This window comes from Galleria mellonella, unplaced genomic scaffold (genome assembly GCF_026898425.1).
Source record: "Galleria mellonella isolate WM207_F2 unplaced genomic scaffold, CSIRO_AGI_GalMel_v1 utg28, whole genome shotgun sequence".
Lineage (NCBI taxonomy): Eukaryota > Metazoa > Arthropoda > Insecta > Lepidoptera > Pyralidae > Galleria > Galleria mellonella.
In genome coordinates, this window is record NW_026442064.1 from 2,736,064 (window position 1) to 2,863,474 (window position 127,411).

A 127,411-nucleotide genomic window follows, 5' to 3' on the forward strand; every position below is an offset into this window, starting at 1 on the left:
TTTTTTTTTACTTTGTACTTCATTAATTTTTTTTTTTAATTCCTGTTTATGTTGTTTCGTGTGCTTTCTTTAATCTTGTTACTATTTGTGACAATCTACTAGTGTAGTGGCTTAATTTGTAATCCTAAACTATATCTATTTACTAGTAATTATTTATATATATACGTACTAAAATTACATATATAAACGAATAAATATATATAAATAACAAATATATTTATACATATATAAAATATATTATATTATACATGATAATGAGAATAATATAAGTATAGTAATTTAATAACAATTTTGTTCGTCTATCCCTGCAGTGAGCTACCTTGGAACCCCAACCGTCTAAAATTTTTTTTTTTTAAATGGATGATAATGGAATGGTAACCCCACCCACGCTATCGGTATACACCGGCGGGGCACCCGTGAAGAATGATAGGTGAGAATGAAGTAGGTCAGTTAGCCCGTCGTGACAAATTCAACAGGAATTGTTCATGATGGTTTCTAGGGGGAACCATGTGGAGGTCGACCTAATAAGGTATATTGCTAGCAATGGGGCTGTCAAACTCCAGTCGTCTCTCGTCTGAGATATTGTTCTAGACTGTTTGGAATAATACCGTTCACTGACAAAATGAATGGGATGATTTTGGTGGACGCCACCTCCCACATTTTGGTCACCTTGTGAGCCAAGACCAGATATTTTCTCTTTTTCTCGGTTTCGACTTTCATGAGGTTCTTATCATGCGATAAGATGACACCTGCCAAAAACATCCTCGAGAGTGCCCGATCCATCATCATGATATCTTAGTAGAAGATAATGGAATGATAACCCCGTCTGTACTAACGGTATACGCTGGCGGGGCACCAGTGAGGCATGATAGGTGAATTTTTTTAATGGGTGATAATGGAATGGTAATCCCGCCTGCGCTATCGGTATACACCGGTGGGGCACCAGTGAGCGATGATAGGTGAGGATGAAGCAGGTCAGTTAGCCCATCGTGACGAATCTAACAATAAATCAATCACAATGGTTTCCAGGGGGAACCACGAGGAGGTCGACCTAACAATCCCTTCTCCCCCCTAATAGGTAAGATGAAAAGACAGATCAGTCAGCCCATCGTGATGAATACACTTGGAATTCAGCACGATGGTTTCCAAGGAGGACCACGTGGAGGTCGACCTGACAGGGTACATTGCTAATAATAGGACCATTAGTCCACATTACTAACAATTCCCCCCCCCCCCCCACTCCTATTAATCACATTCTGGTCATCAATCATCATTTCAAAATGTGATCATTATTATTATATAAATATATGTTGATGAAATCTTCAATTTAATATATCACTAACAATTGTTTACTATAATAAAAAGCTTATCGTATTTTTGCGCTCCCAAGAGAAACCTGAACCGCTGAGTTCATCTCTAGCTTCGTTTATTAATCAAAATGGTACATTAAGAGATTACACAACATAACTATTAACTTGTTTCCTAAATTAAAATCTATTCAACTAGGTAAATATGTATTTAGTTTAATCCTAAACATATTCGAATAAGAATCAATCAGTATCAATCATCAATCAAATCACAAATCAAATGGGGGGTAAAGAGGTTTCTTCAGGGTCGGCAACGCGCGCGTAATACCTCTGGTATTGCAGGCGTTCATAGGCTACGGTAACCGCTTACCATCAGGTGGGCCGTATGCATGTTTGCCACCTCAGTGGTATAAAAAAAATCAATACATGTGATAAAATCCTATACATATATATATATATATATATATATATATATATATATATATATATATATATATATATAAAATATATATATTTTATATATATATATAAAAATATACACTTCCACATATTAAAATTCTAAAATACCCAGATCGGAGCCAATTCAGAAAAGTTCTTTTTCTAAATTGGCTCCACGAGTAATCGAACCCGAGACCTCATTTACCTGAAGCGATATGCTTACCACAGCGCCACGAAGGTTGTCAATAATTTTTTTTTAATATAAAGTACATTGGTAAAAAAAAAAAATAAGTACGTAATTACGTGTAATCACAAAAGGTGTTTTTGATGTAACTGTTTCATTGTGTTGTGTTTCATGTAACATTTCAACTTCTGATGATCACGGGTTCAGTTCCAGCACTTTCTAGACATTTTTTATGCTACTTAGACTTTTATGACGTAAACAAGTTGAAGACCCACCTGATCAAAAGTGGTAACTGTCGCCTATAGACATGAGGAGTACAATGGACATAACAGAGTATACTGTTTCGCCCATGATACCCCCATGCGTAGCCATTCCTGAGGACTCCGGTGTTATTCTTCTGTATCCTGTACATTCATTGCCATATTCCACCTTTCAAACCAAAATACAGCCATGCAAACATAACTGTTTCACGGTAGAAACACAAATGGGACAAAGGTGCCCAAGTTGTTTACTTTGTACAAAGTCTTTCTCTGGTAAAATTTTGAATATGTCCAAGAGAATATTTACCAATTTTATTTATTTTTATTTCATAAACTATCGACTTCCATGAGATCGAGTTGTTTTTTTTAAATGGGTGAAGACGAAATGGTAACCCCACCTGCGCTGTCGGTATACACGGGCGGGACACCAGTGAGGGATGATTGGTGAGGATGAAGCAAGTCAGTTAGCCTATCGTGACGAATTATTACAAAATCAACCACGATGTTTTCCAGATAGAACTGTGTGAAGGTCGACCTGTTAGGGTAGATTTTTTTATGAGTGAAGACGACTTAGCTGACCTCGTCTGCGCTAACGGTGGCTGGGCACCAGTGAGAGATGATATGCGAGAAAGAAAGCAGCTCCATTGGCCCATCGTGACAAATTCATCAATAATTAACCACAATGGTTTCCAAAGGGAACCGCGTGGAAGTCGACCAATAGTAATCGCTTGCTGCCTTTCAAATGTGTTACAACATGCTACTATTCCCCGAATACGACTCCGAGGAGAAACTTCTATAAGTTGTAACCCATTCCGTTTCGATCCCATTTAAATAAGGTGTAGAATCATACACGTAACACCCAAATTGTAATATGTTTTTTTTTTATACAACTTATAATGGTAAACAAGCTGACGGCCCACCTGATGGAAAGTGGTAACTGTCGCCTATAGACACGAGCAGTACCATGGACATAACAGAGTATACTGTTTCACCCATGATACCAGCCATGCGTTGCCGTTCCTGAGGACTCAGGTGTTGTTCCTCTGTGCCCAGTAAATTCACACCATATCCCACCCTTCAAGCTGAAACAGAGCCATGCAAACACAACTGATTCACGGTTGAAACACGAATGGGACAGAGGTACAAAAACAAACGACTTTTGAACAAACTCTCCCTGTTGATAAATATCTGCTAAAAGTTGCTCTGAAGATTTTATAGGCGTTCTATATTATTTTAGTTCTATCTAACCATTTTTATCTAGGAGGAAAGGGATTGTTAGTAATGGAGACTGAGAATTCCATTGCTAGCAATATACCCAACCAGGTCGACCCCCTCGCGGTGCTCCCTGGAAACTATCATGGTTAATTCCTGATGAATTCATCATGATGGACTAACTGGCCTTTTTTCATTCTCATCGATCACCCTTCACTGGTGCTCCGCCAGCGTATCCTGTTAGCACAGGCGGGATTACCATACTATTTTCACTCAACAAAAAGAACCATTTTTATCTCTTCATAAGTTCAGAGGAAAATTTGTAAGTATCATAATAAAAAAAAAAAAAAAAAACAAGTACTTGAGTGTTTTCAAGTTTAATTTTAAACTTCTATATGGCGACGAAGGCATACGCAATTCTACAATTGTTTAAATAACTTGACATTCGATAGGTATACAGTAAGAACTTTTTTCTGCAAAAACAATCATTAATCCCAAATATATAATATTATATATTTATATAATATTATATATAAATATATAGTATAAATATACAGTATAAATTCTACTCCGAAACCTTCGAAAAATAAATTTAATTATAAGCAGCAAATGTCGACATTTTATTTAAGTATTTATTTATTTATTACATCCACTGGGTGAGCCTTATAGTCAAGCATGAGTACAATAACATATTATATAAAAAAAAAAAGGAATATAACACATAAATAACAAGAATAATATAAAAAATGTCTGAACACAAATACTCTGTGGTCACTCGACTAAACTCCAGCAATTTGGAGGCAAATACATCCAAGTGCGGATATTGGCTCAAAATATCATTGAGTAGTTTCAATGCAAGAGATAGGGGAGCTTGCTTAGGCAACTCATGTCATTATGTTCTAATAGGGCCTCAGATATTATACTTAAACGTATAAAGGATCACAAACTATTATTGATATAACCATAATAAGAGTACCTGACTGTTGTTTATGTCGAAAGAAATCATTCTCTCCCAGTCAACCATAGGGAAGTGTCAGAATACTCGAATGCGGTACTACTAATTATTGATATACATACATACTAAAATTACATATATAAACGAATAAATATATAAGAATAATAAACATACTTACACATATATGATATATACTATATTATACACGAATTTGGGAATTATAATATAAAGCACTTACTGCTCGGATAAAGATAAAAAGTGAGCGTGAACGCTTTTTTTGAAAGACGGTTTAGTCGGTAGTCTCTTAATGGCATCTGGAAGCGCGTTCCAGAGTCGTGATGAATGTAGGAGAAAAGAGTTTGAAGCGTAACCAGTACGGTGGAAGGGGAAAGATAATTGGAGAATATTATTGGAACGAAGGTTACGTTCGTGAGTTTCAAAAAGATAATGGAATTTACTCCTTAAGTTGTAGTTCCGAACCGATACGACAACATAACCTTCAAGAAAAGAATATATTCCTTTTTAAAAGGCCGGCAGCACACCTGCAATGCCGCTGGTGTTGTGGGTGATCATGGGCGGCGGTAGTCATTTACCATCAGGTGAGCCGCATGCTCGTTTGCCCCCTGTGTTGTAAAAAAAAAAAACTAATATTATAAATGTGCAAGTTTCTTTTATTTGTTTGTTTATGCCTTTATAACTTGAGCAATTGCTATGAAATAGGGTATACGTATAATATACGGAATGGAGAAGAATATAAGCTACTTTTCAGCCAGTAAACATATCCCGGTCATGCAGACGAAGTCGCGGGTAAATGTTAATATACTATATTACAAACCTAATTGTCTATTGAGTAATAATAATTAACTAAAGAAATATTCCATACTATAAATTTGTTATTATTATTATCACTCGTATACATAAAAACATTTTATAATAAAACAAACTTCCCACAGTCAGTTAGTGAACACATCTGGTCACGTGGACGAAGTCACGTGTAAAAGCTAGTGTTTAATATTATTTTCTTGCCGTCGCGTCTGTATCGTTTCGATAGATCTGAGGGCGTACCATGTTTTTCTGAAATTTCGAAACCAAGCGAAACACAAATTTTATGTTAAAACTACATAACACATGCCGTTTGGAAATATTAAAAATGTTAAAATATTGTTTCTTTGGACTTTTATGATAGGATGTATGACGAACGAAATGTTAAACACCATTTATTGGTCCGATTTTGGTATAAACAAAAACACGAAATTGAGTCCGAAATTTCGGAATATCATTTCATTTCATTTCCCGCTGATCCCTTTGCAAGCTAAACAGCCGAGGCCCAATTTTAATAAAAAATAATAATAAGGATTACTGTTCCATCAGGATGTGGTGATGGTAGATTTTCTCCTGGTGTAAATGCCCCTAACAAGAAGATTTTTTCAATTTTCAGGTGGTGCTAGAGAAGAATGGAGAAAATTAGATGGAGAGATCGAATTAGTAATGAGGAGGCCCTGCTTAGGGTTAAGGAAAAGAGATAAATTATAAGAACTATTGAGGTCGAAAGGGAAAAAATGTTAGGACACTTGATACGGCACGACGAGTTAATAAACATTATAATAGAAGGTAAGATAGAAGGAAGAAGGGGAAGAGGGAGACCGAGACATAGTAACACCAGGCAGGTCAAAGAAAAAGTTGGTGTCTTGTCGTATCAAGAGGTGAAGAGACTCGCAGAAAATCGTAGTAAGTAGCAAGAGCTCCACCGACAAGAGCGCAGCTCTTAAATAGGATAGATAGATAAAATCTGCGAGACGCAGTTTAGAGCATTTCAACATGAATTCCGTGCTGTGATACAGAGGTGTTCAATCTGGTCGGTATTCAGGTCGAAGGAACTAAAAATGCTGCTTTGCGGCAGAGAGGTTAGTTGGATATATTAAGTTTATAACATTTTTTTGTACAACTTAGAATGGCAAACAATAAAAGAGAACACAATGATGACTTCTAATCATTTTTTATATTTAAATATGTTTTTAAAAGACAAATATTCTTATGATACTCTGAGAGAAAGTGGGTTGTATTCGTACATGATTGTAGACTATTATATATTATATATAGAAATACAAAGAATCAATTTGTCAATTACGTAGTTTTCCATGATACTAATCATCACGTTATGGGGTGTAAAGTAAATCCGGTCGTTCAAAATCAATCATTGAAATCAACTCTGAATAGGCAAAATTTTATCGAATTTTTACCAGAGGGAGACTTTGTACAAAAGTCATTTGCTTGGGTACCTCTGTCCCATTCGTGTTTCAATCGTGAAGCAGTTGTGTTTACATGGCTCTGTTTTAGTTTGAAGGGTGGGGTATAGCGTGAATTTACTGGGTACAGAGGAATAACACCTGAGTCCTCAGGAATGGCAACGCATGAGGGGTATCACGGGCGATACAGTATACTTTGTTATGTCCATGGCACTGTTCATGTCTATGGACGACAGTTATTACTTTCCATCGGGTGGGTCGTCAGCTTATTTGTCATTCTATTGTAAGTTGCATAAAAAATATTTAAAAAAAAAACAAAAATTTAAATATATCTATCAGTTGTCTAGTACCCAAAATATAAGCTTAAGAGCTTAACCTAAGTTTTGGGATTAGATGGCGATTACTGTCTAATACCTCTAAAAGAGTATGTATCTATTTTATTTATTTTTATTTCATAAACTATCAACTTCGGTGAGATCGAGTTATTAGCGGAATACCACGACGGCCGGTAACTGAGTCGCAGGTGGTCGAATATTCCTGGAAAGTCGCGATCACACCACGATCGACGATCACAAGCGAAGACTCCTTTAATTTACAACCGAACAAAACCGTATCTCGGACAGCAACTTCACAAATATGAAATTCATTATGACGCGCTAAGGGGTCAATAGTGATCACCTGGAGGAAAGGGATTGTTAGTAATGAAGTCTAACTGACCCATTGCCAGCAATGCACCCAATCAGGTCGACCTTCACGCGGTTACTCCTGGAAATCATCGTGGTTAACTCCTGTGGCATTCGTCACGATGGGCTAACTGACCTGCTTTCATCGTCACCTATCTTCCATCACTGGTACCCCGCCAGCGGATACCGTTAACGCAGGCGGGGTTACCATTCCATTTTCACCTATGTTATAAAAAAAAACACTATGAATATAACAATTAATTAAAATAACAATAAAATTATTGAATTAGCTAAATAACAATATTAGTATAAATAATTATTCTCATGGGACCACCGATACTTTCTTTATCTCTATAATAGCTGTTGCCCGCGACTTTGTCCGCGTGGTATTTGTCATTCCTGTTTCTTATGTATTGATGTATGTATAAATAGGTTATTTATTATGTTTTGGAATACTGGACCAAAATTAACAACTAACGTGTCGTTCTCAATCTTTGGTTTAGGTCAAAATGACTTTACTTAAGTAGGTTGTGTACTAAGCTGCGAAAATTATTATAGTTTTTTTAACTATGCCACGGGAACTCTAATCTAATCTCATTTTCACTGATTAAATATATATAAAATGTCGAACGGGGATGTAAGGTATCATCATGCGAAATTCCATTTAAATCGGCCCAACAATTTCGGGATAAGCCCGTACAAACAGACAAGGAAACAAAAAAATTGAAAAAAAATCTAGATTTCACTTCTAACATTCCCGTGACGTTTTTAACATGTTTTCTATGTACAGACATTCGACCCTACAGTTTTATTATATGAATAGACTAGCCGTTACCCGCGACGTTGCCTGCTTCTAACTATGTAGTTCCCGTATATCATTCCCATTGGAACTTTTCATGAATCCGGTCTTATATTGTATTATATACTTAAATGATAATTACATATTTAATACCTGTATAATGTTTCAGCCGATTCAACAGAACGATTATAACATTTTATATGTAATTATTTACATTTATATAACTTTTTTATTTATAAACCGATTGAAATAAAACAAACGCTAAATGTTATTTAGAGCAAACTGCAACGCATTAAAGAGAAACGCATTCAAATTGGTTAAGCTGTTACTGAGATAAGCGTATACAAACGTACAGACAAATATAAACAAAAAAAATAAAGATCATTGTTTCATGTGCAAAATCTTTCATGTGCAAACAGCGACCAGTTATTATTTTATTATATTATATATATAGCTTGATATAGGCATAGATGATATAGAGAAATAACCTCAAATATATTGTTGGAATTCAAAATGTTACTTTATGTCGTAATGGGAGAGGTCTTTGCTCAGACATGTGTAATGGATGTGTTGTAAAAAAGATAATAAAAAAAATCATATCTTTTATTGCAAACGATTTTATTTCTTGCGTTTGTGTTCTGTGATTGCGAAATCATAGTAAACGATATTTTTTTTTATACAACTTAGAATGGCAAACAAGTGGATAGCCCACCTGATGGAAAGTGGTAACCGTCGCCTATAGACATGAGTAGTAACATGAACATAACAGAGTATACTGTTGCCATTCCTGAGGACTCAGGTGTTATTTTTCTGTACCGTATAAATTCACGCCATATCCCACCCTTCAAACCGAAACACAGCCATGCAAACACAACTGCTTTACGGTTAAAACATGAATGGGACAGAGCTGCCCAAGCAAACGACTTTTGTACAAAGTCTCCCTCTGGTATATTTTTAGTAGTATTATTTTACCCGATAAACATTTACTTCTTTAATATAGTAAAATTATTTTCGAGACGCTTGGTGTTGTGATGTTAATAAAAAGTTATGGTATACTATGTCGACTACGATATCCTACATGCGTTGCCATTCCTGAACATTATTATATACCTCTGTACCCAGTAAATTCACGCCATATTCCACCCTTACAAACCGAAACACAGCTATGCAAACACAACTGCTACCAACAAATGGGTCAGAGATTTCCAATTATACGACTCTTGTATATCTTTTTTTTTTATACAACTTAGAATGGCAAACAAGCTGACGGCCCTCCTGATTGAAAGTGGTAACCGTCGCTCTATAGACATGAGCAGTACCGTGGACATAATACTATACTGTTTCGCCCATGATACCCCCCATGCGTTGCCTGCCATTCCTGAGGACTCAGATGTTATTCCTCTGTACCCAGTAAATTCCCGCCATATCCCACCCTTCAAACTGAAACACAGCCATGCAAACACAGCTGCTTCACGGTTGAAACACGAATGGGACAGAGGTACCCAAGCAAGCGACTTTTGAACAAAGTCTCCCTCTGGTTTATTATCTTCGTTCGGTAAAAAAAAACAAAATATGGACGCATAACATCTTAGTATTTATTAATAGTGATGTATTCATACATTTGTCGTAGTAAAACTAGTTATTTTAATATCAGAACCAAAACTAAAAGTTAATATTATATTAATAAAATTTCCATGGAACTATCCTTCAATTATTAAATTAAATATAATGAAACATGGCGCAAAATTTCGAGCGGTTAAATTGTATAATAAATTACCCGCTGCATTAAAAACTATTAGGTAAAAATTGGAGAATTTTGAAAATAAAACTTTATACTCTTTTTTTGGAAAGGTGCATCTACTCAATTGATGAATTTTAAAATACTCTTTTAATATTTCATGCCTTACTAATGACATTTGTAAATTGATTGTAATGTTATTTTTGACAATTATTATTGGTTATTTTGTTGCTTCATATTTTTTTATTTGTTTTGTTATATTTTATGACATCTTCTTGTCACTTGTAAAAATGTTCAACACAATGCAGTATTGTAATGAATAAAAATAAATTGAATTGAAAAATTAAAAAAAAAAAATTTCGAAATTAGTTTATAAATAACGAAGTTCTGAGGTAACAAAAATAAAAAATACAATTGAACTATGAGCTTCTTCTTTTTGAAGTCGGTTAAAACGTAATATTATATATGCGATATCGTACATTGTATAAAGTTTATAAATATATTTCGTTTCTAAAAATGTAATTATTTTACAACTTGATTATTACATGTGTACATGTTATGTACAATTTATTACATGTACACTGAATTGCTAATCAATACATATAATAAAATCCTAACCGGTCGCTGTCTGTACATGGAAGATATATAAGAAGCTTCATAAACGCAATAGAACCCAATGCAACGATTTTTAGAAATTTTGTCTGTCTGTACATTTGTGCACGCTAGTCTCAGAAACGGCTTAATCGATTCAAATGGGATTTTCACTAATGTGTTTCAGTTTGCTCCACTTAACATTTAGTGTTTGTTTTATTTCAATCGCTCCATAAATAAAAAAGTTATATCAAGCTAAAGAATCACATATAAAATGCTACAAAATAACCGATCAGTTGAATTGGCTGAAACTTTATTAAAGTATTAGAAATGTAATTGTATCATTGAACTATATAATACAATATAAGACCGGATTCATGAACAGTTCCAATTGGAAGGCTATACGGGAACTACATAGCTAGAAGCGGGTAACGCCGCTGCAAACGGCTAGTTATTGAATAAAATTGTTCGTAAGGTTTGAGATTGAATTTATTTATCAATATTGGTAAATTATTTAACGATAGAATGTGCATGGTGCAGCACTGTTCCACGCTCACACTTCTATTTCACGCACACAAGTGCAGTCATTTTTTTAATACACTGTTGGGACTTAATTCGTTGAAAAAATTTTTGCTTAGTAAATAGTATCTATATATCTGGTTTTTTATTACCGACGTTTAGAATTAACAAGTGTTATCACTTTTTTCTCACGTTTTTCGAGATTGCATTTCCAGTCTGTTAGTACGTAAGTAAGTTATACTAAGTTTATGATAGAAATAAATTACCAGAGGGAGACTTTGTACAAAAGTCGTTTGCTTGGGCTCCTCAGTCCCATTCGTGTTTCAACCGTAAAGCAGTTGTGTTTTCATGGCTGTGTTTCGGTTTGAAGGGTGGGATATGACAGTGAATTTATAAAGTACAGAGGAATAACACCTGAGTCCTCAGGAATGGCAACGCATGCGGGGTATTATGGGCGAAACAGTATACTCTGTTATGTCCATGGTACTGCTCATGTTTATAGGCGACGGTTACCACTTTCCATCAGGTAGGCCGCCAGCTTGTTTGGCATTCTAAATTGTACAAAAAAAGAAAAGAAATACTCTTTAAATTAAATTAATAGCAAACCGTCAATCATCAATTGATGTGTCATAATTTGGTCAACGCATTTCCATAGCTATTCAGCGTGGAAATGCAGCAAGTCTCCTACGTACCCTACCAGTTGGCGGTGATCTCAAACAAATTTTTTATCTTTAAGTAATTTTTAAGGACTTGTTTTTGATATTTATAGCACAATGGTCTCAATAATCGCGTACAACGCGGTTTTAGAGATATTTCCTCCCACGAACACTCAGGTTATGGAATGAGCTCCCTGCCGAGGTTTTCCCAAGAGACTACAGCATGAGGTTCTTCAAAATGGAGGTAAAGAGGTTTCTTCAGGGTCGGCAATGCGCGCGTAATATCTCTGGTATTGCGGGTGTTCATAGGCTACGGTAACCACTTACCATCAGGTGGGCCGTATGCTTGTTTGCCACCTCAGTGGTATAAAAAAAGATTACATTTTTTACATATTTATATATAATATAATCTATTTATATATATATATATATATATATATATATATATATATATATATATATAAAATTTTGTGTATATAATTATTATATATCAATAATTAATTAATTATCACTTAGTGAAATGGTAAACAAGCAAACTCTTTTGCTTGTTTACCATTGCATACCATTTCCTTTCACTGCTCTGCTTCTTTTGATCGTAGCGCGATTAAAAGTATAATTTAACCTACCCAGGAGTATGAAGAATCATTGTACCAAGTTTCGTTAAAATCCGTCATCAGTATCGATCACTAATCACCCGCTGATAGTTATTTTGGAAATATATTTCATGTACAAAATTGACCTCTCTACAGATTTGTTATAAGTATTTGGAAATATATTTCATGTACAGAATTGACCTCTCTACAGATTTATTATAAGTATAGATAGATAGATAGATTATTTTAAATATTGTCTTATGATCAATTCAATTATTGATTTAACTGCATTTTTTTATTACGTTTTTTATTGAAATTATTCATGGAAGAGCTTTAATAGTTAGATAGACGAGTGAAGATTCATTATCATCCTCATATCAGCCTTTAACTGTCCACTGCTGAACATAAGCCTCCCCCTAAAGGAGTTTGCCAGTAGTTGCCACGCTTAGCAGGCGGATTGGCAACCGCTGATAAGTTTTTTAGATGTTTTAAGCTAAAATTCAAAATTCAAAAATCATTTATTCATGTAGGACATTTTAGCCGCTTATGAACGTCAAATTTTTACATTATAATTTTGTTTTTTTCCCTACCGTCCAGTTCACTACTTCTGCATGTCGTTCGTGTGTTAAGATTAATTTACCAAATTTTAGAAGAATACTTTAGTAATATATTTAAAAATGTATACAATGGCAATTGAATGTTTCACTTGAATTATTCAATTGCCATTGTATATTGTAATGTTTCTGGTACAATAAAGAGTTAAACAAATAAATTAATTAATTAATTTAGACCTTTTATTTTAAATTATGTCTGATTCCTCTAAATAAAAGTGACTGCAGCAGTTTAAAATAGGCTTTATACAGCATACATTGTACATTAAGAAACGTAACAACGGTGGGTTGTGTAGGGAGTTTTCTTTTTTTATAACACTGAAGTGGCAAATAAGCATACGGTCCGCCTGATGGTAAGCAGTTACCGTAGCCTATGAGCTCTTGCAATACCAGGAGTATTACGCGCGCATTGCCTACACTGGGAAACAATTACTGCAACGTACGCATTTTTTTCTTATTCGATTTTAATAAATTGTTTTTTTTTTCATTCTACCCGATTCAGTTAAGTCACTTAACGCAACGTAAACGTAATTTTCATATAATTTCTAAATTTAATTTTATATAATTTTAAAATTAAATAAAATTTTATAATAAAAAAAAAACAAATTAAAATATCTGTTGACTACAGCGATTCACACATAAACTTTCGTATGCATGAAAGTAATAAATACTCGGGTTAATTAATTGTAAATACCAAGATCATATTATGAAGTGCAGCGGTCATCTGAGACGTGTTAAATGTATTTCAAATGTAAAGTAATATGACACGGTTAATATTATTCTTTGTACGTGTTGTTAAGATAACTAATCGTCATTAAATTTTATTCAATTCCGTGCAGTGCTTTAAGCGAGTGGCAAACAATCATTTTATAAAAATTCCCATTTATAATATTTATATAGGATAGGAGGAATATATTACTCTGTACCTACAAACTTTTTATTAAATTCTATTTAATCGTAGTGTGATATTAAAACTGAAGAGGGTTGTTGGTTTTTTTTTATCTAAATAATTAGCGTAGAAAAAGTAAGATTTCGATTATACAGTACCAAGTGGGTAGTTTTGTTACAGTTTGACGTAGCGATTTGTGGCTTCGCGTTTTGCTCGCCATTGACAGCCAAGTGTTTCAATATACAACAGGTCTGGTACGTATTGTTTTATCTTTTTATAAAAAATTTTATAAATAGTTTTTCTTTTTTTATGCAACTTAGAATAAGCAAACAAACAGGGCGACCAGCTTGAACCTAATGGAAAGCGGTAACCGTAGCCTATAGATATGAAGCGTACCACGGATGTAAGCGTGCTGCCCATGACGCCACCCATGCGGCGCCATTCCTAAGGAGCAAGGTGCCTCTGTACCCTGTAAATTCACTGCCACTTTTCTTTTAAGCAATATAAATTTCAAAAGACCTAGATTAAACTTATGTAATAGATAACGTTTGTACCAATTGTAATAAATTTGCAATTTACAATTGCAATATATAAAAAGCTGATTAGGGATGATGTGAAGGATTCAATGTGATAGTGTTTGCATCTTAGTGGGTATTTTTTTTTTCTTTTTGTATTCATCGATTTATTTCGAACCTCGTTTGCTCTGTATGTAATAATAAATAGTGGACACTTTATTTATTAATAATATCTTAGTACGTAATATTTTATCTGTGAAATGTACTAGGTACCTGTTTTTTTTCCCAAATAGGTAAAAAAAAATATCCCACCCTCCAAATTTATATCAGTGAAATTATATTAATTCAATGTAAAAGTTTACTTATATCGTGTCACCCGAGCTATTTAATGAAGTAGATAAGCAAAATCATCAATATTTTAGTGGTAGTTTAATCTTGTAAGTATTTTTGAGATGGAAGCGTACCGCTATTAAAAGTAAAATTACCAGCACATTGCTATATTTTAAATGAGCAACGTAGCAGCTACTTCTAGGCTCTTTTCATCCTATTGAATTGTTTTTTTTTTACCAAATTTAAATTTAGAATTTTGAATGTGATTGACCTCAATCACATGTAAAATTTTAAACATAGAATCAAATAATATTTCATTCTTTTTCGTTTTATACTTAGGTTAGCATTACTAGGTACCTACCACTATATTTTCCCTACAAATAGGTTATGTAGAACCATACCTAAAGTAAAGTAAAACTCATAAAGTGCTATAAGGTAACAAAAAACAAACTTACATTCTCATTTCCAATATTAATAAGGTTGTACTTACAGAGGTACATGTTTTTGTATTGTTTGCTTATAGTGAAAGGTGAAAATTAGTTCGACTTTTAGTAATTTGGTACTATCAAGCAAAATGGAGCAGGAGAACGAACAGAGTTTCATCGAGAAATACATGAACCAGCTACGTATCGGTTGTGGACGGGTGAAGTGCAACAACCGCTACTGCGCCTCCAGTAGTTCTTTCTATAAGGTAACATACACTTTTTACCTAGGTGTTTCATGTGGTTTTCCGAGCTTCAGTGTATACACACACACACACACACATACACACACATATATATATATATATATATATATATATATATATAATACTCAATAATATCTCTCTATACATACCTATATAAAAATTTCATTTATAAATAGTAAGAAAATAGCATATATATACAAATTATAATAAAAAATAACTCATTTTATAATTAAACTTTGTGAAATGAGGTGAATTTCCAAAATAAATTTAATTTTTTTTAATTATAATTTGTATATATGGTATTTTCCTACTATTTATAAATATAATATTTATATAGGTATGTATATTATTGAGTATTATGCAGATTATTTAATGTTATTCATATTAAATTAAATTACATTTGTTATGATACAATTACTTAAATTATTAATAAAACAGCCACCATTATCACATGATTTAAAAAAAAAAAGAGATTTTAATTAAACTATACAGAGTAGAAAGGACAGGTTGGTCGAAATCAAAACAGCTAACTATATTGCTGCTTTTGGCATTTCAAAGTATTTCACTAAAAATATAAATATTCCTTTATATTATCATATAATATTTTAGACAGAGAAAAATTTTAAATTTCCAAGCAAAAGATTCCATTGGTCTGAATTCACTGTTTTTGGTTTAGCTAACCTCTCCCTTATAACCTGTATATATTTTATCAAAAGGATCTTTGACCGATTGCTCTCAAAATCAATATCTGAGGATTCCTATACACTTCAAATATATATTCGGTGTCAGATTTAACAAAATGGTCGCCATTTTTATTTTCTTTATTATTTTGTTGATAGCTTTCAAAATCTACATCTAAGGATCTATCTATATTTGAAAGTATACCTTTCAAATATAGATAGAAGTAATAAAAATGACTACCGCTACTAATAAATTGAGTAGATGCACCTTTCCAACAAAAGGGTACAAAGTTATATTTTCAATCTTCAATAGTTTTTAATGCGCTGGGTAATTTATTATATAATTTAACTGCTTAAAATTGTGCGCTATATTTTACTATATTTAGTTTTAGTTGTATATCTATACTAGTCTTAATAAAGAAATATTTACAGGCTAATAAAAATCTTGATGATGCGGCATCCGAGGCCAATTTGCTGTTCTCCCTAGGGGCGACGCTGTGTGACTCAAGCCCGATCGAAGAAGTCGTAGCTGGGCCTTCTGGTCTTAGTACCAGGTAAGTCTACGATAATAATAATAACAACAAATACTGCACAAACACATATATCGCCTGTTCTCAAGCTAGGGTACAGGTGTTGTTTTTTTTAATAAATGATATTAGAATGGTAGAATGGCCTGCGCTAACGGTATACGCTGGCGAAGCACTAATGAATAATAATAATAATAAATTTATTTTCATTAAATAGGGTAGGTATCGGTGGTCTTATATTACATAAAGTTTCGTGCCTATTTAGCCATTACAGAATAGCATGCAAATGTCACATTTTGATAGGAACTGATTAATTTAATTTATGCATCGACAACTATTAGATATTTATCTATACTTTCTTGAAAAATTCTTCAACATAGTAAAAGCTTTTGCTAAGTAACCATTTCCGTAACACAATTTTAAATTTATTTAATGGAAGTTCCTTTAGGATGATAGGTGGGAATGAAAAGGCAGGTCAGTTAGTCCATCGTGATGAATACACATGGAATGGCTTTCAGTGGGGATCACAAGAACAGTTGTAGTGAATTGAAGGTGCAGTGAAATGTTGTAAAATGATAGAACATGTATGTTAAACAATGACAGCAAATCGTGAAGGAAAAATAGTGAAATGTTGTTTTTTTTTCTTGTTGTTTTGTGCGTTACTGTGTGGGTCGCATGCTTGTTCGATTAAATTATTTCTTTCTTTCTTCTTCATTAAATGATAGTGTGAAGTGATCGTGATGCAACGGTGCGCTAATCTTGCCTAGTAGGCAATATGAAAAATTTGTATGGTGTATTTTTTTTTTTGTGAATACAGTGTTGGAATGATTCTGAAAAGATCGTTTTATGTTATAGCAACTTGAATTATATAGAATCATAGCAAAGAAATTTATATATCATAAATATAAGTTTGAAAAATAAAGACTTTTGCATCTTTATTTAATACCCTATAACCCATAGAATATATATATATATAGTTCTACATTCACCTCCACTACAAGTGACGATGCAACTAGCGAGAACGGAAATGTATTAAAATAGGGATAAAATACAAATTGCTTTTTTCTTTTTTGTTTTTATAATTTTGGCAAAGGACTATTGTTGTCCATTATGCATTATTATTATGTAGTCTATTTATTTTTATTATTTATTTAAAATGAATAACTAATAAATGTTATTTATACAAAAATAAATCTTATAAAGCTGTCATTGAAAATTTGGATTTGAAAGGCAAAAAAAACGTGATTGAAGTCTTTCGAAGCAAATTATGAAGAAAGTATAAAACTTACAGTGATAGGTTTCTGTGCAACTTATTTTAGGGTTAACGTTTTAGTTTGCTGTGAGAGAGCTTTTAAATATTCAATCAGAAATATTCTCAGTCAACTCTTCAATCAGTGTAGTGACTAGCTTCGGCATCTACCTTCTTATTAAAATACATTGATTGATGAAACAGTTGGTTCAATCGTCCGGATTTGATTCAATCTCTCTTGACGATGTTTTGAAAATACAGATATTGATTAAATTGCTATTTCATTACAATAATAGTCTTTGATGTTATTATAAAGTTACAGTACACCGTCAACGTCATATATGCCGGCTAAAGCCAGCGTCGAAAGACGTAATATGGATGAAAGAAAGACGATGAGGTACAGGTAATTATTTATTTTAATAAAGTTACACAAATACATATCATTCAATATATTTTATAGATTCTATAATAGGTTCTATATATTAATATTATTACGTGATGTAGTAATAAAAAGGAATTAAATATTACAGCCAAACGTCTACATTAAATACACAAACCGGAACCAGACGTAAACAAATAGTTCCCACAGAAGGAAACAAAACGGTGAAAATCGATCAAATAAAGGAAGAAGAAGAAAAAGAAGAAGAAAAAGAAAAAGAAGATAGAAAAGAGGAGAAAGATTTGAGGTACAGTGAATTACTTATTTTATTTATACAATTTATTACAGTCTATTACGTTGTCTCCAGTTAAGATTAAGATGTAAGGGATTTCCTAAAGGAAAATTACGCGACTGTGACGTGAATGCTGAACCGATATTCACAATTCCTTTTGCAACCGATAGCGATTATTTTCGTGTTTTCATTTATTTTCATTTTAATTCTGCGACTATTGAAGCTACCATTTTTTTTTTCAAAGCAATAAATTTCTTGTCGTGAAAACGAAATCGGTTACAATAGCTGAACATAAGCTTCCCCCTTGGGGATCGGCAATCGCAGTCAGGGCTTTAGAGATGTTTTAAGAGATACGCTGCTAGCAATCCCTCGCCCTCCCTTAGTCGCCTCTTACGACACCCACGGGAAAAGAAGGGGTGGCTTATTTTATGCCGGGACCACACGCTATACGGAGAAGATCAATGAAAAGGTTTAATTCACCCATTCTCTCTTACAGCATATCGGATGAGACGAGTACACCAAACGAACCCCAAATTCAGGAAGCTACTTCCGTACATACTGCACCACCGCCCAGCACATTGAAAGGTATTTTTTTTAATTTAATGGATGTCAGTTTTACCTTATCTTCGAGGTGACCACGGAACTGTACGTCACTAGAAATTTCGACATTAAGGTTCCTAATGCTCTTAGAGACGTTAAGCGGCGTGCCCTTGCATTGTGGAGCCAGAGAAGTTGGGTTTATTTAACAGTCAACGCAATAGCTTGCGCAAATTCTTTGCCAAGAGCCGTTGCTGGGGACAATCGAAAAACTTGTGTATAGAAGGAGTGTTATAACATATAGAGATAAAATTGAGGACAAATTATTATTTACTAGTTTATATTATATATATATATATATATATATATATATATATATATATATATATATATATATATATATATATATATATATATATATGACATCCTCCGCTTGACCGAGCTATATTATTGAAAATAATTAGTACACCCCATTACATTAAATTTTATTAAAACAAACTATAGATAGGCAATTGTTCAAAATAAAGACTTAATATTAGAACTTTTTGCTATTGCAGCTTATGAAACGCCATTAACTGAACATGATGTCTACAAACTATGTGATGAAAGCATCCAAACACGAACACCAAAGCCACTGATAGACGCTTTCAATAAAGTGTTCTCAAATCTCACAGTGTTTGGAAAGTGCTTCCATAGTAAAGTATCGGACCATAATAACACCGGTGGAAGTAACACTACGCAAGGTATGTCTTCACTCGTCTACGTAAAAACTAACAAGTTTGTTTAAAAACATTTTTTAAAACTTGATCATATAACTCACAATCTTGTAGCTGCGACCATTTTTAAAGACTACTTTTTAAACGTTTTCATTTGATACCCAGATGGTGTATATTTTATCAACCCTGTTAGGCTTGATAAAATATACACCATCTGCCATCTTGCGACGACCATTTTTTCACCAGAAATAAAGATATATGCGACGTTTCAGAAAATTCGGTTATGAGGAACAGAGTAATTCAGTTTGCAAGATTTAACCAAAACAAATTAACTGTGCACTTTACAAGTTAAATAAAAAACTTGTAATTATATTTAGAATCGTAATTTCTAGATCTAGCAGATTTAGTAAATGACTACCAGAGGCATTGTACAAAAATCGTTTGCTTGAGCACCTCTGTCCTATTCCTGTTTCTACCGTGAAGCAGTTGTTTTTGTATTGCTGTATTTCGGTTTGAAGGATGGAATATGGCAGTCAATTTACAGGGTACAGTGGAATGACACCTGAGTCCTTAGGAATGGCAATACATGGAGAGTATAATGGGTGAAAGAGTATACTCTGTTATGTCCATGGTACTGCTCATGTCTATAGACGACGGTTACCACTTTCCATCAGGTGGGCCCTTAGCTTGATTGCCATTATAAGTAGCATAAAAAAAAAATTAACACGACTAGGCCAAACAAGTAAAAAAGAGTATAACGTTTTTGGTGTCCATGTTTGTGAGTTTCTTTAGTCTACGAAAACTTTTAATTACATTAACAGATTTAGAAGTGGACATTGTTTAGCGAAGATTTTTACTATAAATCTGTCAAATATGAAAAACCAATTTTAAATAGGTTAAACTACATAAGAATATAATATGAACATTTATTTTTCAGAAGGGACTTCAGACAAATCTAACGATACAGATAATAAGAGCGCATCAGAAACATTCTTGGACTTAATATCATGCCGCAGAGCTTTCCAGTATCTTGCTAAAAAAGTAAGTTTTGTTAATGTTCCACAGATTGTAACGATACGAGGTTTGTCCGGAAAGTACGTATAAAAGTTTTTTAAAAATTTTATTTTACAATTATTCAGGTAAATCAATTTTATCCCCTTCAAAGTACTCCCCCTGTGACATAATGCACTTGTGCCAACGCCGTTTCCACTGTGAGAAGGCTCCTTGAAAGTCCTCTGGTTGTAGGTTTCTCAGCTGCCCCGTCGTAGCTTTTTTTATCTCATTTATGTCCCCCAAATGCCGCCCCCGAAGTACCAATTTGGTTTTTGGGAACAAGAAGAAGTCACACGGGGCCAAATCCGGCGAATAGGGGGGGTGTTCGGTCACCGTAATGGAATTTTTACTCAAAAACTCACGGACAACAAGAGAGGTGTGGGCAGGGGCATTGTCGTGGTGAAGAATCCAACGCCCCTCTCGCGCCAATTCTGGACGAACTCGTGCCACACGAGCTTTGAGGCGTCTGAGCACATCGACGTAGAATTTTCCATCAACTGTCTGGCCTGTGTTCGTCGGAATGTGAAGTGGAAGGACGTCCTGAACGTGGGTCATCTTGAACGCTTTCTCGGCCCTCTCTGAATCTTTTTAGCCACTTGTGGACGGTTGGTTCCTTCACAGCATTATCCCCATAAACTGTTCTGAGATCGGCAAAAATTTCACGGCCATTCTTGCCGAGTTTCGAGAGAAACTTGATTACGACGCGCTGCTCTTCAACGGAAGCGGGCTCCATGCCGACGGGGTTTCGTTAAGAGGTAACTTCACAGATGGCGTGACAAGCCAGTTCGCACCGCACGGCGGTCAGACCAGAACTGAAGCATTGTTAGGGACATAAGGAAGGGGTCCTGCGCTTACCTGGCCTCCCCACTCCTCTTTCTCGCATTCCAGAACACTTTTATACGAACTTTCCGGACAGACCTCGTATATGCAACACAGTCAGTAGATTCGTCAGTCGTAGAAAGAAAATGCCAAACACTGCCCTTAATCTATGTTGTGAGTTATGAGCCACAAGTTAAGGGTTTTTTTAATGTATGATAATGGAATGGTAACCCCGCCTGTGCTAACGGTATACGCTGGCGGGGCGCCAGTGAGGGATGATAGGTCAGAATAGAAAGACAGGCCAATTAGCCCATCGTAATTAATACACCAGCAATTCCAGGGGGACCATGAGGTCCCCTGATAGCGTATATTGCTAGCAATGGGACTGGTAGTCCACATTACTAACAATTCCTTCCCCTCACAAATTAAGGGTAGTATCTACAATACACCGCTCTCCTCTTAAATACGTGCACGCTTGCTCCCTATCGTAAGATTATAGGGAGCCCGACTTACTCCAATTTTTTTAACGACTGAGTTTTTGTGTGTTACAAAACATTATTCCCATAGAAACATAAGTTAAAAATGCCAGAAATATTTGACTCGGACACCTGCCTAGGCTCTAACAACTGGCTATGTTAGTTTGGAAGAGGCTTAATATATTTCTTTCTCTTTACCATTATTTTTTATTAAAAATAATCAATTTTGCTTGCAATGATTTCAATTTCTATCCTCGTTTTGACAGCTTCAATAAATTATTAAGTACATTACGCGATATCTTCATAATTGTAAACTTTGATCATTTAGCTTGTATTTACTGTTCCTGAATTGTGGCTAGTGTGTGTTCTAGACGTTTGTTGCCTGGTTCCTCATAACACTGGATTGACACATAGCATTAGCCATTCGTATCTGTGTAATTTATTATTATAATTATTTACAGGTGCCGCGGTACTATTATAGATGTGAATTGATAACTCTCATAACTACGCTTGGTGCGCGTATCGATTGCGACTTGAAATTTAAGAGAGCCATGTCATATGATGCTGTTAATTGTCTTGCAATCGCATTAGAAATTCAGAATTATGACTTCAGGGATTATTACGAGGTGGACGCTCTACGAACACTTTGCAATGTGGCAGAACACTTGCCTGTAAAAGGTGAGGCTGCGTTTCACTTTTGTTCACTTTTAAATGAAAATACTCAAGTATTATAATATATATATATATATATATATATATATATATATATATATATATATATATATATATATATATATATATATATATATATATATATATATATATATTTCAACAATATAGTATATGGTAGAATAGATTCAAATCACAACAATCTGGTAAGTATGGCAGCTAGCTCTAAATTAGGTTAGTAATCTAGATATGTAATAACTATAGTGTAAAAGGGAATCAAAATTAAATTGGTAATTATCATTATTTTGGCATCTTCCTTTCTTATTTCTTTATTTTATTTTTATACATTCACTTTATTTTGTAATAAATTCTAAATTCTATATACAGTCCACTATTATTTATATAAAAAAAAACTTTCTTATAATCCAAAGAAATTCAATTTTCTTTTTTGGAATTTCCTAGTAGAAAAGTCTCAGGTTGTTATCTGAGACTTTTCCAGCATTACGTTGTTAGCAACTTTAAAGCGACGTCATTATTTAGTCGATTTAGAGTCACAAAAAGACTTAACAATGACGCAACGTATTGAAGTCGCAGACACCTTTCATGTTACCTGGGTTATAATCGAAACAGTGAAACAAGCACAGCTGCTTGGTGATGATAATATTCAGTTATGACTAAGTAATTGATTATGACAATTTACATTTGCAGATCAGGCAAATCTGGCGCGTCTTTGGGCCCACCAGCATAAAGAGGGCATACGGGGTATACTAAATCCGCTACATCAAGTAATATTGCTACGGACCCTTCCTAGAAATAGTGATTACCACTATTTAAAACAAAATGACGAGTGTGTCATCTCAGCAGCTGAGTTAATGAAGGTAAGTTCAGAAAATATATATCATAAAGACAAAACATAGTAAATTACAAATGTCCAAATACTTTATTTTTAATCTATCTATTTTATTTAAGAGCTGCACTCTTGTCGGTGGAGCTCTTGCCTTTTTAACATTTGCAATAAAAAATATTTGTATGTTTATTTATAAACTATTTAGAAGGAAGTACAAAATTATGCTAAATGCTCTCTATTTTCATTGCCGTATTAGTTCCTTATAATGACTGACTTAACAATGCATGATTAGCAATGATGATGAGTAATGACCACAGTAGTTCTTTTATATTGCCGAGTCTTTTATCCAGTGTCTTCTGTTTTCTGAACTTTGATAGGCGTAGACATAAACAGCATCATGGATATCATAAAATATACTGTGGCTTGAATTCCAGAATATAATAAAATCATCTATAAAACTATTGATTGCACACTCACTGTCTACCACGTTGCAAGCCAATATTATGTTGCGAACGAAATGTGGGCATGACCAGTGTTATGATCACTGCAATGTGAAAAGTTAACAAATGGCTCTGATTATGCCTTTATTAATTATATCCTTTAGTATATTTATATTCATATATTTTTTAGTATTATTATATTCCCAAAGAGGGTTGACGTCAGGTAGGTGGCCGGTCGTAAAACTAAAAACCAAATTTTTTTGTAGTATGGATAAAATCATATTACGCCGACCCCAAATGATTGAGATAAGGGTAGGAAGATGATGATAAGTATATTTATATTCATCTTTTATTTAATTTACTGTTAACAATTACAGATATTATACTACGCAAATATATTAGCGGGTGTAGTAGAGATCTCGTCTCCCGAAGAACGTATAACAGTAAACCAAGACGATTTACTGGATCTGACCTCGCTTGTGGAAAATATTACGTCCTTGCACTTAAAGAATTCGGAATACATATCACTTGATGATCCTTTAGGTAAGGAAGATAAGTTTATTTTTAAACCAGTAGTATTTTTTTTTATTGAACTTAGAATGGCAAACAAGCTAACGGCCCACCAGATGAGTAACTGGTAACTGTCACCTAGACATGAGCAGTACCATGGACATAACAGAGTATACTGTTACGCTCAAGATACCCCTCATGCGTTGCCATTCCTGAGGACTCAGGTGTTATTCCTCTGTACCCTGTAAATTCACGCCATATCCCACCCATCAAACCGAAACACCGTCATGCAAACACAACTGCTTCACGGTTGAAACACGAATGGGACAGAGGTAAAAAAGCAATCGACTTTTGTACAAAGTCTCCCTCTGGTAAAATATACCTATATTAAATATATCTGATATACTTATTCCTCATGCCTACTATGATTTATTCTACTAATCCCATCACCATATAAGTGATAAGTGTCCACTGCTAAGCATTTACATTTCCATAAAGAGGTCTTTCACATTTGTCTACATTTTAATTTGCTTATTACTGTGTACCTACTAATTTCTTTTTAATTTTCAAAGTCGTTAATTTTAAAACGCTGAAACATAGAAGTTAGGGGTCGTCGTCGTTCATTAACACACTAATATACAATGGATATGATATCCTTATTGAAAGTTGCCAATTATTCTCTGTATAAAAATTATGTTATTATTTTTAATGGTTTATTACTTAAGTAAATTTATTTTAATTGAAGTAAATATTTTACCAAATCTTGCCAAAGTCATTTCAACTTTCTCATAAGTATAAGAAATTTTTATATAAAAAATGCATAATGATGGAATTAATACATCTATAAACTAATATAATAAAAAGAGTCATGTTTTTATAAAAAAAAAAAATATACATACTGTTATAATATGTAAATTTGTATGAATTCCGTTGTGCGACTCCTTGCGCCTAACCTAAGGCATTTTTATTAGCCCTTCTCGTAAGTTACATCGAAACAGACTATATTAACAAGATATTATAGTATTTCCATTCCATCGCCATCTACGACTTTAGAAACGTATTTTTTTTAATCATGTCAAGGTCACCACCATGTAATTATTTCAGAATCCCTTCTTTTTAAGAGTCGTAAATATGACAATGCCATTTTCAAACCATATTCATATCATGTGATTTTATATTTTCTCTATGAAACTTTCAACCTCTATTCTCTTTCGCTTTCCAGAGATAAAGTTGCAATCTTAAAAATAATTCGAAATATGGGTTCTCGAACATTCTACCATTTCCTTCTATACCAATCATCTTACGCTCGGCTCACCATCGATAGGGAGTTCACCCTCATACCTTACAGCCTAAATGGTCGCGTACAACGCGGTTTCAGAGATGTTTTCTCCCACAAACACTCAGGTTATGGAATGAGCTCCCTGCCGAGGTTTTCCTAAGAGACTACAGCATGGGGTTCTTCAAAAGGGGGATATAGAGGTTTCTTCAGGGTCGGCAATGCGCGCGTAATACCTCTGGTATTGCAGGCGTTCATAGGTTACGGTAACCGCTTACCATCAAGTGGGCCGTATGCTTGTTTGCCACCTCAGTGGTATAAAAAAAAAATCTTTAATACTTAGCAATTTATTTTGTTACAGCCAACGAACTAAACATTGACGTATTAGACTCCGTTAAGCCTTACATACCATTTAACGAATTCTACAACAAACATCTCAGTGAATACCTGGTCGCCAAGGAGGCGACGAATTTATCAGATTGTAGATTTGATTTGAGCAATGGTAAGTAGCTTTTAATATTAACACGATAATCTTTTATTTATTTTACTTCGATGCCTTTCATATATTTTATTTCATGTAATTATAAAGATCAAATTTTTAAATTATAAACTTTTGGTAACATTAAAAACAATATATGTACATTTTGTATTATTTGTGATTATTTTTATGCAACTTAGAAATGCAAACAAGCTGACGGCCCGTCTGATGGAAAGTGGTAACCGTCGCCTATAGACATGAGCAGTACCATGGGCATATTACTATTTCGCCCACGATGTCCTCCATGCATTTCTTCCTCTTCTTCATTCATTCCTCTGTACCATGTAAATTCACTGGCATATCCCACCCTTCAAACCCAAACACAGCCATGCAAACACAACTGCTTCATTGTTTCAATGTTATATATATATATATATATATATATATATATATATATATATATATATATATATATATATATATATATATATATATATTTCTCTCATAAAAAAACAATATAATATACATAGGTTATAATTTAAACAATCTTTATGAGAGACTGATGTTGGTACAGGTATCACCCATCTTACTGATCACCAGGCTCCCAAACTCCCAAACTCAAGGACATCTGTTTTACTTGATTTGTTACACGGTAGAAACACAAACGGGACAGAGGTGGCCAAGCGAACGACATTTGTACAAAGTCCCCTCCATGTTACATATTACACTGTAACGAACTAATCTGTACTATGTGGCATGTAGATATATATATAAATAAATAATATTAGTAGGAATTTAATTTTATTTTAACTAAACGCAGAAAAGAGATTCACTTTCCTGAAATACCCATTCATGCTAACAACAACCTATAAGTCGCTGGGCCTGTGCTACGAGGGTCATATCCGGGTGTACTTAGAACTGCTGCTGGCCGATTTCCGTGGGATTCCAATGTCGCCATATTTGTGTTTGAAGCTGCGCCGCACTCATCTCATTGAGGACACGCTCATGGTGGTAAGTACATGTTACATCACAATGTTACATGTTATATTAATAGTTCTTACATTGCGTGGTCGAGTGGTAAACATGTGTAGACAAGCGTAGTATGAGGAGACCCTATGCGAAGAGGTACATACATGCTTAACTATTATATAGGTAGATTAACATCGAAAAAAATACTAATTACTAATTATCTAAGGAAGTCTACCAATAAATACTGAACGATTCCCTTAAAAGAGATAATCAAAAAATTTATATATATATATATATATATATATATATATATATATATAAAATCCGTTGCGTTGTTTCAAAGTTATAAGCATACATAGGGACGGACAGACAGCGACAGCTACTTTGTTTTATATTACGTAGTGATGATGACGACGATGATATATATATATAATATAATATGTTTCTATTATCAAGTTTTCTTTTTTTTTTTACTTTTTAGCTGGAAAGAGTAGCAAGACAGAACCCAGTTGATCTGAAAAAAGCACTTGTTATTCAATTTCCAAATGAGCCGCTCACTGGCCACGGTACCCGGAAAGAATTCTTTCATATGATATGCGGAATGCTGTGCAATCCCAAATATTGTATGTTCCGGTACCAAATGGAAACTAATACTTTATGGTAAACAATTTAAAAATTTAAATGTATTGTTGTATCCTCGTAACCACGGTAAAAGTTCATTCAGCTGTCACTTAACTTGAGATGTAATAATAGAAATTATGATAAACAATTTCTAACACCCAAATAGCATATTGCGCCGGGGCACATGCATAGAATGGGCCACCCCTACCTTTCCCGTGAGTGTCATAAGTCGACTAAGAGAGGACGAGGGATGGGCAATAGCGTACCTTTTAAAATACTTCTAAAAGCCTAACTGCGATTGGCAACGCGCCTGCCAAGTGTGTCAACTACTGGCAAAACTTTCCTTATGGGGGAAGCTGAAATAATAAGTAGCACAGTGACAGCGATTTTAAAGCGACATCATACTTTGGTAATTTCAAAGTAATGTAATGACGCTTACGCGTTTTACTAAATTTATTTTATTCACGCTAATCTCCGTAACCGCTCAACCGATTTTAATGAAATTATGTAAAATTTCATTGTTGGTTCTAAATTGAGAGATAGGTTCTCATCGCAGCAAGAAAAATGCACCCGGCAGGTGGCGATACGACGTTCGCCCCGTCAGCTACTTATTATATCATTTGTATGATATAACGTGACTGTTAATATGTTATTTTTTAGGTTTAATCTCTCGACAACAGTAAATGACGCGTTGTTTAACCTTATGGGCACAATTCTTGGACTTGCCTTGTATAATACTATTATTATACCAATCGATTTTCCTATGGTTATGTATAAAAAATTGATGGGAAAGAAAGGCACATACGAAGACCTTGCTGACTGGAGTCCCGTAAGTATTCTTTGCTTTTTTGTACTACTGAGGTGGTCAACAAGTATACGGCATGCCTGATGGTAAACAGTGACTGTAGCCTACAGACGCCTGCAGTTCCAAAGGTATACGCAATCTGAAAAAAACCTCTTACTCCACTACATATTCTTATAAAATCCAATTAAGTTTATAATAGCAGTGGCGTAGTGGAGAGAACGCTGCTTTTTTTAAATGAGGTCCCAGATTTGATTCACGTTCCAGTTAATTTAAAAAAAAAACTTTTCTGATTTGTTTTTGGGTGTTCAGAGTTGAGTCCACAAATAATTTTGAGCTGATTTTTCTTAACACAGGATAACCTGCCTTGAGGATCAGGCGATTAACGTAATTATGTAGCACATATTATTAGTATTATATTGCTTCAGGCGGGCAAAGCCTCGGCAAAATGCTAGTAATTTAATAAATTTAAATTAAACTCATTCCTAATTAATTTAATACCTATTATATATTAATGAATACATTTTAATTGATGATTCTAATTTATTACACAATATTTACAATAAATACATATTTTCACTTGCAGTTCTTATACAAAGGATTAAAATATATCCTGGAGTACGAAGGAGACGACCTGGAAGCAACCCTGATCCAAACGTTCAGAATTATTTACGAGGACGGCTCTGGTAATATCGTCCCGCATGACTTGAAGGAGAACGGTGACAAGATATTTGTAACACAAGATAACAAGAGGGTAAGTCATTTTCAAGCTAACCGTTTGTGATTCAGTTTTTCTTAACTAATGCTCTACTATTGAGTTATTAGAATTATATATTAAATTTACACAAAAGAAGATTAGTGGACAAATGTCACTTATTCGTGGACATATAGTTTTGAGTCAATTAGCAATCTTCACCAATAAGCATACATATACAATTTTTAGTAACACTTGGGCTTTTTTTTTATACAACTTAGAATGACAAGCAAGCACGGCCCACCTGATGAAAAGTGGTAACCGTCGCCTATAGACATGAACAGTACCATGGACATAACAGAGTATACTGTTTCGCCCATGATACCCCCCATGCGTTGCCATTCCTGAGGATTCAGGTGTTATTCCTCTGTACCCAGTAAATTCACGCCATATCCCACCCTTCAAACCGAAACACAGCCATGCAAACACAACTGCTTTACGGTTGAAACACGAATGGGACAGAGGTACTAAAGCAAACGACTTTTGTACAGTCTTCCTCTGGTAATAATGGCTTATAATCGAGATAGGAAATTAGTAATTATAATTAGTTACCAGAGGGAGACTTTGTACAAAAGTCGTTTGCTTGGGTGAAGCAGTTGTGTTTGCATAATAAATCATAATAATTTCTTTTGGTGTAAGTACCCCTAAAGTACCCATAAAGAGCTTACTGTCACCTAAAGACCCTTTCATTCTGTCGCTAGCCATTGAGCCATTAACATGCCAATCGTTACGGGTTGTGAAAATAATATTCTTGTATTTTTTTCAGGAATTCGTTACATTGTATGTAGACTTTTTACTTAATAAATCAGTGGAGAGGCAGTTCAAGGCGATGCGGCACGGGTTCCTTAGTGTAATACAGTGGAGCCCAATCTGGTCGTTGTTCAGACCGGACGAATTGGAAACGCTACTTTGCGGCAGTAAGGTTAATTAAATATTCTATATACAGTAGATAAAAAATGCTGTATAACTATAGATCATACCTAAACGATACTTTTACCAAATCAGAGCCGATTTCGCCGATTGATTTTGTAAATGACGAACGTAATTTTTTTTTATCATTATTTTTCATTAAATGAAAATGAATAGTTGAATAATGAAGTTAGGGGAAATTTTAACTTTTTTATTCTAAATGCTAACTAAAATTCAAAATTTAAAGTTTATAAGTACCTAAGAATTTAGATTATCGGTGAGTATGTCAGTGGCATTATTAGGTTAGTTTTTTTTGATGGGTGAAAATGGTACGGTAACCCCGCCTGCGCTAACGGGATACGCTGGCGGAGCACCAGTGAAGGGTGATAGATGAGAATGAAAACAGGCCAGTTAGCCCGTCATGATGAATTGATCAGGAATTAACCATGATAGTTTCCAGGGAGAACCGCGAGGAGGTCGACCTGGTTGGGTATATTGCTAGCAATAGGATTCTCAGTCTCCATTACTAACAATCCCTTTCCCCCCCCTATTAGGTACGTTGGCAAATAGTTAGTTATAGTATGTAATCTTGATCACAAAAAAAATCAAGTATCTTGCTTTATCAACAATAATGTGCAGAGGGGTCAATAGAGCCGTGGATCAGTTCGAGAAAATATTGGTACGGCTGTGCACGACCTCCTGATGTGTAACAAATTTAATAGGTGCATAATCACGTGCAGTTTATGTGTTTGATGGTGTAACACATCTCCTCAACTTCTAATGATCACTGGTTCTGCTCCCACAGTTTTTAGACAATTTCGAGTTTACAATCATTGTAAAAAGGAAAATACATTTGTATATATGAGTATGTACAATGTATCTGCTGTGATATCATGTACGTATAATATACATATACGAAAATAAGTAAATATTTCATAGTTCCTATTCCCATTTAGTAGTATCCATAATATAAGCTCTCAGTTTGGAATTAGATTACACTTACTTCGTAATATGTACAAGAGAATATCTATTTTATAGAGAATCAACTTCAATGAGATCCAGTCATTAACGGAATACCAGGGCGGGTACTCAGCCGAGTCGCGGATCATACAGCACTTCTGGCGCATCGTCCACACAATGACCGAGGACCACAAGCGAAAGCTGCTTGAATTCGTCACCGGACGTGACCGTGTCCCAATCAGCAGCCTCGATGAAATGAAATTTATTATTACCCGTAGCGGAGACAATAGCGATCGCTTACCCACCTCCCGTACCTGTTACAATATGCTGCTACTGCCCGAATACGATAGTGAGGACAAGCTTCAAGTCAAACTCCTGAAAGCCATTAAGTACTCTAAGGGTTTTGGCAACTTTTGAACAATATGTATTGAGTACCATCCCTTGTCCATATCTCGGATATGTTCAACATGTTACAACATGTAACATATTATAACTTTAGATTATAATTATATCATTTAATTTGTTAACTTCCAAATTAACAGTTAATTTGGAAGTTATGTTTTCTTTATTCATCTCAACTCTACTTTACTTTTTCTAATAAGAATAACCTACTGCAAAACGTAACTTTTGTTATTTTACTGCTGTTATTATACTATATGTATATATAACACCTTTTTTTTTACTTTAAGAGGTATTTTTTTTTTTTTTTGTTTTCTTGTCGGTGCAACTAATTTGCACATATTCTATTATTTTTGAGCGCTACTTACAGTACATGCCGCAGAACGGTTTTAATACTAATACTCGTTCTAAAAAACTCTTTTTACTTTTTATACTGATTAAGCTTTTCTGAAAGAATTGTTTAGCTATAAGGACTAATTTTGCATAATTTCTCATGCAATATAACTGTTATTTTTATTATTTAAAAAAAAACAGTGCAATAAATTGTAAGTAAATAGATAAGTAAATAAAACTTTTCTTGCATATGAAAACATTGTTTCTTTTCAAATTAGAATTGTAAGTACTTCCACAAGTTTTTATTCATATAATGATATTATTATATAATGATTGAGTATAAATACGAATTTTCACCATCTGCTGACAATCAATAGCTGAATTTTTCTATGAAACTTGGAATGGGAAACAAGCTACCGGCCCGCCTGATGAAAATGGTGATCGTCGCCTATAGACATGAACAGTCGTATGATATCCCTGATGTGTCGCCACCCCTAAGAACTAGAGCTATGTCTCCGTGCCTCCTCAGTAACACGAGGTGGTTGTGGAGTATATGGTGGAACATATTAATTCTCAATCATTTGTGTTTGCTTGTATTGATACATATACATAAATAGCACAATGTAAAAAAGTATTATAGATATACTTACAAATACATACAGTATAGAATGGCTTTTACCCCAACTGCGTCAGCGTGAGCGATGACCAGAATAAAAAGTATATACATATGTAGGGGTATGTATGACAAATTTTATCAGTGATTAGTTAGACTATTCATAATAAAAAAACATCCAAATTTCTGACTGATTATTTTAAAAGTGCTCTGCTACCAACTAAAGCGTCAATGATATAACACGTTGCAATAATTCTACTACTAAAAACTTTACACATATTTCATAGTCTGCTTTGAAATTTTTCAAATATTTTTTTATTATCCAAGTCCGAATTTTCAGTAAAAGCATTGTAAGAATATTAAATTTTTAATTCGTTAGTAGAAAACTTTTAAAACTCAGTGACATGAACTAATAACGATGTAATTTTTGTGTACAATAAGTAATACATTGAAAATTATTGTCTTATTTTGAAAGATGACAGAAAACTTGGGCACTGGCGACTGTCACAATTTGAAAATCAAAGTTACAACTCTCAAAGATAATAAATACATAAATTTAATTACATTCTATAAGTATTCTAGACTTAAGTTTTATTTTTTCCAATTTGGCGTGAGACAGGTATTTTTATTATTACTATTTTTTGCCCATTTTGTTTATAGCAAAATACCCTAAAATCGGGGTGAATGCTACTAATGAAGAAAAAAATCATTTTCATCTAAACGATGTCATAAACACCCATACTTTGATAATAAATACATTTTTACTTTTCAGTAATGGGGTATCATTGTTAACAATATGCTATGTACCCTTTTAAGTTGAACTCCGCAAGAGAATGTCAAAATAAATAAGTACTTTTACAAACACATATGACATTATTATTCATTAAGCACGTCATTATACGATCATTTAAACTTGTTGTTTTGATTACGTTACAACCACCACGCGGTCTCATTGGAAAATCGTAGTTAATTTCTTTATTATTATTATCATTCACTGGTACTTCACCAGCGTAAATCAATTACATAACAGAAAAAATAACCATTTTTTTTTGTGTAAATTGTGTAAACTCGAATAAAAATCTCTGTATTTTTATATAGAGCAAGAAACAAAAATATGTAATAGTTGCGATATTTCGGTAAGATAAAGTAATAAACGCTCTTAATCTATAAGCTTTTATTTATTTTAATCAGACGGGATAGAAATACTGTCAGAGACTACTTGTTCTACTATGGGCAACCCCGTCTGATTAAAATAAATGAGAGCTTATAGATTAAGAGCGTTTATTACTTTATCTTACTGAAATATCGCAATTATCAGCAGACATGTATTTGAATAAGTTTGTACAAAGGAAAATATGAAGTAGGTATAGTTTTTCGTCGAGTTGCCATTAATAAAAAAGAAAAGTATTAAGTTAGATAAAGAATAGAAATTCTTAAATTGATAACAGCGTTGACATTTATGACGTGACGTTTTGTGAATTGATTGTGACTTTTTCGTTTACTGTTCGATTTCGTTCGCTCGCAACGCGAATGCTTATGCGCGAGCGAATTTCTTATAAAATATCTTCAACAATAAGTTTTGTGACTTTCACCAACAGCAGAGATGGCTTCGCCACGAACCCGTCGCAAACTAAACTCTATTAGAACTATAGACGAGAACCATGTAAGTAACATTGCAAATATCAGCTCCGTATGTGTATGAAATATTATCTAAAATCGTCCAATTTCCTGACAGAAATGTTTCGAGTGTGGGACGCTGAATCCTCAATGGGTGTCCGTGACCTACGGCATATGGATATGCCTGGAGTGTTCTGGCGTTCACCGCAGCCTTGGCGTGCACTTGTCCTTCGTACGATCAGTCACAATGGACAAATGGAAAGATATCGAGCTGGAGAAGATGATGGTAAACTTATGTTACATTCTGTAATTTTGTCACTGTTCTCTATTCATGTGGCAATATGGACACACTTATAATGTTATCATGTTTGTTTAGCTATATGCCAAAGTATTACAATTTATGCAACTTATATTTAAACATCTTGAAACTACAAATTGTAATATACAGTAGGTAACCTTCACATAGTGGTGTAATAGGAACAATGGTTTATCTTTATTTACTGTATTGTATAGAAAAGGACATAAGACACATCTAACTACAAAAAGAGATATAAAATTGGCAAACTGAAAGTTGTTTGTCTCACAAAACCAGAAAGGAAGTAAAGGAGCAGTAAATAGTAATAAGAACTGAAACATAGTTACAAAATTTTACTTTTTAAAATTATGTATGCAGTTTTTTCTTACTTTTTTTTTTAATATTATTATCAGTACATTTCTATTTAGTAGCTTTTATATTTCATACACAATTTCTTTGTATTTTACATGAGGATAAGTGCATATTTATGAATTTAACATATCATTGATATTGGTTAAAATAAAATTATTACATTGTCTACGTCAAGGAGATGTTGATTAACAATCCACAGTATTTTCTTTATTTAAAAATTCTCTTCTTTTCTTTAAAAATGATCTTATCTTTCAAATTGCATTAAAATCAGTTGAACGGTCACAAACAGTGCATGAACTATATGACATAAGATTTTTATTTATTTAGACCTACTTCCTTAATCTTAAAAACTAAAACTGATTACTGACCTATTTTAACTATTGTACTGTTGTCGGCTGATACAATAATGATGGCTGTTGTGTCATTTTGTTTTAAATTAACAATTTAGCATGAAAGAAAGAGACAAGACAGTTCAATAGCTGTAAATATTTTGTATATTATATGTAGGAAACACATAATAAATAGATATATTAATATACGATTTATAAACTTTAATAATACTTCTCAAATCTTAAATTATCATTATTTATGTATTATTTGTGCCACTGAATAATTTAGATATGTTTCCGGCATTACAAAATATGATAATGAAATGCACTGAGCGTGTCTGAGATAGTGAAGCGACAGTATTTATTGAAATGTGATTTGTTTATACAATTTTAAGCTTATGGCGAACTGATCGCTAATGACTCACTATTGTTCTGATTTCTATTATGTATTATTTTTTATGGCACAGAATGGCAAAAACTTGACAGTGTGATGGAAAATGGTAACCATCATGAACAGCACCATGGCCCTCACAAAAATTGCAATGATCTATCCGTAATGTTTGCTTACGTAAACGTAGAGCTTAGCTACTTATTTGTACTGATTTTGTTGCTGTCATTACCTGGGCATTACCTATGATAATCTGCTTAATAAAAATGATAATTTTGTTAAGTTGCATTGTGGAATTGTCCCACATTGTGTGCTGTGTGGCCCTGGCAGCAGAATGATCTGCCTCTTTCTTTCCCGTGGGTGTCGTAAGTAGCAACTAAGGGAGAACGAGTGATGGGCAGAAGTGTTTCTCTTAAAACATCCCGAATGCCTAATTGCCGTTGCCAATCCACCTGCCAAGCATAGCAACTGCTACCAACTGAGGTATGGGGGAGACTTATGTTCAGCAGTGGACAATTAATGACTGTATCATGCCTTCATTGCAAGAAATGATATATCGCATAAATTTAAGCACCTATATTTATATTGTATGCATATTGCGAATTAATCTTATTTACCTTAGTAACTTAAGATTTTGTTCCACTAAAAAACAGCGACTTTAATTGTAGTAAAATTAGTTATTTTGATTTATAAGTAAATTATTAACTGATTTTGATAAAATTACAGGTAAAAAAACAGAATTTTTAAAAATCGGTTTATAAATGAGTTGTGAAATAACAAACATTAAATACAACAGAGCTGAGAATCTTTTCCTTTTGAAGTTGTTTAAAAAAGATGCTATAAATGTTTCTAGTGTATATATATATATATATATATATATATATATATATATATATATATATATATATATATATATATATATATATATATATATATACTAGTAAATTGTATATATAGGTAATAAAACTTCGTATAGTCTTTATTGCACTCTGAAATACAGTAACAGTAGAATATTAAAACAAATATTAGAAATAATGTGAGCAAAAGTGAACTTAATTTTAAGCAATGGCGAATTGATTATCAATAACTATTTTTATTATATGATATATTTCTTATATTAAAAAAATATAACTATTATTAAATGTTAACGTAAACTAAAATAAAATGTATTTACATACAAAAAATCCACTACTCTACAGTTGTTACACAAATGTTACACTCAAAACTGTTCCAAACATAACACCATAACTCATTAGTCCATATGTCATACTTGTAAAGGAAATAGTGACATGACATCAGACAAAATTAGTGACGAGACATCCTATTATATCTTAGTTCAGTAAAGTTATTGCCGTGTAGGTCCCAAAAGATTAGGCCACTCTTTACTTTCCCGTAGGTGTCGTAAGAGGTGACTAAGGAAGAGCGAGATATGAGGAATAAGTAGTGTCCCTCTTAAAACATCTCCAATGTCTAACTGCAGTTGCCAAGCGTGGCAACTACTGGAAACCCCCCAAGGGGAGGCTTATGTTCAATAGTGGACAATAGTTTATATGGTGTTGACGTAAATTATTGTACAGTATAATTAGGTTACAAAGTACCGATAAATACTGAACTCCTCAGGAATGACTACGCATGAAGGGTACTCACTGCTCATGTCTATAAGTGACAGTTACCGCTTTCCATCAGGTGGGCCGTTAGCTTGTTTGCCATTCTAGGTTGCATAAAAAAATTGTCTGCCGTGGATATTAAATTATTTTTAATTAGAGTAATATTTTGACAGGTGGGTGGGAACGCGAAAGCGCGGGAATTCTTCGAGAGCCAACCTGACTACAAGACCGGCATGACTATACCGCAAAAGTACAACACGAAAGTAGCCGCCATGTACCGGCAAAAGGTTAGTTCATTAATATTAATGTTTACCAGAGAGACTTTGTACAAAAGTCGATTGCTTGGGTACCTCTGTCCCGTTCGTGTTTCAACCGTAAAGTAGTTGTTTGCATGGTTGTGTTTCGGTTTGAAGGGTGAGATATGGCGTGAATTTACAGGGTACAGAGGAATAACACCTGAGTCCTCAGGAATGGCAACGCATGAGGGGTATCATGGGCAAAAAAGTATACTCTCTTATGTCCATGGTACTGCTCATGTCTATAGGCGATGGTTGCCACTTTCCATCAGGTGGCCCGTCAGCTTGTTTGCCATTCTAAGTAGTATAAAAAAAAAATCTTTTCTATTATTATTCGATCCATTATGGACATCGCGTGTGCATAGGTTTATTCCTGATGCATGAAAATTGTGTTCCTAAAAAAAATCGACTTTCATTTCGAAAAAACCAGTTATTTTGATTTAATAACTAAACTACTGAACCAATTTTGATAAAATTACTGTAGGATCAATCTGTATGTATATCCTTTTAGATAAAAAAAGAATTTTCTAAATCGGTGTACAACTGTTGAAGTTATATGACGAATAGGACAGAAGTACCCAAGCAAGTGACTTTTGTACAGTCTTCCTCTGGTATAAGCAAGTACTATGATTTGTATAAAAAAAATCTGTTATATTCACAAGCTCAATATTAGGCATAAGTGAACTGGCTGTTCAAAAGAACTGTTTAGAAAAACTAAATAGGTTTTTTTTGGGATAAGTCATTAAAATTTATAATAGGTTTTTGAAACATCCACTGGAGCTGCCTTTCACCTCAAATTGTTAAAAATTTAATCATTTGAGTTAATTTCTCAATTTGAAAGAAAGTGACAAAACAGTGTAATAGTTAAATTTTAAATTTCTCTCTGATTGAAACACAATTTTCCAAACAGTAAATGGCTTGAATCACACAATTCTCTAAAATGACAATATTCTGAATATATGCTGTTTTCTCCCATAATAGTATCCCATAAAATAAGTTACTAACTTATTTTATGGGATACTTAATTGAAATATACTAATTTTGCAGTATCAGTATTGGTATACTCTCTGACCTTGTGTACTGTAAAAGCCATAAGAACTTGGCAAGTGTATATATATAAACACCTTTTTGAAGTTTTTAATCAAATAATAAAGCCGGGGGTTAGTTGCCATCTCCTCTCCTTAAGAGGGGAGATGAGAATTTTAGTAAAATTTAAGGAATAATAATAATAATAAATAGATTTATTTCTCTTCACAATTCATTACAGTGAAATACAATGCTTATATTAATCAAATTGTAAATATAATTGTGAGAGACTGGTGCCTGAGATAGCATACAATGCAGTTTATTTATATATATATATATTTTTTTTTTATTGTAAATTTTTAATGAAAAGTTTCGCGACTGACTCTTGGCCACAGCAGAATATCAGTGTTTTGCTCTTTTAAGGGCAAAGCAATAAACTGAGCTGTGACCATTTTGTGTTACTATGGCACACGCATGGAGGAATGGTAACAAAGGAGATTGTTAGATTATATATTTTTTTTTATTTGTGCTTTTTTTTATTTTATTCTTTTGTCTCTTTTGCTGTGTATTACGTGTATGTTTTTTTTTTATTGTAATTTGTGTGCTGTAAGTAATGTAAATAAATTATCTATCTATCTATCTATTATTATTATTAAATAGAATCAACAAAGTCTTAGATAATGTTATTTATTTATTGTTTCAGATAACAGCCCTGTCTGAAGGCCGACCTTGGAGCCCCTCGGACTATAAACCTGAAACAGTGGAGAAGCCGGCCGAGTGGACCCAGTCCAGGGACTTCTACTCTTCTGGAGACAATACATTCCACACCAGCGGATCTGACAACAATATAAGTTACCAGTACGTATTTTATTTTTATAGGTGATAATGGAATAGTAACCTCGCCTACGCTATTGGTATACATTGGCAAGGTACCATGATGAATGATGATAGGTGAGGATCACTTTGAATTAGTTAGTTGGTCATGATGAATTTACTAGGAGTGGGGGAAAAGGATTGTTAAAAATGGAGACTGAGATTCCCATTGCTAGCAATATACCCAACCAGGTCGACCTCCTCGCGGTTCTCCCTAGAAACTATCATGGTTAATTCCTGACGAATTCATCATGATGGGCTAACTGGCCTGTTTTCATTCTCATCTATCACCCTTCACTGGTGCTCCGTCAGCGTATCCCGTTAGCGCAAGCGGGGTTACCATACCACTTTCACCCATCAAAAAAAAAGTTGCCGGCGGTTTTCAGGTGAAACCACGTGGAGGTCCAAATTAACACACCACTTCCTTCCTTCTCCCCCTGTCAGTATGTATTTTTTTTTTATTAAATGATGGAATGCTAACCCCGCCTGCACTGTCGAAGCACCAATTACTGATGACACGTGGAGATTAAAGCGAGTCATTTGGCTCATCGTTATAAATTCAACAAGAATTAATCAAGATGGTTTCCAAGAGAAACCATGTAGAAGTCGACCTGATATTGTTAGCAATGGAACTGTTAGATCCTGTTACTAACAATCCAGTCCTCCATTTTAAATCTATTTAGCTATTTAAGTGTAATTAATTAAATTAATCTTTTTAAACAAGAAGTCCACCGTCAAGAAGTATGTACTGTTTTGCTATAACCTAATACCTGTATTAAAAGTGAATGTACCTAAGCATATAAATAAATAAATAAGTAAATCACGCATAAACGGTTGAACCGATTTGAATGAAATTTGACATATGACACTTTATAATCGGCTAATAATGATATACTTGTCAACAGTAGCGAGTACGGAAGTGGAAGGTACACCGGCTTCGGGAACACACCCAAACAGTCCCAGTCGACGCCCATGTCGCCCATACACAGCGGGAACGAAATGGTCGACAACACGCTCGCATCGTTAGCTACGGTTAGTCATTTAAAACATACTTCACTATTCCGATGCCCTTTTCTTCAATTATATTATTGTAATTAATTATTTAAATCTTAAGTTATATATATATATATATATATATATATATATATAAAGCATTCGAGTCTCAAAAACGGGTCAACGTTTTGTCAGCTAATTGTCAAATTAGCTGACTCGTTTTTTTTTATCAGTGTTCTATATACTTACGCATACAATCTCTTGACGTATTATTTAATAAATTATTATTAATTACGCATTAAAAAGATGGAAAAATTATAAAACGTAATAAATATGGAAATTATAAAGGAATCACTCATAACTATTTATACACGTAAAATTGTATTAAAGTTTCCACTCGCTTTTTCCAAAGCATTTGTACGGAGATACTCTATCTATATAATCTAAGTTGAAAATATATATTTAGGAAAGTCAAAAAGTAGTTTATAGTACTCAGGGATGATATACCTTTCTAGCGATTAAAAGATTTTCAAAAATTGATCATTAGTACCGGAGATTACCTCGAACATCCAAACTCACATAGCTTTAGCTCCTAATAATTTTAGTATAGACAATATTAATCATCAATTTAAGAAACTTTATTTCAATTATAACTTTTTGTTAAAATTTAACATTACAATAATCTATGTCATTAGTTCTATCTATCTATCCATTTAAGAGCTGCGCTCTTGTCGGTGGAGCTCTTGCCACTCACTACGATTTTCAGCGAGCCTCTTCACCTCTTGATACGACACGACACCAACTACTTCCTTGATCTGCCTGATGTAACTATGTCTCGGTCTCCCTCTTCCCCTCCTTCCTTGTATCTTACCTTCTATTATAATGTTCATAAGTTCGTCGTGTCGTATCAAGTGTCCTAACATTTTTCCCCATTAGTTATGAAAAGTAAAAATTTAAATAACAAATACACTAGATAATATACAAATTAAGTTCAGTGGTCTACTTGAGGTGAAGGAATGATATTTTGTTATTGATGTTGTATTTACTTATTTATTGCTGGTAAATGTATATTAATTTTTAATATATTATAAAATCAATTTAGAAATTCTTTGATTTCGAATGGATCACTGGTACGCACCTCTTTACATTTCTATCATTCATGTATGTGTATATGTTTGATCTTGTACAAGTAGTTGCACACAACCGTTTTGCATATTTTGTTTTGTAGTAACAGGTGGCCAACGTCGTTGGTGACACTAAAATTATTTATATATATATATATATATATATATATATATATATATATATATATATATATATATATATTGTTATTGTGTCTACTGTTTGTTGACCTAAATAAAGAGAGTAAAAGAGAATTTTATGTCAAATAATAATAGGAAATAATAATAGTTGATCTCGTTCCCTTTACATTATATTTAGCTTAAAAGTAGATCTACTAGACTTGCATATCTCTGCATGACATGATCATACCTAATTAACTATTATTATATAGAAGAACTCGCCGTGTGGTCCCGACATAGAATGGACCACCTATTCCTTTCCTGTGGGTGACGTAACAAGACGACTAAAAGAACTTAAAGACCGAGGGATGGGCAACAACGTTTTTTTATACAACTTAGAATGGCATACAAGCTGACGGCCCACCTGATGGAAAGTGGTAACCATCGCCTATAGACATGAGCAGTACCATGGACATAACAGAGTATACTCTTTCGCCCATGATACCCGCCCATGCGTTGCCATTCCTGAGGACTCAGGTGTTATTCCTCTGTACCCTGTAAATTCCTGCCATATCCCACCCATCAAACCGAAACACAGCCATGCAATTACAACTGCTTCACGGTTAAAACACGAATGGGACAGAGGTACCTAAGCAATTGACTTTTGTACAAAGTCTCCCTTAAGCTTACTGAAGCCTAACTGCGCTTGCCAGGTCGCGTGCCAAACGTGGCAACTATTGGCAAATACCCCCCAATAGGAGGAGACCTAGTTCAGCAATGGGCAGTTAACAGTTGATATGATTTTGATGTTGATAAATAAGAAAAAAAATATTTTGTTTGTTTGTTATGAATAATCTCAAAAACTAATTAACTGATTTAAAAAACTCTTACCTATAGAAGGCTATGTTATCAGCGAATAGATATGGGCTATATTTTATTTCCAAAAAATTAAAAGTTGAAAATAAAATCCAAGCTAGCAAAAATTTCTCTTTAAATTATTCGAATCGAACCTTTTGTTTAGAAGTTACGACGGCTATAAAGAGACTAATAGCACAGTACGGGTATCAATAATAGTACTACAGTATGGATACTCCCTGCCCCCCGCTGCTATTTGACCTCACCTCCTCTCAAACACGCGTTAGCGCCCAGTCTAATAGATGTCTCTAGTCTACGCATCAATTGTCGCCGATGATAAACAAGAACAGAAGATACAATATTTACAAAGTGTGAAGAGGATAACTAGCTAATTTTAATTTCGATAAAAATCCAGAATTATTTAAAATTCGAAGTCGACTATCGTCGCTTCGCACTAACCTTGTAATTATTTTGAAAGCGTCCCTTTTGAGAAATAACAAAATAAATAAAATAAATTAGCCCATCTGATTAAAAATGATAACTATGTCTTATTGGGGGGAAAGGGATTGTTAGTAATGGAGACTGAGAATCCCATTGCTAGCAATATAGCCAACCAGGTCGACCTCCTCGCGGTTCCTCCTGGAAACTATCATGATTAATTCCTGATGAATTCATCATGATGGGCCAACTAGCCTGTTTTCATTCTCATCGATCACCCTTCTCTGGTGCCCCGCCAACGTATTCCATTAGCGCAGGCGGGGCTACCATACCATTTTCACACATAAAAAAAAACTATGTCTTATTCCCCCAGAATATACTGTGACACCCATTGCATCGTTCATACGTTGTTGTTTGAACTAAAGTGTTCTGTACGCGCATTCAATATTTTAAAACCCTTTTTCAAGTGATTTCAAAAAGAAGGTACTCAAATCGGTTATATTTTTTTAATTTTACGTTTGTTGCCTCATAACTCAGTCAACTGTAAATCTATTTGGAAAATTCTTTTTTATCTAAAAGGATATACTTACTAATAAAATAATTTTTCGTGTTTCTACCATGAAGCAGTTGTGTTTGTATGGCTGTGCTTCGGTTTGAAGGGTGGGATATGGCGTAAATTTACTGGGTACAGAGGAATAACACCTGAATCCTCAGGAATGGCAACGCATGGGGGGTATCATAGGCGAAACAGTATACTCTGTTATGTCCGTGTTACTGCTCATGTCTATAGGCGACGATTACCACTTTCCATCAGGTGGGCCGTCAGCTTGTTTGCCATTCTAAGTTGTATAAAAAAAAAAAATTTTAAAATGAACGCTGCTTAACTTTTTCAAAGTCATACCTTATTCCACATTGTACAATATATATTTAGAAGAGCGCGCTTTTTCCTGCTTACATTATTTATCTCTGTAATTGTGACTATCACGGTTCGTAGTGTTTTTGACCCTCCACGCAAAAAGAGGGGCGTTATAAATTTGACCTGTCTGTGTGTCCGTCTATAGCATCGTAGCTCCTAAACGAATATATCTATTATGATACAATTTTTGTATTAAATACTGACATGATCGAAATTGTTATTATTATTTATTTATCATCTTTGTAACAAACACGTACTTTATAACCTTGATATATTAGTTATGCCTATCGTCACTATTTGAAACGGTGACCTGGTGTAAAAATGCAATAGTGACGCAAACGAGCGTACTGGAGAAATGCTGACGCCGCACCTCGACCGCGTGAAGCGTAGCATCATCGCAAACGGTGATCACTTGCGTCCACGCTGCGCATCACATACACATACGCTCCAGTTAATTGTTAAACATTGTATAGGGATCATCCTTACTCATCCCATCTGTGAAAGTGACAGGTGATATTATTTGTGCGTAATTGTGAAGACACTTGTGAAAATGGAAAAGGAAAGATTAATAAAAACACAAGCTAAACGATCGAAGTCGTTACGACGAAGGGTAAATTTATTGTTTGTACTACACTATACGTATTGAAAGTTGTTCAACAAATCCTGTTATGTTGGTGCAATAAAGTGTTAAATAAATAAATAAATAAATAAATAAAAATAAATTTTTATATGTTTATTTATTATTTTCGAAGGCAGCTTACTTACTTGCTATAATAACTTAATAATTAATTATACATGACAACAACAAGTTAATTAAATTATAATTAAATTTATTATAAAAATAATAATCTAATTTTAATATAATTAAATTTATTATAAAAATAATAATCTAATTTTAATATAATTAAATATAACATAAAATCTTTTTTTTTAACTATATGGCTGTCATAATTTTGTCTTTTTATCGAATTAAAAGCATCATACAATAAACATATAGACAATTAAAAAAAAAAAAGACTGTTAAAATATGTTGATGTTGTTGTTAAAATATGTTTAATATATTATATAATAAAAACAGCATCTCAATTTCTTGTGGCAGCCCTAGAGTTAAGTAGGTATTACAAATCTGTAACCGGCTGTTTATTGTTATCGCAGTATCCAAGAAATATAGCTTTAGGATCCTATTTCTTTCTTTTCTCGTGAATTGACGTGAGTTTCGATTCAGTTTCTGACCAGGTCACATTACTTTTGTTTTGTGTGAAAGCGATTTATTGGAATTACAATTGGAAATCTATTGATAAGATAAGCAGTAGTTTATATTGCTTCCGCCCAATATAATTTACTATTACAGTGAACGCTCTATATTAGCAACCTCTATTTAAGCAACATTCTTTATATTTTATTCATTCTACTCAGCTTAATTAGTAAAAGAAATAAGTAAAAATATTTTCCAGACGGTAAGTATTTTTATACTTCTTTAAATAAGTTTTCCCAATAAGAAATCTGTTTTATTGAAATTAGTTCAAATGAGGTACTTCTATAAAGCGTTCACTGTTATTTTTTTTTTTATTTTATCTTTATTTGGTCTCCTAGCAATTGTTACACTGATAAGATTTAATATTAAAATTACTGTCTGTTTATACTTAGTGTACGAGTACAATCATTTTAAAGGGAACACAGCGTGCTAATTAACAAATAAACAATAACATGGCATAACAAACTCTTGAGGTATTTGACATAGGTATAGTTTTTTTTTAAATTCAATAGATTATTGCTTTACATAAGTTTTAGCTATTCAAATTAACTGCAATGCTTTCCTATAGAAATCCCCTTCTGTATCGAAGTGAATATCCAAGTGTTGCTTGCAATCATTCAACAGCTTGCAAAGACGTGGTACAGTGGAGTTGGCACCAAGAACAGTTATAGACGTGAATTTTAGTATACATGGACTACTTTTATCCCCGTCGATAAACGTATCCCAGTCGCGCAGGCGAAGTCACGGGTAAAAGATACTTTATTATATTCGTTCCGGAGGCGCTAGTTACTCCCTGCTAAGTTAGACTCTAAGATCTGGGGGTAAAGGGATAGTTAGTATTGGGGTCTAATTTCCCCATTACTATCAATATACCCTATCAGGTCGACCTCCACACGATTCCCCCTGGAAACTGTTGTGGTTTATTGTAATAGATTATATTCTGATGGAATACATCACGATGGGCTAACTGACCTGCTTTCATCGTCACCTGTCATTCCTCACTGGTGTCTCGCCAGCGTATACCGATAGCACAGGCGGGGTTACCATTTGATTATCACCCATTAAAAAAAAAAACTTTAAAATCTTCGATTAAATATGACTGTATCTGAAGACGTTCACAACGGCATCGACAAATTCCTCTGTCTACCCGAATCGGCATTACAATTGTGAACATATATTTTTTTTATTATTAATTTTTTTGTTTATATATATATATATATATATATATATATATATATATATATATATATATATATATATATATATATATATATATATATATACATATATATATGTATATATATGTGTGTGTATGTGTTTGTGTATATATATGTACATATACACAATGTTTATCTCATGAATGCACCACACCTACATATTCCTCTGTTTAGCTGACGAGCTGCTTTGAGATAACACCTACCCAATGTTAAGTCTACCATAATTAGAAATGCACAAATATTTATACAATGCACTGAAGTGTACTTGTCATATACAAGATTTTTTTATGCTACTTAGAATGGCAAACGAGCTGACGGCCCACCTGATGGAAATTAGTAACTGTCACCTAGACATGAGCAGTACCATGGACATAACAGAGTATACTGTTTCACCCATGATACCCCCCATGCGTTGCCATTCCTGAGGACTCAGGTGTTATTCCTCTGAACCCTGTAAATTCACTGTCATATTCCACAGTACATACAGTCATATTGTACAGTCTCTCTCTGGATACGTAACTGCGTCCGTGGATTGAAGGATTTCAATAGAATTTTATAAAACCTAACTGAGATTTGTTGAAATTATCGCAAAAATCCTCGTCCAAGTGAAATTAATAACTAATTGGAACGTTCAGACAATTAATCTATTTTTTATTTCTATTAACCATTGAGTATTCATCAACTAATTGTTATGGTCGAATCAATTAAAAGTTTATTTATATTTTCATTACATCCTATTGGTATTATCACTAAATGGTATTAACAAAGTCGCTATCCGCGTCTCTCTGTTTCTCCTCTTACGTCTACTAAACTACGCGATCGATTTTGATACTGGTTTCACTGTCATTTAGATATCTTTTCAACCGACTTCAAATAGAAGGCTTAATTTGCTTGTTTTTTTAAGTTTGTTACCTCATAAACCCATCAACTGTGAACCGACTTGGAAAATTCTTTTTTTTTATCTAAAAAGATATACTTACAGATTGATTCCAAAGAAATTTTATCGAAATCGGTCTAGTAATTTAGTTTTTAAATCGAAATAAAATGGTTTTGCCCCAATTGATATCGGTTTTTTTATGGAACATAATTATTTCTCGGTCAACAAACATATCTCAGTCACACAGACGGAGTAGCGAGTAACTCTCAATAATTCCTAATAATCCATAAATAATAATAATAATTAGGTAAACCAAATAAAATAAAATAAAAAAAAAAAAACAAAATATATAAAAGGCCTGTTGGACAAGTCGTCAGCAGCAGGGGTAGTCAGAAACATGTGTAGACTGTTTTTGACATGTCCAAATTACATCGTATACATTAAGAGTCCAACGTGACAGGGGGCGAGTTTTCTTTTTGAGTGACATGAATAAAATTCTTACGCGAACTTAAATCGGGAACGCTCGGCTACTTTCGGAACGACCCGAACCCTTGATAATGATACAGGTGGCCATACAGTTAAAATGTACTATATATTTATGAGACATGTTAAAAATTTTATATATTTACAGATTGATTTTTTCAAAGATGAGAGCTTTGAAAAGTATGTGTGGTATTACTTTAAAAGATAGAGTAAGAAACAATGTGATTAGAGAGAAGTGTGGACTGAAAGACGATGTAGTGACAAAAATCGAAAAAGGAATGTTGCGTTGGTTTGGCCATTTGGAGAGGATGGATGAAAGAAGAATTACGAAAGAGATTTATCGAACAAGAATGAATGGAGATGTCGGTAGGGGCCGCCCTAGACGGACGTATATCGACCAAATAGGCAACGTGCAGAAGAAGGGCCAAATTAAAAGTACCCGTAACCGGCGAGCGTGTATGAAAAGATTGATGAATGTGGAAGAAGCGAAAGAGGTTTGTTTGAATCGAAGCATTTGGCGTTCCATTGTTTCTGCCTACCCTAATGGGAGACAGGCGTTTTCGATTAGATTCTAATTTTTTTATTATGTTTATTAACCCCATACCTCCATCAACTGTAAACCGATTTGGAAAATTATTTTTATCGATCCCATAGAAATTTATCAAAATCGGTTCAGTAATTCTGTTTTAAATTAAAATAACTCGCTTTGCTACAATTAATGTCTTTTTAGTACACAAACTTATTTTCGAGAATTTTAATTAATTATTTTTTTTATGTAACCTAAAATGGTAAACAAGTTGACGACCCACCTGATGGAAAGTGGTAACCGTCGCCTATAGACATAAGTATATATATAATTTATAGTAATATAAATATTTTTAGGATTTTTTTTTCTGAAAGGCACTAGTTTTAAGGAATCATTAAATCAGCGGTTATCAGTCCATTGCTGAGCTTAAGTCTCCCCTATATAGGAAGTTTTGCTAATAGTCGCCGCGCTTGGAAGGCAACCACAGTTTGGCTGTTAGTGATTCCAGATTTTCCAGAGGGAGACTTTGTACAAAAGTCGATTGCTTGGGTACCTCTGTCCCATTCGTGTTTCAACCGTGCAGCAGTTGTGTTTGCATGGCTGTGTTTCGGTTTGAAGGGTGGGATATGACGTGAATTTACTGGGTACAGAGGAATAACACCTAAGTCCTCAGGAGTGGCAACGCATGGGGGATATCATAGGCGAAACAGTATACTCTGTTATATCCATGGTACTGCTCATGTCTATAGGCGACGGTTACCACTTTCCATCAGGTGGACCGTCAGCTTGTTTGCCATTCTAAGTTGTATAAAAAAAAAAGAGGGACGCTGCTGCTCACCGCTCGACCATAAAGTTGTCTTAGTCAACTCTTACGACACTCACGCGAAAGGAAGAGATAAGCCCATCATGTCGAGACCACACAGCGAGTTTCAAAGAATGCATTTCGTTTTAACACCTGTATGTTATCTAGTGGTTTGTATTTCGCAGGGCTGGTCGATGTTCACATCGTCGGTGAGTAAGGCGGCGCGTTCCGCGACTGAGAGTGCGGTGCGGTACGGAGGTATCGCTACCCAGAAGGTGTCCGAGATGGCATCCACTGTCTCTGAGAAGGTAATAAAATCAAGGCATTTATATATATATATATATATATATATATATATATATATATATATATATATATAAATTAATGCCACTTTTCGTTGTAATTTTATAACTCAAGTACGGGCTCACGTATCCGAACTAAATGTTTAGGCTTTGTTCGGTCTATTTAGTAGATGGTTTATGTGAAGTTTGCACAAAATCGGTCGAGCGCTTCTTCATTTATCACATTTTTTGTAACATTACTAGTACCGCATTCGAGTATTCTGACACTTCCCAATGGATGACTGGGAGGGAATGCTTTTAGCATAAAGTCCGCCATGTACACATATATGTACTAATGAATAAATAAATAAATAACCCGGTCAGTGAATATATCCCGGGTACGCAGACGAAGTGGTGGTTAAAATTTAGTTATTTTATACATTCCTTGACACGTACATGATGACGCATCACACAGGTGAACAACCGCAGTGGCTGGAGCTCGCTCGGCGGCACCCCGGATGTGCGTCGCGCAAGCAATTCCGGCCACTATCAGTCGCAGAGCTATGGTGCTATGAAGAGTTCCACTTCCGAACCTTACTCGCAATGGTTAGTACGATACATTATATTTTGCTGATTTTGATATGAACACTAACACTACAAAAACACTAAATTGAGTCTGAAAGTTCAGAATTCTATTTCATAGTAGACCTCCAGGTTAGTTAGCCCACCGTGACGAATTTAACAATAAATCGAACACAATGGTTTCCAAGCAAAACTGCCTGGAGGCCAACCTGATAATGGTATATTGTTAGCAATGGAACTTTTAAAGGTCTATTACTAACATCCCTTTTCTTAAAGAGGTTATAAGTTAAAAGAATGTGGGGTAATAAGGGTGACAATAATAGGGTTCTGTAATAAGGATGTGGGGTAATAAAGGTGACAATAATAGGGTTCTGTAATAAGGATGTAGGGTAATAAGGGTAATAATAGGGTTCTGTAATAAGGATGTAGGGTAATAAGGGTGACAATAATAGGGTTCTGTAATAAGGATGTAGGGTAATAAGGGTAATAATAGGGTTCTGTAATAAGGATGTAGGGTAATAAGGGTAATAATAAGGTTCTGTAATAAGGATGTGGGGTAATAAGGGTGACAATAATAGGGTTCTGTAATAAGGATGTGGGGTAATAAGGGTAATAATAGGGTTCTGTAATAAGGATGTAGGGTGTGCACTTTGAAGTAATATCTATGTCAGTGCGTGCGGTGCATTCAGAAAAATGTTTATTATTTGAATGAATGAATGAATGAATATTTATTTGCAAGAAATATGGTAAATATACAGATAGATAAAATAATATTAAGTCCACATATATCGCCACAATTAGGCATGCAAAATTTTAAATACTTTAATATTAAATTAACAATTCTTATTAAAAAAAAAATTTGTCAATAACAATTTCATGTCAATTATCGTACTTCATCTCATTTGATGTTAATACGTATTAGTAGGTCTGTGATTAGTGTCAACAATATTATTATATTATGTGATTGATTAATTGCCAATTTAGCACTTCACGTACCGGGTCAACGTGTCGCCCCACTTTATCTATCTTAATCTCTTTGTTTGTTTTTTTAATATTTCTATACTGAATTCCATTTTTCAATCAATTAAAATAGGTATACGTCACAAACCAACCCCATCGTAAGCAGTTCACTTCGCAATATGCATTTTTATAAAGAAATTGTACAGGAAAATGTGTACAATTAATATAATATTTTTTTATACCACTGAGGTGTCAAACAAGCATACGGCCCACTTGATGGTAAACGGTTACCGTAGCCTATGAACCCCTGCAATACCAGAGACATTACGCGACTCTGAAGAAACCTCTTTATCCCTTTTTTTGAAGAACCTCATTCTTTAGTCTCTTGGAAAAACCTCGACAGGGCTCATTCCATAACCTGAACGTTCGTAGAAGGAAACATATCTGAAACCGCTCTGTATGTAACCATCTAGATTCTAAGATATAGGTGTGATCTCCCTGTCGTTAGAGAGCTGTAAGATGGTAGAAAGTGGCCGTGGGCATCATATTGAACAATTCCTCTGAGCACATTATATTAATCTGTCTGTTTATTTGTTTGTCTGTCTGTCTATTTATGTCTCTGTCTGTCTGTCCGTCTGTATGTGTGTGCGTGTACGCGTATATGTATGTTTATTTCTTTAGTATAAGTAATTTAGTAAAAAATTTTCAAACGAAAACGTTCCTACATCCTCTTAATATATTTGATTTATTAAATAAATAGTTTATGTAGTGGTAGACTATTTGAACTTGGCTCTTATGGAAATGCGTAAACAGGAATGAACAGACCCAGCCGTGGAAGGAGTCCGTGACGACCCGCAACAACTTGGACGCGCGCGACCTCTCCCAGGTGGGCGTGTCCAGCCCCCCGCCGGACATCAAGAGCATCACCATTAAGAAGAAGAGCGACGACGACTCGTGGGACTGGCTCAACAATTAAATATCCCGTGAGTTCAATTAATTAGAATACTTAAGTTTTTTTTTTTTAATTGTTTCCTTTTGTCTTTAAAAGTGGTTCATTCATGTATTCTCTTCCAGCCAGCTCTTTTTTAGACCATATCTTTAACCTAACAACGTAGAATGACCAATCTTAAAGTATAATAATTTTCTAAATCACTTTATAATTAACATAGCTATGGTATGTTACACACAATATTATAAAGATACAACCAAATTGAGAATCTACTTTTTTGAAGTCGGTTAAAAATATAGTGCACCCTAGTTAAAACGGTTCTCCGTTAAAGTAGTCTGAAACAGTATACTCTATTATGTCCATGTTACTACTTATGTCTATTGGCGACAGTTATCAATTTCCATCAGGTAGGCCGTCAGCTTGTTTGCTATTCTAAGTTGCATAAAAAACTCAATACATCTGTTAGTCTAAAACATTATACTCTGTTATGTCCATGTTACTACTTATGTCTATAGGCGACGGTTACCACTTTCCATCAGGTGGGCCGTCAGCTTGTTTGCTATTCTAAGTTGCGTAGAAAAAAACTAAACTACTGGTTCTCACATTCCAGCTCGTTGCAGTTTGGAGACACACAGAGACATCCTTTCATGCTACAGTTCAATTCTATATGAGAAGCCAAGTTGTGGACATACAACCTTTCGTCCCTCCAAATTGTACATTACGTGAGTTTATACGAGATTTATTCTTATTGTACAGTACAGCGAACCCCACACTGACATGTACAACGTACAGATACTATCGCACGTATATAAATCTGATTTCATTATTATATCTTAAGTTTCACGTATATTTTTTAGTTATGGCAATTTTTTTTTTTTTTTATTTACGTATAGTGATATTGTACTATTAAATGTGAGTTCAAATTTCAATTGAACAACTTTCAATATAATTAAATTGTCTTCTTGTACAATTTAGTAGTATTAAGTGAGTGTGGCGCCCTCTGCTATTGAAGGATTTAAGACAACGCATGGGGGGTATCATGGACGAAACAGTATGTGTGTGTACTGTTAGCTCCATGGTACTGCTCATATCTATAAGCGAAGGTTTCCACTTCCCATCAGGTGGGCCGTCAGCTTGTTTGCCATTCTAGGTCGTATAAAAAAAAGCCAGCCGGTATTAAGATCGGGCTGATTAGTGTATATAGCTAGCAATGTGACTACTAGACCCAATTTCTAACAATCCCATTGCCCCCCACCAACATCAAATCATTACCCCGCCTGGTTACTAGTGAAGAATGATAGATGAAGATGAAGCATCTCCATTAGCCCATCGTGATGAATTCCACAATAATTAACCACGATAGTTTCCAGGGGGTACCACATGGCGGTCGATGATGAACTAATTTCATCATCTGTTATTGTTCACTAGTGCTAGGCAGTATTAAGCAAAAGCCCAAGCAGGGTAACTACTTCATTTTCATCCATTAAAAATAAGACCTGTTAGGATATATTAGGCTGTGAGCCTAATGATCATACTTTACGCAGTGTCAATAACCTCCGACTCAAATTTCCCGCTCATTCTTCGTCCTTTTATTCTAAATCCTTTACTGTTCAGGCAGTTCGCCTATGGAACTCTCTGCCTACCTCTATTTGGTGCGCTTAAACTCTTACTAGCTTCAAAACATCTATTAAATTCGGCATATTAAATATGTATGGATGTGTGTGTGTGTGTTTGTATTTGTATGATAGTGCGCCGTCTATCCTTCGTCTTTTTCTTAATGTCCTCTACCCAAAGGTTGTCTGGAAGAGATTGCTTAGCGATAATGCCGTGTTTTGTATCACTTCTCATTAATATTGACTGTATTTTTTATTTATTTTACTATGTGCAATTAAGTGGAAAATAAATACAATATATTGCTAGCAATGTGGCTGTGAGACCTTATCACTGCCATTTATGTACAACAGCTTTATTTACCCTGCTCAAACTCAGCCAGTGACATTTTTATAGCATCGAAACGTGGACCTAAAAAATTCAAAGGTTCTGTACTGGAAATGGGGTCCTCGGGCCGTATCCACGTATTATAAAACATCGCTATCACCTCCCATGTAAAAGGAGATACGCCACACTTTCTTAATTTCTCATCATCTGTGACTATAGTACATATAATCCTATATGTTTAATAGTGCAATATACTCCTTAAACTGAGGGTACAATGTCGTTCCTAGAACGCGTTATTATAGCAAACATTTAATTATTAGTTTTAATCCACTGTAAGTTTATTAAATATATTTTCGTATGCATAAATGTTAATTATAAATGTAGGTGTAAACCTTTCAACATCGCACTCATATATACTTATGTACGTCACTATTAATATAATATAGCTGTGTGAAATATTTCCCAATTATGTCCAATCAGATGACAGTCTTATAAAAAATTCGACTTTGAGCACCATTCACACAACTCCGAGTCTTTCCAAGTTCCTGCTCGTTCGAGCTATGTATCCCATCAAATATGTGCCATCGATTACTCATGTCACTGAAATGCTTATGGTCCTAAAGAAACAATACTTCATCATTTATACATTGATATGTAAATCTGTCGTTATTATTCTCTTTTAGTATGAGTTTGGGTAATATAATTATAGCAATATTTATATCCCTTTCAGACCTGAACGATACGGGCGTGAGTTGTAACTTTAACAAATTCTAAAACCGCGCGCAATTCATTTTTACGCACGAAGCTGAAATAACATGATAGCGAGATTCTAAACCAGCCAATAAGAAATCATTTTAGCGGTTAGGTGGTGCAGTAGTCTCGTGCGTGCCGGCGAGATGGCTTGGCTTCCAAACACGAGAATATATTTAATCTGAAAGAAAAATAATCTTGGGTCTGAAAGGAATATATTATAGTTACAACAACTATATATTGTCCCAATAACCAATGCAATATACAATATTGGATTAAAACACCCGATCGAAATGAATAAAGATATCTTATATATATATATATATATATATATATATATATATATATATATATATATATATATATATATACTATACCTTTCATACCTTTCTAAGCAGCTGTAAGGGCATGTGCATGAACATACTCCAAATCATTTATTTAATTTATAATCTATGTACCTACTGACAGCCCGATAATGTTTGACACGAAACTATACCAGTTTTTTCTCGTCACTGCCTCGACTCTGATCCAGATATGTGTGAATAGTGCTTTTAACAAACAAACAACAATATGTTACTGTGTGGCATGATCCAATCACAACTTTTGCATACAAACTTTAATTTGCATTATTATGCCCCCTTACTTATAAAAATTAAAAAACTCGCTACTCTGTAAGACTCGTTTGAGATTTAATATGAATTTAATTAAAAAAACACACACACACACACACACACACAAGAAATAGCGTTTATAAGTGAGGGGAATGTTCATTGGTGACAATGTATGATAAAAAAAAATGAGTTCATAATAGTTTTAAGTACTGTGTATATATTAATACTGCTGTCGGGATGAATTAAATCTATGAAAACATGCACTGAGTGTTTCATAAGTGTTACATTTGATCGTGTATATATATATATATATATATATATATATATATATATATATATATATATATATATATATATATATATATATATATATATATACGTGTATGTATAAATGTGAATGTGAAATTATTTCGCTGTAATACAAAATACAAATTCATAATACAAACTGTTCTGTATTATGGCGGAACGAAAGTGTTGCAATGAATAATAAATAAATATACAAAAAATCCACAGAGTGTTGGTAATATTAAATTTGATTTGATATAGACGTGTATATTTAAATGTGAAAGACAAATTATTTCGCCGCAATGCAATATGGCAAGCTGCTATGGATCAAATGAAATTATACGAAGTCTTGACTATATTTTGAACTTTCAATAGTACCATAACATTCTACTACAGAGTGTCTTTTTTAAAATGAAAGTAGATCAATAATCATGCTTGTACTATCGGCTTAAATGGATATCAGTGAGGGATGACAGGTCATTCATCATTCCAATTTTATCCCATTAAAAAATGTATCGCAATAGCAAACTATCTGACCGTTGATCCGTCGCAAACAGCCAGCCGTTTTGTATTGTAAAAATTTTTCAAGTTGGCTACAATTTAGATAGCTGGCAACACCTATTTTGCCGCCTAAAAATTGTATATTGCATTTAAAACATAATGGCCCCCATGCTTATAAAATTGCGCTGTTCAACAGGCAACGGCATATCGATACTGAGCCATTTCTCTAAAAATAGATAATATGAGCTAAATTTCTAATAAATTTAATTGAAAATTATTGTAAATTTAATTTATGTTAGTTCACGAAACAGTAATTTTGAGAAACTGTCAAATTAATATATTTCTTTTGTAAATTAGTTTAGAGAAATACCACCTCAGAATCGACACCAAAAAATAATGTGTTATTTACTTTAAAATACACACAAAAAATATTGACGTTCTATTAAATTTCTTTGACGTTTATAAGTGAGAGGGATAAATATATTTTGAATTGTTATTGAAAACAAAATAGATAGATGTTATTATAAAATTATATTAATGTAATAAAATTGTGTTGTAAAATTATACATTCTGTTAAATATATAATATATATATATACATATATATTGTCTAAGCGTACATTATTTTTTATATTGCGTATTGTAAAAGTATTTTTTGCGATCGAAAATGGATGGTGCGTTATTTAATTATATAGATTAACTATGTTGTAAAATATGGGCTCCTAAAGGTTTTCGAATAGTTAAAAAAAAAAAAGGTATATTTTATGGACGAAAATAATTATTTGCTTATAGTAATAATTTGTCAGTTTTGAACTTAGACTGTGATTGACAGATAGAGTACTTTATGTACTCGCAGGGAAAACCATGGAATGCAGCTAGTTTTAAATAAATTTTATGTATTCAACATTTTTTTTTTGTTACTGCTAATTTACCCATTTCTTTCAAAGAGTAGTATGATCACGATTGTATTCCTAGACGAGGTGGTCAGAGGCATTACTCGACTTATGCCCTATTTATTGCTCACGTTTCGCTGATCACACTAATTCAGTGTGGCAAGGGCCGAGCCTAGCATTGTGTCCTAGTGTAATTTGTAATGAAATAAATATATTAAACTTTAATATGAGTATATATTTTATGAAACTAAACAATTTTCCTCAAACGTAGAAAATGGATCAAACATAACACTGTAATACAACCTTGCTGGCGTAGCAATTTCATACACTGACCAACTTCAATGGTTGCGGATTCGATTCCCGCACACTAAAAGCGTATGTATCATGTGAATATAAAGTAGGTATGTCAATTAACTTAAACTGCTGTTAGTATTCATTAATAGAGTCTAATTTTTTTTTCTGATCACTCTGTAAGTACATCATTTCAGATAAAAAAAGAATATTCCAAATCAGTTTATTACTGACGAAGTTATGAGGTAATAAACATTACTTCTTGTTTTAGAAGTCGGTTGAAAAAGATCTAGTCAAGTTAATCGTCTCCTATTGCAATTTTTGCTTATCAAACAAACATGAGATAGTGAACTAAAGTCTTAACTTACCTGGTTCTACATTATAGCTCTTGTTCTCTTCTTTATTTTACTTTCTCTGCAGTTTAGTAAGTGAAAAACTCCATGTAATAAAATATTTAAAGTCTTGACCCTACGTGACCCCCATGGGGTGGGGGAAAAGGCATTGTTAATAATGGAAACTGAGAATCCTATTGCTAGCAATATACCCAACCAAGTCGACCTCCTCGCGGCTCCCCCTGGAAACTATCATGGTTAATTCCTAATGAATTCATCATGACGGGCTAACTGGCCTGTTTTCATTCTCATCTATCACCCTTCACTGGTGCTCCGCCAGCGTATCCCGTTAGCGAAGGCGGGGTTACCATACCATTTTCACCCATCAAAACAAAAAAAACCCCATGGGGTTGGGTATCGACCTTTGAAAGACACTGTCTTAAACAATTTCTTTACAGTAAGTTTAGATTATTAAAAATTGTTTATATAAATAATATTTATTTTATAATTTCAGTTCGGTATTTAGAAAGAGATGTAAAGATTGTACATTCGTTATAGTAAGAAAGAGCGAGAGAGTAAGAGAGAGATTTTCTTAATGGGTGCTAATGGAATAGTAGTAGCCTGCACTATCGCCATACACTGGCGGGGCACCAATGAGGGATGATAGATGTCAATGAAAGCTGTTCAGTGCCCATCGTGATGAATTCAAGAATTAACCACTATGGTTTTCAGAGGAAACCGCGTAGAGATCCACCTGATAGGTATATTGCTAGCAAGGGATCTGTTAAAGCCCATTTACTAACAACCCCTTTCCCCATAATCAGACAGTCTTAATAAAGGCTGAGCTGCATTGACATAGTTTACATACATCTTTAACGATTGCTAATACTAAAAAGATGGTATCACATTTTAGAGGTATCTAAAAGGTCTTGAAGTGGTCTGTGATAACCATCAGGCGAGTCGCATGCTTATTTAAACCCCCTTAAATAAGTTCTTAGAGAAGCCGGCCTCTGGCTCCGATAGCGATCGCTTGTCCGCCTCCTGAACATGCTGCAGCATGCTATTAATCCCTGAATGCGATTCTGAGGAGAAACTCCTAGTGTTTCCCAATATTTTTTTAGGCCATGTCCCACTTGAGCATTTCTAAAATTTTTATGTCCCCATACATAATTTTACTTTACGACAAAGTTTACTTGACAACTCTAATCGCCCAGTTGATATTTTGGTAACGTCCAACGAAATTAAAGCTAATAAATATTTACAGAAATTTTTTTATTTACTTTTTTTTTGTTAAGTTTGGCATTGATATCAACTCATAACATTGCATTTAAATGGCTCGGAGCAAGAGGGTTAAAATCACTTCGAGTCCATTTTTTAATTCCCTTCCCCCCCTTAACTATCAAATTGCCCCCCCTGGGGGGCGTGGACGTTAGGAAGCACCGTCCTAAATCATCACCGGTAGCGGTACAGCCGCCTTTTAAATTAGGTGTAGTGAGCAGTCTCACCATCACACTACAATTCTGATAGCGATCGTTTGCCCGTGACACGAACAAATTACAACTTACATGTAACAAGTTAGGTCTGTGGTTTATTTTATGTTTCTTACCTCAGAACTGCTTTATTTTTTTAATTTAAATACAATCTCGTATAAAATTATGTAAAATTGTTTTTAATTATATCTATTTATGTATATTTATTCATTTATCTATATAATATATATTATTGCATGTGTTTTTATATAGTTCCCTTTTATTTTAAAATACTTACCAACCTTCAAACACTTCTGTATGCTCCATTGTTGACAAGTTAGAGAACGCCTTCAGGTGTAATGTCCGCCATTTTTTTTTTGTTAATTTGCCTTTTCTGATTTTTTTCATGTATGAAGTTAAATAAAAAAAAATATAAACCGATGTGGATAATTCTTTTTTTATCTGAAAGTATATCATTTTATCTGATAAGACTTACAGATTGGTACCATACAAATTTTATCGGAATCAATTTATTTAGTTGTTTAGTTTTTATAGCAAAATAACCGGTTTTGCACAAATTTTCCTTTTGTAAAACAATATCTACTTGTTTACTGAACAATGTGCACTTGAAACAGCTAATCTGCAATTAGCAATATGTTACTTTATGTTCAAAAATAACGGTCAATCGCCAGCTTTAGCTACATGGGTATAATCTCACGATATGTTGTAATATTTATTAAATACCAAATGTGATTTCGAGTATCTATTAAAACCTATTTTTTGCATACCTTTTTTTTATTAATAAAAACTATTCGATATATAAATGTATTGATGTTAAATCGAAATTCAAATACTTAGGCCTGATTCGCAATAAGTAAATTTTAATATATATGCTACAACGCGCAGAGTATTTAAAAATAAGTGAGATTAGCTAAATTACTTAAATGTTCAATCCTTATGTAGACTCGATATTGCTTTTCACACATTCTAAGCGTTGTATGAAATATAAGCTACCATTTTTTTTTCCAATTAATAGATAATATTTAAAGGCCTCCATATTGTTTATGGAACAGGCCTTTAGCATTCCTATTTTGAAAAAAAGTATCTATTTTTAAGAGTTTTAAAAATTGAGGCAAAGACGTCCATTCTCTGATTACATACTAATTATAAATTGCCTTTAAATTACTTTATATAAGGAAACATTATATGCATCTCTTATTATGCCATGTTGAAATTACTATTGAGTTGATAATAACTTTGACGTTTTTTTTAAATGTGTCATTGTTTATACTAAGGTGAAATAAAATAGTTAATAAATCAAATATGTTTTTTATTTTCCAACATTTCATTAATACAATAATAAACATAGTATCAAAAAGTACTGGTCTAACAAACTGGGTACTACGTAATTAGGTTTACAAGTAAAGCATTCAAATAATCTAAACATTGGCTGCCTACTAACAGACCGCATATTATAAAACCAAAAATTTTGAGTTAATCAACACAGCACTCTCTAGACAAGTGGGACATGATCTACAATTAGACCTATAGATCCGTTTACGCTACCACGCTCATGAAAAAGAATAAAAAGATCAATATCCGACAGGCGAGTGACTATTAGTAATAACTCCAATGGCGAATTTACCAGCTAGCTGAGAAAGGCAAAAACCATTTTTTTTTATAAAGTTACAATTTCATTAATAAAAAAATTACAATGAATATAATTGTAAACTGGGCTAAATAAACTGGCGGTTAAATGTATAATTCCGCCACTATTTCCTCCTCGTACTGTAACACACTCTGTCAGATCGACCTCCATGTGGTCCCTCCAAGAAGCAAAATTTTACAGGTCACAATGATCCAAATGACTTGACCGCACATTCACCTATCCTCTCACTGGTGCTCCATCGGTGTAAGTCATCCATTTTTGTCAACTAAAAAATGCCTTCATCCGACAAATAGTGTGGTAGCGTAAACATATTTAGCAAGACTTGTTACCACTTGCCTAGAGTCGGTCTGTCGGTACCAAACCATACATTACCAACCACCACCTTACTACCAAAAACATCGGTACTAGATTATTTCACAATTTGTATTTCGAATTTAAAAAAATATTTATGTCACAATAGTCAATCACAATTCAATGTTCTAATAAGAAGCAATTAAAAAAATATAAAATTTCACGTATATTATTTTAACACAGTACCGAGCTCCTACTCTCATTAGCCCATACACGAGTTTTGTTTTATAATTACATGCAGATATTCCCGGACAAACTAACATTCCTTTCAGACCTCTCTTGACAAGTAGCAAAGAAAACTAACAACAGAACCATTACAGCACTCGCATGAGAAAGAATGAGATATCCGACGTCGCCGCTAGACTTCATGACAATCCTGTCATGAATGACAGAACTGTCATGAAGTCGCTAGCGGTACCGATTCTATCAATAGATTAGTTTGCCGCTTGTTTAGAGGTCTGGAGCTTTTCAGTCTGACGAGATAGAATTATAGCGTAAATTTTAATCCAACCATAATAAAATATATAAAATTGGACACTAAAACACATACAGGTTGTATAAGTACACAACTTATACAAAAATTCACAAACATTGGACATATTTGTTGGCAGATTTGTATATAATGTTGCACACCGTATGTTTGACAATGACTCTAATAAGAAAAATCATAAGGTATTTATTCCAGTGATACAATTGACATTAATAAATCCTACTAAAATGTCTGTACCAGGGGGCGCCACTCTTCAATACTTTGTTACAAAATGTTACCTACTAATAAATATAATAAAAACTATGGTTTTCTAATATAAGGGCGGCGGCACATCTGCAATGCCTCTGGTGTGATCATAAGCGACGGTAGTCACTTACCATCAGGTGAGCCGCATGCTAATTTGCCTCCAATGTTATAAAAAAAATAAATAATATATGCGTGTGAGATGATGTTTAAGAATGGGTATATATATATATATATACACACAACTTAAAATGACAAACAACCTAACGGCCCACCTGATGGAAAGTGGTAACCGTCGCCTATAGACATGAGCAGTACCATGGACATAACAGAGTATACTGTTTCGCCCATGATACCCACCATGCGTTGCCATTCCTGAGGACTCAGTTATTACTCCTCTGTACCCAGTAAATTCACGCCATATCCCACTCTTCAAACCGAAACACAGCCATGCAAACACACTGCTTCAGGGTTGAAACACGAATAGGACAGAGGTACCCAAGCAATCGACTTTTGTACAAAGCCAAGATTATTTCATACAAGGTAATTCATTACCAAGCTTATAGTGTGCATCCTCTTAATTAGGTAATACGAGTACATAATGGTCCTTTAGTTATGTTATCATATTAAAAAGCCATGGACATACAATTAATTACAAATCAATTCAATATCAATTCTTCCGCACGACATGTCCCTAAAAAACCGTTTATGACACAACCTCTCATTATTTTTAGATATGATTTCAATGATTAAGTCAACATTAAATTGTTGATATTAAAAATAAATAGGTATACATAGTTGTACGCGATAAAACCACAGTACGTACGAGATAAGCGACGTTCTAAATAATTATAATCAATTGTAAGTAAAGAGAATGGAGTCGATACAGTCTCACACCATTCCCCAAAATTAATATTTTATTTTTGTATTTTTGCAGAACTATTAGGTATACTATGAATCACTGAGAACTGACTATGTTAATAATACATATTAAATAATAAATGTATTAATATAAATTTAGTTTATTTTGGTCCTTAGAATCATTACACTGTAATATAATGGTAAAATCAGTTTTAGAAATAAAAAAACATAACATTTCAGAACCGACCCCAATTTGAATAAAACGTGGAATGTATAAGTATAATAAAAAATATATAATCAAATATAAATAATTATTAAAAATTTATAAACTAACACACATTTGCGTCTCATAATTACATATTCATAGTTAAAATTCCCAATTAATTTAATTGTGAAGATTCTCATTCGAATTTAATAAGTTATCTTAAAACAATATCTACTTGTTTACTGAACAATGTGCACTTGAAACAGCTAATCTGCAATTAGCAATATGTTACTTTATGTTCAAAAATAACGGTCAATCGCCAGCTTTAGCTACATGGGTATAATCTCACGATATGTTGTAATATTTATTAAATACCAAATGTGATTTCGAGTATCTATTAAAACCTATTTTTTGCATACCTTTTTTTTATTAATAAAAACTATTCGATATATAAATGTATTGATGTTAAATCGAAATTCAAATACTTAGGCCTGATTCGCAATAAGTAAATTTTAATATATATGCTACAACGCGCAGAGTATTTAAAAATAAGTGAGATTAGCTAAATTACTTAAATGTTCAATCCTTATGTAGACTCGATATTGCTTTTCACACATTCTAAGCGTTGTATGAAATATAAGCTACCATTTTTTTTTCCAATTAATAGATAATATTTAAAGGCCTCCATATTGTTTATGGAACAGGCCTTTAGCATTCCTATTTTGAAAAAAAGTATCTATTTTTAAGAGTTTTAAAAATTGAGGCAAAGACGTCCATTCTCTGATTACATACTAATTATAAATTGCCTTTAAATTACTTTATATAAGGAAACATTATATGCATCTCTTATTATGCCATGTTGAAATTACTATTGAGTTGATAATAACTTTGACGTTTTTTTTAAATGTGTCATTGTTTATACTAAGGTGAAATAAAATAGTTAATAAATCAAATATGTTTTTTATTTTCCAACATTTCATTAATACAATAATAAACATAGTATCAAAAAGTACTGGTCTAACAAACTGGGTACTACGTAATTAGGTTTACAAGTAAAGCATTCAAATAATCTAAACATTGGCTGCCTACTAACAGACCGCATATTATAAAACCAAAAATTTTGAGTTAATCAACACAGCACTCTCTAGACAAGTGGGACATGATCTACAATTAGACCTATAGATCCGTTTACGCTACCACGCTCATGAAAAAGAATAAAAAGATCAATATCCGACAGGCGAGTGACTATTAGTAATAACTCCAATGGCGAATTTACCAGCTAGCTGAGAAAGGCAAAAACCATTTTTTTTTATAAAGTTACAATTTCATTAATAAAAAAATTACAATGAATATAATTGTAAACTGGGCTAAATAAACTGGCGGTTAAATGTATAATTCCGCCACTATTTCCTCCTCGTACTGTAACACACTCTGTCAGATCGACCTCCATGTGGTCCCTCCAAGAAGCAAAATTTTACAGGTCACAATGATCCAAATGACTTGACCGCACATTCACCTATCCTCTCACTGGTGCTCCATCGGTGTAAGTCATCCATTTTTGTCAACTAAAAAATGCCTTCATCCGACAAATAGTGTGGTAGCGTAAACATATTTAGCAAGACTTGTTACCACTTGCCTAGAGTCGGTCTGTCGGTACCAAACCATACATTACCAACCACCACCTTACTACCAAAAACATCGGTACTAGATTATTTCACAATTTGTATTTCGAATTTAAAAAAATATTTATGTCACAATAGTCAATCACAATTCAATGTTCTAATAAGAAGCAATTAAAAAAATATAAAATTTCACGTATATTATTTTAACACAGTACCGAGCTCCTACTCTCATTAGCCCATACACGAGTTTTGTTTTATAATTACATGCAGATATTCCCGGACAAACTAACATTCCTTTCAGACCTCTCTTGACAAGTAGCAAAGAAAACTAACAACAGAACCATTACAGCACTCGCATGAGAAAGAATGAGATATCCGACGTCGCCGCTAGACTTCATGACAATCCTGTCATGAATGACAGAACTGTCATGAAGTCGCTAGCGGTACCGATTCTATCAATAGATTAGTTTGCCGCTTGTTTAGAGGTCTGGAGCTTTTCAGTCTGACGAGATAGAATTATAGCGTAAATTTTAATCCAACCATAATAAAATATATAAAATTGGACACTAAAACACATACAGGTTGTATAAGTACACAACTTATACAAAAATTCACAAACATTGGACATATTTGTTGGCAGATTTGTATATAATGTTGCACACCGTATGTTTGACAATGACTCTAATAAGAAAAATCATAAGGTATTTATTCCAGTGATACAATTGACATTAATAAATCCTACTAAAATGTCTGTACCAGGGGGCGCCACTCTTCAATACTTTGTTACAAAATGTTACCTACTAATAAATATAATAAAAACTATGGTTTTCTAATATAAGGGCGGCGGCACATCTGCAATGCCTCTGGTGTGATCATAAGCGACGGTAGTCACTTACCATCAGGTGAGCCGCATGCTAATTTGCCTCCAATGTTATAAAAAAAATAAATAATATATGCGTGTGAGATGATGTTTAAGAATGGGTATATATATATATATATACACACAACTTAAAATGACAAACAACCTAACGGCCCACCTGATGGAAAGTGGTAACCGTCGCCTATAGACATGAGCAGTACCATGGACATAACAGAGTATACTGTTTCGCCCATGATACCCACCATGCGTTGCCATTCCTGAGGACTCAGTTATTACTCCTCTGTACCCAGTAAATTCACGCCATATCCCACTCTTCAAACCGAAACACAGCCATGCAAACACACTGCTTCAGGGTTGAAACACGAATAGGACAGAGGTACCCAAGCAATCGACTTTTGTACAAAGCCAAGATTATTTCATACAAGGTAATTCATTACCAAGCTTATAGTGTGCATCCTCTTAATTAGGTAATACGAGTACATAATGGTCCTTTAGTTATGTTATCATATTAAAAAGCCATGGACATACAATTAATTACAAATCAATTCAATATCAATTCTTCCGCACGACATGTCCCTAAAAAACCGTTTATGACACAACCTCTCATTATTTTTAGATATGATTTCAATGATTAAGTCAACATTAAATTGTTGATATTAAAAATAAATAGGTATACATAGTTGTACGCGATAAAACCACAGTACGTACGAGATAAGCGACGTTCTAAATAATTATAATCAATTGTAAGTAAAGAGAATGGAGTCGATACAGTCTCACACCATTCCCCAAAATTAATATTTTATTTTTGTATTTTTGCAGAACTATTAGGTATACTATGAATCACTGAGAACTGACTATGTTAATAATACATATTAAATAATAAATGTATTAATATAAATTTAGTTTATTTTGGTCCTTAGAATCATTACACTGTAATATAATGGTAAAATCAGTTTTAGAAATAAAAAAACATAACATTTCAGAACCGACCCCAATTTGAATAAAACGTGGAATGTATAAGTATAATAAAAAATATATAATCAAATATAAATAATTATTAAAAATTTATAAACTAACACACATTTGCGTCTCATAATTACATATTCATAGTTAAAATTCCCAATTAATTTAATTGTGAAGATTCTCATTCGAATTTAATAAGTTATCTTGGGTTAAGTATAATAAAAACGGAACACTATCTTGTACCACAAATTACATACCATTTATCCAATTAATAAATAAAAGTAAAATTGTATACCGAATGTGGTATTTGATACAGCACAGGTAATATTAGACGTAAATAAACAGATACTAAAAATAACTCGGCTTGTTGAAGCGAGATTTTAAGGAACTTGCAAAGGAAGTGTGACAATTGATAAAAAATATAACCTCGATTATTCAATTATCGATTATCCGAATATTCGATTATCCGTACTTATTCTTCACCGCTCTAATTACCTATTTAGAAATAGTATTATGTATTAATTGGTTAAATAGATATTATGTAATCCATTATCTATATAGGTCATAACTTTTTTCATACCGTATTGTCTAAATGACGTATGTAAAACCCTTTACATAATAAAAAAAATATATTGTTTGATTTGACTTTCAAATCGATTATCCGGATTTTCGATTATACGACCGTGAAATGTTTTCCGAAATTTCGGAGCCCAACGAAACACAAATTTGATGTTAAAATTACATAATACATGCCGTTTGGAAATATTAAAAATATTAAAATCCTTTGGACTTTTATGATAGAATGTATGACAATCGAAATGTTAAACTCCATTTATTGGTCCGATTTTGGAATTTCATTTCATGGTAGATCCGCTGGTTTTGATTTCGATAATCAAGATTCTACTGTATTAGTTACCTACCTAGCTACTTATTTACTCATATGAATGTTCGATCTAATATTTGTTTAAAATATTTACCCAATTCATTTCAATACATCACATCCATATAAAAACTTTATAACCTAACTAGTAAAAAATTATATACCAATAATTATTCTGCAATTGAAAATCATATTATTTTTTTTATAATATTTCTATAATAACAAATTGAAATTAATAAATTGTCAAGCATTCAATTATAAATAAATATTTAAACATTAAAAATTATTACAATAAATCAAATAAAGCTTATTATCATGTTTTGTGAAATTTCTTGTACCATGCTCAACCCTAAGGTTCGACCCTTGCTTAACACTACCCATTCCTTGTAAGTAAAATTACAATTAATTCCTTAATACTATACTCTATACAATTATTACCGAACAACTAACAACTCTGCTCTCATTTATCAAACATAACCCTCTAAAAACAACATTTAACCAAATCCAATAATTTTACAGTGGGTATAGATGGGTAAGGTGAAATTTTATTAAGAATATTGTTAAGGGATAATCAAACTTCATAAGAGAATCTATGTAAACTTTGATCCAGAATAATTCTATTTCGAAACTATGATAATAATATAATTCATATATCCATCCAAATGACTGTTCATATTTTACTTTGTCTATATGGATTATATGCCTGTATATAATTATATACACTGTCACATGTATAAAAAGGAAAATCAATTGAAAAGCTCTTCAAAAAAGATATAAATATATATATATATATATATATATATATAACTGACTTTTACCTGCAACTTCGATGGTGAGACTGAAATATGTTTATCGACAGGGAGAAAAGTAGTTCATAACCATCTCCTTGATTGATGTAGTGGTTTATATGTGAAAACGTAACAAACAAACTCACTTTCGCATTTATAATATTATTTAAGGATGTATAAGTAAAAGAATGGAGGTCTAGCTAATCCTATAACAATCAGATAGACATATGCTAACTGACAGAGGATTTAATTTCAAAACCCGTAATAATGCATTACATGAGTTAAGAAACAAGAGGATGTGCGATGATAATGATCTTTGGCATTCAGTCCTGTCTGTCTACCCTTAAAAAGGCTTGGTACAATGATAGAAAAGGTTATACTAAGTAAACACACCATATTTGTGTTTTTAAAATGCACACATGTAGGGGGAAGGGATTGTTAGTAATATTGATTACCAATCCCATTGCTAACAATAGGGTATCTATTCAGGTCAACCACCTCGTGGTCCCCCTGAAAACCATTGTGCTGAATTCCAAGTATATTCATCACTTTTGGAATATCATCCCTCACTGGTGCCCCGCCAGTGTACAGCTTTGACACAGGTGGGGATACCATTAAAAAAAATATATTTATGATCCTTTACATATGACAGTGAAATACAACAAAGGGCCTGGGATTCAATATAAAAGACATACAATTAGTAACTAAACCCACACCAATATTTAAGAGCAGCAATACACATGCAAATATAATCTACGAGGCCCACATATAGAAATAAATATCTTGCCAATGGCTCAGATACTGAATGATAGGTCCGCATAAGAATGACATAAATGGCACCTTGTTTGATACTGAGGTCAGTGTGTTTTCTATGACGTTTTTAGAATAACCATTGTACATCGGACTCCTTAACAAGTACAGGACCAAGCCAAGCTTTCTTCGACTTATCTCGAGCCTCTGTTCGTATGACAGTTCCTTCATATGCCGATTATAAAGCCTCATACTGGCTAGATCAATGAATAGAGCTACTAACCACTGTTTCCATGCTCTCGTACCAAACAACCTCATAGTGGCGAGATGTACTAATGGCTTTAATATATGCAATGATTCCGCATACACTAAATCTTTGCCTTCTATATTCAAAGCTGCAGAGTCATCTTTAACTTTGATAGGTTGCCAATCCCGGAACGCCACTGGGGGTGCACCATCAACCCTGCGTATAACTCGACCTGACCTACGTAATGTGAAAAATGCATTGGAATTTTCATCTGTTTCTTTACCATCAGTGTACTGTTTCCTTTGCAATGAAGGTATTGGGGGGTGCTGTATGGGAAGCTCCTTGTATCTGAATAGCAGTATTAGTGCTGAGGAACACTTGAATAACTGCAGCAAAGTGGCAACGGTCCATTTACCTCGTGTCGCGCACCTGTCCTTCGCAACCAATTCAACAAATACCTCTGTATAGTGTATAATGGTGAGCCATAGTTTCAGCTGCTCTCGGAAGCCGTAGTAATGTACTTCGTTGCCGTATGCTTCTCTTATTAACTTGTCGTTGAACAATGATAGCAATTTTGATAGAGAATACACGAGTTCCGACACTATCGGCGATTTATTTATCTTTCCAGCAACGAAATATGACGACCACGTAGCCACTGTTTCGACGTCTGTTACCACACTAGGATTGTTTATTACCCATTTTTTATATATTGCATATAACTCTTTCAGAGATGTGGCCTTGCCCATTATGAATGTTGTTCAGGTTACAGGTCAATAGGATAAGTTTGGTAGTTCTTCGATAGCAAGCGATTGTGGAAGTATTATGATGAGGTAGAAAATTGTTACTGCATTACTTTGGTGACTGTACAAATTTATTAATTGACTAAAAGTAAATCTTATCAGGATAGTACGTATTTCAGTTTTGTGGAATTAATACAAAAAAATAAAGAACATCTATAGAAACAGACACTGAATAATACAGACACGAGAAACATAGATTAGACTGTGTACAGAAATTTACACAATTTGATCACAGAGCAAGTAATCACTGCAATATAAGAGTTGACAGTAGCATTATATTCACGAAATCTGGAAAATGAAAAACATCTGCTTTTAACAAGAAGTAACAACACAAAGAATTATAAAAACCTGCACAGATGCGAATGGAACTCGCACGCTTAGGATTCCATATATAAATACATACCGAAATAGATAGTAATTGTGATTAATTAATAAATATGGTTAAAAATTCAACCGCATAAATAAGTTTGCTTTTAAAAGTTTTGATAATTTCTGAATAGTTATACTATTTAGAAACATCATTTTATTATACATGTAATATTTATATATACTCGGTAGTTACGCCGCTACGATTGTGGCTAGGTTCATCAATTTTATTATGCTCTGTAGGCAAGTAAAGCACCAAAAACGCCGCAAAGCAGAGTGCAATTATCCCGCTTATTTTATAGAGGCACGATCCTACCTGCGTGAACTTTATTTGTTTTTATCGCGATTGTAGATCGGTTTGAGATAAAGAATTATTCACCAACGGAATTCAATGGATATTTATCCCACCTAATGCATCGCACTTCGGAGGATGCTGGGAAAGTAATATAAAATGTATTAAAATACTACTCAGTAGAATTATAGGATTCCAAACTTTAACTTTCGAAGAATTTACAATAATTCTCACGCAAATAGAATCGTTGTTAAACTCTCGTCCGTTGACTGTATTGAGTTTAGATCCATCGAAGTCTGAGGCTCTGACACCTGCTCATTTTCTAAATACAATACCATTACGACATTTACCCGCTTATGATGTTAACGAGTCGACCCCACATCTCTTAAAAAGACACGCACTGTGGGACCAACTCGTAAAGTCGTTTTGGAAGAGGTGGCATCGCAAATATTTGCATACGTTACAAATTAGATATAAATGGAACACACCTACCTATCCTGTCCAGATAGGCATGGTAGTCGTTCTAATACAGGAGAACGTAGCTCCTTTACATTGGCCTCTTGGTCTTGTAACTCAAGTATACAAGGGCAAAGATGGCATTATTCGGCAAAACAAAGACTCGAATTTTCCAAAGGCCAGTGGTCAAATTATCCTCTGCCTTCGCAATAATATAACATACGTAATAGTAAAACTGTTGCAATCTTTTTTGGATCATTGATTAATTTTTCATTTATTATTAGTTTTATATTTTGATTTATTCTTACTTTTTTTTTATTCCTGTGTCTGTTTATTACCTGCCAAATATGTTTGCTATCATACGATTTTTCTATTTCAGATTGCACAGCACGTCTTTTAGCATATCTTATTACTTTTTTGTACAATCGTATATAATTTGCACGATAATTTGATAGATGTGTTTCGTCTTTATACGCTTTTTTACCAGTACTAAGGAAGCGCTTCATTTTGCTTGATACTTTTATACCTTTTGTGATCCATTTAATACAAGATTTTTTCGTGATTTTTTTTTTTTATTTATTTTATGAAAGGAGCCTTTGAAGATTCTGTTAAATTGATTTATAAAACAGTTTATTCCCATTATCTTCCAACTAGTCTCCTTCAAGGCTTTTTTGATTTTTTCCTTAGTTTCTGCATTGAACAGTCTCTGTTTGCGTAATAGTATTTTTTTCTCAACTTTGGCTATTTTTTTCTTCTTTAGAGAAATGTCGCAACATAAACCCGCATATCCATCTGCCAAACCGTTGTGGTTAATATTTGTATATACGATATTATTACTTGGTACCATTGTCAATACACGAGCATGTGTCATTTCTTATAAAGGTCTCGTCACTGAAGAGATACTTAAATCCATAACTGTCCAATAAAGAAAATAATTAAAATACATAATTAAAATACAAACACGTATTTGGTATTTATATATATATCTATCTCTACTCTATTTGGTTGAACACACACACACACACACACGCCCACGCACACGCACACGCACACGCACACGCGCACACACACACACACACACACACACACACACGCGCGCGCGCACACATAGTCTGTATTTTGTTTTTTTTTGTTAACTTTGCCTAAGTTATATACTAGAAATAAGTTTTAATGTTAAGTTTATTCTTGCACTCTATATCTTATTATTGTTATCTGTGTATTATAACACTAATTGGTTGCCTTGTATTTGTGTAGTCCATGGAGATGGGGCACTGGTGACTTGTAACACAGGTTCTTCTAAACCTACCGCAAGCACCAGTCTCTCAAAACTGGTCTTCATTTCAAATTGTACCTCATGTTGTTACTTTATTCCACCTTTTGTGAAGAGAAAATAAACCGTTCATTCATTCATTCATTCATTCATTTCAATTACTTTCTAAAGATGTAATTGATAATTGGTATTTCAAATGCTTATGGCAACATATTAAAATGTATTTACATTTCAATATAAAAACATATTCACATGCTGTCAATTTGTATTATTGACAGATTGACAGCATTATGACAACTTAATTTTTTAATTATATGCTCCTTGTAAGCCCCATAAGCAGAGAAGGCTAAGGACATTTGAATTGTATTCTCTTGTCTTTCGTAATATACAAATATTAGAAAGAATTCACCGGTTCAAGTGTATGGAAAACGTCACTTGTTCTTTCAATTAATTCTAACTTGGCATAAATCTATTTACATCTTTGTATATTATTACGTAATTTACTTAGTATTCTTTTATAAAATTTGTTTATAAGTGAAGTACTATTTTTGAAATGATACAATGATTTCAACTGACATGGCATTTATTCAAAATGGTCATGATTCGTCATGACGAGACATAGTTTTTTTTTTTTAATATTGGTTAAGAAAGGTAATATATTTAATATAAAAAAATATATATATATATTTTAAGTGACTCGAACCTGAACAGAAGTAATCAATACATTGAAGTCAATTCTGAGATGCCATTTATTTTGCATTATTAAGTCTACACTACATTATTTTGCAAAACATCTATTAGTTACTTCAATATTTAAAACAAATTATGTATGTAAACAAAAATAACCCTATCATGGCGTTTATTTATGATGCCCTTGTTCCGCCATGATGGAATACCGTTTGGTAACATAGGTTTATAGAAAAACTACATTCAAATAATTGTCGCAGGCGTGCGCTATGCTTATAGTTTATCTAATCTGTGCCTATGTCACAAATAATATAATACTACTATGTCAATCAAAAACAGAAAGATGTTCTGAAATCATGAGAAAGGGTACTTGTTTTAATATTCTAAACTTTTAATATAGAATTATTACGTGGTCGAATTTTTAATACTTAGTATGTACAAGTTTTAAACTTATATAAAATATACTTTTTAAATATTAATAATTGAATGTTGAGGCATTTCTAAGGAACTTTTCTATGCACCGCGGGACTAATTCAGGATTGTCTTAAATTTCTAGGAGCTGAATAAACGACACAAGGTGCTGAATATTGAAAGATGAACACTTGAAAAAGATGGTGTAAAGTTGAACCCTTTGTGATTGTCAATATTCACAAAAATATAGCATTTTTATTCGGTTAAAGTGATAATTTAGACGTAGCCGACCAAAACGTATACCACAAATAGTTGAGTAAAACGTTTTTCAAAAAGACATTTGCATTGCAGAACCATAGTGTGCTGTGTACTGATTTGAACATCCAGAGTTTTAAGAAATACCTGGGTACAGTAATGTCTCTCCCAGGGTAGACTTGACACATTTATTAGAGAATTAACATCTAACGTCACCCAGGACACATTTACATCAGGTATAATATCTAAAAAAATTCCAATAGTGATATATTTATTTTAATTTCTGTCTTGCACTACTACTGCCCACTCACTACTTCCTATGCCACTGTGTTAGGTTGACTGAAAGAAATCTCTTTTAGAGATAAGTTCGCCTTTGCTAACATTATTATTAACTTATTGTTGTTACTGTATGTTTTAGTGCAATATATATATATACATTTTCCTTTCTTTTAACACTTTTATGTAAAGATACTTACACAAAACTGGCAATATTAGAATCTGATAATTCCAGTCTTTTTTTTCATTTCATTAGTGAACATAATTGTATGTATATATGTGATATGTTAGTGTTAATATGTAATTTTTTATTTGGAAATTTTTTAGAACACTCATTGTGGGCGACAAAGGAAACCATGAATGGAAATTGGAAACATATGTATATTAGCAAAAGGAGCTTAAAGGACTAGGGCTGTGACGGAAAGCCAAAAGGAAACAATACAGATTCATTTCAAATTTGAATTTGGTAAATAATTATATAAAAACTATAAATAATATATGTGGCCTGTACTCCACACTAACACTATCACAAACAATGACCCTTTTTGTATACTCTGAATTACTATTTTTTTTTTTATTTATAGGGTGCATAGAATGACAACAACTTTTGCACTAAAAATACTAACATTATCATTCTTTGATCCATCTGTATAATAATTATAATATATGAAATTGTATATGTTAATATCTCATTTAGCTATTTATATGTACCTCATACACTTTAGTTGCCTGTTAAGTACATGTTTTCTTACAATTTTGGATTAACTGAGTGGGATCGCTTTTAGAGACAGTATTAAAACACGCTGGTGCCTCCAATATTGGCACAACCCCTCCCCAAGATGGAACTGATAATCTTACTCACAGGAGGAACACAACGCTATTAAAATAGCATTGTTTGGCTGAGAACTTCTGCAAGGTGGAAGTCCTTCCCCAGGTGGGCGATTCTATTTATGAGCGAGAGTCCTGCTGTGCCCTACTTCTCTTATATACTTAAGAATTTGACCTCTCGCACAGGAGAAAGTAGACAATCATTACAATACACAACAGACATGTTTTTGGAATACTGTTAAACCAAAACCAACAAGGATGGACTATATTGGATTGCCATTAAGTTTTAGGTAAGAGATATAATTATTAATTGATGCATTCTAGGGGCCCAATTGCTAGCCATATACCAACTTAGGTCGACCTCCATGCCCTTTCCTCTGAACATTATGGTTATTAATCCTTAATAAATTCGTCACAATAGGCCAACTAACCTGTTTTCATCCTCATCTATCATCACTCACTGATGTCCTACCAGCATATATCGATAGTGCAGGTGGGGTTACCATTCTATTATCATTCACTAAAAAATTTTAAACATTTGTCACATACATGTAAATATTTTTTTCTTACTTATAAATATAAATAACAGATTAAAAAAGAATATTTACTTTTTGGAATCATCATAGCTTACTAATATAATAAAACTATAACAAGACAATGTCTATACATGGGAGATATTTAAGAAAAATAGAAGTCAAAACAGTAATTTTAGAAATTGTATATTCATCAACACTTATTTCCTGTATATACAAGTATCTGCAAATTGTAAGTTTTTTACATTGTAACCTAATGTAATGTTTAATTGACAAATATAAAAAGTAAAGGTGATGAAATACCTCCTGGACCTGGACCTGGACCTCCTATAGATAAACGTCTAGGATCATAAAGATGTCTGTTGTATTTAATATACATTTCTCTACACTTTAAATTTTTTTTAATCCAACAAGTATTTTTTCCTTGATTCCAGCAAGACAACCAATATTTACACCATTAAAGGCACCAGCAATAACAAAGAAAATGGCAATCACTGGATTGATTGTGGCTAAAGATATTATTATTTTAAGAGCTTTTTTTACCTTCTTCAGATATATAAGTCCTATTGTATCCTGAACTGATTGACAAATATTTTTCCGTTGCTGAATGATTTCTACAGTGGCTAAATTGATTTAATGGTAATAAATTGTTTTGTTCTACATAAAGCTAAATGCTATTTCAGTAATTGTTCATACATTTTTTTTAAACATAAATTAAGAGCTATAGGATAGGATGATATGCAACTGAGATGAACATGGATGTATTTGGTTTAAGGATAGGTAACAAGCAGTCAGTTTTCTAATCTTGGGGTATAATATTATTCTCCCACAGCAAGTTTTGTTAAACTTAAGCAATTTTTTTTAAACTGTTGTTTAAAAAAAATTGCTATTAAACTACAATAACAAACTATTCTGTCTTTCTATTTTTAATGTTGGCTTTGTAAGTGCATTAGTCTTTCGAAATTCAAATAGGTTTCCTCAGTTGGGTTATGTTAAAATTTTATATATACCTACTATTTTAAAAATGGATATTGCAATATTGTATTTTTGGTTCCACTATAGGACAGACAGTCTTTTAATATAGATATTGTGACATGACTGATTATTGCTAGTAAATTGATCGCTTTGGTGTCAGTAAGATTGTTTTTTAATACATACCCTGAAGGTGGTAAACAAGCATATATAGCCCATCTGATCGTAAACAGACACTATAGCCTATGGACACCTGCAACACTAGGGTTGGCACATGCATGTTGCCGATCCTGAAGAAACCTTAATACTTCCTTTTTAAAGAACCCCATAATGTAGTTTCTAGGAATAACCTCGGCAGGGAGCTCCACATTCCACAGCGTGAGCGTTTGCAGTAGAAAACTCCCCTAAAACTACACTGTAATCATTTGGGTTCCAGTGTCTAAGGATGAATTCCCTGTCGATGGCGAATAATGCGATGGTAAAAGCTATCTGTGGGCATTATTTCGAATAAATACCTACAATTCGTTATACTAGTACTAGATCACACAAAGGGAAGCAAAGTGTCGCCTTAGACTCAAGAACTACTTGTAAACATAAAGTCGTCAACAATTATCATTCTTAATCAAGATTTTGCAGAAAAGGGAATAAGTTGTATAGGAATATGAGGAGTCTAGTTGAAAATCGTTAAGCAATATATTTACCCAACTCCAAATATATCCCAATCTGCCTATTTATAGTGTGTAAAGATTGGTAAATGTTTGCCATTGCAAGGATTTGTATCTGTGTTATTTACACTATTGTTAATCAATATTTTATTAATTACAGGAAAATGATAGCTAGTACCAAGAGGACTACATTGAGACATCAACAGCTCATGGAAAGGTGCATGCATCGCAGGGCACTATGTGACATACCAGCACCCAGCAAATTGCACACCTTTTTTATATTTATTTTTATTTTTACTGTTATAATAAATATTTAAGAAATAATAAAAAACATTATAATTTTTTCTTTTAAAATTTTGATACCTTCAGAACCATATTTTTGTCAATAATCCATTATGATGGAAAGAGAAAAGATTAAGAATATTAAGAAAAATGAGTTTAAATTTGAAATTTGTAACTAAATTGGTTAAGCTAGTGAAATAGCGACATAATTTCCTTTACAATTAGTGTACTTGGCATTTTTAGTATCAATTAGAATAATTTTAAAGTTATAACTACCTCTATACACAGAACACACTTCAGCACTGTAACAACACTCAGCAATATGTTGGTAACACTTTAATTAGAGCATACGTAAACATATGCATATGTATACACAGGTTTCATATTGCCATGAATTGAGATAGACATATTGTAGGAAATTTGTGGACATGAAGATAACTGTTTGTGTGAGGACAAAGATGTTCTGGCAAAGGTTTTCTTATTTTACATGTCTATTGGTACAAAAGCACCCCTGTACTTTTTGTTTTTAAGTGATATATAGGGGTTGTTCTGTATGTCGAACGTTATACCGACTTTGTATATGTTGAATGATTTTAAATACAGAAATTCTGGAACTCCGTGTTCACGTAGTCTTTTAGACAGAAGCATATTTTTCCCTATCGCTGAAAATAATCCACAGTATGCGATAAATTTCGTGTTCTTGGAATCTGCAGAATATTCTGTAGACCAAGTTGGAGGTAGGCAATGAGTCCATACTAGCATCTTTCTTTCCCCGTCTTTTTCTCCCCAACTTGGAGAATTTACTACAAAATCCGCTATTATTGTCTATGCCCTACTTATTTACATTTACAAATTATATCATACACAAAATTTACACAAGTAAAATTTAATTAAAAATTAAATTTTTGTAGTAGCAATGGTTACTAAAAAACACGTTTACCATTCAAAGATTCCCACGCTTTTTCCTGTTAACTTGACAATTATTAGATATAGTTATTATTTTCGAATAGACAAAGATACAATACTATACAGCTTATTAATATTGTGAACGAATAAAGTAGAAAGAAAGAGATAAAAACGTATCCATCCGTTTTGTTTAAATTAGAACGTTAAAAAATTAGTAACGAATGAAATATTCAATCAATTTCAATATTTTTGTTCTACTGTTTGATATATACAAATTGTGTTTCGATTACAATATTAGTAATACAGGATAATTATTTATTTGGATATATATATATATATATTTCAATGTCTTTACAGTTTAATGATATTTATAATACCTTTTAAATAATAGATTTAGATACTCGACGTTTTAAGAAAAGTGCATGATTTCAATATTTTTTTTTAATATTGATAGCTTCTGCATCTGTGCCGTGCAACGACCTGTTGTCAGAGATAAAGAATAGTACTCACCGTTGACCGCGGAAGTACAGAGCTGCAGTTGTCTACGCCGCGCGAAGGTCCATAACATACGTCAAATCCGCCATCGTTCTCCAGCGAGAAGCATTCCCCGCCGTTTCAATTTCACGCCAGGCCGGTTTCAAATTGTATGTGTTTATATTTGATTTATTAAAGTTTTTTATTTAAATAATAGACTATGAGGTGAATGGCCATTAGATTATAAGAGGTAAGAATTAAGATTAATATTAATAATCGAACATTGCAAAAAGGTAGTTAAAATATAAAAACATAGCACTATGCGTTGTTATTATTGATCTCTGAAGATTACAATAACAATATCAAAATTTCGGCATCCTTAATTATAATAAATTATGTATGTTATGGTACATTAATACTTTCCAATCGGTGTTAATTTTTGAGTATTTTTGACTGATGTATCGGTAAAAAAGTCGAACTCGCAATTAACCTTCCTTAATATTTTTAAAACATAAAAAAATATATAAATTCTTTTTTATCAGATCATTTAAGCTACGTATCGTATATATATTTTAAAACTATATTATGTTATATTGGTAATTTTAATAATGTTTTTAAAATAATAAATTTAAAAACATATTAAATTGTATAAATATAAAAGTAATAAACTTTATTTTTTTTAGCGAAAAAATTGAAATGGTGTGGATTTTTAAAATATTATATTTAAAATGTTATTTATTAAATTATATGGCTGAAATTAACTAAAAAAAATCCAGCAAATCATATTTAAAAATGTATTTAATCAAAATTGCACAATTTTAATTATTTATCTACTTTTGGGCAAAGTTTCTTGTAGGATAGGCAGAGATTTAAACTAAATTTTATAAGTGTCTTGTTTGCTCCAACTTGAGAGGTAGGATAGGATAGTTTCTATACAGATAAAATGTACCCAATAGCTGGTTCTAGGGGGCAAAATATTGTTCACCGGGTCATACATTGGCAATTAGGCTTCTAACGTTGCCAGCATGGGGTCTGATGAAAAATTTTAGATCAAACACTTCTCATCCTAGGAAAAAAAAGTAAAACTAATTAAATTTGGTCATTTTACCTTTTAATTATCTTAGTGATGTGGCAGTTTAACACTGTCTCACCTTGCAATGGTCGCAGGTTTAACTCCTGTTTAAATTAAACATACATATTTATGAGTATGTTTGTATGGTCTGGCTGTTTTCAATTGATTTCAAAACGAAGAAGTATCAATTTGGTTGCATTATTTTTATGTTTGTTACTTCATCAGTTGTAAACGAACTTGGATTTTTTTTATCTGAAAGGATATACTTACAGCTTGATCCCTTGGGAATTTGATCAAAATCAGTTTAGTATTTTAGTTTTTACATTAAAATGACTGGTTTTGCCATAATTGGTGTCTTTTTTGTTGAATACAATTTAATTATCTATATATAATATGTATGTATTTAGAAAAAAGTAAATATTTCTAGTTATCCTTCAGTTGTAGAAGCTCTGCTTAGTTTGGGTTCAAATGATGTTGTGAAATCTGTTTAGTGATGATTATTATTTAAAAATCACATCTTTTGGCAGAAAAACAGTCAGCTTTTTTTTAATAGATGATAATGAAATGGTAACCCTGCATGTGATTTCGGTATACTTTGGTTTGTGATTGGCTGGGTACCAGTAAGGTATGATAAGTGAAGATGAAAATGCAGGTCAGTTAGTCTATCGTGACGAATTTAATGATAAATTAGTCATGGTAGTTTTCATGGGGAACAGTGTGGAGGTTGACCTGATGAGGTATATTATTAGCAATGGAGACTAATTTCTCCATTCCTAACAATCCCTTCCACCCAAGAACAGTCTGCTGGAGTTCAGGGCCACAGGAAGAGAAACCAGTGCGAAAGCTACCCTCGAGGAGCTCAGCTCTCTGTATTTTTCTTGGAAGGGAACTCATTTATTATTGTTATTACTAGGTGTGCTGATAATCAGAGTAACTTCAAATAATGGCGGATGATCAGAACGAGCGCCAGGATCTACGCAACATGATGCTCGACGATGACTCGGAGCAGCCCTCCAATTGGTTCTGCTCTGCTGGTATCAATCACATGTACTCGGTTCTATCTTCAGTGTTCTGGAAGAAGCCCAAGTTAAATCCAGAAGGTAAGTAAAAAAATAATACAGCCTTTCAATACAATTGTATCTTGCTATGTAAATATGTAAATTATAGAGGGGAGCAAACCGTTTAGTGTTAACGAAAAATTTACTATTTTTCTTCTTATATTTAACCAGTATATATATATATATATATATATATATATATATATATATATATATATATATATATATATATATATATGTATATGTATATGTATATATACATATATACACACACACGACATACATTAAGAGTATACTGGTCAAAGAAAAAGTCGAAATAATAAATATTTGCGGAGTTATCGCAAATAGTCGACTGAATACTTGATTAAGGTAAATAAAGCATTTAGGATGGAATTTGTAAGATTTTGTGCAAGGTTGGTATACATGCTGTGTGGTCACAGCTTTTTAGCTATGGCCACCCAAAACTGTTGCTAATATTCTTTTTAATGAAAATTTTAACGTGACAATTCGGGATTACTTTACACACTCATTCTGGGTCACAAATGATTTAAATCGCAATTTTTATTGCTGGTGGGATTTTCAGTGAAGACTAAACGAGTATATAAGTAAATAAAGTGTAGTTGTTGGAATTTACTTCGAAGTTTTCTTCGAGAACAGCAATTAGGCGCGAGTGGCGAGCCAGATACAAAAGAGTCTTTCTGATACGAAAGCGACTAGTACAACTAGAAAACCTGATTCAAGATAATCAACATTTCGAAGAGGCTGAAGGCTTACTATTATCAAGACGTGCCTGGAATTGCTATTGATCGGTAAGTTTGTATACCTTATATTTTTATCATATTGATAACTTTAAACGCGATTATTTGGAAACTACTATTGTTTTAAAAAGTTATTGATCGATCTGGCTCAAATTTTAGCAGGTTGCTGTCTACAATATTATTATAGAAGGATAAACCTAAAGTTTTAAAAATATTACGTAAATATTTTTTATAGATCATAATTTACGATATAAATTGTCAATTTGGACATTTATTTTAACAGCCAACATAATTTTTTATTTTATATATATTTTTTTTATAAATGGTAGGTTTATCCTTCCCCATAACATGTCAACAATCAAAATAAGATTTGCTTTTTTGTTTCAGATCAAAAGAAAAAAAAATACAAATGCAGCAATTTTCAATTTCACCCACAAGACATCTGATATGATATGACAGCTGTCATTTTTTTTTCTATATTTAATATTACAATTACAATAAAATGATGTTAGAACATTAAAATGATGTAATTATTTAATGGCATGTAAAAAAATCCCTATTAAAAAAAAATCAGTTTCGGTCGTCTAAATGGATTGCTCTCCTTTACAACCAACTTTACCAGTCATTTGCGTAACCATATGTGGGTTGACTGATTTTTTTTAATGTATGGAAATGGGATGGAATGTCTACGCTACCAATAGGTATACACTGGCGGAATATCAGTGAGGTATGACAGGTGAGTATGAAAAGGCAGTGCAGTAAGCCCAACGTCCTAAAGTAATTATCGCCTGTAAACATGAATAATACTGTAAATATTACAAAATCACAGCGTCATAATTCCAGAGAACTGCATTGCTGTAGGTCCAGCACCCAGTAATAGGACCAGTAGTAGGACCCAGTAATTTAATATTATTATGTCGTATCCGAACCATATGGTATTGTTAACTCGGAATTCCATAGAAATTTATCGGTCGTAAACATGAACGCAGTCGCAACGTAAGTCTTTCTTATCTCTTATCAGACAGAGGTTCATACTCTCCTTTTATGCCCTGTGGTACTTTGTTATCGCAATTGTTATACAGTGTAGTTAATTTTTTTTTTTTTATTATGTCTGGAATGTGCAGCTTATGTCCCTACATAGTATAAAACAAAGTAACTTCCCGTCGTTTGTACGCTTAGATTTTTTAAACTACGTAACAGATTTTAATGCGGTTTTCAGCGGTAGAGATGTTTATGAGGAATGTTTATACGTATAGTTTTATATTGTTTTGTATTAATATGTAACCAAGATGTCGAAAGAAATCAAGTCGCCTACTGCCTAATCTGTTTGATGTGATTGTTTCTGTCTGTCTTTTACGGATGGCTTACTATACCCATCTAATCCAAACTCGACGGGGAAAAGGGATTGTTAGTAATGGAGATTAAGAATCCCATTGCTAGCAATATACCCACTTTGTACAAAAGTCGATTGCTTGGGTACCTTTGTTCCATTCGTGTTTCAACCGTGAAGCAGTTGTGTTTACATGGTTTACATTACATGGCTGTGTTTCGGTTTGAAGGGTGGGATATGGCGTGAATTTACTGGGTACAGAGGAATAACAACTGAGTCCTCAGGAATGGCAACGCATGGGGGGTATCATGAGCGAAACAGTATACTCTGTTATGTCCATGGTACTGCTCATGTCTATAGGCGACGGCTACCACTTTCCATCAGGTGGGCCGTCAGCTTGTTTGCCATTCTAAGTTGCATAAAAAAAAACCCAGCCGGGTCGACCTCCTCGCGGTTCTCCCTGAAAACTATCATGGTTAATTCCTTGTGAATTTGTCGTGATGGGCTAACTGGCCTGTTCTCATTCTCATCGATTACCCTTCACTGGTACTCCGCCAGCGTATCCCGTTAGTGCAGGCGCGGTTACCATTCCATTTTCACCCATCAAAAAAAAAATCCAAAATCGACACAATAAACTTATGGCAAAAATTGTAATTATATATGTCATGCGAAGCCGGGTGGGTTTTAGTCTAAAATATTTAAAATCTACTAATATATTAAAAACGGGAAAGTGTATGTTTGTTATCTTATCACTGCTTAACCAATCGCTATGAAATTTGATAGGCACGTACCATATGGGATGGAGAAGGATATAGGGTACTTTATATTCCGGTCAGTAAATATATCCCGGTCACGTGAACGAATACGCGGGTAAAAGTTAGTGTATTACATTAGCCAATTACAGATTCCCAACTTGTAAACAATGTTATATTTATTTCCGAGGTTATATAAATATACAATTTCTAAATACGAATCCGCAATATTTTTCTATCCTCCTTACTTACTGATATTTTGCTAACATATCTGAGGGTTAATAAAAAACGAGAGTCCTTCGTCCAACTACACGTAAAGCAGATGAAGTCTCTCAAATAAGTCTTCGCAAGCTACGCACAATTCCATTAGCAGAGATCCACGCGTACCATCTCGTTAGAATCAGCAATCAACACAAGTGTTGGGTATTTTAACTTCGTAAGGTCTTTTTTTTTGTTTAACGTGTGGAAAATCTTCAGCAAAACCGTCCCATCTGCTGGAGGGAGGGCAGCTGGGGTGTGCGGGATACCCACTAAAAACCACACGACGTACCTCGAGGCGCTTATGTTGGCTCCCAGGTTCCCGTTTGTACAACTACCGAGTAACCTCGTAAGGCCTAGAATATAAAACGTCTACTAAAATGCCCAGTGTACACCGTGTATTGTACACTCAACTTTTATGGACTTTGATTGTAAATTGTCGCGCCAACTGTAACTTAGTGTGCACGTTGTGATCGTTGGATTCAACAAAAGGTATTTTGCACAACGATATTTCAAGGAAATATTTGTCAATTTGTCCAACTCGATAATTATTTGCCACCATGCTTCCGATTTGGCAAATAAGTGAGTATCAAATTTAATAAATGCATTCAAATTTTAAATAATAAATACAATTCAATTCATCAATCAATATTTTTGCGTTGAATATATTTACAAAATAAATAATAAATGTGTGCATTTTTACGTATATTTATTATTTTAAGCTAGTCACACTTATTTTTATTGTTTATTCTCTTTTCATTTAAGAGTTTCCTCTTGTCGGTGCAACTAATTCATGCATCTTCCTCCAGCCAGCTCTATCCCAGGCCATATTCTTTATCTCCCTATACGACATGACGCCTAGTGTTTCCTTTATCTGTCCCATTGTTTATTATACGTCGAAAAATTATAAACTAAATTGGGCTCATGCTTATTGCATGAGTATTAATTAAGTCTTGTCTTTTTTCCAGCTCTTAGGGATATAATAGTACTTGGCAAAATTTGGAATTTATCTTTATAAACGACCCAACCACACAGTACTAAAATTTAAAATATTGAAATTAACTACACTTTTTTATAATAATCCAAAATATCATATTTTTTATATCAACAAATCCAAATTAATCGGAAATGATAACCAAAATATAATGTAAATAAACTCTTCAAACTACACTATAAAAACAAATACATTTCCAAGTAATTCTTCTATTCCTTTTCATCACATTTTTTACCCCTTAATTCGAAAAACTATATAAGATAGTAAAAAAAAAATAGTATAATAAAATCCAACCAAGCAATTCACAATTCAAAGGTATTAATTTATAATGCAGCATAATGTTATATTTTTTTTACATATAATGAATTATCAATTGTATTCCTTGATACTATAATCTATAAGCCTGATTAAAATTAATACATAGTCGAATTAATTATGAACTTATTTACTTAAAGTATTAATGCATACTCTAGCCCTTGACAGATACCAAACGAATATATGACAATATAGTATTCCTTCTCCTGCCTCTGTATGAAAAGTACTATGCCCTAATTAATTATCTTCTACTAAAAGCTGTGGACGTAATATAAGTATTTTTCTCAATTTTTAAAATGATATAGAAGAGTTATTAAATGAATCTGAAATAGAAGACTACAATTAAACAAAGAATAAATACTTTACAATTACTAGATTATTTATTGTTAATTGGTTGTGATAATGAAATGATAAATAAAGAAAAATAAAAAAAAAGAAATGTTATATATTTTATACATTATTTCGAGAAGTATGCATGATAATTTCTCGTACTACAATTATTATATTCGATTGCCATCATGCAACCCTATTGCGGCTTATAAAAATCGCGATTAAAAAACAGGGGTTGATCGTAAAAGCGTGATAATTTGAATTTGTATGTATTTTTCAATACTAAATCATAACAAAATAAAAATAAAAAATTTTGTCAAAAAAATAAAAAAAAAATTTTTGCGGTGGGTCACCCTTATGATTGAGGGGTATGAAAAATAGATGTTGGCCGATTCTCAGACCTACCGAATATGCACACAAAATTTCATGAAAATCGGTAACTTCGTTTCGGAGGAGTTTGGTAACAAACACACGAGAATTTTATATATTAGATGTATTTTCTCATTTATATTGTAATTTATCGTAACAATTAATAAAACTACTTTAAAATTATTTTCATTAAAAAAAAATTAAGCCTCTCTAAACACCCAATCTACATTAATAATATTAAATAACTATTTAATAAATAAATTATGAATCCAAATTTAATTACATCGTGTTCCTTTCTACCTCAAAAAACCTAGAAAAATATGTGAAAAATTATGGTTGAGTTGTCACAAAAAAAGAACGCCCGATCTCTGTGGGCTGGAACTCTGTGAGATGTTGATGTGTGACATTGGGCGTTCAGTCCATCGCTTGTGCCTTACGAGGTTAAGTGAATTATAAACGCGAATTACGTAAACCAGGTAGGCCCTCAATTTCTCCTTTTTTTTACCCAACCATATGAACAAATTAACCCTTAACAGTCGCAAGGGAAGAACGTTTACTCGGTATAAAGATATACTCAAATATTTAAAAACTACGAGAATCATACTTCTTGCGATACCTACCGGATAGTCAAGGATGTATGTTACTCCCATGGGTAAAAGGAAAAAGATATGTTATGGAATCCCTATGATTTTTTTAGAGGCGTAATATTGCATGTTCGACTTCCCAGATCGATTTTTTCGGTCGGGGTTAAAAAGTACCCCAGTGGATACGTTATCTTACGGAACCGAAGTGTAGTGAGTAGTTCTCAATTTGTCCGTTGCCGAATAATAAGGGTTAATTATCAAACGAAGTTTCTCAAACAAGAAACTATGTTAATACTCTTGATTATCGGCACCTTTTGCAATTTTCTGTACGTTTTGATATTATTAACAACGGTATAAATTTAAAACAAATATTTTTTATTAAAAATATATATATTTTCGTATATTTTTTTCAACTACATTCACTAGTTTTTATTAATTTCCATTCATCCTTCAAATTAATGAAAGGGGAAAAAAACTAGTGTATCTACATAACCTTTATATCTTAAACGGCGAAACTGGTCATGTATTTATTATACGAGTAATACATTTTTTTGGTAACAATAGTACAAACATTCCTCTAACAATATTGCTAATAAATAATGTTTTCTTCCCATTATTCGATACTAATTGCATTCACTCGCTCTCGTGTCGCCCTTGTTATCACTGTTTTCATAACGTGCCACCCTTGAGCCTACTTCAAACTCGCGTTATTAATTTTATTTATCTAGTTTATGTTATTATTTACCTCGTTTCCTACAACTGCGCACACGCGGAACCTGTTATCTTCCATTCTGTTTGGATTTTTGGGAAGCTTTTATGCGCAGACGAATAAACATGGTTGGTCTTCGCCAACCTAGTGTCCCTGAACAAGATTTTCGTAGCACTCCCATTGACAATAAAAAAAAGCAGAGTTATTCTTTACTAAGATGCACCTAAGGAGTTTTTGAAGCCCGTCGTCCTGGATGATGAAAACAGATAATTGAGCATTCGCCCCAACTTCGATTTGGTGCGGTCCTTTACTGATTTTATGGGACCTCTCTTAGACCTCGACGCTTCCCATAGACCTCATCACCTCTTAAAGGGTCTCAGCGTTGACGCTAATTCTAGACATTTCATCCAAAACGAGGAGGCCCCTAATTCGCGTGCATTTTTTTATTACGCAATACTTTCCCAATTCAAAACCGATATTAATAATTAATTTTGCCACGGATAAGGTTTCCATCTATATTGGTTTCATATTTATTTTATCATGATTGATGCCACTGTTATTCTCTGCGTAGCAAAACCTTTAGCATAATATCGGGGAGATGAATTTAAATATTTTTCTTTTTATATCTAACATACGTATGGAGCATGTTGTTTTCAAAAGTAGAACATAAGTCATATGAACACAATTTCTTTGTGACTAGTATTGCTAGATTGGATATTTTTTTTGCAAAATTTGATAATTGTGCCAATGTGCGTCTCAGTACGGATAAATGGAATAAATATGCAACTTTTGTAGGAGTTTAAATACTGGCTATTGACACTGAAGTCTTTTAGAACTGTATTATTTTTTAGTTTTTTTTTTATGTCAGATTTTCATAAAACGTGTCTTGTATCTTTTGACTAAACTTATTATTTTATATCACAAATACATATATGTTCTATTACTGCATCCTGGTTGCATTTACAACAACTTTTCCCTACCGCAGAATGCAATCGTATTCTACTACTAAAACTGTATATTTTTACCAAAGAAATATGTCAAAAAACAAAATAATAATTTTCAAGCCCTCACATATTAATACCCTTTACTTGTTGATAAACATTTTTGAATTATTTTTCTCACAATTTCTGTTCTAATATATTCAATAGAATTTATAGATATTCACTGTTACGTACCGTTACTATTTCGTTTAAACAATTTGTGTCTATTAGTAAAGTTACATACGTTAATAAATTGTTACTTGTTAAAATTAAGATGGAATCGGACACTGGACACTTCTGTTGTAATAAATTTAAGCAGTGCCGCGGTATACGGGTAAAAGATAATAGTATTGTACGTAAACATAATTATGTTTACGCAACATTATTTTTTATTAATTACATTTCCCGGTAACTGAGCTCGGGGTCGACCTTGACCTAACTTTGAGCTCATATTATTTATAGACTGCCCGTTGGAGCATGGTGGGGACGGCGGGTCGCCGAAACCAGAGAAAAGTGGACATAACACAAGTATCTAACAAATTTAATTAAAAAAAAATATATGTCCATGAATATCTTATTAAAAAGTTGCGATAGAAATCCATCATATTTTCTTTTTATCGCTATCATCAATTTATTTATATATTTATTGACCTTTAATATACTTAGACAGTGTAAAAGGACAGACTTGGCATCGTATGGCGTTATCAACCAGTCAACAGTAGTACAATGTATTATTGTGTATGTAAATATGTGTTTATTATATGTAAGTATTGGTATACGCTCGTATTATAAATACAATAGTATTGATCATAATCACCGACGTAATTATAGTAAGATTATTTTCTAGTGTAATCCCTTAAAAAAGTGTATATGTACTCTTGGTCGATAACTGGAAGCTCCGTTCCTGATCTTGTGGTGGGCATCAAATAATTCTGGAGTGAATGCCTTCACATATGATATATATATTTCTTCATTATATTCAATTAATTGGAGTACCATTATAAATAGATGCATCTGTAATTATTTCATGCTATTATCGTTTTTTTTTATACAACTTAGAATGGCAAACAAGCTGACGGCCCACCTGATGGAAAGTGGTAACCGTCGCCTATAGACATGAGCAGCCCCCCATGCGTTGCCATTCCTGAGGACTCAGGTGTTATTCCTCTGTACCCAGTAAATTCACGCCATATCTCACCCTTCAAACCGAGACACAGCTATGCAAACACAACTGCTTCACGGTTGAAACACGAATGGGACAGAGGTATCCAAGCAATCGACTTTTGTAAAGTCTGGTATCGTATCAATCGTTAACTGTCCACTGCTGAACATAGGCTTCCCACATAAGTGGATTTTGCCAATAGTTGCCACGCTTATTAGGCGGGTTGGCATCAGCAAGCTTTGCTGAATTTTTGAGAGAGAAGCTGCTGCCCATTCCTCGAACATTAAGCTACCTCAGTCGCCTCTTACGACGCCCACGGGAAAGGAGGGGGTGACCCATCCTATCTATCACATAAATTTGTACGTATGATATAGCTATATTCTATAAATATATTTCGGGCAAATATATAATCTATCCGAAATATATTATCTCTACGTAGTTCAAGACAAAGTCGCTTCCCGCCGTCTATACGCTTAGATCTTTCGAACTACGCAACGGATTGTAATGCGGTTTTCTTCAATAGAGTGATTCGAGAGGAAGGTTTATATGTGTAATATAAACACATATTGTACTACAGAGAGGCCGTGCGAACCCGGGTCGGGTCGCTAGTTTACGATAAAAGTATTCTGTATATTAATTGGAATTTTATTCAAACCCATTCAGACATTGATACGTGATTGTCTAACAATTTTTTTTATACGACTTAGAATGGCAAACAAGCTGACAGCCCACCTGATGGAAAGTGGTAACCGTCGCCTATAGACATGAGCAGTACCATGGACATAACAGTATACTGTTTCGCCCATGATACCCCCCCATGCGTTGCCATTCCTGAGGTCTCAGGTGTTATTCCTATGTACCCAGTAAATTCACGCCATATCCCACCCTTTAAACTGAAACACAGCTATGCAAACACACCTGCTTCACGATTGAAACACGAATAGGACAGAGGTACCCAAGCAATCGACTTTTGTACAAAGTCTCCCTCTGGAAAACACAAATATAAAAATATGTTTCATATTGTGTCATTTGTTTATTAGAACTTAATAGAAATGTAAATCAATGAGTAATTGCCTCGCCTACAGACAGTCTGCTGATGTGTAATGGTAGATCAAATCAAAGATCGATTAATCTATGCAATGTTTATTACTAATTCAATTTAAATAGGGTCTCTGTGATAAAGTAAAAGTTTTTATTACATTTCAATTAAAGTCTATCTATAATCGTGTAGCCTATATTTTTTTTTGTTGGGTGAAAATGGTATGGTAGCCCCGCCTGCGCTAACGGGATACGCTGGCGGAGCACCAGTGAAGGGTGATAGATGAGAATGAAAACAGGCCAGTTAGCATATCATGATGAATTCATCAGGAATTAACCATGATAGTTTCCAGGGAGAACCGCGAGCAGGTCGACCTGGTTGGGTATATTGCTAGCAATGGGTTTCTCAGTCTCCATTACTAACAATCCCTTTCCCCCTATGTAGCCTATATTGTAATAGGGTAGTGTAGCATAGTGCAGTCTATAGTGTAATAGTCGTGTTGGTCCTGGCATAGAATAGGCCACCCCATTTCTAAAGGGGAGAAAAGCATTGTTAGTAATGGGGTCAAATAGCCCTATTACTAGCAATAGCCCTGTCAGGTCGACCTCCACGTGGTTCCTCCTGAAAACCATCGTGACTAATTCTAGTTTAATTCGTCAGGGTGGGCTAACTGACCTACTTTCATCTTCATCTGTCATCCCTCACTGGTACCCCGCCAGTGTATACCAATAGCGCAGACGGGGTTGTCATACCATTATCACCCATTAAAAAAAAATAGGCCACCCCTTCCTTTCTCGTGAGTGTCGTAAGAGGATATTCAATAGTTGAGGGATGGACAGCAAAGTTCCTCTTAAAATAGCACTAAAAACAAAACTGTGTTTGCCAACCTGCCTGCCAAGAGTCGCACCTACTGGAAAAACTCTCCTTATGGGAAAGGCTGTGTTCAGCAGTGGACAGTTAACGGTTGATAAAAAAAATATTGAAAAAAATTAAACAATTGCGAAAAAGCTGATGGAAATTGGTATTCGGCTACAGACGTGGACAGCGCCTTAGATATTATATAATACACTGTGCCGTTCGTGATACCCTTACACATTGTTACATTTACTTAAGGTTTACTGGAATAAATCCCTTTATATGATAAGTCCGCCTTTGTGCTCAGTCTTTTCTTCGGAACTCAATATCTCGCATGTTGCCTCGCGAAACAGCACCGTCAATCGTGACAAAAGCATAAGCGTATTAGGTAGGGGGGGTTCGTGCCCACCCGAGAACTGCCCAGTGTCTACTGGTGTCAGGATGTGAGCGGAGCTTTTAACTATACACAAAGACTTGTCTGAGAGTACCTAATGCGTAGATATGGGGGAGGGGGAGGGGGGAAGAGATTGTTAGCAATGGAGTTTGACAGCCCCATTGCTAGCAATATGCTTTATTAGGTCAACCTCCACGTGGTTCCCCCTGGAAACTATCGTGAACAATTCTTGTTGAAATTGTCACGATGGGCTACCTGACCTACTTCATGCTCACCTATCATCCTTCACTGTTGCCGGTGTATACCAATATCGCAGGTAGGGTTACCATTCCATTATCACCCATTAAAAAAATGCGTAGATATCTAAATTGGTGAGATGGATAATTTTGAGCGTTTCGTATGAGGATCGGATGTCGCCGATCATTCTCGATCCTTCAATCTAGGGATTAGAATCAGAAACCTTGACTATAAAAATGGATATTGTGCAGAAAACTAATATTTTTGCCACAATACATCCTACCTAGACGATAATGCTGCACGTAGTTGTAGCCTCTCAGAGTCAATCGATCGTAGTCTAACAATGTTGAGGAAGATCGCCAGCAGTTCTAAGTTTTTTTTTTTTTGGTGGATGAAAATGGAATGGTAACCCCGCCTGCGCTAATGGGATATGCTGGCGGAGCACCAGTGAAAGGTGATCGATGAGAATGAAAACAGGCCAGTTAGCCCATCATGATGAATTCATCAAGAATTAATCATGATAGTTTCCAGGGGAACCACGAGGAGGTCGACCTGGTTGGGTATATTGCGAGCAATGGAATTTTTAGTCGCCATTACTAACAATCCCTTTCCCCCCCTCCAGCAGTTTTAGTTTGAGCACTGATAAAAACCTATATCTCGATATCGATATACATTAGACACTGTCGCTCGCGCAATTGTAACGACTACAGAATGCTTAATAATAATATTCTTCATTATATATCCAAAATTTGTACTTTTTTATCAATATTACGAAGTTTAGGTAAGCTCCGAGTCTAAATTTAGACAGATTTTTAATATGGAAACAATCTGACTTCAATTTAAGATAAATATATTGAAACTATTACTAGAACAGTTTTGATATTTAAACACGGAATACTTTATAAATTCATTTAAAAATAGAATGTACAGTAAGATTTTGAATTTATTAGTGGTATGGCATCCCTTGTGTACTATAAGTTTCCTTTACAAACAAGTTTAAGTACACTTTCCAAAGAATGACAGGCATTTTGGAAATGTTGCGGTGATTCTCGGACGACCTTCGCTGAATGTGCCTTGGTATGTGTATGTGAAAATGTTGGTCAGTTTGCTCCTACATAAGTGTCAAGCATTATATATACATACATATATATATATATATATATATATATATATATATATATATATATATATATATATATATATATATATATATATATATATGTGACAATTTTTTTTTCCAAAACAAACATTCGGGGGCAAACAAGCATTCGGCTCACCTTTTTTGATTCCAAAGAATGGTGGTGTGTGGAAGAAAGTGCCTTGAAAAACGCCCAGTAGAAGACCGCCACTCGTCCAGATGATTGGAATGAAATATACTTTTAGATATACTTTTTAAAGAAGATTATTTTCCCTCTGGAAAATAATCTTGAACGCTCCAATGCACAAGGCTACCTGGTACTGGCTATTAATTTCACTATTCATAGTTTAAAATTAATAAAGCGAGATGTTCTGTAAATCTTAGCATTTAAATACACTCCTCGCAAAAATTAAGGGAACATAAAAATTTTTGAAATTTTTGGGTGATTTTCAACAGGCTGTATTTCAGTGAAAAATAATCGTACAGGAAATTTAAAAAATGGGTTTTGAAGCTTGAAAACTCTAGTTTTCAGATTTTTTGGTGAAAAAATTTTTTGAGCTCCGGTTGACATGCAATTTTTAAACAAAGCTGAAAATAATTTTTTTCTAAATTTTCTAGGTTTCGTTTTTCACTCTATGGGCATGGAAAAATTTTTTCGAGCTACTCCATTGTATAGGTCTCTTAGCGTGTTTATTCAGCTTCAAAAATCGCTTTGGATGGCTCAATTACGACCATTTGTCTCCGAGATATTGAACTTTGCATGCAAAAGCATCCTTTTCCATTCAACTGCTAATATCTCTGGAACTACTGGTCGCACAGCAAGCGGGCGCCGAGTTTCTTTATCTGCATAAAATTTTCTTGATTTTTTTCGATTTTTTTTTGATAATGAATTTTTAAAAAACAAAAAATTGAGTAAAAAGTGAAAAACAAATGAAATTATTGATTTTTGAATGGATTAGGGTGAGTTTAAGGGACAAAAACCTTGTTCCCTTATTTTTTCCAAAATTTCAATCAATTGGTCGGGGAAAAACCGTTGAACCGATCGCTCCAGGGATTTAGGGGGTTCTTAAAGGAACAATAGACTGTAAAATTTTCCTCAAATCTTAGCTTTCCCGCCCATATTAGCGAAGATACAGCCAAGTAACCAAAAAAGGAGAAAAAGTCACTTTTTTCCACTTTTTTCAATTCAATGTTAGAGGTGGAAAAAAATGTTTTCTTTACTAACTCTTGACTGTGCTTAATTGGAAATTTTATGCAGATAAAGAAACTTCAAAAATCGCTTTGGATGGCTCAATTACGACCATTTGTCTCCGAGATATTGAACTTTGCATGCAAAAGCATCCTTTTCCATTCAACTGCTAATATCTCTGGAACTACTGGTCGCACAGCAAGCGGGCGCCGAGTTTCTTTATCTGCATAAAATTTTCTTGATTTTTTTCGATTTTTTTTTGATAATGAATTTTTAAAAAACAAAAAATTGAGTAAAAAGTGAAAAACAAATGAAATTATTGATTTTTGAATGGATTAGGGTGAGTTTAAGGGACAAAAACCTTGTTCCCTTATTTTTTCCAAAATTTCAATCAATTGGTCCGGGAAAAACCGTTGAACCGATCGCTCCAGGGATTTAGGGGGTTCTTAAAGGAACAATAGACTGTAAAATTTTCCTCAAATCTTAGCTTTCCCGCCCATATTAGCGAAGATACAGCCAAGTAACCAAAAAAGGAGAAAAAGTCACTTTTTTCCACTTTTTTCAATTCAATGTTAGAGGTGGAAAAAAATGTTTTCTTTACTAACTCTTGACTGTGCTTAATTGGAAATTTTATGCAGATAAAGAAACTCGGCGCCCGCTTGCTGTGCGACCAGTAGTTCCAGAGATATTAGCAGTTGAATGGAAAAGGATGCTTTTGCATTCAAAGTTCGATATCTCGGAGACAAATGGTCGTAATTGAGCCATCCAAAGCGATTTTTGAAGCTGAATAAACACGCTAAGAGACCTATACAATGGAGTAGCTCGAAAAAATTTTTCCATGCCCATAGAGTGAAAAACGAAAACTAGAAAATTTAGAAAAAAAATATTTTCAGCTTTGTTTAAGAATTGCATGGAAACCGGAGCTCAAAAAATTTTTTCACCAAAAAATCTGAAAACTAGAGTTTTCAAGCTTCAAAACCTTTTTTTTTAAATTTCCTGTACGATTATTTTTCACTGAAATACAGCCTGTTGAAAATCACCCAAAAATTTCAAAAATTTTTATGTTCCCTTAATTTTTGCGAGGAGTGTATATTTTTAATAGCTTTCAAAAAAAGAAAGAGGTTCTTAATTAATTTTTTTTTTATTATTGTTATCTCAGAACTCGACCACAAATAATTCGATTTAAAATAATTTTTTTTTTTTTTTATTTGAACTGACGTACTAGATTTGGCCCCATAAAAGTTTCAATAAAACCAGTTCTGTAGTTTGGTTTTTAAATCATGGTCACCATGATGATTTTGTAACGATTGAATACGGTTTTTTTTTAAAACATAATCTACTAGTAGCTTAAAACGCCGTATCGTGTTGAATTGATATTGTCGTGATGAGAAATAAAATTTTATTATGTTAACATCAAAAAGAATTTTGTTTCACAAAGAAAAGCGACAATTTCAGTCGTCAATTTAAAATTCAAAATGTTTTCTATTGTAAAAAGAATTTTAACAATCTATTCAGAACGGCGAAAATAGCGCGCATAAAAAACTCAAAAAAGAATTACAAATAAGTTGAAACCCTTTGCAGGTAGCAATTTCTGTACAATGAAGCGTTACAAGCATTATATAATATTAATAGGATTTGATTTTATATTTATTACATTAGTAGGCATAGGCGTATTTAAGTGTGGGGACGGATGCACCATACCCACACCAGAATTGTTTTTTTTTTATACAACTTAGAATGGCTAACAAGCTGACGGCCCACCTGATGGAAAGTGGTAACCGTCGCCTATAGACATGAGCAGTACCATGGAAATAACGTAGTATACTGATTTGCCCATGATACCCCCCATGCGTTGCCATTCCTGAGGACTCAGGTGTTATTCCTCTGTACCCTGTAAATTCACGCCATATCCCACCCTTCAAACCGAAACACAGCCATGCAAACACAACTGCTTCGCGGTAGAAATACGAATGAGACAGAGGTACCCAAGCAATCGTCTTTTGTACAAAGTCTCCCTCTGATGGTTTGTGCCAACTCCTCAATCCGAGCGAAATATGCGTAATAAAACATGTTTGAGAGTACACGTGTGCTTTTTTTAAAAGGCTAAGCCTCCTTTGGAAAATTATCTAAAAATACCTATATATAGTAGTTTACTATTACAAAGAAATTTATATTGATAACAAACCAAACTAATCCGATTGACGGCGGTAGGCTCGCTCCTGGCCGATATTAGAGTCTATCTAATATGCTTGGCGTAATGTAGATATGTATTGACTATTATATTTATTACTCCAACTACCTATTAAGCATTATGGTCATTAGCATACATATTTATTTCTAGTAACTTTCTATTTTGGCTTCTATTGTTCTTGTTATATACTTCATATATTTTTTAAATATCTTTCAATGGGAAAGGGATCGTTAGAAATGGGGATTAGTAATCCTATTACTAGTAATAGGGTATATTATCAGGTTGACCTCCTCGCGGTTCCCTTGGAAACCGTCGTGATTGATTCATTAGTGAATTTGTCACGATGCGCTAACTGACCTGCTTCATCCTCACCTATCATCCCTCACTGGCGGCCCGTCAGTGTATACCGTTAGAGCAGGTGGAGTCACTATCCATTAAAAAAAATTCTTTCAGTTGCAATAGCTATTTTTAGTTGCAATTTTATTAAATGTAATTAGATTGTTTAATAAATTATTTAATTAGATATTAAGTTTAATGAATTATATAATTATGTGTTGAATTTAATTAATTATATATAACAATTGTGCGTCAAGTTTCATGAATTACAATAATTATGTGTCGAAATTCATTAATTATTGAATAAAGTGTTAAGTTTCGTGTTTACGTTGCGTACAAGGTCACTTTAAAGCGGCGGCGGTATAATTATGTTGACACTCCATTATTCCCTATCACGTGCACCACCCGCGAGAGGGGGGGGGGGGCGCAGTCGCCCTTGACCCAGCTTCCGGCTCAATGTCATGTATTATAGGAGGCTGCATTGATTGCCCGTCCGGGCGAGTGACCTTTAACTGCACGCCTCCCAAATACGATACTATCGATCAACGGGCAGGGGGTTAGTAATGGGGCGGCTCGTCTCCATTACCCTATCAAGTTCAACACGCGATCCCCCTGGGAAGCATAGCGGTTAATTCTTGATGTGTTTGATAGGCCTACTGACTTGCTTTCATCCTTTTCTCGTATCTCGCCGGTGTATACCGATAGTGCAGCCGGGGTAACAGATTCATTATCACCGATAAAAATATGCGGGCGGTATCGATCAAAGGGGTGGAGTTAGTTGTTGGTAATGGAGTCTGACGGTCCTATTGCAATACGCCACCCACGCGTGCCCATCCCGAAACTATCCTGATTAATTCCTATTGAATTCGTCCTCACCTATCACCTCTACCAAAGTGAGACTTTGTACAAAAGTCGATTGCTTGGCTACCTCTGTCCCATTCGTGTTTCAATCGTGAAGCAGTTGTTTCAGTTTGAAGGGTGGAATATGGCGTGAATTTACTGGGTACAAAGGAATAACACTTGAGTCCTTAGGAATGGCAACGCATGGGGGGTATCGTGGGCGAAACAGTATACTCTGTTATGTCCATGGTACTGCTCATGTCTATAGGCGACGGTTACCACTTTTCATCATGTGGACCGTCAGCTTGTTTGCCATTCTAAGTTGTATCAAAAACAAAAAAAAACAAAAAAACCTCTAGTACCCGCCAGGGTAAACCAATAATAGCGCATGTTACCTTAAATCGATTTGCAATGAGAGATTTGTTCTATAATATAGCATAATGACTGTAACCGACTCTGAAGTGGCGTCTCTCTAAATCTATCTCTTATAATAAAATTTCTATTTGTTGAGTCACATCGAAATGTTGATTGCAAGGACCAATATGAATTAATATTCTAATAGATATAAATCGAAATTATTATAATCTTATTTTACGATAGTCTGTAAAACAGTAATTTTGTGAAACTATCAAATTAAAGAGATTTTATTGAAGTTGTGCCTCAGAATCGACCCCACTCTCTTCGTATTTACGTAACAAAAAAAAATAAAATCTTATTCGAAGGCACTCAATTCCATGTTTAAAATTCAAATATTTCCAATCTATTTGCGTACGAAACGTCTCGTCCTTCAATGGTGTTTTTACAGATGTTTGAAGTAGCTGTTTCTTTTATTTTTTTTTTTATTTTTGCGAAATAAAACATATTTATTTAAACAGGAGAGGGAAGTTGTTCCATGACTAGCGATACTTAAAGGGATGTTGCCGTGCGTGTTTCTGCATATCTTTTGATAATCTCTCGGATGGATTAACGAGTAAAGGGGGGGGGGGGTGGATCGAAATCAGTGGCATCCTTTTAAAGGGCTCTTTATATGATACTCTTTGTCATTTTCCGACGCAGCGAAACGCGTTATGGTAGTATGGGACGTTTAATTTTTTTGTCATTTTCGAGCCGTATTTCGTTACTTTCCCATATAGAACTACACAAAAGATTCAAAGAATCGACTAACATAATAATAATTAAATTTCTCATGTAGTGTTCTCCCCCTTCCCCCTTCCGTTTTTACCTTAGTACTTTATCAGTTAACAAACAAGCTTATATTATATTACATTTTATAAAGCATTAAAAGTGTAATAGAGTGTTATATTTCGCCCGTCGCGGAGCATTATTATTACAGAAGGGTAGGTCAGGGGCGCGTACTAGAGGAATCTCTAGGACCGGGCGGGTGCTGGATGCCGGGGCCAGCGCCGCTTCGAGTTCAAGGTCCCACTTGTTGCACGTTCCGGGATTTTATGAATCGTTGTTGTTGTTAAGTGAACTTTATTTTACGATAAGAGTTTAACGTGTTGTATTACATATTATCTGTAGTACCTTGGATAGTGTATAGTTTATTGCAATAGAAGTCAATAAATATATACTCAAAAGAATAACTACTGCGATCATAAAACAGTAAATATTGTCTATCGTACTTTAGTGTACAGTTTATTTAAATTGAATTTGATAAAAATATATACAAACAAATAATTGATCCGACGATAAGACTGTCTGCTGATGTCCTATAATAGTAAAAATAAAGAATTGATTAATTTATTAAATTTTTATTTATTTATTTATTCATTAGTACAAATATGTGTACATGTCGGACTTAATACTAAAACCATTCTCTCCCAGTCAACCATAGGGAAGTGTCAGAATACTCGAATGCGGTACTACTAATTATTGATATACATACATACTGAATTTGCATATATAAACGAATAAATATATATGAATAATAAATATTCTTACACATGTATAACATATACTATATTATACACGAATTTGAGAATAATATAAAACACTTACTGCTTGGATAAAGTAAAAGAGTGAGCGTGAACGTTTTTTTTTTTTGAAAGACGGTTTAGTCGGTAGGCATAAGGAAGCGCGTGCCAGAGTCGTGAAGAATGTAGGAGAAAAGAGTTTGCAGCGTAACCAGGATCAGTGTAAATTAAATTGAGAATTTAATTTACACTGATCTTATATACTTATAAAATTACGATGTAGTTTATAGAGTTTTGTATAGAAAAAAGGATATTAAATTTCAATTGGATACAATAACACCAGGGCATCGGAATGTTGGTATAACCCGGGAATGTTTCTTTACCCTTTCCAAGGGAAACTGGTCGATTCTATTTAACCGTGACCGATTCGTTTTGTTACGCAATTGGGATTGTTATGTTTATATCTCAAGTCTTGACCTTCGTTATTGTTATTCGGTAGTCGATATTCTTCATTAAATTGTCCAAACTTGTTGAATTCTGCTTTTGTTGGAAAAGAGCAACAATGAGTTTCTTGCAAATTCTCCCCTGGAACGGCATTATTCAAAGTCACTCAAAGTCGCGATTGCTTTTCACGTGACCTCCAAATAGAAGGAAAAGATTTTTAATTTATCAGTATATATATATTTTTTGTATGTATATTGAGAAATTGCGACGCCAATTCTGAATTTGATGTTTTCTCTTGCAATCTACTTACTTTAATTCAATTTATTTGTCCCAATTAATTTTGCGACCTTTAGGATTATTTGCTTGTTACTCGTTGCGTAGGGCTACTGGGGCCGATTCTGGGGAGCCATTTCTTTAAATCTATCTTTTAATCTACTGTTTTAATTTGATAATTTCGCGAAATTTCTTTTTTATGGATCCTTATAAATTAAATTTACAATAATTTTGATTTTAAGAAGTTTAGTTCTTATTAGACTCTAAAGATTACGCTGTGATATTAAATAGAAATTTTAATTTTAGAGATACATATATGTTTAGAGGAATGGCGTCTCAGGATCGACCCAACTGTTTACAAAATATAAATAGACAGTGGGGTATTAGGACTGGCAGGTACTATCCCTGTGTATCCCCTATCCATGAGTATATACGACTCCATATTCTAAATTCAAATATTTATTTTACCGGTGTGCTTTATTCATTTTGAAATGAGAATAATGAAGTTGTTAATGATTTAAAATGCTGTTTTTTTAGCTGTTGAAACAATTTGTTACGTTTAATATACCTATGTTAATAAGTACTCGTTGAGCTGAAGTTAGAATGGGTCAGGATTTGGATTTATTATAATATATGCAATTCTAATACTACAACATAGGTGTATCCTGTAAAATTTGATATGAAATTGAATTCTGTTTCAATCACATTCAATCGGTCGTTCCGTAGTCCTTCATGCGTCGATAAATCGAAAGCCTTCATGCTAAAAGGATTCCTTTGGTTGTAGCAATATTCCATTTGTAAATGGCGAATAAATTTTACATCGTAACCCCTTTGTCATCAAAGGGTACTCTCGCAATTTTCCCATCACGATATTGAAGGGAAGCAATATTTATGCAATATTATGAGAGCGTTTATAATTTTCCGTCAAGGTCAACATTCCGTCAAAATTAAAAGCACCTTTAATACTTTTCTTGATGAATGTGGAAGAAGCCAAAGAGGTTTGTTTGAATCGAAGCATTTGGCGTTCCATTGTTTCTGCCTACACTAATGGGAGACAGGCGTGACAGATATGTATGTATGTATGTAATACTTTTCTCTCCCGTTATACCGTGACGATAAAGTCGTGACGTATCGTTTTCTTTTTCCAAAGTCTATTTATTTCTTTCTGGGTCTGCCACTACATTTGTAATTCATTTTCATACATAATAGCTTTTTGACCACATTCTCGACTGCTTGAGTATCTCCGTCCCACTTGTGTGTACGTCTTGAAGCGGTTATGCTTACATGGCTGTGTTCTGGCTTGACAGGGATATGCTGTAATTACGAGGTCTGTCCGGAAAGTTCGTATAAAAGTGTTCTGGAATGCGAGAAAGAGGAGTGGGGAGGCCAGGTAAGCGCAGGACCCCTTCCTTATGTCCCTAACAATGCTTCAGTTCTGGTCTGACCGCCGTGCGGTGCGAACTGGCTTGTCACGCCATCTGTGAAGTTACCTCTTAACGAAACCCCGTCGGCATGGAGCCCGCTTCCGTTGAAGAGCAGCGCGTCGTAATCAAGTTTCTCTCGAAACTCGGCAAGAATGGCCGTGAAATTTTTGCCGATCTCAGAACAGTTTATGGGGATGATGCTGTGAAGGAACCAACCGTCCACAAGTGGCTAAAAAGATTCAGAGAGGGCCGAGAAAGCGTTCAAGATAACCCACGTTCAGGACGTCCTTCCACTTCACATTCCGACGAAAACGTGGAAAGAATTCGAACTTGTGTTAATGGGGACCGTCGTTTAACGGTCAGACAGGTGGCTGAAGAGCTTAATTTGGGCAAAACCGTGGTCCACGAAATTCTAAGAAACGAACTTCAAATGAAAAAAATTTGCGCCAAGATCGTTCCGTGAGTTTTTGAGTAAAAATTCCATTACGGTGACCGAACACCCCCCTATTCGCCGGATTTGGCCCCGTGTGACTTCTTCTTGTTCCCAAAAACCAAATTGGTACTTCGGGGGCGGCATTTGGGGGACATAAATGAGATAAAAAAAGCTACGACGGGGCAGCTGAGAAACCTACAACCAGAGGACTTTCAAGGAGCCTTCTCACAGTGGAAACGGCGTTGGCACAAGTGCATTATGTCACAGGGGGAGTACTTTGAAGGGGATAAAATTGATTTACCTGAATAATTGTAAAATAAAATTTTTAAAAAACTTTTATACGTACTTTCCGGACAAACCTCGTATAGGCTAACGAGACATAACACCATAGTGCTCAAATGCATAGTGCATTCATGTCTACAAGCGACAATTAGAATTTTCCGTCAGTTTGTTTGTCATTCTAAATATGTTATTAAAAGTATTTTTTTTTATTTTCTACCGTCTTAAATAGTAGCTGTCCGTTAGTCCGCTTGCTTCTAAACTATGCGATGTATTTTGATACGGGTTTCGTTGTTATTTAGATATTTTGAAAATTACTTCAAAAGGAACGAGGTTTAAATTTGGTTGTATTTTTTTATGTTTCATCATATCAACCTTTAACCGTCCATTGCTGAACTTAAGCCTTGGGGGGTTATGCCAGCAGTTGTCACGCCTAGCAGGCGGATTGGCAACCTTAGCTAACCTTAACCTCGCCCTCCCTTAGTCGACTCTTACGGCAGGAAAGGAAGACGTGGCCTATTCTATGCCGGGACCACATGGCAATTTTTTTTATATTTGTTACCTTATAATACCGTCATTTATAATGGACTAGCTGTCATCCGTGACTTCGTACGCTTAATCGGCACTCTTTTTACCCTATAAACATAAACCTTTATATATTTTTATTTACAATATAAAGTTTCATGTAACATTTTATCTAATATATCATTAAGTGAATAATATGTATATTTACCATCTCTATTACAATTAGTGTGTCTATATTTGGATATAGCTGTAAATACTTTGTTGATGTCTTGATAATTTATTTATATAATTCATATATGTTCTTGAGATAATACTCAAATTATTAAATTGATTAAATACAATTGTTTTTTTTTTACAATATTATGTAACAAATGTTGGATTTTTCCTGTACTCACGACCACTCGATCCAGGAGGCCTCTCAGGCAGGGGGCCCGTGGTATTTTGTGCCCTCTGCCACCCTATAGTTACGTCACTAGTGGAGCACAAGTGACTTTTAAAAGTAGGAGCCCTCTCACGATTTGTCAATTTTTTTTTTGTTTACATGCTACATCCAATTGTATACCAATTTTGCTCCAATTCTTATTTGCAATCGTTGAGGGTTCTCTTTGCGAAAAAAACTACTGTTTTTTGCGATGTAAAATCTATTTGTAAATACGCAATAATTACAATGTGGATATCTGCGTCGTTGGGGCATCTAATATACGGAACATCTCGACGTTTGTGAGTGCGACCACGATTGAAATTGCTTCTTTTTTTAGCGGTACACACGAGTGTGTATTTGCATACAGAAGGTTTCTCCGTACAATTTGCACCCTTCGAAGCAGATGAAGGTCGCGTGTAAGTTGTATAAATAGTATTGTAATGGAGTCGATACTGATGTAGTGATGTAGTCTGACTCGGTACACGGTATTCGAGCAATCGAGTACTTTTACAGAACTCGAATATACGGTATTAGGATAGTTACGGTACACGAATGCTAGTGAGTTTTTGGTTCTTTTTTAGCATTTTATCAATAGTATACTAAGTAACTAAAGGAAATATTGTTAAATTATTGAATAATTATTTTCTTTATTAAAATAAATTTTAGAAATCAATTAAAAACGTTTTCGAGTTTACCCGTGCTTCTAGCCTACCCTACCTCGGTTACTTGTTCGAGTTCTCAGAACTGTGTCGGGATTCGATTATATTTTTAATGATTACCAAAGTACTCGAATATCAAAAAAGGTCGACTCGTCACATTGTAAGTACCATTTGCTATAATTAAAATTTGTAATTTAATATTACAGCGAAATGGTTAAAAAAGAGGGGTGTTATAAATTTGACGTGGCTGTGTGTCTGTATGTAGAATCGTAGCTCCTAAATGAATTGATCGATTTTGATGCGGCGTTTTTTGTATGAAAGTTGCACGTCAATTTACAAACAATGATGATGAATCGAGATGGTTTTTAGCTTCAATTTATGAAGATCCGTTCAGGCGTTTCAAGGTCATTAGCGCTTATATTATTATTACATTAGCATTTATAGGTTCGTGTCAAATTTATAGTTATATTAGCAGTGTTGTTTAATAGGGACTGTCTGTAACTGTGATGAAATGGATATATTTAATAGTAACATAAGAAAAATTATCGCAAATTAATCAATCAGTGATTTTAACGATTTTTAGCCTGTATTTACACACTTAACACATTAATTATCAAGACTATAATTTTGGCGGCGGTAGTCATTTACCATCAGGTGAGCCGCATGCTCGTTTGCCCCCTGTGTTGTAAAAAAAAAACACAATTTTCATTAACTATATGCCATCATCATCATATCAGCCTTTAACTATCCATTGTTGCACATATGCCCTCCTCTAGGGGGTTTTGCTAGTAGTTGCCACGCTTGGCAGGCAGATTGGCAACTGCAGATAGGCTTTGGAGATGTTTTGAGAGGGTTGTATTTTTTTATGTTTCATCATATCAGCCTTTAATGGCCTTTAATAATCTAAAAAATTGCTGAACTTAAGCCTCTCCCTGGCGGGGTTTTGCCAACAGTTGCCACGCCTGGCAGGCGGATTGGCAACTGTAGACTTTGGACATCGCTGCCGCCCGTCCCTCGTCCTCCCTTAGTCGTCTCTTACGACACCCACGCGAAAGGAAAAGGTTTTCTATTCTATGCTGAGAACATACGGGCATAACTATGTGGTAACTTTTAATTAGCTTATTGTTGCCATATATATTTAATTATTAAATTATTATAGTTGTAAGCTTCCCTCGAAAATAATAAATAAATAAATAAATAATTCTGATGATCATAACAGTTTTGATATGTAATCAAATTAAAATTGAATTTTAAAGATAAGTTTGACCTAAGACGTATTGACACGTCTGGTTACTCAGTCGGGAGTGAATTTTATTTACTTATCGGTTAATGGTTTTCCTTCGATATTTCTTATGTAGCTAGCTACTCGTAAGCTGGGGTTTTCCGCGGCTTTTACGTATTACCCGCACATTAGCGATCGATCGGACGATTCGACGACAAACATTGAACAATACGATGTCGATAACACAAATACGAATACATGCATAATATTTGAATGGACAATACTATTCATGCTAATTACATACATATACGTCACGCCCGTCCCCCATTGGGGTAGGCAGGAACAATACAATGCCAAATGCAAACTTCATAAGAGCCATTCTCCTTTCTGCATCCATATGAGATTGATTAATAACTTGGACTTTCTTCGGTATATATTTTTGTATTGGGTGGTGCACTTTTATGTTAATGGATGACAATGGAATGTTAGCAACAGAAGCAATAGATAAAATTATATATATATATATATATATATATATATATATATATATATATATATATATATATATATATGTACCCTGCCTGCGCTAACAGTGTAAGCTGGCGAGGTACCAGTGAGTGAGGAATGATAAATGAGAATAAAAAGGTAGGTCAGTTAGCCCATAGTGATGAATACACATGGAAATTAGTATGATGGTTTCTAAGTGTTACTACGTGAGGTCGACCTGACAGGGTATATTGCTAGCAATAGGATTGATAATCCGCATTACTAACAATCCCTTCCTCCTTCTGGGATGCTGCACCAGCCTATGTTAATAGTATAAAATGACAGGGCAACGGTGACGGTGTTTCATCCTTCAGGGTAAAACAATAAAGACACCGTCGGTTAGTTCCAACAAATTTGCTAGTAATTAATCACAACTGTTTACAGTGGGGATTTAGCTAGCAAATGGGTACTAGCGTCCCATGCATGTTATATATATTTTATCCGTCTATTACGTCTACACTTATTCTTATCGATGTATTTTTAGGATCAATATAATACATCTCAAGCAAAAAACGGAACCCTTGTAGAATCACTTCGTTGTCCGTCCGTCCGTCCATATCATATATTTTGATATTCTCAAAGGGAATCAAAACCTATAGGATACTTCCCGTTGATCTAGAATCATAAAATTTGGTAACAAGCAATGTCATATAGCACATATAAAGGAAACAATCCGAAAACCATAAATTTGTAGTTATATGAGAAAGAAAGAAAATTTAACTTGACGAATGTACCTTCGTTGCGCGAGTCCGACTCGCACTTGACCGGCGTTTCATTTTTCATCCATCTTTTTCAAAAGATCACCAAAACACAATTTAACAACAAAAAAATTCACGTGACGTTGACGTTATCAATATTGGACGCAGTTTGGTGTTGAGTAATGTTATTGTTGACTTTTCACAAATAGAACATATGTATTTAACATTGAATACACACAAATTACCCTACTCAAATCTAAATGACAAGGCCCCATGGGAGCAAGTGAGGAAATTGGATAACTATAAATACATATGTATATGCAAATGATGTATCTAAGATGTTTACCATAACTAATTAAATATTTTACAGTTTAATAGATCAATGGTAGTAAATTTTATATAAAAAGTAAATTTTAAATAAAAAAACACACACACACATACATTATGTATGTATGTGTACATACACACACACACACACACACACACACATATATATATATATATATATATATATATATATATATATATATATATATATATATATATATATATATATATATATATATATATGTAAGTAAGGTACTTTTTCTTGCGAAAAACTTATAGGATGTGGGGTGAACGAGGGGTAATTTTTCCATGAAACTTTTTATTGCGTCGTCCTATTTGCTTCAAACTTTATAGAGTTATTGTCTGTAATTCATAATTATAGTATACATATTTCTTTTCTTATACTAAACAGATTATGGAATGTGTTTCTTTTTATAACTATTTTATTTCTATCTATACTAACAAACCGCGGGTGAAAAGTAAGTAATATTATGAATATGAAAGTGAGTTTGTTTGTTATCTTATGGCGCCTTAACGTCTCAACCAACCGTCATGAAATTTGGCATACACGTACTATTTGTAATAGAGAAGGATACAGGCTATTCTTTATCCTTGTCAATCAACAATTCCTGGTCACTTTGAACGTAGTTGCGGTTAAAGTTAGTACACCATACTTATTTAACATCAAACACGTAAAATGAATTACCCTACTCAAGTGTAAATGACAAGGCGATATGTGAAGAAATAAGGAAATTGGGCAACTATAAACAAATTATGTAAGTGTAAATGACGTCTCTCAGATGTTTGCTATTGCTTAAGATATAACATTTTAATTTGATAGGTCAAGGTCATAGCCGGCTTTTATCACCGCACCGCTCGCCATCGATATAGAATTCATTCTCACACGCTAGAAACTGAATAGTTGCGTACAGTGCAGTTTCAGAGAGTTTTCTCCTGCGAACACTAATGCTACGAAATGAACTTCCTGCTTTCTGCTGCTTTCCCTAGAGACTACAGTATGGGTTCTTTAAAAGGGTGTTCTTAATGTTTCTTCAGTGTTAGCAACGCGCAGTCAAATCGCTTGTGTTGCAGGCGTTCATTGACTATAGAAGTCGTTTACTATCAGACGGATTGTATGCTTGTTGCCACTTTCGTGATATGAATATCTACTTTATTTATTATTTTGTACACTATTGCTCATCGAATTAGGTCATAATTTGCTCATTTTAGGTGTAAGAAGAGGATGAATGAGAATGGAAGATATTACCTCGGAAGTAACATTTTTTCTGTATCGTTTTTATTGTAATTTGGGTTCGGTTATTCAAAAAATTATCTTAATTTTAGTCAGTCCTAGCTAAACTTGACTAAACTTTAACAAATCCTCATTTTAATCAAGTTTAGCCAAGTTTGTCCAAGTTTCGGTAAATTAGGCCAAGTGAGACTAAGTTTAGTCACGTTATACTGAATTTGGTCAGTTTTATCAAGTTTACTCAAGATTGACAAGGTTTGGTCAAGTGTGATCCAGTTTGATTCAATTTACCCGAGTTATGTCAATTTTGGACAAGTTTAGTCACATTGGGCTAAATTTGATTAATTTGGTCAAGATTAGTCAAGTTTGGCTAAGTTTGGTCAAACTTTATCGTTTAAATCGAGTTGAGTATAGTTTGGCCGAGTTTGATCCAATTCATAGATAATTACAATATTGCTACACTTCGGTAACCTACATTGCAGACATTTATAATATTATATTTGCAAATGTTAATTATCTTTCCAGTGGAAGATCCGTGGGAGATATCCTTCGAGTCGATTGTTCTGCACGAGTACATAGGCGCTGGGGCGTATGCCAACGTGTACTCGGCTTGGCACAACGGCGAACTCGTCGCATTCAAGATGGTCAATGACAAGAAGGAGCTCGATATGAAGTATCTGCGGGAACTGAAACACCCTAATATTGGTAAGTAGACATAGTCCCCTTAGATTGGTGACATGCTTTTGGTATAAGAGATTTTTGGTACTCATTAAAAAAGTATTCAAATCTTAATTCGAGTGTGAGAACTCGACCAAGTATTTGTGTACTTGTACGGGTATTTGAGTACTTCATATCAGGTTTGCTGTGTTTCCGGGATAGAATGGGCTACCTCTTACTTTCCCGTGGGTGTCTTAAGAGACGTCTAAGGGAACTTAATAGTCGAGGTATAGGAAACAGCGTCCCTCTTAAAACATTATCAAAGGCTAACTACTGTTGTCAACCCTCATGCCAAATGTCTCAGCTATTAGATTAACCTCCTAGTAGGAAGAAACCTATGTTCAACAGTGGACAGTTAACAGCTGATAGGATCACGATGATGAATCAGATTTGAATGCTTTTTCTATTGATTTCCGAAGTTTACTTTTAAAATTGTTCATAATAAAATATGGTAATGCCACAATTATCTCACAATTTCCAAAAGCAGTTGAACAATTTTTAATGTTTCTGATTGAATATTTAAAAAGTTCTTTGCTAGCAAACTAAAACCTTTAATCATGTAATAATATTCTCATCAGGCTGTTACTGAAAATTTAGGTTTTGATGGAAAAAAGTAAACGTAAGCACGTAGGAAAATTCCTAAGCAAAATTTGAAGTTGGTGGAAAGTTTTTCGTGGTAGATTTATATGTAAGAAATTCTATAATGAATGTTATAGTTCGCTGACATTTCAGAGCACTTTTTAAATAATCGGAATCAGTGATAGTTCAGTTGTTTTTGGGAAGCGACAGATGCGACGTTGCCATACTTAGAATAAGCAAAAGTTTAAGAACTCTCTTAATGAACATTATAAATGTTCAGCTATTAATATCTCGTCACCAATTAATATTTTATTATCGTTTGGTAATTAGGGAAATATTAAGAAAATACCCAACTAGTGTCCAACGGCCATTTGTACTCGGAACTCGTACTCGAATACTGTGTATTCGAATCAGTATATGATTCAGCCTGATTTTTGCTTTTCTTTTTTGGCACTAAATTAATTTCAATTTAAACATCGATATTATTAGAATGAAATCAACTATGGAAAAAGACTGCCAAATTCCTGACAAGCATTAGAAATTTTTCGTATTTTACTTACAATTCGTTGCGTTCTTTACATTTCGTTTAGAAATTCATATTTGTGTCTTATACAATTTATTGTCATGTGGTCCGGTGTAGAACGAACCACCACTTCCTTACCCGAGCATGTCTCGTAAGAGGTGATTAAGGGAACTTAATGGTTGAGGAATAGGCAACAGCTTCCCTCATAAAACATTACCAAAGCCTAACTGCGGTTATCAACCAGCCTGCCAAACGAGACAACTACTGGCAAAACCCTCCTTGTGGGGGAGTCCTATGATTAGCAGTGGAAATGCAATGAAATGAATTTATTTGAAATTTATTTTTGGACGATTAAAACGGCTGATATAATAATAATAATATTCATAAAAAATAATTGAAAATATGTTTTTTACGGAACGTTCTTTTTTACAGTTTATAATCTAATAATTTATATTTTGGCTTTTTCATTCCTATTTTTTTTTGCATAGCACTCCACGTGAAGTAGCAATATTAAAACATTAACCAAAAACTGTACCAAAAAACCTGAAAGAAATTAATTTTGTAGATTTTTATTGTTTCATACTAAAGATTACAATAGTAATCTTATTATAAATACAAAAAAAAAAATTATTATAGTGAGAAAACTATGAGCAAGCCTTATCGCTAAAAGCGATCCCTTCCAGGCAACCTTGGATGGAGAAGAGTTATAAACAGTTTAATTAATTTTATTGTATTTTTTTGTTAAAATTCCTATTTACTCTATTTTTTTTATAGTTTTTACAGTTACAAAGACTAAAACGCAAACCGTAACATCTTCCAATCTTTAAGTCAGATCCAAACCAGATCCAGTCTGGTCACAGTTCGATCACAGTCCGAACATAAAATAAAGAAATATTCGTACGCGTTGCAGTGCGTTTCCGCGGCGTGTGCATGGAACCCACACGGTACGGAATTGTGATGGAGTTCTGCCAATACGGCTCGTTGTTCAGCTATATACACGGCGGCTCGCGCATCGTCACCACGAAGGTGGTGAAGTGGGCCAACGAGATAGCGTCCGCTATGCAGTATCTACACAAGAACAAGATAATACATCGCGATCTCAAGAGTCCCAAGTAAGTGTTATTTGAAAGGAAGGAAGAAAAGGAGCCGTGGCCGTATGGTCCTGGCATAGAACTTTTCTTTCCTGTAGGTGTCATAAGAGGCGACTAAGTGAAGGTGAGGGATCGGTAGCAGCGTCCCTGATAAAACATCTCTAACTGCGGTTGCCAATTTGCGTGCCAAGTGTAACAACTACTGGCTAAACTCCCTAAGGGGGAGGCCTACGTTCAGGTAGTCTTATCGCTAAGACATCTCTTCCCGACACTTCTTCTAATTTACATTGTCGAAAATGAACGTTCGCAGTGTGCTGATAGCTGACGATCTAGTGGCCAAAGTGACGGACTTCGGACTGTCGCGCATGTGGGACAAATTCAGCGTGGTGATGACGTACACAGGCACCATCAGCTGGATGGCTCCCGAGCTGATTCTCAGGAAGCGGGCTTCGGACCGGATCGATGTGTGGTCCTACGGTATCGTGCTCTGGGAGCTGCTGACTCAGGTTAGTAATAGATTAAATATAGTAAGTATACTACATTGTCCATGGTCTTGTTAATGTCTATAAGATGAATCACTTTCTATCAGGTGGGCCGTCAACTTGTTAGCAGCATTCTAAGTTGCGTAAAAAAACTAATACGGGTGATGGTGGTAGAGTCTTAGTACTTTAGTCTCCAGGAATTGCAACGCATGCAAGATATGACAGCTCTCATATTTTGCTATTAGGGTATTACAGGGTATTCCGTGATGGCCGTACATGTCGTGCCTGTTCATGTCTAGCCTGAGACTACCGTTTTTAACCGTCTTCAAAAGAGGGGGAGATTTCAATTCGGCTGTATTTTTTTATGTTTGCCACCTCATAACTCCATTAGTTGTAAATGGATTTGAATTTTATTTTTATCTGAAAGGATGCGCTTTCAGATTGGTCTCATAGGAATTTTATCGAAATCGGTTTATTAGTTTTGTTTTTAAATGAGGTTAACTGGTTTTGCCATAACTGAAGTCGGGGGTTTTTTGAAACATAGTCTTGCATTATCCATCAAGTGAGTTCTAGGGCATGGTTGTTCTTCTAAGTTGTTTTAAAATATATATTTAATATCTGTACTTCATGCTACTGTGTTTCAGTTGAATTGTATATATGTTTAATAAATATTTTTTTTTTTTTTATACAACTTAGAATGGCAAACAAGCTGACGGCCCACCTGATGGAAAGTGGTAACCGTCGCCTATAGACATGAGCAATACCATGGACATAACAGAGTATACTATTACGCCGACGATACCCCCCATGCGTTGCCATTCCTGAGGACTCAGGTGTTATTCCTCTGTACCCTGTAAATTCACGCCATATCACACCCTTCAAACCGAAACACATGGCTGTGTTAGTAATAGATTAAATAGAATTAATATACTACATTGTCCATGGTCTTGTTAATGTCTATAAGATGAACCACTTTCCATCAGGTGGGCCGTCAACTTGTTAGCAGCATTCTAAGTTGCGTAAAAAAACTAATACGGGTGATGGTGGTAGACTCTTTTTTAAGAGATAATGAAATGGTAATCAAGCCGGCGCTTCGGTGTACGCTACTGCCATGCAAACACAACTGCTTCACGATTGAAACACGAATGGGACAGAGGTAGTCAAGCAATCGACCTTTGTACAAAGTCTCACTCTGGTAGATATATAATCCATAATATAATATGGTATATTATCTATAATTGACTTTGCAGAAGGTGCCGTACGATGGTCTGTCAACGTGTGCGGTGACATTCGGTGTTGGCAGCGAGAAGCTGTCGCTTCCTCTACCCGACACATTCCCCGAACATCTGAGGATACTGATCACGCACTGCTGGCATCGGGATCCACGCGACAGGTACTCTTAAGGCTTTGTAAGCCATTCTCCAAAGCAGGCGATTCCCAATGCAGCTGATGATTTTTTTGCAATTGTATTTGTCGATTTTGATGCGCTATTTCTTTTTAAATATTCGTAAAATAAAAATATATTTTTATTCAATTATACTTAATTTTAAACATTTATGAATAATAATTTCTTAATGCATCTAGCGCTCATAAAGAATAATAATTCAAATTCAGCTGAGAAGAATTAGTTTTTTTTTTTGATGGGTGAAAATGGTATGGTAACCCCGCCTGCGCTAACGGGATACGCTGGCGGAGCACCAGTGAAGGGTGATAGATGAGAATGAAAACAGGCCAGTTAGCCCATCATGATGAATTCATCAAGAATTAACCATGATAGTTTCCAGGGAGAACCGCGAGGAGGTCGATCTGGTTGGGTATATTGCTAGCATTGGGATTCTCAGTCTCCATTACTAACAATCCATTTCCCCCAGATTTCAAAAGTAGGCCAACTAAGGAAATTAATCACTTGTAGATGGCGAATCAATATAAAATATACACCAATTTTTATAATTATCACATTCAATTTGGAGGAGTATTATTTTCGTGATGCCGGTCAAACATACAGACAAACAGGGGGAATTTTTGAAAATTATTAGTTCCCTTTCTATTGGTATAATTAAGATCTTCACATTAATTTTTTAAGTATCTCTTAAGTATAAACATTGTTGTCTAATTACGATTTAATTATATTAGTAATATGGTATTATAATAACGTATTACAATGTACAGGCCGACGTTCGACAACATAGTGGAGGCGCTGCCGGCCGCCCTACATGAGCTGAGCATCATGAGCGATGACAGGTTCAACGTTCTGCAGAATAACTGGATGCACGAGGTCGATGAGCACAAGAGAAATGGCTGGTACGTGTAGACAGACATTAAATTTGACAATTTATTTGTATATCCCTAGTATTTATTTACATTACACGCACATTTAAATATACAAATACGTGCAAGAACACGCACCCATGCATTCACGCATGCATACACGCATGCTACGACGCTCTCACGCACACACGCATGCATGATTGCATGTGTGTGTGCGTGAGAACACATGTACGCTCGCTTACACGCACACAGATACTCATAGTGGCACGTACGCACACATTCACGCACGCACTCATGTACGCTTACACGCAAACACGCACGAACTCTCGCACATATACACAATGTAATATTTCCGTGTTATTATACTATTTTTTTTTTATTTTCTCGCACCCCTAAACGAGTCTAGTAATTACTTAAAAATGAACGTTCTCTTACCATACATATATACTTATTTCAGGTTGGCTGCAGCTCACGAACGCGTTGAGCAAGCACCAGTACAAAAAAGTGCCAAGAAGCAGAAGATGCTTAATAGGATGATAGAGCGGGATGCCAAGAAAATATACATGGAGAGCTGTGCAGTGCGTCTCCTTCTTGAGCAGCGGGAGGTGGATATAGCTAAGTGAGTGGCCATTATGTAATGTTAGTAACAGATAAATTAATGATCTCTGTGGCGCAGTGCGCACGTCGCTTTGTATAAACGAGATCCCGGGCTCAGTTCCCGGTACAGTCAATTTAAGAGACTAATTTTTCTGTATTGGCTCGGGTTTGGGTGTTCTGGGTTATGTCAACAGACGTTCGTTGTTTCATTCATCATACAGGGTTTCTGAGCTATAGAACCAGGCGATTGGTTGTTTATTAAAATTGTGTGAAAATGGTAACAATTCTAAACATTACTGAATTATTATCAAGAGTGAAATCCATCCCAAACTTAGGAAATGTTGCCACAAATATAAAATTGATTACTGGTAACCCACAAAATATGTTAAAAAAAGTTAATTTTATTTACCAATTATAAAATATTTATGTACCTGTAACTTTTATGTGACAATTTTTTAAACTAGATGCTTACCCTGTTTTCTCATGGGTGTACTTTGTCAGTACAATTTTTCCTGGCTTTTATAAACATAACAAAAAAAGAATTAGCCAAATAAGTACAGCCAATCTAAAGGGATGTGCTTACATACATTTGGCAGTTGATTTTTTTTAATAAACTTGATAAATAAAATGTACTGTTATTTATTCTTGGTAGTGCCTAGCAAACTTTGATCACTCTTTTTACTGTTCAACTTTGAAATATATGTTTATAATATTTAATCATTAAGTAATAAAAAAAAATGTTTTCCAGACGCGAGAAAGCGTTCAACAGAATGATCCCCCGGAGCGTACTGAACAATCGTCGCAGGAGTTTCTCCTCATCTTCGTCAGACAGCGTCCCCAAGCCGACCCTGGTGAAGCTCCGCTCGGACACCAACAAGGCGGCCACCATCACCGAGCTGGCGACCAACCCTCCCCTCCAGACCACTGAGGCTATGGACGACGTGAACGGAAACGTCGGCACCGACACCTGTCAGGGTATTGTCAATGACAATTATATAGAACATGCCATTGCAGTTTAATTGTACTGCAGCTGTATGTGGTAGTGCGGAATTGCTGTATAATTGTGTATGTGTGTGTTAAGTAGTATGATTAAGGCCTGCGTAGACGAACATTTTGTCTGTATACAAAATTCCCTTTAGTCACAACACTATTATGACCTGTATAATTACAATCTTGTTTGCCATCTCTCTGTCGGTGCTAAAAATTATTGCCATTTGATGGAATTTGGTATTAAACTTTATAATTTAGTATTTACTTGTACTACTTCCAAAGATGTTTATCACACGTTTGTCAGTACAAATAAAACTAAATCATAAATGCATCGTTACAGGTAAAAAAGGGAAATTTAGGCCACAGATAAAATGATCCTACCCTATGCAGGCCATTAAGTTTATTCATACCGGATTGAGTCTGGACTGTTATTATATATATTGGCTTTACTAACGTTTTAAACTGCGGAAATGCCTGACGATACACTGAAATCATTCGAGAATTAAACCCGGCACCCGACGATAAGGCGGCGGCTGTGATATACCTCTGTACAATCGGCTCCACCACTAGCGCCACTGCTGCAAACCGCATGCGCAGTACAGCTGACCCGTGCTCATGAATAAGGGCTTCTATTGAGTCCGAAACTAGTTCACTGATCCTCGTATTTAAAACGTGAATAAAGCCTATATATTTACAATACAGTACGACTCACAATAGTTACTATCCAACAATGTCTGGATTATCTTTCAATTTTTATAAATACGGACTTTGGTGGTTTTTTTTATTATTCTAAAACATTAATCATTAACAAATAGATTCACGGTAAAAATCTGTAATTGTTAAGCTGGAAACATACTGCTGGACACGTCAGTCAGTCGCTGTGAACAGTGTATGGTTGCCCTGTCTCTTTAATCACATGTACTTAGTCTTCTCGTGACCAGACGTAGCCTTTGTACAAAAGTAATCTGCTTGGATACGTCTGTTTCATTCGTTTTTCCAAGTTGTGTTTGCATAGCTGTGTATCAATTTGAAGGATTGGATATAGCAATGAAATTACAGGATACAGAGGCATAACATCATAGACCTCCGGAATGGCAACGCATGGGGAGTATCATGGGCGATACTGTATACTCTGCTATGTCTATGGTACATTTCATGTCTATAGGCGACGGTTACCACTTTCCATCAGGTGGACCGTCAGCTAGTTTGCCATTCTCAGTTGTATACAAAAAAATCACATAACATTGAGTGAAGCAGATCATTGTCAAAGTCCGATCGTTCAAAAATATTCGGAACATGCATAGTTCAATAAAAATAAACCCAGATCGCATCAGTCAGCTGCGGCTGTCAAACGAGTCCGATAATATGTTTCCAGCTTTACATTCTATTTTTGAAATTTCAAATTTTTTTTTTACAATCGATCTGATCTATATCTGTGGATACCAGTTACCTAAATTTTATTTCATAATTAACGTTTTAGTTTACTTTATAAAATCTTTGCCTAAATGGTCATAGACATTTAGGTAAAAATGTTGTATTTAATTGAATTTTGATAGTTGATACAGACATTGCATGTCTTACAGTAAACTCTAATCGTGTAAATAACCAAACGGAGAATTTACCGTGAACACAAAATCGAAGCCGATTCAATTGAAATTTCGCTTATCTTCTATCTCGCTCACATCCGAATTGGAGTACGATAAGGGGAGAACAACAGCTACCCTCCTTCTCGCTTCGTTTCAACAACGATGTCGAATCCTAGTATAGAATATATATGTTAACGAAAGGACTGTAAGAAACAGGTAAGTAAAACGAAGGAGAGAAGGTTTTATGCATGTTATTTAGTAGGTATAGATGCATGAATTAGTTGCACCGACAAGAGGAAACTCTTCAATTAAAAGAGAGAGCGGGAAAGTGATGTGACAGTGTTGTGTAGAAAATAAACTATTTTAATATATATAAAAAAAAAATATATATAAAAAAGTGCGTTGTGCAAAATAAAAAATTTAGTGTAAGAAAATATATATTTTAATAATAAAATAGTATAAAAACTTGCATTATACACAATACATATTGTATGTACTACACTTCATACAGTTCTCGTGAACGCGAGCAAGTGAAACGTTATTTTCATCAATGTTGAACTTTCACATGTCACCTGGGAAATAAGCATTAAATCTTAAAAGATTGTCTTTCTATGTGATTCTTCTTGGTGTTCGTAGTTAGGGCTATATATTGTATATACTTTTTTTTTTAAGTTTTCCTAACCCAAGTAATGAATATGCCTGAATTGCTATTCACCGTAAAGGCAAAAGGTATTCTGCCCTAACGCATACTATACAATGAAGCCGTAAACACAAATGTATTTAGGTTTGTTTTTTTTCCAAGATACGTCAGTTAGTTTTTTTTTTTTTTCATATTTTAACTTTAGTTCTTAAGGTTTTTTTTTTTTTATTTTTTTTTCCTTTATTAATATCTTTTAAGTGTAACTGTTTAGTTATATATTCCTAATTTCATTTTATTCTTTTTGAAATTTTAACTTTAATCCTCTTCAGGTTTTTTTTTTAATTATTTTTTTTTTAATTATATATAAATTATATTTGTTTGGAGTTAAATTCTTTTTAATTAATAAGAAAAAAATACTTATTTCGTTATAAGTTAAAAATTTTATCACTGAGCAACGTCTGACCATTCTTTTGTAATAAATTTGTACAGTAAGCCCCCCCCCCCCCACCCCGCGCCCCGATCCGTGTTCACGCGGCTACCTCCGTTTGGTTCTATATAACTTTCATGTATTGTTTTATATGTAAATTGTAGAATAAAAACTAGATGGAGACGTTTCGTATATTTTAAGCGATTATTTTGAAATATTGAAGCCATTATGAATTCGTATGTTAGATATATTACGAAAACTAAAGAAATAACAAGCATAACTGTCGTAGACCAGTACTTTGATGTAATAGTCGGAAAAAAGTTAATGTAATAAATTTTAGCACTCTTATTGCTAACAGAATAAAGTTCACAATGGTCCGTCGATAACCATATACATGTTTTCCTATACATGTGTCGTTTTATATAAATCTTACCGTTCATATACGATGAACTTTACATATTCAGGTATAATCTTTTTCTGGTTTCTACTTAGTATGTTTAGTAAACGATACTGGCATTTCTCTTTTACGAAGTTGGTAATGAAGATCGTAAATAATATTCGACGATTAAAAAATAACAATCAATACATAACCAATTGAAGCAAAGCCTTTATCTTACAGCTATTTGTTTATTTTGTGTCCGATTTTTTCGATTAAATAGACACAGTGATAATGTTTACTAAATATTCCAATTTTAAAATCAGACACACGAATTATTTCGGCCAACACTCGGCACTACTCGTCTCTATTGCTCGCCCATAGAAAATATCTCCGTCGCACTCGTCACTTGCAGTGTACGAAACTCTTCGGACGTTCGTACGATATACTATTAGTAATTCCGAACCGGTACGTCATCGTAACTTTAAAAAAAGAGCATATTCCCTTTTAAAAGAGTGGCAGCACACCTGCAATGTCTCTGGTGTTGCGGGTACATTAGGGTTGCTCGTTTACCCCTGTGTTTAAAAAAAAAAACAGGGTGAGGTCAAAATAATTATCAGCTTTTAGAGAAATGTTCTACCAGTGAAACTATTTTTTCAGAAAGAACATGGATGGATTGGTGAAGGATAAAATATTTTCAATGATGGCGTGGAACTGTTGGTCTTCAGTTCGACTCATTTTCTCGGGTAAAAAAAAAATAACAATACAATAGAACGTCCTCATTAAATAGGTAGTAATTAAAAGCTGATTAGAGGAGATACATGAATTAATTAGCCGGATTAGAGGATTTTTTTTACACAAAGTACTTTGCGCTCTTTCATTAAGGTTGCTTATTCCATAATGAACTATTCTCGTTAACAAAGATGGACCATTTTCACTAGTGTTTGTACCTATTATATTCTGTGACAAATTGTAATTTTAATCATTCAATGTATCAAAATCATTGTTGTATTCCAAATTCAAAGTATGAAAATCTATGACGGTTTATTTTAAACTTTCATATCTAAGCTATAAGGGCTGTAATTTAGCTGCGATTGCGTGTCGTAAATCAATTAAAATTCTAGTCGAATTGGCTATTGGTGATGTTTTTGTTGTGTTAATATAAATTTATAGATTATATATTCTCAAGAATTTATCCACTGAGGGCCAGCCGGAGTTGTGAATGTGTCATTCATTCATACAATCCACCCCAGCACACTGTGGAGCGCCGAGCAAATAGCGCGAATGACATAAGCATGCATGTCGCCCCTAACGGCACTTATTGGTGGGAACAAACCACTGCGTTTCACGTCGACCGCCACCGCCAGATGGCGCCGATGTTGGTAACGCTTAGATAAGTTTAGCATTTGTAAGTCGTCGTAAGTTGCGGTTCGTTCATGTGTCTAGATTATGTAGTATTTTATGATTGTGGTATTCTTACACAGATATTATATTCTTATACATTTAGATAAGATTTTCAATGTGTGCGTGGTAAGTAATATTTAATGTAATATTGATGTGTACAAACGTTTCAGCGTCATACACGTGTATGTTGTTCTGGTCGCTTCTATTTCACTCTGTAGTTCCCAAGCGGGATGATGTTAATGAAGTAAATTTAACTACATAGTTACCTATCGCTAATTGCTTTGCTGGATCTTTATGATGCGGACTGTGTTATGAGATATTGGCCCAATATTTGGTATAATACCAACTCCGAAATCACCTTGCCTATGTAGTGATCTTAGTTTTGTATATTGCCACTACAAAAATGATGAAATTGGCATTACGAAAATGTACGTGAATACACGATGAATGCAAGTGTAAGAGTATGAAACCATGCGTTAGTATTCATGGAATTGAACAGTTGTCCCTAAGTAACAAGAAAGGAGTGGATATGGAATTGTTGATTGCGAACAATAAGGTGTATATGTGTACAAGGTGCATCTGGATACATTTATAACCAGAAAGGAGTATTAGTGGAATTTGACAACCTTAGATTATGTACATAGAGTCTCTCCATACAGAGCTTCAATAAAAATTGGTGAATTTTTTATCCATGTATGCGTGAGTAGGGTTGCCATAATATGCAATTACCACTCCGTATACGGGAGAAATAAAAATTATACAATTTTTTATTGAAAATGATCGTAATTTTAATAAATACTATTACATGTATATTAATTTGTAATTAATATGAATATTACATATTTATTACAAATTATTTTATAATATCAGAAAATATAATTCTCGATTCAAATTAAAAAACTCGATTTGGGTTGACTTGCAACACTGAATTATAGGCACGTTTTGACTTGTTTAATAAAAAATATGCAAGTCAAATGTCAATTTAGCTGATTCTATGTAATGCTTTGGGTACATAATCTAAGTTAACAACTTTTTCTAAACACATGGGACTAATATGGAAGTAATATTGTATACAATTAGCACTGTGTATATGTACATAAGGTACATCGGATTTATGTCTGATAGGCTGTAGGAAAGGTTAGCAGCATATCATACATGTAGTCTTGGATGTATTACAATAATGTTCCATTGGACTTGATTATAGTAACACCGATTACAGTGGTGGGTTGTCTCTGGGGGGGAGCGGATTGTTAGTAATGGGAACTAACGCTCTCATTGCTAGCAATATTACTCGTGTCAGGTTGACTTTCATTCAGTTCCCCCTAGAAACCATTGTGCTTAATTTCTTCCGGTGAATTCATCACGATGAACTAAATGACCTGACTTCGTCCTCACCAATTATCTCACACTGATGCCCCGTCATCGTGTACAGACGCGAGCAGGGTTGCCATCCCATTATCACCCATACAAAGATTTTATTTCCCCTTAGCGATAGAATCTTGCAGTTTTTGTTAATCGTACACACGTTTAACGTAATTTCAAATAAACATACATACAACATATTTCGAATTAGTCGCTCGGATAACATCTTGCCTCGCAATGTGTTATATTATGATTTTATTAAATCTAGTCTCTCTAGTCTTACAAACTGCATTCAGACTGATTTAAAGACTGCTCCAAGCGCCCGGGCCCTAAAGAAAATGTCATATTAATATGAACTTTTATAAACGCAACTTACCAATATTACCTAACTCTAATACTCCGACGGCAGGTATATCAAAGTTTATTAATAAATAAATGAATAGTTTTATTTGCTTTTATTCTAAAAAGAAAAGTAATATTTTATGTTAATCCGAAATAAGAATTTATATTAGTTACCCTATTACTTACTATTAGTTATACACCTTGAAAACATATTTCTGTAAATAGAATCAGTTGAAGCACTAGCGCCATCTATTATTATTTACCTTTAGCTTGAATTAATTAGTTTACCTAAATTTTTCTTACTTTGTGTTTGTGTTTTTATAAGCAAATTATATATCTCGTGAGATATGCACAAGTCAGCGTACATAACGCAGTTATATAAAAAGAAAAGAGAGAGATTCACTATGTTTTCAAACATTGTACGTTTATTTGCAATTTGAGATAATTACGGAGTATAAAGAAGAGTGTATGTGCATAAGAGTTGTCTGTACATAAATGTAACATGGCTCGATTACATATTATTGAATGATGCAAACTTGTATGAAGGATGAATTTTATATTATTAAATAATACAGACTTGTATAAAGAATTAAATTTTATATTACTGAATTATAATACTTTAGTGTTAAATATTCGGGCCTGGTGTGTTCTCAGTACCTATTATTTAGTTATTTATACATGTACAGATATTAAACAGTACGAGACTACTCGATTTGAGAATTCAAAATGGAAGTACGTTGTTACTTATTTTACATTCCAGACTTCATTAAATTTTTTTATTTAAGAATGTCATACAATATATTTGATTATATATGAGGATATATTTCTTCTTAATTATATTAATATAACGCGTGTAATGCCCCTGGTATTGTAGGCGTTCATAAACTACGGTAACCGCTTAGCATCAAGTGGGCCGTATGCTTGATTGCTTCCACAGTTGTATGAAAAAGAAAATACAAAATATTCGTTATCTGTACTAGTTAATATCTGTACTATAATTTAAGTTACAAATCTCTGGAAATGATCTCTGCTTAGCTGAACGCATGTAAAAATTAAGCGAGCGTAGTAATAAATTTTTATTAATTTTTGAATGTACATTTTATACAATTATTTAGGACCTACCTCATTTTTATTAATATCTACATATTTTGTAAATCCGCCCTAATGAAATAATCATTCCATTTCAGCGAAAGTTATTCACAGTATGAAAAGTTATGTTACACTCAATTTATTCATTTTTTTATTATTTTTTTTCCATTCCAGTGTTATTTGAATAAAACGTACCAAGATTATTTATTTATTATTTATTTCACATGCTATGTAATAATACATTATACAGTTAACATTGTAAAAGTTGTTTAACATGTCAAGCATACCTAAAAAAATTTAAAGCCATAATTTATTAATAATATTCGATTTAACAATGTCCTTTTATAAAGAGCGGTAACCATGACTTTTCATACTAATTAACTAATTTGAATTAATTATTTAGCTTAAATTAATTAATTAGTTAATGAAGTAGCTTGAATTAATTGAATTAATATTAACCTAAACTAATTAATTCGTATTAAATTCATATTAATTTAAGAATGATCACGTCAACATTATAATATAATCAAATTGAAAAATGTGAGTGTAAACATTGTTCAGCCCTGCCCTGGTCTGGCAAAACTGCGCAATGATATGTGGACGATGTAGAATTTTGTGCGTCGGATGTTTCCTTGATTCAGTGGTTACGGTACTTGTTAAAAATGTTCGGATTCCGTTGCAGGACAGTCAGTGTTCTAACTTCTGTACCTTAAGTGGTACAGTCTCCTATAGTAACATTTCATTGTTCGTTTGATGTTTAAATATCACAGTGTAAGTAGTCACTTACTTTACAACCAGTAGTCTAACGCCTTTGGCATGTCCCGAATAGTTACATGACAATTCGGGACGCATTTCTCCATGTAGACGTACCACTTTGACTACTGGTAAGAATGACTTGTTTAGACTGTGTTACTACTATGAATCTATAGTTAATTAAAATTGCTAACTTTGATAAAAAATGTTTTTTGAACATTTAATCAACACAAATGTTTTTGACTACAATTCTCGATGTGTACTGAGACGGGCTACTGTACCACTAATCTATGGCGCACAATCTAATAAATATTTCACATTTTGTGCAGTTTTGTATACAGTGAAACTTGTATAATTGGGATCTCAAGGGATCTAGTATTTTTTATCACCTATAGAGGCTTTTCATTCATTCAGTTTCCAAAATATGCAGGTTTAAAACGACTGTAGTCCCATATACAGAGAGCCGTTTATTGGAATCTTTTTATTTTGTACCTGTTTTATCTACTCTGTTGATCGTATTTTAGTTCTCCTATTCCATCAGTATATTGAGAACTTATTATTATTGGAGAATTATTTGGAATAATTCTATAAAGAGTTTTGGCAAATTCCAAGCACGTTTTGTCATGCAATTTTCTACTAAACCCTTAATCCAATAATAACTTTAATTTATCTACAAGTGTTAATGAATTACACTCTCGTTTCAGCACAAACTTTTAGATAGTACTGAAAAACAATGCAAGTACAGAGGAAATTAGAATGTAAGCAAACGGATCATAACTTGTCCAGTTCTCATAATTTGTCTTATTTATACGGGTTATTGAGTTATAACTGTCTAATTATATAGGTAAGCATCTATGAAATCAAATCTCAATTAATGAGGTTTGAAAAGTGCCAGCAACAGAGGTCTTTCAATGTAAAAGTGTCGGGAACTACTTATAATTACCCATAGTAGAGATTTCTCACATATCCTGAGCCCACTTAATCAGGTTTCACTGTATTTAACCATAATAATAACCATCCAATTGGCAAAACCTTTGTTTTGCACATATACTCTAAAAACACGAATATTTTTGTGAATTTTAAAATGTTGTTAACTAAAAGCAAAGATTTATACTGTAAAATTGGCAACGTCCGTATCATCCGTAAAACTGTAAAACAGTTCAGATATACAATTTTATATTCTCAATCTATTGATATTTACATAGGTAAACAATCATTAATATTTGACCTTCTTACCACAAGTTCAACTTAGATAGGTGTTCAATACATGTTCAAATGTCCCACTATAAAAGCTTGTCTAACATCTGTTTATGTTTGAACAAAAGTAAGTCTATCTTATTAAAATTGAAATTGTATTAAAATAGTCTATAGAATCTATAGACATAAATTTAAAAGTAAATATTATTATACCGCCTAAACAATATTTAATCACTTATACAGAGTCTTGTTAAACTCTGTTTAAATAGACAGTGTTTTAATTTTTTTTTGTGGCATGATCGTGACATTTTAAATAATGTTGTCACAGTGAAGTGAACCAAAGTGCTAGATGAACAAACTATGAATAAAAATTTTGAATTTAATGGCCAAAATGTATAAACCAAAGAAAAATGTTAAGTAGTACCTATATTTTACTTTTATATGTACAACAGTATACATATACAAAAGGTATACATGTATGCCATATAACGGATTAAGAGCAATGGAAATCTACTTTTTGGATAATCATACAAAAATATTAATGAAATACTTGAGAATTGTCAGACAAAGCGGGCGTTACCAAAGTGAACCCTCTTAACACAGTGTATATGTATGTAACTATAAAAATATATTTTAGACCACAGGAATTAAATTTCGTCATTAAATGTACATTGTTGTTTTATTTATAGCCTATTTAAATGTGTCCTTTTTAAGGTTCTGCACCAATATGGTATAAAGAAATGAATGATATGGTATAGTGTATTGAATGATATGGTATAGTGGATTGAATGATATGGTATAGTGGATTGAATGATATGGTATAGTGGATTGAATGATATGGTATAGTGGATTGAATGATATGGTATAGTGGATTGAATGATATGGTATAGTGGATTGAATGATATGGTATAGTGGATTGAATGATATGGTATAGTGGATTGAATGATATGGTATAGTGGATTGAATGACATGGTATAGTGTATTGAATGATATGGTATAGTGTATTGAATGATATGGTATAGTGGATTGAATGACATGGTATAGTGTATTGAATGATATGGTATAGTGGATTGAATGATATGGTATAGTGTATTGAATGATATGGTATAGTGGATTGAATGATATGGTATAGTGGATTGAATGATATGGTATAGTGGATTGAATGATATGGTATAGTGTATTGAATGATATGGTATAGTGGATTGAATGACATGGTATAGTGTATTGAATGATATGGTATAGTGTATTGAATGATATGGTATAGTGGATTGAATGATATGGTATAGTGGATTGAATGATATGGTATAGTGTATTGAATGATATGGTATAGTGGATTGAATGACATGGTATAGTGTATTGAATGATATGGTATAGTGTATTGAATGATATGGTATAGTGTATTGAATGACATGGTATAGTGTATTGAATGACATGATATAGTGTATTGAATGATATGGTATAGTGTATTGAATGATATGGTATAGTGGATTGAATGACATGGTATAGTGTATTGAATGATATGGTATAGTGGATTGAATGATATGGTATAGTGTATTGAATGATATGGTATAGTGTATTGAATGACATGGTATAGTGGATTGAATGACATGGTATAGTGTATTGAATGATATGGTATAGTGTATTGAATGGTATGGTATAGTGTATTGGATGACATGGTATAGTGTATTGAATGATATGGTGTAGTGGAATGAATGCATCGACAGTAATTGTTTGCCACTGCAAGAAACCTTGACAAATATATTTTTTTTATAGATGACAATGGGATGGTAACCCCGTCTGCGCTAACGGTATACGGTGGCGCGGCATCAATGGATGATGATAGGTGTAAGGCCAGGTTAGCCCATCGTGATGAATACACCTGAATTTAGCACAATGATTTGCAGGAAGGATCACGTGGAGGTCGACCTGATAGGGTATATTGCTGGCAATGGAACTAGTAGTCTGAATTACTGATAATCCCTTACCTCACTACATCTATTCTAATGGCCTTATCACTTATAGAGAAACAGGTCATCTTTTTATATTAATTCTATGAAACCGAGTTAACTCTATGGCCGTAATTTTTTTTTCAGTATATTTCAATTTATTATACCCATCTGTCATTTAGTTTTTTTTTTAATAAATTTATTTATACATTTAGTGTATATAAATTTTCGAAAGCTTCCCATTTTTTTTAAACTTCTTTCGTTCTTAGCGTCAGTCTCCAGCATTGTCATATTCCACTCTTGTAATGAAGACCTACCCTGGATCTGATGGTAGAACACGAAATGTTTTAGTCAAGATAAAGGAATGTATACTCAAACGACCAGTGGTAAGAGGGAAAGGAATTGTTGGTAAATGGTCTATGGTATGGTAAAGCGAAACAAATTTCTCTTTTTGCTTGCCGTGTGGTCCCAGGAAAGAGTAGAGGCATATGGAGGGTGAGGAACGGGGAGCAGCGTCCCTCTGAAAACATCTCCAAAGCTTAACTGCGGTTGCTAATCTACTTGCCAAGTGTGGCAATTACTGGTAAAAACCATTCAAGGGGGAGGCTTATGTTCAGCATTGGACAGATAAAGGCTGATATGATGATAGTCCCATTGCTAGTAATATCAGGTCCTTACCATACCATATCAGGTCGACTTTCACGTGGTTTCTCCCGGAAACCATCATGGTTAATTCTTGTGGAATTCGTTACGATGTGATAACTGACCTGCGTTTTCATCCTCATCTATTATCTACCACTGGTGCCCCGCCGGTGTTTACCGGTAGCGCAGGCGAAGTTACCATTCCATTATCATCCATAAAAAAACGACCAGTGGTTCGTTTATGTCGATTATCCTTAATGAGTACAATGCTGGATTGAAACCAATAGATAATGTAAATTATTTTCCTATATTATTCTTAGTTATAGATATGACTTTAAATTTTATAACTTTCTTATGAGAAGTTTACTAACTTTAGGATTTAATAATTGTAATTCAGTTTTTACTTTTGAAAGGAATCCTTTCAAGCTAGGGGCATTGTTTGGACCATTAGTGTGGTTGTCAGGGTTTTTGTCATGGCAAATAATTGTTGAGGACTCTTTCAAGGAATCCTTATTTCTTTTTTTATACAACTTAGAATGGTAAACAAGCTGACGGCCCACCTGATGGAAAGTGGTAACCGTCGCCTATAGACATGAGCAGCACCATGAACATAACAGAGTATACTGTTTCGCTCATGATATCCCCATGCGTTGCCATTCTTGAGGACTCAGGTGTTATTCCTCTGTACCCAGTAAATTCACGCCATATCCCACCCTTCAAACCGAAACACAGCTATGCAAACACAACTGCTTCGCGGTTGAAACACGACTGTGACATGGTGCGACAGTGTCCGTCCAACTGTTATAACACTATATATGCACATAGGATACTTTTTATAGTAAACAGCAGCAAAGCCTAAATTTTAGTTAGAACTGACTTCGTGTTTCTGGACAGCGAGAAAGA

At 34.0% G+C, this 127,411-nt stretch overlaps 4 protein-coding genes and 1 long non-coding RNA gene across 17 annotated transcripts; 4 read left to right on the forward strand and 1 right to left on the reverse strand.

Annotated features, from left to right (window-relative positions):
- The first annotated feature begins 13,732 nt into the window (after positions 1–13,732).
- Positions 13,733–31,866, forward strand: LOC113516868 (ubiquitin-protein ligase E3A-like). Of its 3 annotated transcripts, none has more exons than XM_031911645.2 (18): positions 13,733–13,935; positions 15,050–15,217; positions 16,327–16,448; positions 17,987–18,073; positions 18,201–18,356; positions 18,838–18,926; positions 19,436–19,621; positions 20,532–20,635; positions 22,404–22,620; positions 23,320–23,489; positions 24,276–24,441; positions 26,046–26,186; positions 26,983–27,173; positions 27,613–27,791; positions 28,413–28,581; positions 29,141–29,308; positions 30,075–30,230; positions 31,256–31,866. In XM_031911645.2, exons 2-18 carry the CDS (start codon positions 15,101–15,103, stop codon positions 31,592–31,594), a joined length of 2,757 nt encoding a protein of 918 aa, XP_031767505.2. In that variant the 5' UTR covers positions 13,733–13,935; positions 15,050–15,100; the 3' UTR covers positions 31,595–31,866. The 3 variants fall into 3 exon arrangements, with proteins under 3 accessions (XP_031767505.2, XP_031767507.2, XP_031767506.2); XM_031911647.2 differs by having other exon boundaries at positions 30,075–30,225; positions 31,256–31,366; XM_031911646.2 differs by lacking the exon at positions 13,733–13,935 and adding an exon at positions 14,561–14,633.
- A 2,139-nt stretch (positions 31,867–34,005) lies between these two features.
- On the forward strand, positions 34,006–61,742 carry LOC113516857 (ADP-ribosylation factor GTPase-activating protein 1). Its single transcript, XM_052895447.1, has 9 exons — positions 34,006–34,185; positions 34,258–34,425; positions 37,304–37,417; positions 39,156–39,310; positions 40,231–40,357; positions 49,114–49,236; positions 49,685–49,815; positions 51,565–51,734; positions 52,311–61,742. The coding sequence occupies exons 1-8, from the start codon at positions 34,126–34,128 to the stop codon at positions 51,725–51,727; spliced, it is 1,041 nt and encodes a 346-aa protein (XP_052751407.1). The 5' UTR covers positions 34,006–34,125; the 3' UTR covers positions 51,728–51,734; positions 52,311–61,742.
- Positions 61,743–63,532: 1,790 nt separating this feature from the next.
- On the reverse strand, positions 63,533–69,736 carry LOC113519376 (peroxisomal membrane protein PEX16). The gene has a single exon (XM_026904438.3). The coding sequence runs from the start codon at positions 69,462–69,464 to the stop codon at positions 68,475–68,477; it is 990 nt and encodes a 329-aa protein (XP_026760239.2). The 5' UTR covers positions 69,465–69,736; the 3' UTR covers positions 63,533–68,474.
- Positions 69,737–72,875: 3,139 nt separating this feature from the next.
- On the forward strand, positions 72,876–76,883 carry LOC113520127 (uncharacterized). 10 transcript variants are annotated; one of them, XR_004224054.2, is made up of 7 exons: positions 72,884–72,955; positions 73,146–73,166; positions 73,352–73,491; positions 73,859–73,997; positions 74,317–74,649; positions 75,327–75,531; positions 76,690–76,883. It is a non-coding gene; the product is annotated as an uncharacterized LOC113520127 (long non-coding RNA). The 10 variants fall into 10 exon arrangements; XR_008252903.1 differs by having other exon boundaries at positions 72,935–73,020; positions 73,146–73,205; XR_003402342.3 differs by having other exon boundaries at positions 72,938–73,020.
- A 1,372-nt stretch (positions 76,884–78,255) lies between these two features.
- LOC113521018 (mitogen-activated protein kinase kinase kinase 12-like) lies at positions 78,256–117,461 on the forward strand. 2 transcript variants are annotated; one of them, XM_026906454.3, is made up of 9 exons: positions 78,256–78,361; positions 80,177–80,363; positions 108,023–108,202; positions 110,227–110,428; positions 110,718–110,913; positions 112,140–112,282; positions 113,059–113,190; positions 113,615–113,776; positions 114,503–117,461. In XM_026906454.3, exons 2-9 carry the CDS (start codon positions 80,207–80,209, stop codon positions 114,771–114,773), a joined length of 1,443 nt encoding a protein of 480 aa, XP_026762255.1. In that variant the 5' UTR covers positions 78,256–78,361; positions 80,177–80,206; the 3' UTR covers positions 114,774–117,461. The 2 variants fall into 2 exon arrangements, with proteins under 2 accessions (XP_026762255.1, XP_031767585.1); XM_031911725.2 differs by having other exon boundaries at positions 78,264–78,441.
- Positions 117,462–127,411: the final 9,950 nt, after the last annotated feature.

Excerpts from the sequence above, each read along its gene's own strand:
- LOC113521018 (XM_026906454.3), top strand. The coding sequence starts at position 80,207 with ATGGCGGATGATCAGAACGAGCGCCAGGATCTACGCAACATGATGCTC. Across the intron at positions 80,364-108,022 it reads GCCCAAGTTAAATCCAGAAG|TGGAAGATCCGTGGGAGATA; the intron begins GTAAGTAAAAAA and ends TTATCTTTCCAG. Across the intron at positions 113,191-113,614 it reads GAGCACAAGAGAAATGGCTG|GTTGGCTGCAGCTCACGAAC; the intron begins GTACGTGTAGAC and ends TACTTATTTCAG.
- LOC113516868 (XM_031911645.2), top strand. The coding sequence starts at position 15,101 with ATGGAGCAGGAGAACGAACAGAGTTTCATCGAGAAATACATGAACCAG. Across the intron at positions 18,927-19,435 it reads ACCGCCCAGCACATTGAAAG|CTTATGAAACGCCATTAACT; the intron begins GTATTTTTTTTA and ends TTGCTATTGCAG. Across the intron at positions 19,622-20,531 it reads TGGAAGTAACACTACGCAAG|AAGGGACTTCAGACAAATCT; the intron begins GTATGTCTTCAC and ends TTTATTTTTCAG.
- LOC113519376 (XM_026904438.3), bottom strand. The coding sequence starts at position 69,464 with ATGGGCAAGGCCACATCTCTGAAAGAGTTATATGCAATATATAAAAAA.
- LOC113516857 (XM_052895447.1), top strand. The coding sequence starts at position 34,126 with ATGGCTTCGCCACGAACCCGTCGCAAACTAAACTCTATTAGAACTATA. Across the intron at positions 34,186-34,257 it reads GAACTATAGACGAGAACCAT|AAATGTTTCGAGTGTGGGAC; the intron begins GTAAGTAACATT and ends ATTTCCTGACAG. Across the intron at positions 34,426-37,303 it reads TCGAGCTGGAGAAGATGATG|GTGGGTGGGAACGCGAAAGC; the intron begins GTAAACTTATGT and ends ATATTTTGACAG.